The sequence below is a fragment of the Lontra canadensis genome, unplaced genomic scaffold (assembly GCF_010015895.1).
Source record: "Lontra canadensis isolate GAN:19392208 unplaced genomic scaffold, GSC_riverotter_1.0 scaffold51, whole genome shotgun sequence".
Lineage (NCBI taxonomy): Eukaryota > Metazoa > Chordata > Mammalia > Carnivora > Mustelidae > Lontra > Lontra canadensis.
Window position 1 is genome coordinate 7,836,653 of NW_022631045.1, and position 121,896 is coordinate 7,958,548.

The 121,896-nt window shown below is 39.1% G+C and overlaps 2 protein-coding genes, 1 non-coding gene and 1 pseudogene across 4 annotated transcripts; 1 reads left to right on the forward strand and 3 right to left on the reverse strand.

Annotated features, from left to right (window-relative positions):
- Positions 1 to 1,531: 1,531 nt before the first annotated feature.
- TRNAE-UUC lies at positions 1,532 to 1,603 on the reverse strand. Its single transcript has one exon. It is a non-coding gene; the product is annotated as a tRNA-Glu (tRNA).
- Positions 1,604 to 25,776: 24,173 nt separating this feature from the next.
- NUFIP1 (nuclear FMR1 interacting protein 1) lies at positions 25,777 to 70,146 on the reverse strand. The gene is made up of 10 exons (XM_032873986.1): positions 69,695 to 70,146; positions 67,605 to 67,687; positions 65,219 to 65,317; positions 64,415 to 64,477; positions 63,532 to 63,608; positions 50,736 to 50,828; positions 44,005 to 44,198; positions 34,827 to 34,943; positions 27,483 to 27,706; positions 25,777 to 26,086 (listed from the first exon to the last, which is right to left on the reverse strand). The coding sequence occupies exons 1-10, from the start codon at positions 70,125 to 70,127 to the stop codon at positions 25,970 to 25,972; spliced, it is 1,500 nt and encodes a 499-aa protein (XP_032729877.1). The 5' UTR covers positions 70,128 to 70,146; the 3' UTR covers positions 25,777 to 25,969.
- Positions 70,147 to 70,227: 81 nt separating this feature from the next.
- Positions 70,228 to 113,457, forward strand: GPALPP1 (GPALPP motifs containing 1). Of its 2 annotated transcripts, XM_032873987.1 has the most exons (9): positions 70,228 to 70,408; positions 82,546 to 82,675; positions 83,496 to 83,597; positions 85,904 to 86,012; positions 92,289 to 92,420; positions 92,871 to 93,035; positions 97,747 to 97,845; positions 109,918 to 110,136; positions 110,887 to 113,457. In XM_032873987.1, exons 1-8 carry the CDS (start codon positions 70,321 to 70,323, stop codon positions 110,134 to 110,136), a joined length of 1,044 nt encoding a protein of 347 aa, XP_032729878.1. In that variant the 5' UTR covers positions 70,228 to 70,320; the 3' UTR covers positions 110,887 to 113,457. The 2 variants fall into 2 exon arrangements, with proteins under 2 accessions (XP_032729878.1, XP_032729879.1); XM_032873988.1 differs by lacking the exon at positions 110,887 to 113,457 and having other exon boundaries at positions 109,918 to 110,260.
- Positions 78,261 to 79,715, reverse strand: LOC116877328 (annotated as a pseudogene).
- Positions 113,458 to 121,896: the final 8,439 nt, after the last annotated feature.

The following is a 121,896-nucleotide window of genomic DNA, read 5'->3' on the forward strand; positions in this document are numbered from 1 at the left end:
GAGTACATTTGACAGCCTTCGTGTGAATAGAACTCACCTGCTAGATCAAAGCAAATTTTGAACCAAACAAACAAAAAATCACAACTTCTCACTGGCAGCCCTCTCCATAAGCAACACTCCCTCCCCTTACCGGTTTAGACCCAGGAGCCGAGAGGATTGACTGCATTATCCTTTGTTTCCCTAAACTCTAAATAAACCTGCAGTAGTCCCTTTATTAAATTCCCTACTAAGAATCTGTCATCAGTTTCCTACTGTGCCACTGGCTGATAGAGGCATAATAATATTACCTAATAACAAAATAAGGATTGAACAGAAAAGGGCACGCTAAAGCATTTAGCCTGGTTCATAGCAAGTGCTCAATAAATATTACCTATTTTTATTTTCCCATCAGTTCTGTCCTACTTGATTCCATAAATGCCAATTATCAGCTGATGATAAATTTCTCCTTCAAGCCCTTTATTAGGAATTTTGAATAAATGAACATTTTCGCCTAGTAATATTCTCATGAAGGAGGACATTTGCTTTCGTGTCCCTTAGAATCCCAAAGGACTTTTAAAGGAGAGCAAATTTCAAAGTCACATGGACACCAAGTCTTTTTCACAGTCATTTCTCAGTGTTGGTGGCAGTCTGCGAACAACCGGGGAAGCTTCCAAAGATTCAGTACCAGTGGGAAAGGAGTGTGGCTTCTGCAGGCCTTGAGGATTTTCCTAATGGCAAATGTTTGGAGTGGTAAGCAAGCTAAGCGATTGCAGCCCCGGAAAACACTTCTTTAGTAACAGTTGGAAGCTGTCTTGTGACACATCGATACTAAGATTCTTAATTCCAGTTCAGTATAGCATGAGTTCCAGAAGTTTAAAAAACAGAATGTGTCAAATAAATGTTAGGGCTGGAGAAGGAAGTGGTGGTTTTTGGTTTTTTGGTTGGGTGTTTTGTTTTGTTTTGTTTGTTTGTTTCGTTTCCTCGCTCCACAATTCCAATAAACTAAGTTTGCCTTTCCCTCCCTCCCTCTCCCCACGGAACCAGTTCAGTGAGCTCTTCGGATGTCGAACGCCATAGGCCCAACGCTGAGCTCCTCAGCCCTTAATAACACGTCTTTTCTGGCAATCTTGCTGTCCTCAGTAGAATGGCTTTAGGCAACTTAAAAGCCTTATAATGCCCCCTCCCCACCCCGTGCGTCTTTTCTTTTTCTTTCAAAGAAGAACACTTTTTGGTTATCTGCTCCATGTCCACAGAACAAGGGGCAATTACATCAGTAGTACCTGCTGGAAAGTGTACTTTAGCACGAGACCCATCTTCTTCACTCGGATTTAAATCCCCCATTTCAAAAGCTAACTTCCTCACCGTCGCAGCTATTGCCTTGCCGCCCGCTTCCGCCGGCGGCGCCGGGTTTGGGGAGGGAGGCCCTGATTCTCGTCAGGCCCCAGCTTCCCTGCTGCTCTGAAATTGGGTTATAGGTTTTTCTAAAAATACCAGCCTTCTGCTGGTTGAGGAGGGCCTAAATTGGTTTCTTTTTTTCCTAAAAAGCTGGACGTTCCCACACCGGGAGTCGAACCCGGGCCGCCTGGGTGAAAACCAGGAATCCTAACCGCTAGACCATGTGGGAGACGACGAGTGGAGCTGCAAGTCTAGGTAAATTGAGTCGTTCACAGCCGCTTCCGCCCGCCGCCTCCCGAGGCCTGCGGCTTCAGGCTTGCTTCTGCGCCTGCGGGGATCCTGAGGCGTCCTTAACCCCTTATGGCCCTGCTCTACTCCGCTCCCGGGCTGCGGAATCTTCCCACCCTCGCGTCCTCTGTGATCTCATGCAGTCCCCTGGTTCTAGATGCCGCCTCTACACCCGAGTAGACCCTCGACTGGATGAGTCATTGTTCCTCATTCCGCACAGGAAACCCCTCAGAACGCGACAGGACTGGTGTTTGAGGGTTAGGCTCGGGAATGAGAAACCGGGGCCGCGCGGAGTCGTCACACCGCCCCAGCGGAGGCCAGGCCGGAACCGGTGTCCCAGCCGCCGAGCAACCGCCCCGGCCGCCGAGCAGCCGCGCGGAGCCTCCGCCCCGGGACGCGCTGCGCGCCCGCCGGCCGCCCCCGGGGTCCCGCTGTGCCCCGGCCCGGCCCGGCCCGGGAAAGTTGCTCTTTCCTCTCCAGAAGCGAATACGAGGGCTGCCTGGAAGCCCGGAGCGTTTCGGGATCTGTTCACTCAACGACAAAAGGCAGGATCTGTGTCACCCAAAGCAGGCGACGGTGGTTTTTAAAAGTAGCTTATGAACCTGGAGGAAGCCCCCCTCCCGCAGGCAGTCGTGGTGGATGGAAATTCGTTGTGGTTTCCGAACCTGTCTGGGGCTGAAGGAGCATTTCGCTGGGAGCAGTGTACGCGTTAGCCATCTACTGTTTGCATTGGGGGAGTCCAAAGAGTCAGTTATTCGGGATAGCCGGGGTGGGAGAGCTACGGTTCTGGGGTCCTCGTTGTGGCTTAGGCCACACAGAAGCTGTTTTTGCCAGGCGGCGGACACTTGGGGGCCCACTGAAAAGCCCACTCCCCCCACCTGCCAAAGGAACTTTGCAGGTCCTGGCTCTCTCCCCGAACTAACTGAGGCTCTCTAAGGCTTCAGTTGTGACATTCAGCGGCAAGGGGGAGGGGCAACGAGAGACCCGAAATAGGAACTATTCCGCCCAGCACTTAGGAGCACAGATGAAGCTCCCTCACAGGGAGTAAACATAACCCAACGTCTCTGGAACTGCATGAAGTGCCGACGAGAAACTAGAGCCCACTGCCTGCAGACCTACTGTGGGTATTAGACACAAATATGTCTGCTCACTTAATCCTCACATTGTACTTATGAGATGGGTCTTATCCCAGTCTCTGGTGGTTCTTCCTGTACTATCTTTGCATCTTTGAACAGTTTCGTTGGTTTTTTAATCAGTGAGATAGTTGTCTTCTTTTGGGGACATCTGGGAACACTAAAGAAAAATCTCCAAAGCAAACCTCATCAATTACAGAATAGCTTACATCCTGTTGTTCTCAGTTAAGGACTGTGATTTCTCATGTACCTTTCAGTTGTGTATTCACATTTGACAGTAATCTTTTTAAAAAGCGTCTTGCAAGTTTTTAAGATAAAAGTTCCCTAGGTGGGGGCACTTGTGTGGCTTCTGTTCAGCGGGGAGTCTTCTCCTCTGCCTCTCCCCTCTACTCATGCATTTTCACTGTCTCTCAAATAAGTAAATGAAATCTTTAAACAAACAAACAGAAAGTTCCCAATGTAACCCATACATCGAACAGGCAACATCTTTAGGATATAACCAAATACGATTTTATCTTTGTCTCTTACTCTCCCTAAACTGAAATCTGCTCAGTTTTTCCCCCCTGCCACTGGGTGGAAACTTGGGCAGTAATGGGAAGCCCTATGGGCACTTTAAATAATAAAGCGCAGGGCAGAACCATATGCTTTTCAGCAACTCAGTCTCATTTTTAGATAGTTCTGCCCCTCCATGCCAGCTTGAGTGTGATTTCAGGCTAGGAACACTTGGTGCGAGCTGGCTCAGGCTCCCATCGGGCTCACAGTCTGTCCTCAGTGACATCACATGGATAACCTGTGGCCTGGGATGGCCATGCTGGGAGTGTTATATCACAGGGAAGAGGCAAATGCTGCAAGGCAGGGCTTCCTCCCTCAGGACTTGGTGTGTTGCTTAAAAAACAGTGGTGCACTGCTTCAATATTTACCCACACAACACCCAGCCAAGGTTTACTGTCCAGGGAACAGGGTGTGATCACTTTGACCTTCTTCCTTTAGAGACTCCAAGGCCCTCCAAGATTGGAGTGTAGGGAGGGCAACAGAATGGGGAAGTGCGTTCCTACTGGATTGGTATGACTTTAAAAGTTGGCTTCCTAAAAAAAAAAAAAAAGTTGGCTTTCTGCTTTCTGGGTCTGAGAGTGTTCTAGAGCTGACCCTCTTTCTCAGTGCTTCTCCAAGGCTTCACCTGAGGCTTCACGCTTAGGGTCCTTACACAGCGTCTCCCAGGAGGCCAGCCAAGCTCTCCCAGTGTGGGTCTTTCACCAGTGGTACCAGGATCACCAGGGGCAGAGTTTAACTGCAGATTCCCAACCCCACCCGGAACTTCCACCTGAGAACTTCTAGGAGCAGGGCCCTCGGAGACTGAATTTTAACAAGCACTCCCTCCTGCGATGATTCTCATGCCACTAGAATTTGAGAAATACTAAACGACAGAACTGTGAGTTCCCTAAAAGTTTAAGTCTATAAAAGACCATGATCTCTAAAGCACACTGTCCATCATTTCCTTTTCCTGCTCAAAAAACCTGAAAAAAGGACCCCAGGGTGGCTCAGTCGGTTAAGCGACTGCCTTCAGCTCAGGTCATGATCCCAGAGTCATGGAATCAAGTTCCGCATCGGGCTCCTTGCTCGGCTGGAAGCCTGCTTTTCTCTCCGCCTCTGCCTGCCACTCTGCGTGTTTGTGTGCTCTCTTTCTCTCTCTCTGACAAATAAATAAATAAAATCTTTAAAAAAAAAAAAAAAAGCTTGTAGTTGCCTACTGAGTATGTGAAAGGTGAAAGGAGGTCAGGTGAGGAAAGGTGAAAAAAGGGGTCACTTGTGTCACGGGATTTTAAAACCGAGCCTGGAGCCATTAAGGAGATGGGCCTTATGCACATCCTCACTGGTGGAACAGCACGCCTTTGAACTGGGCCAAACTGCAAATAACTCCAGGGGCTGAGCCCCAACAGCTGCAACTTGCCACCATAAGAGAGTTTGCTTAGTGATAGACTCAGCAACCACATATATCCTGCTAAGACTAGCTTTCCGCCACCAACCCCAATCAAAAATTCTTTATTAGCAGTGCATACGAGTATTCTGTTTTTGCTTTAAAAATCCCCAACTTTTGCTCCCTAGTGTCCCTAGACACGATTTGGGTTGCCTGTGTAACCCGAATTGCAATTCTTTGATCCCAAATAAAACACTCTTGCTTAATTATTGCCTCCTGACAATTTCAGATTGACAGATAAAAATCTGGCCAAGGCTTCCACGCTTTCCATAATCCAGCTCTTCCATACTCTGCTAATATTATCCTCCAGGAGCCCCCTTCAGACACCACTTTCCAAGTCTCCCTCCATGCTCCATTCCACTTGTCCCTAGTGCTCTCCCGCCCCCAATCCCTTCACTCCACCTGTCTGTGTACTGCCCTCCCCAATCTTCTTTCCATGTCTGACCCCAATTTCAAGGCCAGCTCATCCCCATGAAGCTGCCTTGGGTCCTCCTTGTCACAAGTCACTCCCGCTTCCTCTGAATCCCAAAGCACAGGCCTTTTAAAAAGTGGTGATGTGGGCTAAAATGTCTTGCCACCCTTATTATTTGAGTTATTTAATAGGAAAGTCCATGAATAAAAATTGGACTCCATAATCCCCCTGGGAACCCAGTCCTGCACTCAATCATTCTACCAAAGAGTCCTTCCTTTTAACCAACTTAAATACTTCCTGCTGTACTTCTATGTGAAAGCTGCCCCCTTTTAACCACCAACATGAACAAAATGTTCCTGGGAGGAGGAAGAAAAAAAAAAAAAAAACACAGAGTTTTGAAGTTTAGCCAGACCAGTAAGTGAGCGGCATTTCTTTAGTTACACACACACACACACACACAAAGCTGCCTTGTTGACACAAGGAACAGCTACTCCTGTTCCCATGCATCTAGGGCCACCTCATTTGATACTGGGAAAAAGCCCCAAACATATTGTACTTGCTGGGCATCTCTATTAGCCCAAGTGCTGGGTGCGATTCAGGTCCCTGCTTGCCAGTCATTTAGGAGTTAGGACGCTTTCTATTTCTGGGGGCCCAGGAGTCACCCTTTCTAAGGGCACTGAAAATAAGCACCAATTAAATTCCACTCTCCCAGGGAGAGCTCTGGCCAGCACAGACCCAGCTTACAGCACCAAGTTAACCTCCAAACTCTTTTGGGTAACAACAGCACCCGCCCCTGCTGACCAGGTGGGGTGAGTTCAACTTCGTGGCCTAACACTAGGTTCAGTTTCTAAAATTGGATCTGAGCTCAGGAGGCCACTGAGATGACAGAGTTTCCTCGGGGCTAGTTTAGATTATATAACTCTGCCTTTCACCTCTACCCCAAATCTTGCAACTCCTACTCATCCTATGACTCAGGGCAAAATACCCTTGAACTCCTTGAAAATGAGTTAGGTGCTGTTCTGTGCACGAACTCCACTAAATCAAGAGGCTGGACGAACTCCCTGCTTCTCTCTGTGGCGGTCTATAAGCTCCTGAAGCAGAGTCTGGTTCTTCTTCTGCCCCAGCTTCTAGCACAGTGCTTGGCACACAGAACCATTTACTGAATGAATCAGTCCTCCTAAGATATCTTTGTTTCTTTGGGGACTCTCATAATAAAGGTTACTTTTTTTCCTCAAGTCAACACACCACAGGAAGAAACTATCCTTCAGCCAGGAAAAAATAATCTCTACAGCATGGTATCTTTCCTGACATATCAGCGACACTCAGTCAGTGCTGGAGTGGTTGCTTTTTTGATTCGTTTCTTCATTTGGGAATCAGTCCGTCAATGAGTCCCCAAGGAATAGTCTTGGTTTTCACATAGCACATTAAGCGGCAAGGCAAGGAAGGGTCTCAGGGGGCCATAATTTCAACATCTGAACAACTACAGTGTAGAACAAGAAACCACATAGCTGTCTGCTAATCTTCTTCCCCACCTCACAGACACTCACTTTTCTTCTAATACCTTCCTTTCATCTGCTGTGCTCACAGAAGACGGGGAGAGCTTTGGCAGACCGTCTGTCTTCTTACTACCCTGTTTGTATGCTCCTACCAGGTTCTAGCCCTGGGACAGAGAGAGAGGTTTTCCCATTTTTCTGGAGAGCCATACTCCAGAGTGGTACGAGTCTGGGTACTCCGTGGCCTGGCATCCAGTAAACGTGGCCAGCATTGTAGTTTCCTGTTCCTTGTCACAATGGCTCAAATATTGAAATTATGGCCCTCTGAGACCTCAATTCATTTACTTTGCCTCTTAAATGGTTGGTAGAAATCAAATTGGATGGGAGGTTAAAACTATTTCTGGTTCATTTCTGAACTTCCCACCAGTAGTTCTGAGTTGAGTGAGCTTTCCTAACTCATTTTCTTCTTGCCCTGTGAAATAATCTGTCTTAATTCCCATCAATAGATCCACAGCCAGAAATTATGTCAAGTTCAATGTTCGTCATGGCACCCAGTATATATCTGACAGTGCTTGATATAAAAATAATAGCTATTACATATAGGACTCACTATGTGCCAGATCATTCTAAACACTTTAATATATATTAACAATTTAATTCTCACAACAACTCGCTGAGATAGGTACTAATATTACTCCCAATTTATAGGTTAGAGAACTGAAACGGGAAGGTTAAGTAACTTGCTAAAATTTTACAACTTATAAACAGTAGAAGCATAATTCAAGAATTCCAGAATATGAACTCCTTTTTTTTTTGTTTTGTTTTAAGATTTTATTTATTTACTCTTGAAAGCGAGAAAGTGAGAGGCAGGGGCAGAGGGAGAAGCGGACTCCCCACAGAGCAAGAAGCCCTAGGTGGAACTCAATCCCAGGACCCTAGGATCATGACATGAGCAGAAGGCAGACACTTAACCAACTGAGCCACCCAGGTGCCCCAGAATCTGGACTCTTAATATCAGACTGAATCTACTATTATACACAGGGCACAGGATAGGAGCTGCCACTGGTAATAATAATGATGATGACGATGCCTTCAGCAACAATGACAGCATACATCCTGAGGCCTGATGGCATCTTTGGGGGAGGGTAAAGATGTTATGGGCTCTTCTTAAACAAAAGAAAATAAACATTTCATGATCTAAGTCTTCAAAGCTGCTGACATTGGCACAGAGACAACACCCCTGGTCCCTTCTCTCTCATCATCTTCCCATTTTCAGACATACCACCTTCACAATTATCCAAACCTAATTAATGATTTTCCTCTCTCACAGTCCAGGATGAGAAATTCCCCCTAACTTGTATTCAGAATTACTGCTCACTGTTCATTAATTAGTTGATTCATGCAATCAACAACTTAGACACAAAGATTCACGAGGCATAAGACATTCTGCCCCTCCGAAGCCACAGGCTACTTGACATCTGCACATGGATGACTAAGGAGCGTCTCAGACTGAACATGTTTAAAACTGAGCTCGTGAGCATCCACCACCCCCACCCCCACTTGCTACCATCTTCCCAGTTTCTGTTAATGGCAGCAATATCCTCCCAGTTGCTCTGGCCAAAAATCCTGGAATCACTGTTGATTCTATTCTCTCTCTCTCTCCTTTTCTCCATGTGATCCCTGGAGAAATCCTATTGGCTCTACCATGAAAATATACCCAGAATCTGATCACCTCTCCCCATTCCTCTGGCTCAAGTCCCCATCATCTCTCACCTGGACCACTGTAATAGTCTCACTCCTGCTTCAGCCTACAAGCTTCCCTCCCCCCATCTCTGCAGCCTATTCTCAACACTGTAGCCTGAGGGCTTCTTTTAAATATTTATTTATTTATTTATTTATTTATTTATTTATTTATTTATTTGAGAGAGAGAGAGAGAAAGAGCACGATGGAGGTGGAGGGGATCTCCAGCACACGTCCCACGTAGCGCAGAACCCGATGCAGGGCTTGATCTCACAGCCCAGAGACCATGACCTGAGACCATGACCCCAAGACCATGACCTAAGAAATCAAGAGTCGGACACTTAACCAACTGAGACACCCAAGCACCCCTGAGGGCGTCTTTTAAAACAAATCAGATCATGTCACTTCTCTCTCTACAGTCCTCCAGTGGCTTCCCATCTCACACAGAATAGAAGTCAAAATCCTGACAATGACCTACAAGGTTCTACATGGCAACCATCCCCTCCCATTACTTATCCTTTCCCCTCAGCAAGTGCATTTGGCTCCAGACACACTACTTTCCTGTCATCTTCACATCCTCTAGATATGCAGCCACCTCAGGACCTTTGGACTTGGGTGGGGAGGAGAGAGCTTTCTGTAGCAGGGGAATACCTTCATAACTTGTTCCCTGGCTCCCCTCAAATCCATTAGAAATTATCTCCTCGGTGAGACCTTCTTTGTTCACCCTATCACAAATTTCAGTAACCTGTCTTTTCCTGCTTTACACCTTCTCATGAGCACCTACTGGCACTTGACACATTATTTATTTTATGTATTTGTTTATTTATCTTGCTCATTGCCTTTTCTACCAGAGTGTAAAACTTCTGCTGTTTTAATCCCTGAGAGATCCCCTGCCTTGAGCAAAACTTTGAACTTAGTGGGCATTCAGTAAAAGCTTATAGAGCAAATGAACAAATGAAGACAGTTACACAGAAGAGTGCACTCAAGGGCACTCTGAGTGGTCCGGACAATGATAACCACCATGAGAATTAAGAGGTAAAAGATCGACTTTTGCCAGGGCAATCACAGAAATGTCAAAAAGCACGCGGTATCTGAGCTGGGCTTTTAAAAACAAGGAACCTTTTGGGCAGGTGCAGGTGGTGGGGTGGGAAGAATGGAACATAAGCAAAACCCTGGGAGCAAATACGGTGTGCCTAGAAGGGAGGTTTCCTAGGAAGATAATGCCAAGAAGTTAAGCTGAGAGGGTTGAAGAAGCTTCGAATGCAAGCCAAGGAGCCTAAATTCCCACTTGCTTTGTCCACACCATAATCGTAGTTGGCTCTGCAACGGCAGCATGTCAAATACGTGATGTGACCATAGGGCGTAAGGAAAGTAGATGTCAGGATTTCTTCTCAGATAGTTGTATTTACTCTATTACCTATTAACTTACTGTTCCCAAGCACAGAAAAGCAGCTTCAACCCCAACATCTGGAGGCTGGAACTAGGGATTTTAGCAATGCACATATTAGAGTTATAAAAGGAAAACTCGAGAACAAACTGGAATTCTTCTTTCAGTCGATAGATGATGATTTTCCTGTATTACCATTAGGCATACATAGCTGAGACTCAGCAAATTAGAAAGCAGGCTAAGCAAGTATGGCCCCAAATCATGAAGCAAATGTGATTTTCAGAGGGGCCATTCAGTAGAACATATAATTAACTTCCATGCCGCTGATAGACAGTTCCCAACCATTAGCCACTGTTGAACCACAGTATCTTTCTTTGGAGCCGCTCTTAAGAGAGTAAAACTTTTATAAAGAGGACTAGGATGTACTACTAAGTGCAGGGTAAGTCAACTACTGATTACTGATCCAAGAGGAGTTGAATTCCCCCTTAGCGGTCCCTGAAAATTAAAGAGCTATTCAGACCACATCACAACAGCACTACCTCCCACTGCCGGTTCCCTTAGAGCCCATGTTCTTGCCACCCTACATAAAAGGAGACACTCAACAGCATTTCCTGGTGACCCTCAAACAGCAGACTCCCATTGGCATTGCTGTTTATCTGTTTCTTTTATTTCTCTTGGCAAAATGCCAAGCAAAGGACAAACGATGCTTGTTAAAGTAAAAACAGAGACACAAGGGGGATTTCTTCAGCGAGTGAATCCGACCCAGCAGCGGCCGTACTCCTGTGGAAATAAGTGAAGACCAACCCAATGAGAAAAGCAAAGGCTGTTTGCGAGTTTGACAGCTTCTGTCCCTTGCATTTGGGCAGACATTCCAAGGCAGGCAGAAGAGTGAGGAAAGTTGTATAATGAAAGAGAGGGAAGGCTGCAGGAGCACCCTGGTTGGAGGCTGCCGGCGTGGGGAAGCAGGAGTCAGGCTAACTAGAAGCGGGTTGCCCTATGTGGTTGGGGAGTGGGGTTGCCTATTTAGCTTTCTCTAAAGGGCTCTTAGTTGGAAGTGGAGGTAAAATAGGGAAGCTGTCTGTTATTAATCAAGTCCTGCCCATTTGGGACTGACTGTTACAGAGGTTAGTATTTAGCTTCCTGGGTTGTTGTTACTGGAGAGAGCTGTCGGACTTCCTACAAGCTCGTTGGTTGCCTTCCTAGGCATCTCATCGGAGAGCATGGGTGATTTTCCCAGGCAGGCTGCTGCACGGTGAGGGTCAGAGTTCAGTCTGTACACTGAGTCTTGATTCCCAAGAGGGTTAGTAGCTCCAGCAGTTTCAGAGCACCTCTTCAGGCCAAGACACATAATCCAGCTAGTCCTTGCTCCTTCCTTCTGCTTTCCGGACAGCCCCCTCACCTATGGCCCAGCAATGTGGATTCTTCCCTCCATTCTGCCGGAACCGTCCCTCCTACCTACCCTGCATGAGCAAGAGCTCTCCTTTACACTCAAAACCACTTGGAAACCACCTGAAGACAGGCCTCCCCAGAAGGTTCCAGTTCCCCTTCTTGCTGAAGTATTCACATGTCATTTACTCGTTTGCCGGCACTCGTATTATCAAGTGGTGTTAACATAAAGAGCACTGACTGTGTCCTTTTTTCCAAGACTGTCCAGGGACTGGGACAGTGCCAGAGAGGTGTGTAGTAAATGAATGGCTCTAATGGCTGATGACCTTTGCCTTAGGAAAGTGAGAAGCAATTCCAGTCCACCAGTCAGGGCAGTTTCTGGTAACCTGTTTAACTTCAGGGGGCATCTTTCTCTCCTCAGGTCCTTTTTCTTGTTAAATTCAGAAACACAGCAAAGGCATTTCCTCTATGTTTAGGGGAAAAAAGTCTCCCAGTTCTGATTGAGAAAGATACGTATCTATATAGATATATATATAATATATATATTTTATATATATATAAAATCCAGCTACTGATTCAAATCTCACTTACAATAACTATTAAACTAAAAGTCATAAGGCAATAATAACGAAATAGGGCCCCTCCACATTCATAATCCAATCAACAAAATAAACTGGGTAGGTATAATAAGGGATGACGGACCAGCATCCTGTTATAAACAGTGCCTGTTACCTAGTTCTGGATTGTTGTCTGGAACACCTCAAGCCTTACCATTATCTACCAGGAGAGTCCGATGTGGCATGAGCTTTTGTCCAGTTTCTGGTACCAGATTCCAAATGAATTCCATTCAATTTAAATAAAGGGAGTTCGCAAAAAATGTCTACTGTTAAACTTTCAGATACTTACATGGTCGAAGTCAGTAACTGACATTTTAAATCAGCACAAAGACATGGACTAGTGTCCTCCATTGAGATATGTGTCCAATTTATCTGGGTCCAAATTCTGACTTCAAGAAGACTGTTCAGGAGGTCCATTATTTATAAACGCCAAATCTTAAAACTATAAAACTGCTCTATGATTATGTAAGTTCTTTGCTCTCTGTTCTCTTTGTCTCCTCTGAATCCTCCCTTGGATACAGAAACCTCCCTGGAATTCAGCCAAGAAGCAGAAAGAATACAAATAATAAATACCACTTCTCGTTTGCATTATGCTTTACAGCTTATAAATCAGCTCATATACAATGAAGTCATGTGGACCACAAATTATGGGTGCAATACAATCAAACATCTGTGGCCTTCTATCTCTTCGAAGGTATCAGTCATTATCAGGGTGTGGGCACACATGGGAATTTACACACGCTCCACGACAAGCTCATAAAACTGTATGCAACCTACTAAAGTTGCCAGTGGACCTATCTCTCTGGATCCCATGGACATGTTTCTTCCTGCCTCCATCCACTGTACCCCACAAGATAGGCCAGGTAATTGCCCCTCGTACGAAGCAATAATACAGGATGGCAAGTAGTCCATGACTGCTCCCTTCCCTGACCTGAAGGTATTAAGTTCAAGTTAATGCTGGAGACTCTTCAGGCAATTGCCCAACAGCCCCCAGGTAATAAACTATTTCCTTCTCCCAGTTTCTGACCTCTAGTCAAACAGGCTTTTAAAAATCCTGCGCTGGGGTACATGGGTGGCTCAGTCAGTTAAGTATCCGACTCTTGGATTTGGCTCAGGTTCTGATCTCTTGGCTCGTGGGATCAAGCCCTGCTTCAGGCTCCGTTATCAGTGGGAGTCCATTTGGATATTCTCTCCCTCTGCCCCTTCTCCCCCGCCTCCCCACCCCTGTCTCTCAAATAAATACATACGTAAATCTTTAAAATAAATAAATAACAATCTTGGGCTGGTTATTTCTATCCTCTCCTCTGTGATGGCCAGTAACTAAAACATTCGGTCTCTCTAAAATGAACACAATTTTCAGATGTTACCCATTGTAAGATTCTACTATATGGAGAGGGCAGTCATGTTTGCAAGTAGTTAAAAATTACCTTACTCTCCTTCGGTACCAACTATCTCCAATCCCAAAAACTACCTTAGAGATCTAGTGTGAGCATAAAATTGGTTTCTGCTGTTTTTCTTTATATTTCCTTTAGGAAATACATCTTCTATCTACAGATCATATCTTTATAATACACATTGGCTTATAGAATCATAGGAAAAAATAACACCCAAGATATTAGCAGACTGAGATTCTTGACTTCCTAGATCAATGCCAAACATAGGATTACAGCTGGTGTCTGACATATACAAACACTCAGAAAATAGTAGTTCAAATAACAGAAACCAATGTGTACAGTTATGCACAACAGGGAATTTAGAAGAATAACTGTCTTCTAGAAACCCCCAGGCAGGACTGCAGCTAATTTTGGAATGCCCACCCTGCCCATGCTGCTGTTTGTATACGTGACCCTGTTTGTTCACCCACTATGTGCCAGACAGCATCTGTGGCTAGACCACAATAGGAAACACAAACTGATCCACCTTTTCACAGCGTAAGTCCCAGGGCTTACAGTCTAGCTGAGAGAGACAAATCAAGCTACGACACAAATACACAAATACCACTGTGGTGATGCTGGGAAGGGCAGGTACGTTGTGCTGAGTGTGTAAAGAAGGACCTGACCTACTTAGGGAGGTCACGGAAGGCTTTCTGAGGAAGTAATTGCTGAGCAGAGATCTAAGTTTAAGCAAGCAATAACTAGACATTGGGGGAAAGGGAAGAGCTTTCCAGGTATGGAGAAGAGTAAAGGCCTCTTGGCAGGAGGGAAGCATGGCAAGGCACCAGGGCTGGAGCTCCCATGGCTGGAAAGCAGATTAGGGGACCTGCCCAAGATCACAATAAAACCAGGGTCAAAGCACAGGGATTTCTGCCCAGATCTGCACAGCTCCTCAGCTATTTTCATTCCCCTGCCAAGCCACCCTATCCAGCAAACAACAACATCCTTCCACTCGAAACGTTGCTTAGGGATAGAGGTCCATCAATTCATGCTCATTCCCAAGGAAGAAAAATCACCAATCAAGAAGAACATGAAAAAGAAAAGCAAAGTCTTGAGCCAAAGAAACATAAGATCTTTCCCCAGAATTCAGTTTGTTGTCTTTGTTGAGTGTGACCAGTCTGGGACTGGGAAGTCTTGGGGAAGATCTATGTCAATAGTACTTGAATGTGTGGTCCCTGGCCCAGCAAAAGCAGCAGCAGTAGCATCTCCTGGGAACTTAATACAACTGCAAATTCTCAAGCCCAATCAGAGACCTGTGAGGCAGAAACTTGTGAGGAGGGAGACCCAGCAATCTGTATTTTCACCAGCAAGATACACTGTAGGGGCTTTTCCACACACACAATGGTCTATACCAGTGCTTCCCAAACCTGTCCAACCATATTCACCACCTCACCTGGGCAACTTGTTAAAATATTCCTGAGCTATATCCTAGCATCAATAAAACCCAGAATCTCAGGGTAGGAACTTGTATTCAGATGATCAACGTGGTTTGGGAGCCAGCAATAATAGTGACTGACACAGTGAACAATGAATTTTCAAATGCCATTTTTCCTTGCTAGGTAATTAAGGGTAATGAATACCACAGGCTCTACAAGTCTGACTCAGTACCTAATTTGATTGATACCTTCTTATTTTAATGACTTGATACCTTATTTCTTATTCTGATGGTTTTTGATGACTGTCTCCTGTCTCACAATTTCCTATCATCACATCTGTCAAACACCGTACGGGACTGAATAAATGCCTACCAAATTCAAACCCTGTGATTTTAGTTGTGATCTAAAAACCTGCTCTTGAAAATGTCCCCAGGATTGAAAATATCCAAAAGAAAGCACCCAGCCTTGGAATGCAAATATGTATCTAATTCAGAACTTTTTCTTGTTCCTGCTTCTGCAAGGAAGTAGATGTTCTATCACAATGATTCAGCATTGTTTTAAATATATATACACAAATAAATATGGGAGGAACTGAGCCAATATTATGTCTAAAAACAAAAACCAGAAAATACTTCCAGAGCTGAAAGAACAGATATTATCATAGATTCATTTTAAAGCAATAACATTTTCAAGAATTTTCCCATTTTAGAATTCTTCCAAAATCTGGAATTTATGCAGCTCATCTGCAAATAATACTGACTGGTCTACTCTAATTTTATGTGCTCTCAGACAAGGTAATAATTTTTTACTTACTTCCCTCAAGATACAAGAAGGCCACAGTCCAGTGAGAAAGGGTGAAAAATAATCAGTGGTCACTGTGATGTATATATGTATATATATATATATATATATATATATATATATATATATATATATCCCAATTATTGGTTATCTTCAGATAGTTTAGTGGTTAGAGCCGGAAATCTTGTATAAAATCAAAATTTGGGAAGTGGCTGCTGCTACCACTCCCATAAGACATGGAAAAAATTTCAGTAGTTCTTAAAACATGGAAAAGAGCACGGGAAGAAAACACAGCCTTGATTAAGTAATTGCCCCTTACAACATTAAAAAGAAACCACTGTGAAGTTACGTAGTAATAAAGGATTCTTTCCTATTATATGGTATCATCTTCAAAAAAAAAAAAGAAAAAAGAAAAACAGAACCCTTCTATAGAGCACAAAACCTGGAAGGCCGTATCAAGAATGTAAACATTTTACCTGTAAAAATAAAGGGATTAGAATACAAAAAAGTTTAAGTTCCTCTTCTACAGTTTTACAGAATAAGGAATTTAAAAAGTAACAGATCCCTAACTCATGTTATATGCAAAATAGATTAAAGATCAAAATATAGTATCACAAAAATATTAGAAGAAAAAAATATATTCTAGGATGACACAAAGCTGCAAAGCTATCAAAGGAAAAAGTAATAGAATGAACGTCCCCCCAAATAAAAATACTAGCAAGAGACTGCAATATTTAATGGAAGATTGAGATCCATAAAGTCTGTGTACAAATCAGAAAGAAAAAAAACAAGCAACCAACAGGAAAATAAAGATTAGAACTCGCAATTCACAAAATGCAATGGTCAGAAACAAATAAACAAAACAGGAAAAGTGGTTGGCCTCACGAGTGATGTAGCAAAGACATTAGTGTTCATAGCCAACAGCCAAGAAAGAATTCTTGAGATGTCTTTGGTGCAAAAAGGTGATTTTATTAAAGCACAGGGACAGGACCTGTGGGCAGAAAGAGTTGCAGTGGGGTCAGGAGGAGTCCCCAGTATATACTTTCAAGTTGGGAAGGGATTAGGGATAGCATAAGTCTCTAAGGAATTTGGAAGCAAGGTCTCCAGGACCTTGAGGGAGCTAGCTATTGTTGGGAAAAGATCATTTATTATGGTCTAATAAAACCCTTCAAGAGTTTTATTAAAGTCAAGAGACCCTTCAGTTGTGTATCGGTGGGCCATATGCTTGGGGGAGGGGGGGTAACTGCCAACAGTTTTAGGGGTTTAGAGATAAAGAAAATTTCTAAAGGATTTTTTGTATGTTAAAATAGACTTAAAGGATCCTGGCTGGGGGTTGGGGGGCAGTCTGGTTAAGACTGTCCTTTGCCCTTGTCAAAGTATTAACATTGAGGCAGTTGAGTCCCTAGAGGAATGTCACTCTTCCTGTTTCAAGGACTTGTCAATGGGCTGTAGGTAGTAAGGAAATTTAGTAATTTTTCTTCTGCCTTTGTTTCCCAAATTAACTGGTGTCAGGAAAATGCAAAAAAAAGATGCCATTCTCTCACATGACAGAATAACAAAATTACTGTATTTGCTGTTTTGGGACATTCTTGTCCCTCAACAAGGTTGTCTGAATATAACATGTGTTCCATGTGAAAGGTCCAACACTGAGGACCCTACTACTGCTCTGGACTGGCAGCTGCAGACAGGACCAACTCCCGGGGTAGGAGTATTCGAAGGAAAGGCACATCTCCCCATGCCATGTGGGATATGGAAGGGGAAGCCTGGGCACTGCCTAGTCCTTCTCTTAGAGTCCCGAATCCTCTTCAGGCCCCTGAACAGAAAGCAGATGCACTGAATACTGAGGAAATGTTTAAAAATTTTTCTTAACTTTTAAGTCCTTAAGTCTTACAATAGCATCAGCAAAACCAGTAAAAAGATCTGTGATACATTGGTAAGGGCATGGATAAAAAGAAACTCTCGTGAACTTGTCAAAGAATAATTTTCAAAAGTTGGAAACAAGATAGAAAACACAGGTCAAAAGACTCCTTTAACTTATTATCAAAGGATCCCAAAGGATGAAATGAGACGATACTGGAAGAGAATGCAGGAGTAAGATTATACTCAAATGATTAATGTCCTACAAGGCTAAACAACTATGACCTCCCTTCTACTAGAGAAAATGAACAGGTCACTCTATCAAATAAAATTCATTTGTGGCTTATCAGTTTTGTAGAAGTTAACATCAGGCCTTACAGAGTCTGGGCCCTAATGAATCAGTCAAACAAAAAGGGTCAGTTAACCATCAGGTGCATTTGTTAGATACTGCTCTAGTACAGTGACTTCCCAAACATTTTGGTCTTAGGACTCCTTCACACTCTTAAAAATTATTGAGATCTCCAAGAACTTTTGTTTATATGGGTTATATTTATTAATATACATAGCATTAGAAATTAAAATAAAATTTAAGCATATAATGCCTTAAAAACAAAAAACCATTTACATATTCACATGAATTAACATTTTTTAAATCTGTTTTCTAACACAAAAAAGTAGTGAGCTGAGTGGCATCATTTTAAAGTTTTCCAGATCATTGGCATTTCAAAATAATAATTTATTGATGACATTAATTCAATAATTACAAGGTTACAAAGACTATAACAGGCAAAACAAAGATAGCAAGAGTACTAAGAACAAGTTAAGCTCTAAAAACTCATGTATGTTTATCCTCAACCTACCACTTTAGAAAATTCTAGACAACACAAGAATAGCCAAGGACACTTCCCATTAGCTGTCATAGTGAAGACAGCATCACATATCATATAGCTTTTGGAAAACTATTCACACATACAGAATTAGAGTGAAAAGAGCAAGTAATGTCCTAGAATTATGAAAACAGTTTGAATTTCACAGACCCCCTGAAAGGTCCTGGGCCACACTTTGAGAACTACTGCTCGTGTGACACTGAAAGGGCATACGCGAATCTATTTTTATTTCAAGTTTCGATATGTTTTCTAAACATATTTTTAATAAGAATGTAATTTGATATAGCCTTCTAAAGGCCATTTGACCTTTGAGCCCAAGACTCCTACAGAAATATTCATAGATAAAAACAAACACACACACAAAGTGTGTATCACTGTAAATTCAGCAGTGTTCACTGTAGTCTCATTAACTTTAGAGAAAAACTGGAAACAAATTTCCCCATAGGGGAATGATGTTAAAAGTGAAAGCATATATATGCATACATGCATATATTTACATATATATACATAAATATTCATGATATACCGTCAAGTGAAAAATTTGCAAGGCAATATCTATGATGATTTTTCTATTTAAAAACAAAATTTATATGAGCATATTTAGACATTTGTAAATACGTGTATCTTAAAAGTCTGGAAATACATTCCAAACTATTAACAGTGGTATCTCTGGGTAACATGATGGTAAGAGTACAGGGCAAAACAAACCCCACTTTTTTATTTTATATACTACTGGATTATTTGAAGTTTTACAATGAGCATATTACTCTTGTCACAAAAAAACAACAAAATGAACAACAAGGTAAGTAAGAGAGATGCGCTGCTAAACGCAATGTGGTATCCTGAACTGAACTACCAAAAACGACACAATGGAAAACTGGAGTAACAAAAATAAGGCCTACAGTTTAGCTTCACAAATTAAATAAAAACAGAAATGTAACCAGAAAAACATACAGATGCTATGCGTTCGCAAATAGCTGACTCAGGAAATGGCGGTATTGCCCTCCAATAGCCAGTTAGAGACTGCCAGAAATTGCAGTATGGAAACCTTCACACAAACTATGAAAATTTCTGAAGTGAAGCCATTATAGGTTGTCCTGGAGGTGCACAAAGACACATTATAGTTAACTGGTACAACAGATCAACAGAAGACCCCAGAAGTGTTTCATAGTGTGCACTGCACTGCAGGGCACAGTCTACGGCAACTGTGATCAAGAACAGAAATGTCAGTTCAGGCATATTCTGAGTATCTGTCTTCTCTATTACTCCATTTACTCATGTTTACTGGTGTCCTCCTCTTCCAATTTTGAAATAATCATCATTTCTTATGCCACTCTCAAGAAGCCCCCAGCTATGCTAACAGGAGACTGTTCTGGAACAAGCTTCCACCACAGTCAAAGTGGCTTTCCATTCCCAGAGTAACCATTCAGTCCATTTCAGCCTTGTGTATCTGGCAAATAGATACTGGACAAAGGAAGTCAATAGGGCAACTTTCAAATGCTTATTAAATACATGGCAAACCCCCGGCCCTGGCCTATTCCTTCAGCAGGGCTTTCCTATCTTCCTCTCCCCTCACAACAAGAGCAGCGGTAAGCTCCACTGCGCTTGGCACTGCCATTTTCACATTTAAATGATGATACGTAGTCCATTTCAGAATTCAAATGTCTACTTTTTCATGGAAAAGAGGAAGGTGACAAGTAGTAAGTAGCAAATTGAGCACATTTAAAATATGTCCAAAATATATTTTTCCAACCTGGCACTTGAGATACATAAACAAGGTACAAAATGAAATACACAGAATGATCTCAACTATGTTATCTTAACAAGTTATAGAAACTTCATTTGTCTGATTGGATAGTTGATGATCTTAAGGAGTTATTAAATTTAAAGATATGGTGGGGTTTTTTTTAAGTCCTTACCTTCTAGAGATATATACTGAAATGTGTAAGAATAAAATAATTAAGATGCTTGGGCATTTGATTCTAAATAATCTCAGGTGGGATGGGGAGGGATCGGTGAGGTGTGGATAGAAATAAGACTGGCCACAGACTGATCGAGCATTGAAGCTGCATGACAGGTGGAAAGATGGGTGTCATTGCATTACTCTATACTTTTACATATGTTTGACATTTTCCAAAATGAAAAGCTTTTTAAAAAGCCTTAACAAGGAAACGGGGCACCTGGATGGCTCAGTTGGTTAAGCGTCTGCCTTTGGCTCAGGTCATGATCCCAGGGTCCTAGGATCAAGCCCCACATCAGGTTCCCTGCTCAGTAGAGTCTGCTCCTTACTCTCCCCGTTCTTGCTCTCTCTCTTTCTCTCATGTGTGTGTGTTCTCTAATAAATCTTTTTTAAAAATAGCCATAAAAAGGAGAAATATTTTTAAAGAAGCTTATTCTAAAACTGAAGAATTTAATGAATGAAGAAATTAAAAATCTAGACTAAAACAGTGGACTATCCCTCTCTTTATGCTACAAATTCCTTGAAATGATATTTAAAAAAAAACAACAACTGGAGATTTAGGGGTGCCTGGATAGCTTAGTTGTTAAGCTCCTGCCTTTGGCTTAGGTCATGATCCTAGGGTCCTGGGATCAAGCCCCACATCAGGCTCCCTGCTCCATGGGAAGCCTGCTTCTCCCTCTCCTACTCCCCCTGCTTGTGTTCCCTCTCTTGCTGTGTTTCTCTGTCAAATAAATAAATAAAAAGGAAAAAAAAAAAAAGAACTGGAGATTTACAACAGGGAAGGAGTACAAAAGGTAATATTGAGGTGCCAGTGGTTTTGAGAAACTCTCAAGTTCTTAAACGTGTTTTTTTGTTTGTTTATTTTTTAAAGATTTTGTTTATTTATTTGACAGACAGAAATCACAAGTAGGCAGAAAGGCAGGCAGAGAAAGAGAGGAGGAAGCAGGGCCCCTGCTGAGCAGAGAGCCTCGATCCCAGGACTCTGGGATCATGACCTGAGCCGAAAGCAGAGGCTTTAACCCACTGAGCCACCACCCAGGTGCCCCCACAGTGGTTCTTAATGTGGTCCTCCAGACAAACCTTATCGGCATCCCTGTAAACGTGTTAGAAATGCAAATTCACAGGCCACATCCCAACCTCCTTATAATCTTCAGGGGTAGGGCCCTGCAATCTGGATTTAATAAGCCCTCTGGGTGATTTTGATGTCCACTGAAGTTGGGGAGCCCCTGTAAAGCTGATCAGACCAACAAAAAACAAGAATGGAGAGCCTCCGCCCCAACCAGCCCAGGAGACAACAATCAAAAAGGGGAAAGCAATCCTAAGGATACCCGAAGCTGAGTCAACAAGTGACAGATAGGTGGGGGCCTCCAGCAGTGACTGTCCCATCCTAACCTTGTCCACCTCCAAAACCAAGTGATTAGTGGGAGTGGGTGAGTTCTGTCCTGGAGAGAAGAGCTTGTCCTCAGAATCAAGACCTCGATTTTGGCAAACACGGTGACTCTCCAGGGATGGGGCTGAGGATGGAACAAAAGTCTAGATCTCCTGCCCATTCCCATCCATGTATTATTAAAAGTCTGTGTGAACAAGCCCTCTTCTCCTAGTCAAGGTAAAAAAGTCTTTTGGAGAAAAGAAGGCTCATAGCAATGTGGGGAAAATCTACACCCAACTACCAATACATTAATCAAGTGAATCTCTTCCATATATTTGAATGATCCTTTGAAGACAACAAATAGTAGTAAAGATAATTAATAATTAACAAAACAGTTGGCAATAGGGAACATGAGTAATTGAAGGAATAGAAAATAATGTAAAAATTCCAACTGAGATCCCCAGGAATGTAAGGGTACCACATCTATGAAAAAAGCAGTTAGACCAAGAGGGCAATCTTGAATATTTAAAAACAAATGACTAAACTTAAAAGGAAACAGAAAACTTAAAATACTATTGTAATGGACATGCCTGAGGAGCGAATCATGATCTGGACAATCACATCTGAAGAATTCTTCCAGAATGGAGCAAAATATAAATGATAAAATATAAATGTCCAGTGAACAGAGGACCAAGGCAGGAGGTCCCACACTCAGTAAGAGTTCCAGAAAAATGAAACTGATAAAATGGAAAGAAAATCATTAAAGAAACCATATTAGAAACTGCTCTTCGTCCAAGAATGGTACAGTTCTTCAGAGTGAAAGGACCATGGGGTATGACAAATATCCCACATACCTAGACACACAATGGTGAAACTTTTAGGACTCAAAGCATAAAAAGAAAATCCTAAATGTTTTTCAATGACAGAAAAAAATGGGTCTTTATCAATATATAAAAGAGAAGGTGAGAGAATCAGATTGGTGTTGGGTTTTTAAATCAGCAATACTGGATGCTAGCAGACCATCATATTAGGGCTTCAAAATTCTAAAGGGAAAGGATTTTGAACCTAACACCCTAAAACCCAATTTTAAAAAAATTCAAGTGGAGGATTCAATCTGATGGGATTAACTGATGATATGCTGCAGTAAACCAAAAAAGCGAATCATAACCTTGGGATGAAAGAAAAAGCAGTGAGAAGGAAACAGTAAAACTTATAGTTGTCTAAATAACTACACATACTGTTGAAACACACACAAACACATACACCAAGATAACAGAGATTAATCTGAAACAAATCCCACATCATTACACCAGGAGGAGAGGTCCAGGTGGGGAAGTGAGAGAATGGTTAAGGGAGAGGAGTGGAAGACACAGCCACTATAGCTGCAAACTCAGAGAAAAGGATAACCACTAAAGGAAGAGCAATAGGTTTGATTCTTTCCAAAGCACTAGAAAGAAAAACTAAGAGAAAAAACAATGCTCAATCATGCCACTGAAATGCTGAAGTAAGATACAAAATACAATGGCAGGGACGCTCCAAACATTTCAACAATTTCAATTAATATAGATGGATTAAATTCCTCAGAGACCATTAGACTGAACTCCCAGAAAGCTGTTTTGACTACATTAATTGGGGGAAATAGGTCATTGCAGAGAGTCCTGACGACAAACAAGAGTATTTCATGGTTACAAAAGACACAACTCACCAAAAGTCATCATATATTGCTTTCTTTCACATTCAGAAATTAATTCACTATATGAACAGTAAGACAGGAATGTAGACTCTATGAACAATTAATAAGCCAAATCCAAAAAAAACTTTGTATCCAAGAATAGGCACCCCTCCCTCTGAAAACACTCAATATTTACAAATATTGACCATGTATTCCATAAAGTAGAAACCACATGGGCTGTATTCTAGGTGTTTAAAAATTTTAAACGCACTTGAAGAATTCCTGGGTTAATTGCTGAATCCGGCAACTGAAACTGAAATTACCCATTTAGAAATAAACGACAACAGTCACCAGAGCTCAAGACTGCCAGACACAGCCAAGGCAGTACTCAGAAGAGCGTGTTCCGTCTTAAATACATTTATTAGAAAGCAAGAGAAATTGAAAATAAAACTTTTCGCACAATACCCTTTAAAGCAGTGATTGTGAACATTCCTGGAGTTACAGAGGTCTGTGAAAGCAGACTGAGAGTCTGAATTCATTTATGTAGTTAAAGTCTATGGAATTTGCATGCCAACCTATGATAAAACTACAGACTAAATCATGTTTTAGAATACCAACCCAGTTTTGTAACACTGGTTACTTCACTCTGATGAGATGGATTGGTTTAAGAGTCACAGCTATGAATAATATAAAAATTAAAGTGAGTTCCTTAAAGTCAGGCAAGGCCTCATTATTTTTATATTTTCAATCAATCCATGCTTCCAGTCGGCACCTACGTAAGAACTCAACAGTGTTGTATAAACTGAATTAAGTAATGTGGTGGACAGGTAATTTTCTAAAACATGGGATTCACTGGAGGAGGAGAATGAAACAGAGTAAGATCTGTATGGGGAAACACTGGCCTAAGTATGAATTTTGATCTCAGGTCTGTAGTATCACAGTGTTACATGCCGGGTGCTCCAGGATTCTGGATAGGATCTTACAGAGGTCTTTCTTCAGGGCTGCCATCAGCTTTCTTGCCGTTTTCTTGCAGGCAAGATTTATGGACTTAAATAATCACAACGTCAGGTAACGTCAATTTTTCAACTACAACAGACTAATTTTTAAAAAACCCAGTCAAAAGGGGAGGGCTCCAGCTCTAGCTAGCACAAGTGACTAGAAAATAAGATCAAAATCTTTGGTATTAATCAGGGACATTCAAATTAAAACCACATTGAGATACCACCTTACACCAGTTAGAATGGCCAAAATTAGCAAGACAGGAAACAACGTGTGTTGGAGAGGATGTGAAGAAAGGGGAACCCTCTTACACTGTTGGTGGGAATGCAAGTTGGTGCAGCCAATTTGGAGAACAGTGTGGAGATTCCTTAAGAAATTAAAAATAGAGCTTCCCTATGACCCTGCAATTGCACTACTGGGTATTTACCCCAAAGATACAGATGTAGTGAAAAGAAGGGCCATCTGTACCCCAATGTTCATAGCAGCCATGGCCGCAGTCGCCAAACTGTGGAAAGAACCAAGATGCCCTTCAACGGACGAATGGATAAGGAAGATGTGGTCCATAAACACTATAGAGTATTATGCCTCCATCAGAAAGGATGAATACCCAACTTTTGTAGCCACATGGACGGGACTGGAAGAGATTATGCTGAGTGAAATAAGTCAAGCAGAGAGTCAATTATCATATGGTTTCATTTATTTGTGGAACATAACAAATAACACGGAGGCCACGGAGAGATGGAGAGGAGAAGGGAGTTGAGGGAAATTGGAGGGGGAGATGAACTATGAGAAACTATGGACTCTGAAAAACAATCTGAGGGTTTTGAAGGGGTTGGGGGTGGGAGGTTGGGGGATCCTGGTGGTGGGTATTATGGAGGGCACGTATTGCACGGCGTGCTGGGTGAATGAATTGTTACACTGAAAAGAAATTAAATTAAAAAAAATTCTGGGAAAAAAAATCTTTGGTATTAAAGGATCTATTTAAAAAGGGTTCAATTGATATGCTCATAGGGTGAATTTTAATTAAATCTTAAAACTGGTTCTAAGGTTTTACTTTATTTTACAAACTACTGTTTTGACTATAAATTAGATGGGCTTCATCAAGTACCATGTTTTATATAGTTTTCAACAGAGAAATTAAAAAGGTCCAATTATGAACCATACCAAAAACAAGCATTTTCAGTGAATCTAAACACACTCAAAGGCCTTATCTATATTAATATTCCAAACATTCAATATTTGAAATAATTAGCGCCAATAGGTGAATTTCAAAATGTCCTTTGAAATAAACAGGGAAATTTTAAATTTCAAGACCTTTCGAATATATTAATTTGATACGGTTTATTTTCTAAATAATCCCCCTTGCTATGGTTAAAGAATGATTCTTGTTCTCCTGCATTAAAAACAAAATGAATGTACTTCTCTCCCTAAGCTAAAGTTTTGCTCAGCCGAATTTAACATTTTTAAAGCTTTTTTCTTTACTACTAAACCAGTATCTAATTCTTAACTGTCCCCAGAGCAGACGTCCTTACCTGACAGCAATACATACAAGTAAATATAATAACAGAATTCTGCCAGCAAATACTATGCACATCCCCAACAATACAGACACAGTCTTAAAAATCAGTTATGTATTTATTTGCATAGATTCAAAGGAAAGATTTAAAAATCCAACATAATATCCCATGAGGCCTACAATTTAATTATTAATCCATTTTTGTTTTGTTCTGTTTTGTTTTTTTTAAAAAGGTTTTCCTCCACTAACTTTAGAATGGGACTATTTCACATGAGTGCTGAAACATCAGATACCTATATATCTTCAGTTTTTGCAGAATTAGTATTAAGTCCAAAAAAGTCCTTTTTGATGATATACCTAACACACTGCAAAATCACATTTCTTTCATGTCGGATGTCCGGAGCTAAAAGCTAAAAAATAATAAATAAAATGATTAGCTGGTAAATAAAATATATCCTAAAATATTATATGTGTCTCCCCTAAAGAACAAAACAATAAAGATATATATATTTATATACTCACAATATAATTTTTAATAAGTTTGTAATATATATTTAAATAGATTATTATATTTAAATTATCTTGTTAAAAAATAATATAAGAACATTTCTTTTTAATTTATACCAAGATTATCTAGCTTTTTGTATGGCACAAATGTTCACATTGGGCATGTGAAGTATGTAACAAAGGACAGGAAATACAGGTTTAAACGTCTGCAATTCTTTAATCCACAAATCATGTCAAAGAGGATCCTCCTAAACCCAAACCTACAAACAGTATAGAAACTGATGAGCAGATACAGTAAATATAGTAATGATGAAACCAGCAGTAAAAAAAAATCCCAACATTCCTGGGCTTTTGTAACTTTTCACTTTTGTGCTTATTGTAATTGAAGGAAATCTAAAAATCCCCCGTATTTAGATGAAATACATAACCAAGGAATCATCTGTAATTTGTCAAAAAGGATAAGATCACTCAATTTATCTGCTGATGTCATTAGTGCAGTAGAGAGACCTCACAAAGGAATGAACATCTAGTGAACATAAGATTTAATTTACCACTTATGAGGTAAGTATTTTAAAAATGCAATTTACTTTATAGAAGCACTGAAATTTACAAAATAGACAGTCCATTCCAGATCAATTTAAACAAGAAGCAACTGTGTCTACATGTAACACCTCAAAGAGTGTAGCTACAGAACAGTTCAGCTATAGCAGAAACACTTAGCTGACAGGGCAAAAACGACTTTCACACATTGTCAATAGTTCTACAACTCTAGTAAAAATTTTGGAATATTTTCTATTACTTCTAGCACAAAAGAACTGGATCTTTGAACGACTTCATGTCCATTACTTAGAATCAAAAGATGTGCTGCTGCTTCTTTTAAAATTTGAAGAAATAGATTTTTCAGCACATCACACTAAGAATAAAGCCAATAATGCACAAAATAAACACATAAAAAAACTCCTTCTCCCTTCAGTCTGCCATTGTGTTTAGTTGTGATTTCAAGAGAAACCTGAAAAATGTCAGTACACCTCAATACATATTTCCTTACCCATCAGTTAATTCTACAGATCCTTTTATTTTAAGCAGTTTTGAAAAGTATACTATTCCATATTTACTGAATATCAGCTGTATTCCAAATGCAGTTTCAAAATTAAGATACACAAATGGAGTCTTCAAGGAGCAAATGTCTTTGGTAAACTTTAAAAACACGCATGCATGAACCCATGAGGAAACCCAGTGGCTCTATCTTTATCATTTGAGAAGAACACAAAGATTAGAATGTAAAGAAAAATCATTTACCATTTCCAGGAGATATGGATGGTGTGTCCGTGGTTCAAATAATGTTTGATAGTTGTGATAATCTTTTTTCCTCTTAGGTTTTGTCTTTTTAAAACTTTTCTTTGGGCTCTCATACTTCCTAGCAGTCACTTTAGCACTGGGACTGGGTCTCTCAGGAGTAGGAGTATTGCTATGAAGAACCTCATCGGCCACCAGAATGTCTGCTTCAGTCTTAATGGGAGCTTCTGAAAGTAATGAAAAACAAATACAAAGATTAACCCAAAAAAAAAAAAAAAAGGTAAACTTACAAAATAACCAAAAAAGCCATAATACTGGCTACTTATTAATAAAAACTAGGCATTTTCAATGTAGTACCATATTTTTCAAATCAGAAATATAACTGCCAAGAACTGAAGAGATTACCATAAAGAGTTACAGAAAGTGATCTCTATGAAGGAAATAATACCAGACGGAATCTTGGATCTACACAAAGGAATGAAGAGCATCAGAAATCATCAATATGTGGATAAATACAAAAGACTTTTTTTCTGGTTTAAAAAAGGTTTTAAAGATAACTGACTATTCTAAGCAAAAATAGTAACAATGCATGTAGGATTCAGAACATCTGCAGGAAAACCTGATAACAACAGCACAAAGGAATGGAAGAGGAGAGTGTAAGTATATTGCTATAAAATTCTTAAATCCTATATGAAGTGGTATAACATCACTAAAGTATATTGTGATAAGTGTTAGTTGCATACTATAAACTCTAGATAGACCAACTCCTAAAAAGTAAAACAAAGAGTTCAACAAATAAACCTATATTTGCGTTGCCCTAATAATTAGGCAGCATAAATCCAAAGGCAGGAAAAGAAGGAAAATAGAACAAAAGGTGAGACAAAAAGAAACAAGCCATATCAATAATTACAATATGTTTAAATAGTTTAAACATCCCACTTAAAAGGGTGAGTGGTCAGACTGGGGCGGGATGGTAGAGAACAACAAGATCAACTATGTCATGTCTACAAGAAACCAACTTTAAATTGTAGGTAGTTCTTGCTTTCACAAACAGAACTGAGATTAAATCTCAGTTACCAAGGAAGTACAAAGCAAGGACTGCCTATGACCAGTCATAGACTAAAAGTAAAAGGAGGAAAGAAAATTCCATGCATACACCAATTATAAAAAGGCTGGATTGGTTATATCAATATCAGACAAAGGAGACTTCAGAACAGGGACTATAACCAGGGACAAAAAAGGGCACTTCATAACGATAAAGAAATCAATTCATCAAGAAAGCAAAATAGTAACACCTAATAACAGCATTTCACTATACATGTAGCAAAAGCCCACAGAGCTGAAACAAGAAACAGACAAAACCATTATTAAGGTTGGAGACTTTTAACACTGCTCAGTAATTTAAACAAAAATTACTCAGAAAATTAAACAAAAAATGAGCAGGGATAGAGAAGACCTGAGTATGACTAAGAACTCAAACTGACAAACACTCAACTCAATACATATTTTTGTCAGGTTCACATGAACATTCATTTGTGTTAGGCTACAAAACAAGTCTCAATGAACTGGAAAAAAAAAACCTCTAAGTGTGCAAATATGCCCTCTAACCATAACAGAATTAAAGTAAAATAATTAACAGAAAACTATCTAGAAAACTGCCAAATCTCTGGAAACTATACAACACACATCTAACTAACCCACATGTTAAAGAATAAACCACAAGAGACATTAGAAAATATTTTTAAACAATAAAAATGAAAACATAACAAAAATTTGTAGGATGCAGCTAAAGCAATGCATGGAGGCAAATTTATAGCTTTGATTGCCTTTATTAGAAATGAAGAAAAAGGGTGCCTGGGTGGCTCGGTGGGTTGGGCCTCTGTCTTTGGCTCAGGTCATGGTCCTGGGATCGAGTCCTGCATTGGGCTCTCTGCTTGGCGGGGAGCCTGCTTCCTCCTTTCTCTCTCTACCTATGTGCGATCTCTCTCTGTCAAATAAATAAATAAAATCTTTAAAAAAAAAAAAAGAAAGAAAGAAAGAAAGAATGAAAAAAAAAAGAATTAAAAATTTTAAAAAATTAAAAAGAAATGAAGAAAAGCCTAAAATCAATTATCTGAACTTCCACTACAGAAGGCAGAGAGTGAGAAGGGAATAAATAACAAAGCGAAAATCAATGAATTAGAAACAACCAAAAGAAGGGCGCCTGGGAGGCTCAGTTGTTGGACACGTGCCTTTGGCTCGGATCATGATCCCAAGATCCTGGGATCCAGCCCTACCTACATCTGGATCCCTGCTCTACTCAGCAGGGAGTCTGCTTCTCCCTCTCCCACTTCCCCTGCTCGTGTTCCCTCTCTTGCTGTCTTTCTCTCTGTCAAATAAATAAATAAAATCTTCAAAAAAAAAAAAAAGAAAAAGAAACAGCCAACAGAGAAAAATCAATAAAGCCAGAAGTTGGTATACTCTGAAAAGATTAATAAAATTAACAAACAGCTAGCAAGACTGATCAAGAAAAAAATTCTTAAAATACCATTTAATAATATGAGGAATCAAAGAGAAAACATCACTATAGATCCAACAGCACAAGAAAATATCTTTAAGTAACTGTACGCCAATGAATTTGACATCTTAGATGAAACAAATTTTTTTGAAAAACACAAATTACCAAAGCTTAACAAGAAAAAATAGAAAATCTAAATAGTCCTATACCTATTAAGGAAATTTAATTCAGAATTTAAAATCTACCCTCCCCCCAAAATGCCAGGTAGATGACTCCACTATTGAATTCCACATACACGAAAAAATGGTAGCAATCCCTACACAGACCCTTAAAAGAAGTGGAGAAGGAAAGAGATCCCAACTTATACCAAATCCAGACAAAGTCATTACAAGAAAAGAGGAACACAAACCAATAATCCTTTATGAACATGAAAGTAAAAATCTTTAATAAATTATTAGCAAATCAAATCCAGTAATGTATTAAAAAGGTAATAATCATGACTAAGTAGATTTTATTCCAAGAATACAAGACTGGTTTGATACTTGAAAATCAATCAATGCATTTCACCATATTAACAAAATAAAGAGGAAAAACCATATGATTAGTTGAAAACTCACAAGTTTTAAGGATCCCCTCCCCTCACCGCCAAAATGGTTATTCTGTATTTTTGACAAGCTGATGTGATATAAAGAGTTCGATTCTAGAAGTTGGGAGACTGGGTTCAAATGCCTGAACAAGAGTGTAGGAGTCTAATCATATCCCTCAAAACCTTTACACCCAAGTGTTAATTACATTCGAAGGGAAGTACAGGGTAAGTATTTGAAGCACAAACCCTGGTCCTAAACTGTTCAAATACTAGTTCCATCACATACCAGTTGTGATCCTAGAGCAAGTTACTTATCTCTACCTAAATATCCTCATAAATAATGGCACCTGCTTCATGAGGTTATTATAATACTTAGATGAGTAAAGCACATAAAACAGGGCCTGACACAGAAAAAGCACTATGTAAGAATTTGCTATGACAGGGCACCTGGGTGGCTCAGTTGGTTAAGCATCCAACTTTTTTTTCTTTTAAGATTTTATTTATTTATTTGACAGACAGACAGAGATCACGAGTAGGCAGAGAGGCAGGCAGAGAGGGGGGGGGGGGAAGCAGGCTCCCTGCTGAGCAGAGAGCCTGATGTGGGACTTGATCCCAGGACCCTGGGATCATGACCTGAGCTGAAAGCAGAGGCTTTAACCCACTGAGCCACCCAGGCGCCCCAAGCATCCAATTCTTGATTTCAGCTCAGGTCATGATCTCAGCGTTGTTAATGAGATTGAGTCCCCATGCTGGGCTCTGTGCTGAGCATGGAGCCTACTTGAGACCCTCTCTCCCCCTCCAACCCACTCAGGTGCATATGTGTGTGTATGCTCTCTATCTCCAAGAAAAGAAAAAGAAAGAAAAAAAGAAAGAATTTGTTGTGATGACCACGGTTTTGATATGTCTTCAAAATGATGGAAAAAAGAAAAATAATTAGAGAAATGTAACCATATAAAAATGGAGCAAAGAATTCAAAGTGGTTTATAGAGTTCAAAACTATGGGAATAGTAGCAAAAGGCAATAAAGGAAAACCAGGGTACTGGCTGGTTAAACATCTGCCTTCAGCTCAGGTCATGAACCTGGAGTCCTGGGATGGAACCCTGAAATGGGCACCCTGCTCAGTGGGGAGTCTGATCCTCCCTCTGCCCCTCCCCTGCTCACAATTTCTCTCTTTCTCTCAGATAAATAAGTAAAATCTTAAAAAAAAAGAAAAGAAAAAAAAGTATTGATCCTCCAATCCAGGAATACAAGAGTCAAAGGAATCAGAGCTTACACTGTCAATTTTCTGCTAAGGAATGAGGAACTGAGACTCTTTATATTTTTCTTGAGGCTCACAACATTTCCCAGCTTAGAATCATATTTTAATGTAATATTTATCAATCCAAATAAATGTAAAATACAACCAATGAATTTTTTCAAATCTATAAATCACACCTTTCGGTTTGTGGCCTTTTAAAATGAGTTTTCAAAATGAAACAAGATGGGATTGGGAGGGAGACAAACCATAAGAGACTTAATCTCACAAAACAAACTGAGGGTTGCCGGGGGTAGAGAGGTAGGGAGAGGGTGGTTGGGTTATGGACATTGGGGAGGGTATGTGCTATGGTGAGTGCTGTAAAGTGTGTAAGCCTGATGATTCACAGACCTGTACCCCTGGGGCTAATAATACATTATATGTTAATTAAAAAAAAAAAAAGTTTTCGATTTGGAGGACCCCCAGTCCTAGCCCACACCAGTTTGAGAAAAAAAAATTTTGGAGAGCTACCAAACCGTGCTTAACTTCTAACATGGCAAAACAAAAACAAAAAACTAACATGCAAAATCCAGAACAGATATCAAACTAACCCATTTGGAAATATCACTCACTGAAATTTTCTTTCCTATGTATAACTTAATGATCTTAATGATTCTGATGTCCCCAGAGCCAAGCATAGCCTCTTGTTTTGCTTCAGTCTTTCTTGAGGGACCCCTTCCTTGTTTAAAACTCATTCTGGAGCAGCACTGGTCACATTTAAGATCCTCTATACACCTTTGTATCGATTCCTAAATCAAGATAGATTATAACTATGATGATACAATTGTTAAAATCTGTGAGGAATCAAACTGCTCCTCTCCATTTAGAATCCACTTAAATAAGCAGCCTTCTAGATGCTATTTCATGGTGAAAAGTCCACTTTATTTCTTTGGTTTATCTCTTCCAAAGTCCCTATGTGTCAATATCCTATCCCATAGCCCAGAACTTACAAGGGAAGTTGGAAACTTGCTGGTGACCTGGATGGCTTAATAAAGCTGAATTCAAACTACATATAATAATTCTGAAGCCTTAGGAATATAAAGCAAGGGGTTTTTCCTTCAGGCAGGGCATTGTAGACAATTAGTAAAAATAAATTCATGTAAGAAAAAATATATCTTTTAATAGATAAATACCTTCTCTTATCTATAAGATAAAGCTATGCATTTCTGTGCAGTAAGACACTAACTATAACAAAGAGAATGACTACAATGAAAGTCAATACAGCTGGCTTTTTTTTAGATTTTTAAGTCCCTAAACCTGGGCTTTCTATTAGCTCTCTCACATACCAGCTTTGTCAACTTATCTTCTTTCAGCAGAAGTTTCTACAAATGAAGGAGTGGGACCTCAAAAGATCCCTCCCAGTTTCCTTCCTTTCTTCTAATTTAAAAATGGTGGCAGCTCCTGGGTGGCTCAGTCAGTTAAGCATCTGCCTTCAGCTGAGGTCATGATCCCAGGGTCCTGGGATCAAGTCCCTCAGGCACTCCTTGCTCAGCAGGGAGCCTGCTTCTCCCTCTCCCTGCCACTCCCCCTGCTTGTCTGCTTGTGTGTATGCAAATAAAGACATGAGAATGAAAGTATTAAATGTTTTATCTTGGGAGAGAGAGAGAGAGCATTAGTGTGGCTTGTTTTTATAAGATTCAGTAATGTGGTAACAGCTTTCATTGCTATCACCTGTCATAAAAACACGCGATAAGCAGGAAATGTAATATGTGTTTAAAGAATAACTCCATCTTCTATCAGTGTACTGGAAACAAGAGTAAAGAAATAACTACTGTTATACATAAAATCAAAATAAAAACAAGAAGAGGCAACCATCTGTTAAGAAATACCTGATAAAACCAAAGTAGTTTATATTTCAAAATTCAAGTAGCTTTTAAACAGCTACCATAGTAAACCATGGTCCATTAAAAAAGAAGAAAAAAATCCCTATGCTACAGATATATCTAAACATTATCCTTCACAGTTAATGCCAACTTGTTCTCCTTCAACATCTTCCAACTATACAGTGATTATCTCTAGCTTAATTAACATTAAAAGTGCCACCATCGTCATCCAATTACATTAAAATCTTCCCTTCCTTCTACACACTCACCTGTAGACCCTGTATTCTTTGTCTTCAGTACACATCTAGTGCAGAGACACAGACACGTGAATTCTCTCATAGTTGGTAAAGCCCAAATAAACTTACTGTGCAGAGCCAGGTTTCCACAACAGAAGGGCAAGGCTTATTCACTAAACATATGCTGATTATTTATATGAACCGTGGGTTTAGAATTGCCATGCTACAACAGATCAACAACATACAACTTTGAGGTAACTCTAAGAAAAGATGCTAGATTAAGCTGGTTTGTTGTCATTTCTAAAGGTTAGACATGTATCCTGTACTGTACATCACCATTACTTAGAAAGAACCTTGAAAGGATTCCATTTCATCCAGTCTTTAAAGCACACAGGCTAATCTGACACAAGAATAGAGTTACTATGTTCTCCAAATGAAGTAATTTATGTAAATGTGCTCCATAAAAAAAATGCTCTACATACATGTAAGGAATTCTGTCATTCACTTTGTTACAAAGGACCTCTTTTCACCGACCAAAGGTGCTCTAAATATGTTAAGACAAGGGTTCTTGAGAGTAAACAGAGGAAATTAACTTTCTTTGCTGTATCTTTTAGAATTTTCTTTGATTCCATTAGTGAAACATTATTTCTTCCCCTTCCTATCCTGTCATATTATTTTTGCCTTTTTCTCCCAGACTAGCAATACATTTCCTCATTTCTCAAGTTTTCCTTTATCCCATGCTAACACCAAATGAAAAATGTGAAGATGAAATAAAGAATATGCTTGACACATCTTGTCCTCAGAAAGACACACATGAAAGGATGTGTACGTACTGGCGCATAGTACACACCAAATTCAAAAAGCAACAAAACAAAACAAACCCACCTGTAACAACTGAGCCCATGACTTACCTTCTGGCTCACTGTCTGACCCTGAGAGATTGCCATAGCTGCTCATGAGTGAGCACAGGGCTGGTGTCACTTCCTTGGGTATAACAGTGCTTTGTGGTTTCTCCTCTTTGTCAGACTCTGAAACAGAACGGGAAAGAAGTAAAACAGTATACCAAACACATCCACCCCCAGAGCAAAGAAAGCTGATAGCCTCCCTACTGCTTCATACATTAGTGAAAAGAAAGTCATTTCTGATCATTTCCTTAACCTTCCCCTAAAACAAAATTCAGGAAACCTGGACATTTTCCCTTGGTTTAAACCATTGTGGTCAGAGAAGCTACTTGCCCCAAAGAGAAGACAGAAGGCCAGTGGCAGCTGTAGCACAGCTAAGTTACTTACCATGCTTCACAGGTTACGAAATTTGGGCCTTCTCTAAATTAATTATACAGTTTTGGCTACTAATTAATTTTATTTTATTTAGGCTATTGTGCTATTAATTAATTTTATTAAAGTAGTAGGAAGGCCAAGGCCAGATATTCATTTAATTTCACTGGATTAGAATGACTGACTATAAAAATTAGATTTAGGAATAAATAATATAACTACCTTTTTGGTTTTTATTTTAGTTTATTTGAAAGAAAAAGAGAGAAAGATTGGAAGAACAAATGGGAGGAGGACCAGAGGGAGAAGCAGACTCTCTGTGGAGCAGGGAACCAGACATGGGACTCCATCCCAGGCCCCTGGGATCATGACCTGAGCCAAAGGTAGACACTTAGCTGACTGAGCCACCCGGGCACCCTCTTTTTTGTTTTTAAGACTAGTTTTGAGAGCACAAATAATATTTAAACCATTCCATATATAAAGGCTTACTCAAAGAGTTATGCTGCAATGAATTCACCCAAAGTTTATATTTAGAACTTCTAAGAACTTAAGTAAACAAGCCAAGCCAGAGAATTTAGCAAGTATCAAAGAGCCTGCCAAAGGCAGAGTTTGATCGTAGCCCAGTGAGCCTAGTTGTAGCCTTAGGATACCATCTATTACATTTGTTTTTGGCAGCTCTAAAAATGTATTAAATCTAGTCTAAACAACCAATAAAAAATAAAAAGCCTGACTGAAGCATGAAGACAGGAAGTAACCTGTCTATGTAATGTACCAGCTCAACCCACAACCAATAGGAAACATTTCAAGGCAGCATTTAGTATTCACCAAGTCAGTCTAGGGGAAAACAAAACATGTCAGTAGGAATGTGGGTATACTTCTATGTGAATATGGTACTACAACCTACTGGTGGATGAAATTAAATCCCCTCTCCTCCCTCCACCCATCCATATTACCCTGCACCATGCCTTCTGAAAACTGCTGCTTGTCAATTTTAAGCTTATGATCTTTCCTCCTGAATTAAAAAGGGGAAAGAAAAATAATGCAGTTCTACATACAAATTATTAGTGGGCTAAACAAATCTATAACAATATTAATATGGAGACTATTCAACTCACTGTTTGTAAGATAATAAGCCCAACTATTATTTCCATCTAAGACTCCAAGAGAGATACTAAAAAGCACAATACAGTTGACTATAACGCTCTTTAAAAGTATGAGCTTGTATTAATCCTTAGGAGGTTATAATTTTCACTATTAATTACAGATGATAAATCCAAAATTCAGAGAATCTGAGTAACTTTTCCTTCAGGCAACAAAATTATACAACAGTTGGTTCAAAGTTAAATCTGGGCTCTCTGACTCCAAATCCCAATTCTTAACTAATGGGCTAGAATCTCTCCTATAGATACATAAAATCCTCTTTATTAAAATGAAGTCATCCTACCAAAATGTCTCTATGATTAATAATAATGCTAATAAATGTCCTTTCTTCCAACTACAATTCCATTTCTCTGTTCCCTGTTATAGCAAAATTTTGGCTCCAAATCCCATTTCCTTTTTTTTAAATTTTTTTTTAATTAACATATAATGTATTATTAGCCCCAAGGGTACAGGTCTGTGAATAGCCAATCGCCAGGTTTACACACTTCACAGCGCTCACCATAGCCCATACCCTCCCCAATGTGCATAACCCAACCACCCTCTCCCTACCCCCCTCCCCTCAGCAACCCTCAGTTTGTTTTGTGAGATTAAGAGTCTCTTACGGTTTGTCCCAAATTCCAATTCTTAACTAATGGGCTGGAAGAGCTCCTACAGATACATAAGGTCCTTTTATTAAGATGAAGCCATCCTCCCAAAATGTCCTACGATCAGTAATAATGCTAACAAATGTCTTCTTCCAGCTGTGGTTCCATTTCTCTGTTCCCTGTTATAGCAAACTCTAAATAACTATCTGTTGTACTTAGATGTGAACGAGTACAAGCTACAGGAGGGAAAGGGTTTGGCTTTGTTCAGTACTGTATCTTCAGAGCCTAGAACAGTACGTTAAGTGCTGAACAAATATTTGAAGAACAAACTTGCGGGAATGAGTAAAGATGTAGTAAAGACGTATTTAAAAAAGTCTAACTGGCACAGGATGATAGGGCTAGGAAAAGGTGGAGCCACAACACAAACCTAGTTCTGTCTGGATTCAAAGCTCATTTTTCTTCCTTTCTTTTCTTTAATAACATGATTCCATTTTTATTTTTAAAAATCATACACATGTGATACAAAAAATATTAAAAGGATATACAACAAAATGTGAGCAGTGGCTATCTCTGTAAGATAGATTTTTTTAAAATGTTCTCCAGTTTTGTTTTTATAATCAGAATATAAAAGAAAATAAAATAAAGGAGAAACTCAAAAAAAAAAAAAAAGAATATAATAGAAAAACATAGGAAAATAAACCCTGGAGGAATCACTTTCCTCCAGGAAAGTGTTTCCTCACAATTCAATTCAAGAAGCGGAGGGCAAGGCATTAATAGGCCTACATATCGCCCCTTTTCCTGCCTTCCTTTTTTTTAAGATTTTATATTTGAAACAATTTACACAAATGTTGCAGAGATACTACAGAGAACTTGCATATACCCTACTATGTAGCTTCCCCTCCCTTACATACCCATGGCACATTATCATAGCTACCAAATTAACACTGGTAGAACACTACTGAAACTACAGACTATACTGCGATTTCACTAGTTTTTCCACTAATACCCTTTTCTTGCTTCAGGATCCAATCCATCATATCACGTTATGTATTTAATCATCATGACTCCTTATCTGTGTCTCCTCTAAATCTGTGTCAATCTGTCAGTATTTCCTTGTCTTTAACAAACTTGACACTTTTGAAGACTACCGGTTATTGAAGAACGGCCCTTAGCGAGGGTCCATCTGAGGTTTTTTGATGATGGCACAGAGGCTACAGATTTTAGGTAGTGTCCTTTCCATCACCTCATACCAGGAATCCATGACATCAACATGACTTCTTATTAGTGACGTTAATCTTGAGCTCTTGGTGGTCTGCCTGGTTTCTCTGCTATAAAGTTACGATTTTTCTCTTTCATTTTTAAAAAAATGAATCACGCATTCAAGGGGAAGGGAATTAAGCTCCTCTCTCTCAGAGTAATGAATATCAAAGAAATGTAGACATGTTAAAACCACCACAGTAACTAATATTTAGGGAGCAATATTTTGAAACTACATAAATACCATGTTTTAAAGTTTTGCCACTAATTTTACCATTCCTCAGTGGGTCTTGCCTGAAACAACTATTACTGTGGTGTTTTAATGGTGACTTTTAATTCCTTCATTTTTTTTACATTTATTAATTAGAATTTTTCTGAAAGAGCTATCCCTCTTTCCCCATTTCTTATTCATATCAATATGGACTCATGGGTGTTTATTGTATTCTTTGGGTTATAAACTATTATTTACTTTGTGGCTCAAGTTGTTCCAACTGAGGCTATTCAGAGCACTTTCCAGTTGACCCCCATGCCCTTCTGACATGCCCACAATCCCGACTGTTTTCTGAGCACTTTCTAACCCTCTGGCACTACTAAGATCCTCTAGGTTCACTTTGTATTTTCTCTGTCCCAGCTCTACAATCAATCATTTCTCCAAAAGGCTCTGCTTTCTTCAACTGGAAAATGGTAAAACCACAATATGGATGCTTGGTGTATTCATTACCAGGACTGTCACAAAGTTCACTATACTGGAATGTCTCCTCCTGGGTAAGAGTTAGGAGTTCACAAAATGAACACGTGCTCCCCTAGGTCGCTCTCCCTCAGTTATGTTTCAGGAATCCATGACACACAATAACATTTTGAAAAGAGGTATCGTCCTTTTGGTCCTATCAAAACATCCTCCATAGTGACTTTTCATCTGAAAAGGGGGTGGGGGGCTGTTCCCACAGTCCCTTGGATCTACTAGCAGTTCGCATATAGGCATTGTCAGCAGTTGGAAAGATTATGTTGAAGGCACTGTACTAGCTAACAAAATAATACTGAAGAAAATTCACTCCCTTTTTAACAAGAACAGCCAAAACACCTCTCTAAACTAAAACAAGCCAGTAAAAAGATAGGAGCAATGAAGATGATAAAATCAAACTTTAGAATGATTATAAAATACCAGCTCAAATAACTGCTCATACTGTTAAAACCCTAGCAACACTTCTCCTAGAGTAGATCTCACCTCTCTCTCATACACAGATATCATGTGCCCTCTGACCAAATATATACATATAAATCTAAAATTTATCACCAGACTATAAATTTCTCGAAGTCAGGGAGAAACTTCTCTGAATTACAATGATGGACAAGAATGTAGGACCTCAAGTAAATCCCTACTAAAATGAAAAAAGGAAAACAAAAACCCGCCCTTTGTAAGTCTTGGTAAGTATAAACACTAGTTGTAAAAGCTCTCATCTGGGTTCCTCCTACATCTTATTTCTTTACTTGTTTCTCCCCCTCATCCCCTTACTATCTCCTATTGCCTTTATGAAATGAAACACAATTACATGCTCAAGCCGCAAGGAGATTTATAGACAGATGAAGTACCTTAAAGAAAATGCAATTCTGCAGAAAAAGTCACCAGAAAAAATGGAAACCTTGCTTTAATGGTGTCCAACTCTCAAAAACAAACATTAACAAGGAGCATTAACAGCTGATATGCTAGCTTATGTTCTTATTTTAACATTTACCTTTTAAACAGCAGAAGCCCACCTAGCTTAATATCCCCCAGTGTTCTATGACAACAGTTATATTTACGCTATAACGAACGACTAACAAATTGCGTCTTTTTCATTTTGTGGGCGCTGAGGCGCTTCAGTCGGTGACGCTTGATGCCCATCACTGACCCACTCTTCTCCCTCTAGCTCAGACAAAACTTATTAAAACCACAGGCCAGGAAAGTCATAAAACATGTTGTATATGCATTTAAACAACAGCCACAAAATAAATGTGGTCCTAACTACTGAAATAGAAAAAAAAAAAAAAAGATTTAAAACAATAACACCTTGAGGAAACTAGTTAGCAGAACACACAAGGAACTAAAAAAGAAAAAAAAAATACAGCACCATTAAGGTCATCTGGTGAAAACAGGCCATATTTAAAACTGATAAACTGGGAGACTCCAAATGACAGGCTTTCCCTTTGAAACACCACCAATCCCCAGTTTAAAGCACCTGCACTAGTAATGAGAGTTCACATACTACCACCCAGCACAAAAGATACTGATTTTCTAAGCATGATCTGAAGTCTGTAAAGATCCTCAAGAACTGTTCTTGTTTAAAATGTGATGCTGGCTTGGGCCATGATCCGAGGGTCCTGGGATCAGGCTCCATGTTGGGCTCCCTGCTCAGCGCTGAGCCTGCTTCTCCCTCCACCTCTGCTTGTCGCTCTGCCTACTTGCACTCTCTCTCTCCCTCTCTGTCAAATAATAAAATCTTTTTTTAAAAATTAAAAATAAACAAATAAAATAAAATGTGAATGCTGTTATCTAGATAAGGTTTTGAGCAAAAAAAAAAAAAAAAAAAAAAAGGAAAAAAATGTAAGGCATCAGGAGATCTTCATTTTACAAGTGAAATTAGTGATGAAAAGTACTAACTACCACCCAAGAGCACAAACAGGGCCACATCATTTCGGTGGTGCCCCACCAATGACAACCTGAATAATGAGCACAATTGATCTTAAGGTTGGCTCGCTGTGGCCCAGGGAGAAGGAAGCTGCCTCCAAACAAGTTTAAGACTGAGAGATAAAGAGAGCAGACATGCTGAGAATATTCAGGCATGAGAAAAAATGGTACACACAGATTTTTGTAGCTATACCTGGAGTGAAAAGTTGAAGAACCAATGGTCTAAACATTGATTTGGAAAATGTAAATAATCCAGAAGAAATCCCAGATAAAGGATAATATAAATTTAAACAAAATCTTTCCTACAAAATTGTTAACCTAACTTAATCACTGGTTTTTTTATTTCCTTAAAGAATAATATTATAAATTTATAACTTACTTGTAAGATTTTTATATTCAAGACTTACATAATCATCTTTGACCCTCAATATAGGTGCATTCCTATCTTTGACCCTCAGTACAGGTAAAGGCTTACACATTTACACCAAAACAAAATTACTTGAGGTCTCTCATACAACTGCTTGGACACAAAAGAATCTGACTAAACACTTTCTACCATGAGGATAAAAGATACTATTGTCTCTCACATCAAAAGCATCTCCTGAAGACCTAGATACAGGCTTAAGTAGAGCAAAATACATAATCATCCTTATGCTGGTATTTCATCAGATTACCACATACTGAAATACTTCTTTAAAAATGAGAAAACAGGAGCACCTGGGTGGTTCAGTCAGTTAACCATCTGCCTTTGGCTCAGGTCATATCTCAGGGTCCTGGGATGGAGCCCCACATCAGGGTCTCTGCTTCTCCCTCTCACTCCCTCTCTCTGTGCTCTCCCTCTCTCTCTTAAATAAATAAATAAAATCTTTTTTTGGTGTGTTATGTTAGTCACCATACAGTACATGATTAGTTTTTGATGCAGTGTTCCATGATTGTTTGAATATAACACCCAGTGCTCCATGCAATCTGTGCCCTCCTTAATACCACCACCACGCTCACCCAAAATAATAAAATATTTAAAAAAGTAAAAATAAAAAATGAGAGAACAGAGGGGGCCTGGCTGGCTCAGTCCATAGAGCATGCAACTCTCAATCTCAGGTCCTTAGTTCAAGGCCCATGTTGGGTATAGAGATTACTTTAAAAGAGAGAGAGGAAGATAACAATTACCCATCTACCAAAGCTAACAGAATGAAGACTATTCAATATTACAGAGTCCCTTAAATGTTCATTTAGAGAATTGCATGAAGTGAAGAATTACATAATTTTCAGATTAGTAACTTACTAATTTTAACAGTAGTCTTTGTATTTGTGTTTCAAGTATTTTAATGACATGAAAGTTTGTATTTGGATACAGATGGTTTTTATCATCAAGGTCACACACTGTAAATCTGAAGAAGTGTGTGGGCTCTAACACCTTCTGAAGCAAAGAAATCAGTGCCCAAGAGTAAACTCAGCTCTGGCCCCAAATGTCATCTGCCTTTTCCCTGCTATCAGCAAGGATACAAAGATACCTTTTCTAAACTCTCTCCCACATCACAACTATCCTAGGCTCATACACTTTTTTTTTTTTTTTAAGATAAATTCAGACTTCACATTTAAAAGAAGCACAGTGTCTCTTAATTTGACTCTTAAATTCAAACTCTGGCACTGTTGCCAACTAACAGCTGGGCTAAGGTAAATTACCTACCCTGTGTTCCTCAGTTCTAAAATGCAAGTAGCAACAGTACATATGCATTGTAAAAGGAAAAGAGTTAACATGTATAAAGCACGTAGAGCACTGTAAGTACCTTACTCAGTGTAAGAGTTAGCTGGTGTTAAAATAATTATTATTATTCTAAATAAATTATATATTATTCTTAGCCCAACACTCCCTATGCCAAGATCCTTTCTATCCTAATTCAGTCATTGAATTACTTATCCCATTTCTTGCCATCCGCAAGTTTAAATATTTGCCATGTGTTTATCACAGAAGCCATTGTCTTCCAAGTTAAACAAAGCCTGCTAGCATCACTAATACTACTCCTTTGCATAAGAGAAAATACATATAAGATAAAGCTTCATGATGATATTGGAAGGAAAGGTGGTAGAAATATTTACATTTACATTTTCATTTTTTATTTTATTTTATTTTTTAAGATTTTATTTATTTATTTATTTGACAGATAGAGATCACAAGTAGGCAGAGAGGCAGGCAGAGAGAGAGGGGGAAGCAGGCTCCCCGCTGAGCAAAAAGCCCAATGTGGGGCTTGATCCCAGGACCCTGAGAATATCACCTGAGCTGAGGGCAGGAGCCTTAACCCACTGAGCCACTCAGGCGCCCCTACATTTTCATTTTTTAGAAGGGAAAATGGAGCCTCAGAGGCTGGATGATATCTCTGTGTGGTTAGCAGCATTCTGGTCCTTTAATTTCTCAATTTATTAAGCAAGAGTAAGGGAATTCAAAGCTAATATAAAGATATTATACATGCTAAGGAAGAATAGTATCCAAAAAAATGAAATAATATTATTTACTCAAGGAGATCATATTCATGCTCAGCAGCATAAAGAGTACTGGCTTCCACTGAAATTAGCCACCTCGTAGGTGGGGAAAATTAAGATAATTAAGCAACTCTGAATCTACAGCATCAAAACACTCAAAACAATCTTTTTTTTTTTTTTCGAAGATTTATTTTGGAGAGTGAGAGCATGGTTCAGGGGATGGGGGGGCAGCAGAGGGAGAGAGAGAAAATCCCAAGCAGACTCCCCTCTGAGCACTAACCCTGACATGGGGCTCCATCTGATGACCTTGAGATCATGACCTGAGCCAAAAATCAAGAGTTGGGACGCTTAACCGACTGAGTCACCCATGCGCCCCCATACAGAACAATCTTAAGAACATTTCCAAGATTACACAATACTATGAAAATTATCCAATACATATCATCTTTCTTCTACATCCTGCTGCCTCATGCACCCACTCCCCAAGATTCAGAAATGAGGGTTTTGACAAGACACTCCTACTACAAACAACAAAAAAAAAGCATCGTTCTACTTTTTTTTTTTTTTTTTAAACATATTTGCCATTAAATTCTCCACAAACAATGCTGTGAAGAATCAACTTCAGCATCACGGTCTATACACTTATAAACACACTACTTTCCTTTCAGCTTACCAGAATCCGTGTTTACCAAAACACCCAGAGGGTCTGAATTTGCTTCAGGTGGATCTTCAGGCTTCGCATCACCCAAGCAACTGCCAGATCCAACGGCTGCTTTCTGTCCAACACGGTCATTTTTCCATTTGTGATGCCTGGGAGGACTTCTAATCTTTGCCATCTGTGAATGTCTGGACATCCCCTTCATCTTGCTGGAGTGAGAAAAATGCAATTCTATATATAAAAGGCACTGACCTCGCAAGAGAAATCTGAAGGAGAGTACTGAATGCAAAAGAAACTTAGCTGCCTTATCAATTATTTGTAGCCTAGTACATTAAAGAAATCAAAATAAATAAACTCAACAGCTTCCAAAGACAAGGAATTTTACGGCAGACCTCTAAAATAACATACCACAATATACTATACTTTATCAATTCTGAGATGCAGATGTCCTCCTGTCCTCCCATATTCTAACCCCTCTGAAAATGGTCTATGTTGTATGATCAACAGCAGGTCAATTTAACTGGCAAAATTCTTTCATTTTGATTGTACATGAAAGTGTTTCTTAGATTTGAAAGAGTGTTAACTCTTGTCTATTCATTCTCCAGGAGTCTTACAAGTTTCTGACACATTTACAAATATGCTGCCTTGTTTGATCTTCATGACAACTCTTTGAAAGTAGGTTAGACAGGTTACTATTCTCTTCACTTTAGAGGATAAACTTAAAGATCATAAACTGAGCACAATTTCACAGCTACTTCAAATCAAGTGCCCTCTCAACAACTATAATTACTCCTCTTAGAAGGCAAACAAATGCTTGCCTGAGCATATTCCAAGGTAAACTGTGTAGGAAAAAATTTTCAAAAAAAGGTTCACTATATGTTCTCAATAGACAACAATACAAGGTATCCTTTAGTAGTGCTGAGTTTTCACAAAAATACATGATTTTTCTAATTTGTCATTTATTGGCAGAATTCTTTTTTTTTTTTTTTCATTAATAATGCAGGCTGCAGTTAGGAATACAGAAATTTGGAATCTGGGTTCAAATCCCAATTTGCCACCTACTAACTGTGCCTCTTGGACAATATTAATATCCCTGCATTTGTTTACTCCCCCAGTTGTAGAAGAGAATCATAGAGACATAGAACTAATAATAAAGTGTCACACTGAGCTCTTAACAAATGGTAGTTATTATCACAACAATTTCTAAATAATTTTCTAAACTAACATATTTGGTTAGTATTTCTGCAATCCAAAGGTTCTTAATTTTTTCAGGGTCACCATAATCCTTACAGAGTCTCATTCCAAAAATCATGTATATACTCCAAATTTTGCAGAAAACCATGGACCAATTTCCAATATGCAAGCACAGAAGTCAGGCCTCAACAGTGTCATCACAGGTAAAACACGCAGTTTCTGCCTCTGGCCCACTGGCCCCATGAAGATAATGAAGAGATGCCACTTTCCTTAGGTTCCCATTCACAAATGCCTCCCCTGTATCCTGCTCCTATAGCACCTGACCACAGATGGCTTTTAAATGATCATCTTAAGGTATTCACATTAGTAAGAATGATTTCTTTTTAAGATTTTACTTTTTTTAAAGATTTTATTTATTTGAGAGAGAGAGAGACAGAACAAATGGAGAAGAGGGGCAGAGGGAGAGGAAGAAGCTGACTCCCTGCTGAGCAGGGAGTCCAATGTGGGACTCAATCCCAGGACCCTAGGATCATGACCTGAGCCTAAGGCTGATGCTTAACCAACTGAGCCACCCAGGAGCCCTAAGATTTTTTTTTTTTTAAGTAATTTCTATAGTCAACATGGAACTAGATACTCACCCTAAGATCAAATCTCATGCTCTACCAACTAAGCCAGCCAGGTGCCCCTAGAAAGACCTTTACCTGATCGGTCAATAAGACTTCATTGAAAGTGGTATATCTGGTATGTGCACTACCCCTACCTTTAAGGGAGTGGTTCCTTTACATTGTTGATTGACAATCATTTAAAAGGAAAAGTTTATTTAATGAACACTTAAAAATACTTACAAAAGTATAATGTAAGTAAAGATGTAGATACACATGAAGTAGAGAAAGAATAATTATAACTAAAAAGCTAATAGAGGAGAAGTAAAATATTAAAAAAATATTCAATTAATCCAAAAGAAGGCAAGAGGGAAGGGGGTCTCTGATTGGCTCAGTTGGTTAAGTTTCCAAGTCTTGATCTTAGGGTCATGAGTTCAAGCCCCTTCTTGGGGTGGGCATGGAGCCTACTTAAAACAACAACAACAACAAAAAAAAAAAAAAAAAAAAAAGGAAGGAAATAAAGGAAAAAATAGGACATATTTTTTAAAAAATAAGACAATGGTAGACTGAAACCCAACTATATTAGTAATTATTTTAAATATAATTAAAAGATAAAGATTGTTGGCCTAGATAATAAAAAATAAGACCAATTACATATTCTCTAAGAAAATATATATATTTTCTCTAAGAAAATATATATATTTTAAATACATAGATATGAAATTTAAAAGGAAAGGGTTGAAAACGCTACCCTTTCTCCAATGCACCATATTGCCACCAGCCATAAATCAGGGGACTGCTTACCAAAGGCTCTATTGTCGACTGTATTCTCTTCTGTTTACCTATCCTTGGACAATGCCATACTACCTTCATCTCTTTCTTAGCTGTCTGGATCCTCTGGGTTTTCATGTAAGTCTTAAATCTTACAATACTAACCTCCCCTTCTACTGTGCTACAAAGCAAAACAAAACTTGCTGGGATTTTGATTGGGATAAATTTGGAGAGAAAAACATATACAGTCTTCTAGTCCATGAACATTATGTATATCCTCCATTTATTTAGGCCTTCATTTTTGAGCAATATTTTATAGTTTTTAGTATAGAGGCCTTACAAGTCTTTTGTCAGATGTATTCCTAGATATTTGATATTCTGATGCTATCATAAATAATATCTTCTAAACTTTCATTTTTTAATCATTGATAGCATATAGAAATCCAACTGATATTTTAAAATACTGATTTTATATATATTCAGCACCCTTGTTAAATTCACTTTATTAACTCTAATTATAGATTTGTTTGATTTTTTTTACACACACAATCATGTCAACTTTTAATAGCTGACAGTTATTTCTTCCTTTTCAAATTTTATACGCCCTATTTTTTTTTTTTGCTTTATTAGACTGCCCAAGACCTCCGTTATAATGTTGTACAATATACAAGACTATATATTTTAAGACCAACTCTTAAAATGAGTTGGAGAGGTACCTGAGTAGCTCAGTCAGTTAAGCTTCCAAATCTTGATTTCAACTTAGGTCATGATCCTGGGGCTGTGAGATTGAGCCCTACATCGGGCTCTGCACTGGGTGTGGAACCTGACTGAGATTCTCAAAATTTTTCCAAAAGTGACAAAAACTATAAACCCATAAACCAAGAATTTCAACAAATCCCAAGCACAAGAAACATGAAGAAAATACAAAGGCACATCATTATCTAATTGCTTAAACCAGTAATAAAGAAGAAATATTAAAAGCAGCTAGCAAAAAAAAAAGCATTTTATATATAGGAAGAAAATAATGATTAATCGCAGATTTCTTTGGAAACAATGCAACTGAAAAGACAATGGAACAAAATCCTTAAATTAAAAAAAAAACAAAACCTAAAACTAAACAAAAAAGGCTGTTAATAGCCAAACTATGGAAGGAACCTAGATGTCCATCAACGGATGAATGGATAAAGAAGATGTGGTATATATATATACGTGTGTGTGTGTGTGTGTGTGTGTGTGTGTGTGTGTGTATGTATGTGTGTATATTACACATACAATGGAATACTATGCGGCTATCAAAAGAAACAAAATCTTGCCATTTGCAACAACGTGGATGGAACTAGACAGTATTATGCTGAGCGAAATAAGTCAATCAGAGAAAGACAATCATATGATCTCTCTGATATGAGGAGTTTGAGAGGCAAGGTTGGGGTTTGTGGGGGGTGGGGAAGGAAAAAATGAAACAAGATGGGATCAGGAGGGAGACAAACCATAAGAGACTCTTTTTTTTTTTTTTTAAGATTTTATTTATTTATTTGAGAGACAGAGATCACAAGTAGGCAGAGAGGGAGGCAGAGAGAGAGAGGAGAAAGCAGGCTCCCCGAGGAGCAGAGAGCCCGATGTGGGGCTCAATCCCAGAACCCTGGGATCATAACCTGAGCTGAAGGCAGAGGCTTTAACCCACTGAGCCACCCGGGTGCCCCCATAAGAGACTCTAAATCCCACAAACTGAGGGTTGCTGGGTGAGGGGATAGGGATAGAGTGGCTGGGTTATGGACGTTGGGCAGGGTATGTGCTACGGTGAGTGCTGTGAAATGTTTAAGCCCGATGATTCACAGACCTGTACCCCTGGGGGAAATAATACATTATATGTTAATAAAATAAATAAATAAATAAACCTGTTAAACTGGAACTGCATATCCAGCAAGAATATTTTTCAAAAAGAAAGACAAAGAAAGACCTTTTTAGACACACAAAGCTGAAAGAATTCACCTCCGCAGAGCCTCACTACAAGAAGTGCCAAAGAAAGTTTTTTAGGCAAAAGGAAAATACTATCAGTTGATGGATCAACACTAAAGAATGAAGCGTACCAGAAATGGTAACTACGTAGGTATCACAGCCTTCAGCTAGGCTAGATTAGCCATCAGCTAACCAACCCCCAGCCATGACTGAGCCTTGTCAAGATCAGCAGGTACATCTAACTGAAGCCCAAATGACCCCAGATGTCTGAACAATTAATACTTACTACTATATTGGGGGAAAAAGGACACCCAGTAAGAGAGTAAAAAGGCAAGTCACAAGTTGTGAGGGTATACTTGCAATACATCTACTCAAGAAAGGAGTTGTGTCTAAGTAAATAACTCCTACGTATCAAGAAAAGCAACCCCATTTAAAACTGGTCAAAAACTTGAACTGGCACTTCACAAGGAAATATCAAAATGGCTGATAAGCATATAAAAAGGTGTCCAACATCATTAGTCAAGAGGGAAATCAAGATGGAGATAGGAGGACATGAGGAAAAGGTGTAACCAAGCATGAACCAAAGACAGAACAATTAGATGCACAATCAGTAGGAGTGCAAACCAGTACAACCATTACAGAAAAATTGTTTGGCTTTATCTATTAAAACTAAATATACAGATGCCCAATGATTCAGCATATATCTATGACCCATGAAAACAAGTACTTATGTCCCAAAAGACATGTAAAAGAATGTTCATTGCAGCTTTATTCATAATAACCCAAACCGGAAACAATCCAAATGTCCAACAGTAGCATGGCTATTCTCACTAAGGAGTGCTACACAACAATAAGAATGAAGAGTTTAGAGCTACACACAATATGGGTGAATACCACAAAACAATTCCAAACCACAGAAATCACACACCGAAGAATATATATCTTATGATTCTACTTACATAAGGTTTCAAGAGCACATAAAACAAATCTATGATTACAGAAATCAGAAAAGAGGTCATCTTTGTCGGGAGGCAATAAACTAGGGAGAGCTTAAGAAAAATTCACGAGGTGAAGACGTTTTGAATATTATTAACCTGTGTGGAGATTACATGGGTGTGTAGGTGTGTGTATGTGTATAAATTTGAGTTGTACATTTGAGATTTGTATCTTCTATTTATATTAAAAATTAAATTCAGTAAAAAATGAAACAAAAAATTTTGAAAAAAATTCTATGAAGGTGAGGGGTTGGGAAAAATAGGGTATCTCATACACTACTGGTGGGAGAGTTAGCTATGATAGGTATTTGGCAGTTAGCCATTAATATTACAAATACACATACATCTGGGGTGCCTGTTTGGCTCAGTCAGTTAAGCTTCTGTCTCTTGATTGTAGCTCAGGTCATGGTCCCAGGGTCATGGAATGGAGCCTCATGTCAGGCTCTGCACTCAACAGGAAGTCTGCTTGGGATTCTCTTCCTCTCTCCCACCCTTTGCCTCTCTCCACCATGCTCTCTCTCCCCCTCTCTCTAATAAATAAATAAATCTTAAAAAAAAAAAAAACTAAAAAAGTAAAAAATAAAAAACAAAATAAATACACATATTATCTTTTGACTTAGCAAATCTACTTCTAGGAATCCATCCTAAGGAATAGTTGTGTATGTATAAAATCTATGTCAGGGCAATAATGGCAAATTTTTATTAGTAAAAGACTGGTAAGAACTTCAGTATTTATCAATAGGAAATTGACTTTAAAAAACAAACAAACAAACAAAAAAACTGTGGGACACCCTTAGGGTTCTACACATCCTTGAAGAAAGAAGAGGCTAGTTATTTATTAATATCGCCAAAGTATATCATTCGGCTAAAAAAAGAAAAGTACAGAATAGTGTCAAAAAGAGAAAGAAAAAAAAGAATATTATCTTATATGCTACATACAAATGAAGTATCTCTGGAAGGATAGAATGGGTTGTCTCTGGGAAGGAGAACTGTTTAGCCAGGAGACAAAGACATAAGATTTATTAACAATAAATCTTTTTGAAAAACCACTTGAATATAGGGCACTACTTATTTAAAGAAATTCTGAAGTAAAAAATTTACAAAAGCAAAGATTTCAGAATTAGGAGTATAGAAATTTTAAGATTTTGGTACATATTCTTGTTTATTATTTGTAAGTGTACTCATTTGAAATAAGCATAGAGAATGAAAGCAATCTTAAGGAACTTACCCATACTGTGTCGTTGTCAAAACTGCTCCTCTCTTTTCCTTGTCAAGTTTTAACTTTTTCTTTCTTTCAATATTGGCCAGAGTTGGGTAGTTTCTAGGAAACAGTAAAAGTCAATTATAAAAGGGCTTTTAGAGTACAAATTTAATTATGCAATCAAGCAATTTATGTTTAATTAGCAATTAGCAATTTTTGTTTAATTAATGACTAATACAATAAATCATTTTAAACCTTTAACTCTTTTTAGAACTTTTTTAAGGTAGAAAAAGCAGACTGTGCCAGTGCTACTCAAAATGTAAACTGGCTGTTAGTCCACAAACTTTGCTACAAGTAGGTAGGGAGCTTATACCAGAATTTGAATCAAATATCATAAAATGTGCTCAAACTAATATAGTTCATCTATTTGCCATGTACCCATAAATACTACTAAAAAAAAGTACCCCCAAAGAGTATAAAGATGAGGCGAGAGGAAAAGATCATATCTTGCTGGAGAAATCCAGAAATCCAGAAAGAGAGAGAGAGAGAAAGAGGGAGAAAGTGAGTTGCTCTTACATGGTGTTAAACAAAAATTAGATGGAAAAGCTTCAGTGGTCTAAGCAGAGCAAACAATGCAAACAAACCAAGGCCTCAGAAGGTACGCAAGATACCTTCCCTGGGGAAGGCAAACGGTTTGTTTTGTATAGTTATAAGCAATCAGACAGAAAGGGAAGCTAAGGCCATGAAAAATGAAATAATGTGCCTTGAATACCAAATCAGGAATTTTATATTTAATTCAGTGGCAGTGGGGAGCCACTGAAAGTTATGAACAGGGTGAGATATGTACAAGGCAGTGATTAAGATTAAATCTGACAACAGTGTCTAAGGTGAATTGTTCTAACAAAGCTTTCTTGTTAGAATTGTTCTAACAAAGCTTTCTTGTTGGCACAGCTATGTGGAGATGCGAGCACCAAACTCTGGTGGTAAGGGAACAGATCCTAGGAGTATAAGAAAGTACAAATGAAGGGAAACAGAGATAGCCCACTACCATTCAGCCTGGCTAGTCAACATAGTAAATTTTAAGAAATACCAACAAATTGTGTTCTGCCATTGTTTCTAGAACATTGTTTCACCCTCCTCCTTTTTTCTTTTTTTTTTTTTTTAAGTTTTTTTAAAAAGTCAGTGATCTGCATCACTGACTTGCATGGCACAGAAAATATGAAGCCTTTGGGTTGGCCACACTGGAAGATAAGCATGGAAATGACATTAAGTAAGTGGTAAAATAATTAGAAAAAAGGGCAATGAATTTCAATAAGGACAGTGCAAAGCAATCCAGCCAAGAAAAGTAAACTCCATAAATAAAAGATGATGAATGCACAAGCTATAAATAAACATAAGAGGGAAAGATCAAGGTCATAGGAGATAAAAATCTGACAGCCAGTCAGCACCATATGACTGGACTTCTGGAAAGCAAACATCATCTAAGGTTATGTGAAATGGAGTCTGGCGCATGTGCAAGTGTGAAATCTCCCTCTCGCAGTACTCAGAAGTGGTCAGAAACTCTCAGAGCACAGTGTCCAGTTTTGTGCTTCTAAACTGAAAAGGAATGTTAAGGAAAAATAAAACTTGGATGGGATTCAGAAGAGACTCAAAGATGATTAACAGGCTGAAAACTAAAACCTCTGAGGAAAGATGAAAGGAACTGGAACTATTTGCAGCCTCTAAAAGAGGAAGAGAAGTGACAATAAATGCTCTTACAGAAAGGACGGTAGCCAGCTGGTCTCAATCTGAAGACAGAAATATGCAGAAGCAGAAATGGTGAGAAAAACAGTGATGACTTTCACAGGCCCCACGCTGTCTAGGCATATAACTCACAGCTACTCAACACCCTTCACATTTCTGAAATGCACTTATTCTTACTAGTAGAGTCTCTTCACCATTTTTCTTCTGAGTATTGCAGACCCTTAACATGCTGAGTCACATGCTGAACAATAAAGATTTGGTACTATAGTTTACCACGTACAAGCAAGCAGATGCTACCTAAGTGCTTCCCAATGGTAAAACATGTAAATGTTTGTTATAGCAAGTGGATTTTATGTGAGGTCTAAGAAAGAATTCCTTAAACAAGACATCAAGGATGTTGTGCAATCTCCTTTGGTAGAAGTCTTTTTTTTTTTTTTTAAGTTTGTTTTTTTTGTTTTTTGACAGAGAGATCGCAAGTAGGAAGAGAGACAGGGGAAGCAGGCTCGCTGCCGAGCAGAGAGCCCAATGTGGGGCTCAATTCTAGGACCCTGAGATCACGACCTGAGCTGAAGGCAGAGGATTACCCCACTGAGCAACCCAGGCGTCCCTGGTGGAAGTCTTTTAAAACAGCTCACTTTCTCCTTCTGACAGATCAAAGTAACACTTCCTGAAAGGTAAGAGACCTTTCAATACCCCTTGCAAAGCTAGAAGATGCCATTTTTTCAGTGCTTATTATAAAACCCAAACCCTCATCCAAAATGTGTATCATTCTTATTTACACAGAACCTAGAGACAAAACACTAAGAAAAACGAAGGCACTAGAAAGCAAATGATCCAAAAAAAAAAAAAAAAAAAGCGGAAACCAGAAACATAAAACCTTGCAACACACACACACAAAATATATCAGAAAGCCCCCTCCAGCAACATAATATTAAAATAAAAGAATAAGGAAAAGTTTGGAGCTCTGATGAACAACAACAATAACAAATGAAACACAGTTAAGGTTCCTAAAGTACACCTGAAATAAATCCAAACACTGCTGAGAAAAAAAAATCACAAACTGTCTTATGTTACACCATTACATACAGACAAAACTTAGTCCAGTGTCTCCTGTTAGAGAATGGGTATTATGAACTTATAAAGCCTGTGACAAATGCTATTTTCACAGTTGGTTTCTGTGCTTTTACCTGCTAAAATCACTTTTTCCCTATACTTTCATATTTCCCCAATATTCCATGAAGAACTGGCCCTGAAACCATAGGTCCTTTCTCCTCCTCCTCTTTCTTATATGTCTTCCCTACTTTTTGCCCTCCCCTTGCTTAAGCCTTAAGTCTGCAGTGACAATCCTTAAGCACTACCAGCAATAAATGGGCAAAATTGTGCCAATTGTGATCCTAGCACGTATCATTTTGGTTACATTATATACTGCCTCTTTCCCTCTCAAATCACCACCCATTTCTTGACTTTTCCCTAAGCCTTTTCTCTATAAAAACACAATCCCTCTTTACTGGCATTGACCCGAAACTGCTTCAACACAAGCCATTCTGCTGTATTTTTATTTCAAAGTTTTTCTGAACTTCAAAAAGACATAGCGTTTTTTTTAGAAGCCGACCCCCTCTATTAGAATTCTGAAATAAACGGAGATACAATTTAAAAGGATTTCCTCAGCACCACAGTAACCACTGAAATACAGATCCCGAAACTACTCCACCTAGTGGACTCACAATCTACTGTAAAATATGTTTCAATGTTTCCAGCAAACCTCTATCACTATTTTCTGTAATGCCCAATCATATAGCATTTGTACCTCTCAGGTCAGGAATTAAGAAAGAATCACTTCGAGCAGGGTGAGGTGGGGTGAAGGGTGAGGAGTGGGTTAAAAGTTGTTAGTAGAAAGCCTTAAAAGTTTTTAATTAAACACAGTGGGCACTTCTGGGTTTGGCTAGATAAAGGAATAAGAGCAAAGATATACCTTCTTCAAGGAAGGACACAATATACCAAGCAAATCTTTAGCATTTTCTTCAAACTCTAAAAATTCTTGCTATATGTAAGTCTTTTACAAGGTTTCCTAACATAGCTATTACATAAAGATCTTATCTTTCCAGCATGTTAAAGAAAATGGCTCCTTCCTCAGAAAGAATGTGGCCCTCAAAAGAAAATTCAAGACATAAGGACTATTCTGCCACATCAACATGAAATTTATTCTTTTCAGGCCTTCAAATAACATTTTTTTTAAGTTGAGAATGATAGAAATTTAGAAAGTAAATATATTTTTATAATAAGTTCTTTAAAAACTGCTAGTGGAGAGAATGTTAATGTATTCTTGAGAAATGTATCAAATGTGCCAAAGAGAAATGTTTCCCATACTTTTTATTAATAAAGTACATTTATAGAAATAATGTATGAGAACGTTACAGCAAAAGAACTTCAGAAATAAGATATAGAAAACCTCAGAGGAATCAGCAAGTGCCAAGTGATCATTTCAGGACACTGTGCTAACAAGGCCACATCACAGGTACAAATAAACTTCACCCCAAATTGTTATCCTCACCCAATTTCCTTATTCTCTTTAAACATCTCTAAACTTCACAAATCTGTCATTTCAATTATTCACTTCAAAGGTTTACCCATTCCTCTTCCGAGACATTTCTGTCCACTATCACAGCATATCTTCAGTCTACATTCTAGAAACTAGAACTGCACTGCCTATCCCCTGTGCCCTCACCTATCTTTCATAAAAATCATCACCAATAAGTGTATTAAACACTTGCTCAAGTTTATTCCTTTTTCAAGACAGACCTGCTTCCAAATACCACTTAAAAGTTTTGAAATACATGGGGCATCTGGGTGGCTCAGTGGGTTAAGGCCTCTGCCTTCGGCTCAGGTCACGATCCCGGGGTCCTGGGATCGAGCCCCGCATCAGGCTCTCTGCTTGGCAGGGAGCCTGCTTCCCTTCCTCTCTCTCTGCCTGCCTCTCTGCCTACTTGTGATCTCTGTCTGTCAAATAAATAAATAAAAAAATCTTAAAAAAAAAAAAAGTTTTGAAATACAATGAGCTTTAAACTCTGCCACCAAGCACTGAGGCAAACACTCCTAACAGCCTGTTCTGCCCCTCTTCCTTAACAATTTTGTTTGTGGATGTTCCATCAACTCTGTTGTCACTAAAGGTGGTCAAGCAACCCACTTGTTAGCCAATGACAGCTAGGTGGAAGTCTCCTGGTTGGATCGAAAACACAAAGCTATTGTTGTTGCAATGAAAAGAGGCAAATTCAGCTTTGTGAGCATTTTGCCTTTTTCTCATCATCCTGCCTAGAATGAGGGTCTAATATTTGGATAGGCAGGAACCTCCCGATGGACACGAAGATGAAAGCCACCTACTAAGGAGCAATAAGTAAGAAAATGTGCCCAATGGTACTGCTAAGCAGCAACAGTAGCCCAGGACTTTTTTATACCTGGGAAAAGAGCCCTCTTTGTGCTAAGCTAAGGTAGTAAGGTCGCTGTTCCACTTACTGAAACAGGATCCTAACTGCAAGCACCATTGCGTCCCAGCCATCCTCTTTCATCTGAATGCTGTCCAAGCCCTACTAGGCGTATCTTGATTTAAAACTTGCCTCCTAAAAGCAGGGTTCCTTTTTTAAAGATTTTATTTATTTATCTGACAGAGAGTGAGCAAGTGAGAGAGCACAAGCAGGGGGAGTGGGAGAGGGAGAAGCAGGCTGCCCGCTGAGCAGGTAGCCTGACGTGGGCTCAACCCCAGGATCAGGTCCAGGATCGTGACCTGAGCTGAAGACAGATGCTTAACCAACTGAGCCACCAAGGCATCCCCCTAAAAGCAGCTTCTTATAAAGTTAACCATATGCTTCTTATAAAGTTATACTTATTATATGACAAAACAATCCCGTTTGCAGGTATTTACCCAAGTCAAAAAAAAAAAAAGTATAAACAAAACAAAACCTGTACATCAATGTTTATAAAGGCTTCACTCACTCATACTCACCAAATAAGGGGAACATCCCAAATGTCCCTCAATTGGGAAATAAATGAACAAACTGTGGTACATCCATATAATGGAACAGACTAGCAACAGAAAGGAACTGACTACTGTTACATGTAGTAACATAAATGAATCTCGAATGCACTACAGCTAAGTCAAAGAGTCAGATTCAAAAAGCCACACACTGTATGATTCCATTTACATCATGTTTTGCAAAGATATGAATATAGGAGCAGGAAAAAGACCAATGGTTATCAGAGGCTAGAGCTGGGGGTAGAAGTTGACCACAAAGGGCATGAGGATTTCTGGGGGGTTAATGGAACAGTCCTATACCTTGATTGTGGCGGAACAGTCTTATACCTTGATTGTGGCAGTGATTACATGTCGATATACATCTGTCAGAACCATATATTAAAAAGGATGAATTTCACTGTATGTACAACATACCTTAAAATAAACAGGGAGGGTGGGTGGGCAGGCACTATACCTCCTACAAGAAGTCTTGCAAAACAAATTAGTAGCCCTGCCTTCCAAAGATTCCAAGTACCCCTTGACCAGACATTATTATCCCTACAAGGTTAAAATTAATGCTTCAGTTGCCTGGGGTCTCATGGCCATCTCACATATATTTATCTTTTATGTCATATTAGGGTAAGAGTCTTAAAGGCAAGGGAAGTGTCTACTCCTATGTGTTTTTGGTGACCTCAGCCATATATAACAAAATCCTTGCCTTTTCAAATACTGAATGTTTACCTCTAATTTTTAAGTTAAATAATTATCAAGAAGTTAGTCAAAGGTATCATAACATAAATTAACATAAAGTATCAAAACAAACATATCATAATTTACAAATTAACATAATATAAATTCAAAGGTTACTGAGATATCTCACTAACATTAGAAAATCAAACCAGCCTTCAGCAGAGCCTTTACATTTGCTACCAAAGCTGGTTTTTGTCTTCATATTAAAATACCTTAAGTTTCTCTAGCCAGGAGAATTTTTCCTTTAAAGCATTTTTTACACAAAACCACAAGGGGGCATAGTTCATATTCACACAGGGAGAGTTAATCTAGAAAATAACGCATTCAAACACAGATCAGTTTGGTTTGTCTAGTGATGGTCTGTCCTATGTGGTGAGAATTTAATGTTCAAAACCACAGTAGTTTAAGTACCATTAGCTATTATTACTGATTTCCAACTGTAATTACCAACCAGATCAACACACTTTTACCCAATTTCTTTAAAAACAACAAAGATGGGACACCTAGGTGGCTCAGTTAGGTAAGTGTCTGCCCTCAGCTCAGGTCATGATTCCAGGGTCCTGGGATTGAGTCCCGCACGCACCAGGCTCCTTGCTCAGCAGGGAGCCTGCTTCTCCTTCTGCCTGCCACTCCCCCTACTTATGCACACACATGCTCAGTCTCTCCTTCTCCCTCTCTGACAAATAAATAAATAAAACCTTTTAAATAAATAAACAAACAAACTGGGTAGGGAGGTGAAGACAGAAGGTAAAGGGGTAAGGGATGGGAGGTCTCAAATAGTACAAGACCAGGTAGAGGTGACAGTGGGAGCCGGAGAAAATGGAAGTTATGATCAAAGAGGAGTATGCCTGGGGCACCTGGGTGGCTCAGTGGGTTAAAGCCTCTGCCTTCAGCTCAGGTCATGATCTCAGGGTCCTGGGATCAAGCCCCGCATCGGGCTCTCTGCTTGGTGCAGAGCCTGCTTCCCCCTCTCTCTGCCTGCCTCTCTGCCTACTTGTGATCTCTGTCTGTCAAATAAATAAATAAAATCTTTAAAAAAAAAAAAAAAAAAAGAGGAGTATGCGCAAGGGCACCTGGCTGGCTCAGTCAGTAGAGCACACAACTCTCGATCAAGGTTGAGTTCAAGCCCCACACTGGGTTGTAGCAATTACTTAAAAAAAATTTTTTTTTTAATTTATAGAAAGACAAGTATGCCCAGCTTTAGGATTTTCAAGGCAAAAAAAATCCAGAATATAAGATCCAACTATGATCATGAAAGGGAGCAGCTAAAATTGCACGGAGGTGAAGGACACCAGAAATCCGAATATAAAAAGGCCCTAATGAACTATTATAAGCTATGAGTCTCAAAAAGTCAGGGGAATTCAAAGTATACACGCTTCTGTTGGAACATCTAATATGCCAACGACAGGTGGCAAAGGCAACTGCAACCCGCTGGAACCCATCTTGTTACAAGTCACTGGGGAGGGTGTTAGAACTGCAGAGAGCTGTGTAGACAGATGGCAGGAAATTCAAAGAAGGGCGAAGGAGCAGTCATCTGAATCCACATCAAGAAGGCCCTATATGTCACAAAATCAAATAGTCACTTTTTGTTCTTGTTTTATTTCCCCTTAATACAGCAAACTACACTGCTACTACTAATCACATCTTCCTTCTCGAAATCCTCCCCTCTACTGGCTTCCATGACATGTCATATTCCTAATTTTCTTCTACCTCTCCAGCCCTCACTTGGAAGTCTTATTGGTTTTTACTGTGAGGCTGTCTTCTCATTTCACTCTATCTTCTCTCTCTGGTGGGGGGGTGTCTTTACATTTATAACTTTAGGATTTAAAAATATGTATCTCCAGCCCAGTCTGGTCCAAGACCCAATGTCTACGCAACATCTTCAAATACATATCTCAGAATCTCCTGACACTCAACAATGTCCAAAATCAATACATCCAAACCTTATTCCACAATTCACTGTTCAGAGGGGCTCAGAGCGGAATCTGGAAGTCTCAAAACCTCTTTCTTCCTGAACCTCTTATCAACCAATCCCCAAATAGTGCCCATTTACCACCCAAGTGTTCTATATCCACCTGGTTCTTTCTGTCCACATCACTGCCATCTTTTAAAAACTTCTATCATGTCAGGGGCACCTGGGTGGCTCAGTGAGTTAAAGACTCTGCCTTCGGCTCAGGTCATGATCCCGGAGTCCTGGGATTGAGTCCCGCATTGGGCTCTCTGCTCAGCAGGAAGCCTGCTTTCTCCTCTCTCTCTGCCTGCCTCTCTGCCTACTTGTGAGAGCTCTCTCTGTCAAATAAATAAATAAAATATTTTTAAAAAATAAAAAAAATTAAAAATAAAAACTTCTATCATCTCTTACCTATACTCAAGTTCCTTGAACCTGCCAATCCATCTAGATATGTCCCCCTGCCTCCCCTCATCTTTTCCTAGTTAGATCTGAGTTCAGTTCAACCTCCCTTTGCCAAGGAACACTGCCCTCTTCCAGACTACATGCTGAGAAAGAGGGAAGGACTGTGAGAGTGAAATATCTGGACTTGTAGAACACAGTCATTGAAAGTGGTGACCATCATTAATATTGGTCTAACTTTCTCAAAGTTCATGATTCAATTTATACAGCCACCAGAGATAAGAGAACCAAAGCTGGCAAATTAGAAACTCATCTCAGACCTTTCCTACTCACTTAAGTGAACTCAAAACTTGCAAGATTCAACAACTGAGTTTAGTTAACTTCCTAGCTGCTTTATAATCTATGCTGACTAGCAGCAATTGTCATCTACCTCAAAAGAATTAGACATTTATAAAAGGGCCTGGCACCAATGAGCAGCACTAACTCCCAACTGATCAAAGTCAGGGCTAAGTAGCAAGGGGAACAATAGCCAAGTGTTTTAGCAGTTAGGTCACTTCCATCCCATCTAGCAGGATACAATCTTCAACACCATCAGCATTCAATCTTCAAAAACTAAGTATCAAACAGGAAATGGAGTTAATTCTTCCTGTTTTATTATTCCTCTGTGTAAGATAATAAAAAGATATAACCTATTGATAAAAACAAAGCAAAGCAAAAAACAAAACACAACAAAATAACCACACACTTAGCGAGCTGTGAGGAGAAACAACTCTATCTACAAAGAAGCCAGCTAAAGGGAGCAAGGTGCTTCAATATGCCATGCATATTGAGTTCTTCACTAAGTCAAACCACGTTATGGTCCTAACTGCTTCTAAGTTTGACCACGCAATTGGCTGAGCTCCCCTCATGCTGAGACTGGGTGTTCCTACCCTGTACCATTTAACAGAAATTCAATCAACAAGTATTTATTCTCCACATACTAAATTCCAGGCACAGTGCAAAGTGCAGTGGAATCAAAGATGTCCAAGACTAGGGATGACTAGCATACTATGCAACAGGTGCTACCGTGGTTGTATTCATAAGCTACATAGTCACAAATGAGGTAGTCCATACTGCCTTAGGTTAGGGTGGTCCATGGATTGGCAGCCAATCCACATGCTGAAGCCAGAGTATAGACCAACTATGTTACTAAGTAAATATTTAAATCAGCTGACATCTTCACCAAGATTTCCTCTCAATAAAAAAAGTAGGGGCGCCTGGGTGGCTCAGTGGGTTAAAGCCCCTGCCTTCGGCTCAGGTCATGATCCCAGGGTCCTGGGATCGAGCCCCGCATCGGGCTCTTCTCTCAGCGGGGAGCCTGCTTCCTCCTCTCTCTCTGCCTGCCCCTCTGCCTACTTGTGATCTCTGTCTGTCAAATAAATAAATAGAATCTTAAAAAAAAAAAAAGTAATATATAAATTTACATTCTAATACAAGTTCCTTATCTCATTAGAGAAGAGTACTCTGGCAGCACTGAGATAAAGAAAATGAAGATTAAGAAGAGAGTGACATTTGAGGTGACATTTGACACAGGTCTCTCAAGATAAGATTCTGCCTAGGAGGTAAAGAGAAAAAGGCATTCCAGTATACTCTACTCCTGGTGGCTTAAACTCCTTCATGTGTTAGCCAAAGATGTGACTAAAATTCTAAGTAGCTAGATTCTACTTGCTTCAAAATTAAATTCTTCTGATCATCCCCTCACCCTCATCCATCTCTGCATTTTACATTATTCATAACTGATATTTATATACCCCTTGACTAAATTCTGTTTGCTCTCAATTGGTTCTAAATCTTTATGTTTATGCTGGTTTCCCACAGAATTATCCCTGTAGCTTTAAAGGGCAGTCACTAACTTTTTCACCTAACAGTGTAACATCTGCCATGACACTACATATGCAAGTGGGTTTAAATTAAAAATTAAAGATACGATGGATGGACTTAGAAGGAATTATGGTAAGTGAAGTAAGTCAGAAAGAGAAAGACAAATATCATGTGGGGGCGCCTGAGTGGCTCAGTGGGTTAAAGCCTCTGCCTTCGGCTCAGGTCATGATCCCAGGGTCCTGGGATGGAGCCCCGCATCGGACTCTCTGCTTAGCAGGGAACCTGCTTCCTCCTCTCTCTCCTGCCTGCCTCTCTGACTACTTGTGATCTCTGTCTACCAAATTTAAAAAAAAAAAAAAAAAAAAATCATGTGACCTCACTTATATGTGGAATCTGAAAAATAAAACTAAATGATAAACAAAAAGCAGAATCAAACCTATAAACACAGAGAACAAACTCATGATTGCTAGAGGGGAAGTGGGTGGACGGATGGGTGAAGGGGAAAATGAGTGAAGGGAAAGTGAGAGACACAGGCTTCCAGTTATGGAATGACCAAGTCACTGGGATAAAAGGTACAGCATAGGAATATAGTCAATGGTATAATAGTGTTGTGTGGTGACGGACAGTAGCTACATTGTGGTGAGCACAGCATAATCTATAGACTTATTGAACTACTACACTGTATACCTGAAACCAATATGACATTATGTGCCGACTATACTCAAATATTAAAAAAAAAAAAACAACATGTATTTTAAGAGATTTACAAGTGAGACAGTGAGTGCTATACAAAAGCATTAAGATACCCTGGGCTGTTTCTCATTGGTACGTTTACTCACAACTTCACATTGTACCCACGGCACATATTAACGAACTAATAAAACGTGCCAAGTCATACTTTATTGTTTGCTGGGCATCCGATCAAGCTTATCTCACTCACATACCCAGACTCTGGGGATGACAACAGTGGTGATAATAAAGACCAATAATTTTACTAACATCCTCTTTCCATAATGCCAACACAGTGTCAAATTATTTGTTACAAATAAAAATGTTGAATTTAAAAATAAACTAAAAAATTAAGTTGAACAAAGCAAAAATTTTCACCTGCTGGCCCAAAAAGTTTTAAGTACCTTTCTTGACCTCAGAAGATAACTATCCTCTTTCTCATCTCAGGCTCTCCTCATTTTTTTTTTAATTTTTTTATTAACATACAATGTATTATTAGCCCCAGGGGTACAGGTACCTCATTTTTTAACTCCAGAAAAACATCATCTGACTTAAAAATGCATTTGACCATTCAATAGCTCTGCCTGGTTTCGGTTTCAGGGTGAGCTGTCATATTCCTTTCTGAGAAGATAGCAAAAGAGTGTTCCACTGGGATTTTTCACGAGTATATCTAGCTAGACATCTATTAAACTTTCTCCCTAACAATCATAAAGCCACAAGTCATGCTGTGGCTGAATTTTCTTAGCCATTACTCACAGGAAAGAATTCCTGGTCTTTTTTTAATTAAGGATAAACGCATGTATCATTGCTATACTTCCTCTACCAAGCATACTGCAGTCATCCAACAAGTTTTTGCTGGGGGAGAAAAAAAAGATCAAAAGAAAAACATAGTGAAGTATTATATATCTTTGAATAAGAGCACCCACTCATGACTGCCTGAGCACTGAACATCTAACATAGGAGGCATGCAGTAGCTCCCCTCAAAGAGTAGAGTACGGTCCCGTGACAACACCAGTTATTCACAAGGAGTTCCTATTAGGTCTTCTCAAAACTTACTCAATAACAAACCTCATATAATATAGCTCACACCCCCATTCCCTAGTATCAACATTATATGGGAATTCAATGAATCAAAACTGCCCTAGTAAAAACTGTACACTTCTTTTTAAAACATCAAGTAACAATCTCAAATTCACTATATACCAACCCCGAAGAACAGCAAAATTAGTACTAGTCATTTTTAGAGGAATATTTGCAATGTTAAAAAACATCATCATTTCCTTTTTCAAAGTACTCATTAGGGCCAGAACGGGCGTTATTTGGAAGTAGTCAACCTTGCCGCAGTACAAGAAAGTTATTTCACTAGTTCTGAACTCTTGACTCACTTCCTTCTTTCTTCCCTCCATCTTGCAATCTCCTCTGGAGTGTCTAACTTGATCTTCTTCATACCAGGAGCATGCATCTAGGGAAAAAAAGCCTGCTGAACATCAGAAAGCATATTGTATGTGTTGGTTGTTTTTTGTTTTGTTTTGTTTTTTAACTTTTTGTTTTTTAAAGTAGGCTCCATGTCCCCAAGGGCTTGAACTCACAACCCTGAGATCAACAGTCACATGATATACTGACTGAACCAGCCAGGCACCCTCATGTTGTATGTTTCTGACTAAATTTCCAGTATCATGAGGGATAATGGAGACTCTGTACTCAACATTAAATTTATTAGCAGAGACAATTTTAAAACAAAGTAAGCAGGTGTTATCTATCCATTATTATGACTCCTCCTTTAAAGGAAAAAGAGTAATTTTTTATGTGTTTAGATTAGTGCTATTGATAAAGAAAAAAGGAGTAACATAACTTTGGTTACAAAGTAGGTATGTCATTATTTCTCAACTGACATCAAATACCCAAATGAATGACCGACCAACCAAAACTGACTGAGGTAACTAAAAAATAAATGAATAAACAGAATGATGTGAAGCAGCACCACATAGTAAAACAAGTATAGAATGTGTGGTCAAGAAACTCAAGTGCAAGAATCATTTCTAAGGCCCTGGACAAGTCATTTTTTTTTTTAATCTATTAACTCTGGCCAATATTTATCTGCTTCACATAGTGGTTTATGAGGATAAAATTAAATAATACAAAGTACAAAGTACTCCATGGACTGTTACTTATTATTAGGCTATGTAAATGAAGAGCTGTGGATAGCAAATCAATGAAATAAAAAGAGCATGAATTTAAAAATAAACAAAAACCCACACAAGAACTTACATTTCTCCAATGGAACTGGACAATCTTCTCATGTGCACTAAAAGAACAATCTACTTCAGGACACTGAAAGAGTTTAGAAAAAAAAGACCATTCGATGTTTTCCATACTAAATTTACCCTACTACTACATATTCAGACATAATCTGGTTGAATTACATAGTTATCCCATCTATATTGTGTTATCATCTGGTACTTACATCCATAACAAAACAGCATTTCAAAACAGGATTGTATTTAAAAAGTAATGACATTCTCAAAGCATATAAAACAATAATATATATCACTTAGTTCTCTACTTAGTAAATGCATGACATCGGCAATGTTATAAAATTTTCTTAATTCCCAAAGTTGAAGGGGCATTCTTATTAACTGAAAAGAACCTTTCCAAATTAAGAACATTCTGATTAAAAATTTCTTAAAAGTACTTAATAAGGTCCAGACCATCCTTAGAGAGTAATGGGCCACGGCAAATTACAGTGTGATTAAATAGTCAAGGGGAGTGTTTAAGGGGAAAAAACACACAAAGGTGATAGAGGGGACCGTAGGTGAGGTCCAGCACCCTTACAGAGCAGAGAAGATGCACACACACAGCTGTCGGACCTCCCTTCTTTGCCGCCATCTTGCCTCTTGCTGAAGCAGTGGGCTCCCCGCCCTCAAACTGCAAATCCCAGGGTCTCAGTCTCAATTTGTCAATAATCAAACAACTTTTCCATGAAAATTATAAACTTTTATGGAAAAAAGCTCAGAATTTCTACCAAATATACCCACTTTGCTATCAATTTCAGGGAAACCAAGAAAAACCTACTTTCGTATGTTCGGACATGTGTTTTTCATACTTTTCTTGATTTTTAAAACCACGATCACAGGTATCACAAAAACAATGAAAAACTGGTTCCTTTCTTTTCTGCAAACAAAAACAGAGAGGCATTAGGGTTTTGATTAAAAAAAGTTTAATCAACAATAAAAATATAACTATCCTTCCACTGGTATGTACCTTGATTTTTCACATAACCCCTGTATGTGGGAGAAACTTTTGAGTACATTTCTAATGAAGGGATATTTGTTTCTTTTATTTTATTTTTTGGAAATACATTAGGAAAAGCCAGGTATGGTAAAGAAATTTTAAATCTAAGTAAAGCAAATATAATCTGTGAATAGATTTCAAATTGGTAATCTAATTAAGAGTACAGCATATGTCAAAATGATCTAATAATCAATATTCACGGTAAAAACAGCATTCTAACTCATAGGAAAAACAACTATATCACATTTTTTTAAAAACCCAAAAAGAAAAAAACATTATTGAGTAAAGGTCAGTTTTTTTTTCAAATTTGCTATTTTTATGTTGTTTTTTTAAATTTTTTTTTTAAGGATTTTATTTATTTATTTGACAGACAGAGATCACAAGTAGGCAGAGAGGGATGTAGAGAGAGAGAGGAGAAAGCAGGCTCCCCAAGGAGCGGAGAGCCTGATGTGGGGCTCGATCCCAGGACCCTGGGATCATGACCTGAGCCGAAGGCAGAGGCTTTAACCCACTGAGCCACCCAGGCACCCCTCTATTTTTATGTTTAAACATAAAACAAAAAAAGATAACCACCATGACAGACTATATAGGAAATGGTTTCCCATTGTTTAATGTTGGGATTACATTAATAAATACATTATACATGCACAATATTTTCTTAGTATTAGCTACACAGTTTCCATGCCAAAATGAAGAAGGATACTAATTTCATGCTGTAGACTTTATTCAACTCATTCTAAAATAATGACATTACTTTTTTTTTTAAGATTTTAAGTAATCTCTATACCCAACTTGGGGCTCAAACTTACAATCCCAAGATCAAGAGTCACATGCTCTACCAACTGAGCCAGCAAGGCACCCTGACATTTATATACCTTAAAACAGACCAGATTTATAACCCTCATCAGAAAAAAAGAAGCCTGGGACACGTGGGTGGCTCAGTCGGTTAAGCATCCAGGGCTCCTGATTTCAGCTCAGGTCATGATCTCAGGGTCTTGAGATTGAGCCCCAGTCTGTTGAGTGCTCACGGGGAAGTCAGCTTGAGATGCTCTCTGCCTCTGCCCCTTCCCTCTGTGCACATCTATGTGTGAGTTCTCTCTCCCCCTCTCTAATATAAATAAATAAATAAATCTTTAAAAAAAAAGAATAAAGGAAGCCTATTTTAAGATTTGGTCTCTGAAGCATAACCAAGAGTTGATCCTGATTTTAAAAAAATAATTTTTCATAAAAATGGTAAATACCCACTACTGAAAAGAACTGAAGCGTTACGATGAATTAAGATAAACAAATAATAAATAACAATGATAACACAAAAAAACCTTGTCTGAACAATTTCAGACATTACTTTAGGTATAGAAGATAAACGAATTATGAACATTAAATTTAATTTTAATTGAATTTGACACAAGAAAAACTGCTGCAAATGCTTTTTTTTTTTTTTAAGATTTTAATTATTTATTTGACAAAGAGAGACACAGCGAGAGAGGGAACACAAGCAGAGGGAGAGGGAGAAGCAGGTTTTCTGCCAAATAGGGAGCCCAATGCGAGGCTCGATCCCAGAACCTTGTGATCATGACCTGAGCCAAAGGCAGACGCTTAACCAACTGAGCCACCCAGGAGCCCTGCAAATGCTTTTTTTAAACACAGAAATATTTGTTCCTAAAATATCTGTGTTATAAAGAAAAAGATCATAAAAAATAAAAGGTTTATGTCATTGTAATTTGTTCTTAACTCCATGCTTTCAATTTTATAAAAGAAAAGTTTGGATTTCCATTCTTTCTCCCTAAACTCCATCCTTCCCATCCCAATTTGCTAATATACGTGTGTGTGTGTGTGTGTGTGTGTGTAGAGACACACACACACACACACATTTTTTTAGCTCAGCAAGGTTTAATAACATTTACACTTACTAGTAATGTAATTAACAATTATATTTATTCATGAAAATATACTGAACTGGATTGAATGTTTTTTCTACAATTTCTCCATTTATTTCTCAAAAAGATTTTGCTTAAAGTTTTTATTTAAAGTTAAGATCCTATTTTAGCAAGGCCTCACTGTGTCAAAAATGGATGCAAAACATTGAGACCGTTATCACAGAAATATAAGGCATGAAACAGTGACATAGAGACCCAAGCGTCACATTCAAGAATATCTTTAAAAATACCTTTTTTTTCTGTTTTCTACTGGGAGGGAAGTGGACATCAGTGAACTTTGGATCATAGTTTCGTGGAAAATAAGGATGTTTAACTAAAAAACAAAAGAAATCAATAAATATTTGCAACAACACAATTTTTAAATTTTTATTTGCCCTAACATGTCACAAATACTTAAGCAAAAACTACCTCTTCTAAGAAGAATAGTAGTTCAAACATATTAACAAAGATTAAGAACAGTCTACCAAATAAATATTTTTCAGATGAATACATAATTGGTAAGATTACAAATCCATACATACTTTAGGTGTCAAAGTAAAGAAAGGAGTGGCCACTCTAACCTGATGAAATTCCTTGCAGTTATCTCAAATAGTAGAAATGTAAACAATAAAATCCCAATATAGTGCTTTCAGCATCAATTTTACACCAGGCAAACAGAGCCTTATGAAATATACTTTCTCTCAAATTCTTTCCTGTCTTATTGCCATGACTCAACTCTGAAACCCTTATCATTCACCTCAATAACTCTGACAGCCTACCCCACTGTCTTCCAGTTCCTAACCCCTCTCTTCCAACAGACCCTGCACACTGACATCACAAAATAATCCTCCACTGGTCACAATCCTGCTGGACAATCTATAAATGGCTTCCCAGAGTCCTCTAAGGAGATCTCAGTTTATTTCCTCAACCTACTCTTCCCTCCATACCCTCCACTTACTTTGCTTCAGTCACACCAGAACAGCGCAATTCTCAGAACTCACCTTGTACTCACACCTCTCCCAAGACACTTCCTCCAAAAGCTCTCCCCAACTTCCTCTACACTCTGAAATCACCTTTCATATGCCTCCATCACCAGTCATGCTGTGTTGATTTATATTTATGAGCTCATCTCGTCTGACTTACAACTGTCTTAGGCACATTCCTATTCCCAGCATTTGGCTGGAACCCAAACACTGATCTGGATTCAAGTTAATGTAAATTAAATCTTAGGCAGAGTTGGAGAAGGGTTTTAAGTGAACAAACTCATGGCTTTAAATACGCTCTATAGGCTGATGCCCAAATTCACAGCTCCAGCTACAAATCTCCCCCTGGAAAGTACAAACTAACAGCCTATTCAATATCTTTATTTGACACAGACATACTCCAAACTCAACTCCTGGTCTTCCTTCCAAATCTGTTCCACACCCATTCTTCTGCTTGTTTGGCAAAAAACTTTATTCTTTTCTCATCTTTACCTCACACCTTGTATCTGATCCTTCAGCAGATCGTGTTGGCCCTACCCTACCTTCAAAATACATCTGGAATCCAACACTTCTCATCATCTCCTGAGGTCCACCCTGGTCCAAGTCACCAATATCTCTCACTTGCGTAAGTGCAAAAGCTTCTTAATTCGTTTCCCTTTAAGTCAATTCCCATCAGTGGCCCACTAATCCTAAAATATAAATCAAATCGTGTCACACCCCTAAACTACCCCTATCACGGGAGTAAAAAGTCAAAGTCCCAACATCTACAAGGCCCTAGCAGGTCTGCCCTCTTCCCCAATCTAGGGGCTCTTTCCTCTTTAGCCACATGGGCTTCAGCTCCAATCTACAGCTCCTGCCTCAAGATCTTTGCACTTGCAGTTCATTCCGCTTACATCCCCATTCCCCCCAGATTATCCACAGCTCTGATCGCTCACCTCCCTTTGCTCGAATGTCACCTTCTTTATGACTGACACTGACATTTAAAACTGCCCTACTTATCATTCTTCTTCTTTGCCGTCTCTCTCCGTAGCACTCATTCCCTTCTAATGCACACTGCTTTATTCTGTCTTCTGCCACCAGGAAATGTTAAGCTCCATAAAGATAGAGATGTTTGTATGTTTCCTTCACTGCTATGTTCCCAGTTCCTGGTACATAGTCGGAATTCAATAAATAACTGTCGAACTGACTAAATTGGCGGGGAAAAACATTACTGTCGGACAAATTATGAGACATGAATGAACAGCCTCCAAGAGTGCAGGGCAGAATCAGAAGTAGAGAGAAGAAAAAGGGGAAAGTGCGAGAGGGAAGAAGGGGAGAAGAAAAGTAAAGGGGTGGTAAGGAGAGGAGTAAGAGCCTACCTGGAGCGTTCTGATGCCCAGGAAAAACACCAGGAGACTGTCTCCAATACCATGATGTCGAAGCCTGGAAATTCCAGGAAGGCTGGCCGTTGAGGTGAGGCTGAGAATCAAGCGGGGACTGGGCGTCGAAGGGAGGCTGTGCCCCGGGAAGAATTTGGGCGTCGAAGGGAGGAGGCGCCTCGGGGAGAGCCTGGGCCTCCTGAGGGGGCTGCTTCTCTGAGGAAGGCTGTGACCCTGCTACCGGGGGGGACGACGAAGGCGGTGGTGGTGGCGGCGGCAGCATTGCCCAGAGCATCCAGCTGTCCCGCTGCGCGGCAGTGTCGCTCGGAGGCCCCAAAGTGGGGGTCAGCTCGGATGCCGGCAACCACCCTGCAGAAGACACGAAATCACTAGCCGGCTCAGCCATGCCTCCCGCCAGGTGGGAACCCAGCATGCGAACGTGGCACTAGCCTTAGGCGTCACCTCCGTTCTCGCGAATTACGCGACTCTGCCAACCAGGGGCTGCTACGTCATTGGTAGGCGCCAGGAAAACTTCCGGCATTTCCGACGGATCCCGGGTTGCCTCTTGGTTAGACTTGACTCTGCGTGGTTAGAGTTGTGTGCTTGAGCAGTGTCCGCCACTGCGGATGGCGAGGGATCTGATCGGGCCGGCGCTGCCGCCCGGCTTCAAGGCGCGCGGGACAGCCGAGGACGAGGAGCGAGACCCCAGCCCTGGTAAGCGGCGGCGTGGACGCTACCCGCCGGGCCCGCCCTCCCCTTCTCTGGCCCGGCCCCACTCTTTGAGCAGAGGTCTAAGGCCTGAGAGGGCGGAGCGGTGACCTGTGGGCACGGCCGAACCGAACTAACTTGGCTTCTTTAGCGATAAGCGGGGAGGGGCGGGTGGGCTGATAATCATGACGATGATGTATTCTCATTTAGCGGTGAGTGGGCTGGACCCTGTGCTAAACGATCGATACACATTCAGTCATTTCATTCTCCTAGCAACTGTATAAGGCAAAGATTATCATTTCCATGTTACAAACGCTAACACTGAGGCCCAGGCTGTTGCGCAGATCGCATAGAACACAGCCAGTTGCTCCTAACCTCTGTGCCATTTCGTCTTCTGACGTATCATGCTCTTGGCTCTTGTAGAAGATGCTCTGTTCCTTAGTCTCCAACCTACCTTCCTAGCTCCTCTTTCTCTCATTGTATATGGAACACATGGCCCAGTGCTGAAACCAGTCCCGAGTTTCTGCGCTGTTCCTCAATACTCTAGGCTCTTTCTGGCCTCACTCCACTTCTTGACATACTCCTACTCCATTCTCCAAGGCCCAACTTAAATGTCAGTGAAGGCTTCAGTGAAGCTTTTCCAAACTCTCCCAAGAATGGTCACGCCTTCCTTTTTCCCCGGGTTTTCTTCTACTTAATTACATAACATATTTAATATACTTTTTTTTTAAGATTCTATTTATTTATTTGACAGACAGAGATCACAAGCAGGCAGAGAGGCAGGTAGAGAGAGAGGATAGGGAAGCAGGCTTCCCGCTGAGCAGAGAGCCCAATACAGGCTGGATCCCAGGACCCTGGGACCATGACCTGAGCTGAAGGCAGAGGCTTTAACCCACTGAGCCACCCAGGCGCCCCTTTAATATACTTTTTAAAAATGATCTGTGACGTATCTGCCTCACCATGGCAGTATGATCTTCTAGTTTAACAGAGTGAGCACTTACCAAATAAATGCTTTCTATCTCCTTTAATGTTTGCTCTAATTTGTAGTCTGGGATTGACACCAAAGTTGGAAAAGAGTAAAACTGGAAAACCAACCCACCCATTTTTTTTTTTTTACGATTTTATTTATTTGAGAAAGAGTAGAGAGTGAGTCAAAGGGAGAGAGAGTACAAGCCAAGGGGAGAGGCAGAGGGAGAGAGAAAAGCAGACTTCCCTTTGGGCAGGGATCCTGATGTAGGGCTGGATCCCAGGACCCTGAGATCATGACCCCAGCAGAAGGCAGCCGCTTAAGGGACTGCCCCAGCAGAAGGCACCCAAGCTCCCCTAACCCTCCAATTTCTTAATCTAATTTTCATTCTTTGACTGTGGGGGGAGGCGATACGGGGGTGGGAGGGCATGTTTCCACCTAGAGATTCTCTTCCAGATCTCCCTTCTTTTAAAACTGCCAACAAGTCATGTTTATTTTTAGCAAGGAAGGACCATTCAACTTAAGTTGAAGAAAAGTGGGGTTAAGCAGGTTTTTTAGTTGGGTTTCTACATGTATGTTGTTTTTGGTTCACCATATTCCCTGATCTTAAACCAAGGTAGGATTTGCAGGTAAATAACCACTAATCTCCCAAATAGATACTTTAATAATGATTGGCTTCCATCATTCTGCAGCATTTATTGCAGGAACTCCTTTCTCTGTCTACTCTCTTGTATTTGTTTCTTTTGTGTAATCCTTCTCTTCTCACCCCACCCTCAACACTTAACACTGTGTGTGTATGTACTCCCCTCTATCTTGACCAAGTTTTACCCCACCTGGCACATAAAAGATCCTCGGTAGATATTTGTTGGCCACTTGCTCAGCAAGCACAATCTCTTACGCACAGCATGTTCTTTTTAACACCTAAAATCCCCCCTACTATAATTCCGTTCCCTTCATAACCTCCTGGATGACTGATCCTATAACTCTTGGCCAAAAAATCTTGAGATATTTCTTTTTTTCTTAAAGATTTATTTATTTATTTGACAGAGAGAGATCACAAGTAGGCAGAGAGGCAGGCAGAGAGAGGAGGAAGCAGGCTCCCCGCCAAGCAGAGAGCCCGATGTGGGGCTTGATCCCAGGACCCCGAGATCATGACCTGAGCTGAAGGCAGAGGCCTAACCCACTGAGCCACCCAGGTACCCCATCTTGAGATCTTTCTTATCTCATTATTCTTTTGTCTGGTTTCTTAAGTTTATCAGTACCAATATCCTTGAAATACACTTGGTTACACCATAGAAGTTCCCTTGTTGCCCTCTTCCAGGCACTACCTGCCTCCCCATCCCTCTTTCAACCAAAGGGGAATGACTATCTTGACTTACCATAGATTGGTTTTGTGTGCTTTATGTAAATGGAAAAATACAATATGAACTCTCTTGTAACTGGCTTCATATTTAGGCATAACATTATTTTGTGAGATTCATCATGTTGATGAATTATTGTGGATTTTGGATTATCTGCAATGAATATTATCTGCAATGAATTATTGCAGATTGTTTATTGTCACTGCTGTCTAACAGTCTATTATGTGAATGTTCTGCAATATCCTACCCATTTTACTCCTGATGGACATTTGAGTAGTTTCCCTCTTTTGGCAGTTAGCAGTGCCCTGCTGTGCATTATAGTACATGTCTTTTAGTGAACACATGTTGCATTCCTTTGGAAATTTTTGGATCATTGGGCATGCATCAGTTCAGCTTTAGTGGATATTGCCAAACAGTTTCCAAAGTTAGTACCAATTTACACTCCCACCAGCCTGGGTGAGAATTCTAATGATTCCATATTCTCACTTAGTTGTCTCTGTCTTTTTAATCTGATGGTTTATAGCAGTGTCTCAATGTAGTTTAATTTGCAGGTCTATGATAACAAATTGAAGTCCACTACCTTTTCATTTGTTTGTTGTTGGTTTTTTGGAAACGCTGATGTGTTTTAGTATTTTGTTCGTTTTTCCACTGGTTTGTCCGCCTTTCCTTACTGACCTATTGAGTTCTTTAGATAGTCTTAAGAAGTCATTTTTCAGTTATGTGTGTGGCAGATATCTTCTCTAATTCTCTGGCTTCCCTTTTCACTCTCTCATTAGTATATTTTGTTGAACAGAAGTTTTTAATTTTAACATATTCTGATTTTTTTTTCTTTTATGGTTAGAGCTTTTTGTACGCTATTTAAGTAGTCCTTGCCTCCTCTAAGGTTACAGAGTGGTTCTTCATTTTATCCTACAAGCATTATTGTTTTAGCTTTCACATTTATATTTGCAGTTCATCTGGAATTGATATTTCTGTATGGTGTGAGATAGGGGTGAAGATTTATATTTTTCCTCACAGATATCCAATTGGTCCATCAGCTTCCCTTCTTCATGATACTGTAATGTCACCTTCTTTATATATCATGTGACCATATATATGCATCTAGTTACTTTTTTATTCTGATAAAATACACATAACATATCACATGCTAACCATTTTTAAGCATTTTTATAAGCATTTTAACCATTAAGTATATTCACATTGTGCAACCATCACCACTATCCATTTCCAGAACACTTTTCCTCTTGCACAACTGAACTCTGTACCCATTAAACAGTGAGTCCCCGGTGCCACTTCCTCCAGCCCCTGGCAATCACCATTCTACTTTCTATCTCCATGAATTTAACTACTCTAGGTCTCTCGTATAAGTGGAATCATACAAGGGCACCCGGGTGGCTCAGTCAGTTAAAAGTCTGCTTCAGCTCACGTCATGATCCTGGGTCCTGGGATCCAGCCCCGCAGGGAGCCCACTTCTCCCTCTGCCCCTCCTCTCACTGGTATGTTTTCTCTTCCCCCCCTTCAAATAAATAAATAAAAATCTTAAAAAAAATAAGTGGAATCATACAGTATCTTTCTTTTTGTGACTGGCTTATTTCACTTACCATGTTTTCAGGGTTTGTCAATGTTGCAGCATGGGCCAGAATTTCCCTCAGGTGGGAATTCTTAGACCCAGTCGGATATCTGCCCTGTGTTCTCATACTTAGCTACTTCCCCGAAAGAGATCACTGACAGAATTTGGAGGAGGGAGTGAGCACACAGATCTGAGGTGGAACAAATGAACTTTATTCAAATACTCTAGAATATTGAATGCTGGGAATGTCCCCTTAGATCATGTCATTAGAAAAACTCAAGGGGGAGATGTTTTCTCAAGACCAGTCCATATACTCCAGATGCTGTTTTGTGGAAGTTAAGTGGAACCTTGGCTCTTTTGACTCCCACTCTAGATTCCTCATGTGCAATGACCTTCACTTCCACTAATTTCAGCTGTATTTGTAATCACACACTGGACTCTTTCATCTCTGAAAACTTAAATTCAAATTTCATTCAGAGCAAGAATCCCTCATTCAGCCATCATTCTCACTCAGTTATTCCTGTTACACTTGCTTGGTTTTGTGTTTTGTTTTGTTGGTTTTTTTTTTTTTAATTTTTGTTTTAAAACCTCATTAAGCTATGCCATCTCTGCCTTCTGTCCTTTTTGGACTCCTTCTTTTAATCACTTCTGCCCCCAGACCTAGGCCTCACAATGCATCACTTCATCCACTCTCTTGTAGTATTTTCAACTGCCTTTACCCATTCAGGATTCTGTTAAACCCATCTGGCAAAAACCCAGCTCTGGATAAATCCAAATGTTGACCTCTTGTGAGCCTACCTCCAGCCTTCCAAATGCAGCTGGAAAAAACCTCAGACCTCCACAGGCTAATGTTACTAAAAATTACAGTCTCCTCCCCAGCTGGGTTCTCAGCTCTGCCCAGCAGTCCTCAGAGGTTTCCCTGTGCAGCTCTTTCCCCATTATCAACTGTGGTTCTTTAAAAGCTTCTTTTTTTCTGAGACTATCTTTCCCTCTATGTTGCTGAAGCAGTAAATGCCATCTTAAAAGATCTTCCTCAATTTTCTGTAAGTGTGCCTAAAACTTTCCTGAATCTATGCCCCATATGTCTTCTCTTTGATTACAGTAGAAACTGTACAGTATCGGCTTCTAAGGCTAAATCCTTCCATTTTTACTCTGAATCCCTTGCCTTATTTGTTCTCAGGGCTCCTTGCCCGCAGCATTTGACCAAAGCATTCCAGTCTTTCCTTTCTTTATGAAAATTCTACTCTACATCCCCCTGTAACTAGTATTCTTTCTCTCTGGATCCTCTCCATTTTCTCCTTACCCCCTGCGTTATACCTTCTTAACCCACTACATTCTGGCTTCTGTTCTTGGCAGTCCACTGATTCCACTGTGAAAGTAAATGAAGACCACCCACCAATTGTTTTTCACACATTTTGCTAAATCCAAGGCACTCTTTTTAGTCCTGACCTTGCTTGACCCCACTGCAACATTGAACCCCATGGATGCCTCCTTTCTATCCATTCTTGGTGCCAGCCCTTGATCACACTTCCAGTTTTTGTGAATGTGGTAGGCCCTTACGTTTCCAGTTCTTTAGAGATGCTTTTGCCTCTGCCTGGATGGTCCATCCGGCAGTCCTCACCAGCTAAGACACTTGAATCCTTCAGCCCCATCCCAACTATCACTTTATCTAGGAAACATTCTCTGACGTAACTATTCTCTACAAAAGACTGAGTTGGGTTCTTAATGATATTTCCAGGCTCAATCTTGTCACAGGTTCAGCAATCTTTTTTTTTAAGATTTTATTTCTTTATTTGATAGAGAGACCATAAGTAGGCAGAGCAGCAGGCAGGAGGAGAGGGAAAAGCAGGCTTTCTGCTGAGCAGGGAGGCAGGCAAAGGGGCTCCATCCCAGAACCCCGGCATCATGACTTGAGCTGAAGTCAGATGCTCTACCGACTGAGCCACCCAGACGCCCCCAGGATCAGCAGTATCTTTTCCTATAAAGGACCAGATAGTAAACATTTTAGACTTTGCAGGTAAAAATCAAAATTAGTGTGAAAGTATGTATACAATAAGAGAGAAAACAAATTTTCCTAAATTTTTGTTGAAATTCAAAACATAAAGGAGTACAATTTTATTGTAGTGTATAAGCCTACTAATGAGAAGAATGGGATTGCTTTTGGTGGGAATAACATTTCGTTTAATTGGGGTTCTGAGTTAGTGTTTCCTGTCATCAGGATCCATTGCTAATCTGTAGTGAAGGTTGTTTCTTTAAGAGAAAGAGAGCATGTGTGTACATGAGGATTTGGTTGGGGCGGGGAGCAGAAGGGGACAGAGAGAGAGAATCCCAAGCAGGCTCCAAGCCCAGGACTTATTCTCATGACCCTACAATCATGACCCAAACAGAAATCAAGAGTTGGATGTTTAACCAACTGAGCCGCCCCATGTGCCCCTGTAATGAGGTTTTATTTACTATACTGAATATATTTTTTTCTGTGCATGGTTTTGTGTTACAGATGTTACAAGGGAAAAATAATGAAACATAATTCCTCTTCTCATGGAATTAATTATCTGTTTGTAAAATTACCATTGCAGTGAGAGATCTACCTTAATAATTCTAATATAGCATTACTGTTTTAGGACAGAGATGAACTAGTTCATTACAAGTGCCTAAAATAATTTTGAGACAAATCCTAAAGAAGGATACCTATGAAAGAGTGAAGCCAGGTGTGTCCTTAATTTTATTAGAAAGTTTATAGTGTGGCTTATACCAACTTACATTTTCAATATTCTTTTTCCTTTTTAGGTCACTGTCTCTTAATATTCTATTCCTTCATTATATAATATTATTTCCTTTGATACAACCCAAGTAGAATCTCACTCTTTTACAGTATTTTTCCTGTGATCATTTTTCAAAAATAAGGCTTTGCATCCTTCTCAGTTGAGTTTTATCTTCATTTATTTAACTAAGCTCTTTTTTATATACCACACTTGTTTCTTTAAAAATTTAACGCAAATTTATGTTAGTTATAAAACCAAGGACAGCACATATTTAGACCATTTAGTCTTTTAATCATTCAAACTGTATAAAAGAATAGTAAAATCTTTTTTCTTAAGATTTTTTTCTTTAAAGATCTTATTTATTTGAAAGAGAGAGACAAAGATAGCAAGAAAAAGCACAGGTGGGGAAGAGAGGGAAAAGCAGGCTCCCTGCTGAGCAGAGAGCCTGACGTGGGACTTGATCCCAGGACCCTGGGACCATGACCCAAGCCGAAGGCAAATGCCCAACTGACTGAGCTACCCAGGTGCCCCTTAAGATTTTATTTTTTAAGTAATCTCTACACACAACATGAGGCTTAAACCTGCAACCCTGAGATTAAGAGACACGTGCTCTAGGGACTGAGCCAGGCTCCCCATAAAATCTTTCCTTAATCCAAACCAATCCAAAATTACCCAGTAGTGTCAAGTTGACAAATTACATTGGTAACACTCTCATATAAGAAAAGATGGAAGCAAAAGAGAAAAGAGAGAGAGAGAGAGAGAGAGGAAAAAAATCTTTAATATATAGAATGAAAAGGAAGATATAAGAGCCAATCACTATGAAAGGGAAATTTTCATAGTCATTTTCATGGTGCAGCTGTGACCTCTAGAATTTTGAAGAAAGGGTTATTGATAGAAGGTGGTATCCTCCCCTTCTTACTATAGTCTAAAAGGTGTTTTCTCTAGGAATTAATATACATAAAGAGATAATTAGAAATTATTAAAGACATTAATCACTAAGGTTGCAAGTCAGATAAAGTCTCCATGTATAGTTGGGGAATACTTACCTACTAACTATGCAGTCAATCTTAAACAAGAGTTGGAGAGGGGCGCCTGGGTGACTCATTAGGCATCTGTCTTCAGTTCAGGTCGCGTCAGGCTCTCTGCTCATCTGGAGGCCTGCTTCTCCCTCTGCCTCTCGCACTGCTTGTGTTCCCTCTCTCAGTGTGTCTCTCTCTGTCAAAAAAATTAAAAATCTTAAATAAAAAAAAAAAAAGAGAGTTGGAGATATGGTTCCTGTCCCTTAATTCTTAATGTTTTCCTCTTTTGCTGCTTGATTGTCCTTTTCTAGGCATGCTGAATTACTAGTGTAGCATGTAGTAAAATTCCTACCTTTATTTAATGACATACAGAAGAATATTGAAAAAAAATGCATCAGATTTTTAAAAACAAAAGTTTGGATTTTTAAGTCAACTTATTGTGTATTGAGTATTTTTTTTAAGATTTTATTTATTTATTTGACAGACAAAGATCACAAGTAGGCAGAGAGGCAGGCAGAGAGAGAGGAGGAAGCAGGTTCCCCACCGCACAGAGAGCCTGATGCGGGGCTCGATCCCAGGACCCTGGGATCATGACCTGAGCCGAAGGCAGAGGCTTAACCCACTGAGCCACCTAGGCGGCCCTTGAGTATTTCTTCTATAGAAATACATGAAGAGGGGATAGGAAAAAAATGTTCAGAAATAGACCAAATGTTCAAAACTGGCCCTTTTTCCCTCAGCTTAATACCAGTAAACCCAAATACCACTGGTAGTGCTAACATGTTTAGTGGTCATGTTAAACTTATAATGTGAAAAGCAAACTCTTGGGGGCACCTAGCTGGCTAAGTCAGAAGAGCTAGTGAATCTTGATCTCAGGGTCATGAGTTCAAATCCCCTGTTGAGTATAGGGATTACTTAAATAAATAAACTTCTTTTTAAAAAGCTTTTAAAAAAAAGATGTGGAAAATAAATTCTTGACACTTCCCCCAAACTTGCCTTCCTCTTAGTCTTCCCCATATTAGCAAATAGCATTACCATCCTCCTGGCTGGCCACTCAGTCCAGAAACCCAAGACTCAACCTCAAGTCCTTCCCCCCCCGCCCACAGTCATGAGGTCTTTTATTTTCTTTACATTTGTCATGCCATGAGTTCATAGGCAATGGGTTCCAGCAGTTCGGGCTCGTTTCCATTGGTTCTTCCAAAGTGTGCTTCTCTGGGCGGAGCAGGCTGATGCTTCAGTTGTACCCAAGTACCTTTCTCTTTGGCTTCCTTCTTTTCCTGATCATTTTCCTTCACACGCTTCAGGACGCTATCTCGGCTCTTTGAATGTTTAATATGCTCAATGCATACATTAATTCTCTTGGCAGGAATCTTGCCCTTAACTTGTTTGTTTACAACAATGCCAGCAGCATGCTGAGTAACATTGTAGACTCTTCTGTTTTACCATGGTAACATTTGTGGGGCATTCCCTTTTGAACAGTGCCCATCCCTTGATGTCCACAGTATCACCTTTCTTGTAGATTCGCATGTATGTGGCCAAAGGAACAACTCCATGTTTTCTAAAAGGCCTAGAGACCATATAATGGGTACCTCTCCTCTTTCCCTTTGTGTTGGTCATTTTGGCGAATTACTGGAAGATGGCAGTTCCAGCCAAAAGGCCTCAAGTCCTTTTTTTTGGGAGGGGGGGCTCACTTCTCCCATCTAAACCATTAGCAAGTCCTCTTTGCCCTTCCTTCAATTTATGTTGTAAATCAAATTATTTCTTTCCAGCTTTCTAACTCATCTTCCTTACTCCCAACCCCCCCAGTCTATTGTCCATAAGCAAACAGGTATTAAAAAAAAAATGTAATTCAGATTATGTCTCTCCACACTTAAAACTTCTCAGTGACTGCCTATCATTAAAACCCAAATTCCTTACCACATCTCATATTAGTATCTATTGAGTGCTTAGTGAATGCCAGCTACTATGTAAGATGCTTTGCATGTGTTAATTGACGTAATCTTCACAATAGCCTTGTGAGATTGGGAATATTATTAACCTCATTTTACAGATCAAGAGTATAACACAGGTTGGTTAAATAACATCCAGGAGCACCCCAGTGGCCCCAGTGGGCTGAGTGACCAGCTCTTGGTTTCAGCTCAGGTCCTGATCTCAGGGTGGTAAGATCAAGCCCCACACTGGACTGCCAGTCAATGTGGAACAGGGACTGTCTCTCTGAGATTCTCCCTCTCCCCTCCCCCCACTTTCACATGCTTTCTCTCTCTCAAATAAATAAATAAATCTTTAATGCATAAATAACATCCAAATCACATAGCTAGTTAGCAGCTAAGCTGGAATGCAAAGCCAGAGAGTCTGACTCCAGAGCATACAGTCTGGCCCCTTTATCCCAGCTTCATCTTGTCATTTTGCTGACTTGGCTTGTCCTTCAAGCATAGCAAGCTTATTTCCATGATGGGATTTTTGCAGTCGCTATTTCTTTGTCTAGAATGTTCTTTCCTCAGATGGTTGGGTGGCCACTGTCATCTCATCATTTAAGTTTCCATTCAGATGTTTTCTCTGAGAGGCCTTCCCTGACCTCTGTCTTTAAAATTCCTTTCCCACATATTTACAGTCACTCTTTATATTTGTCTCCTTTTTATATTGTTTTTGTAGGAGTATTTATTTAGTAAGTATTTGTTGGATGGATGGATGTTGACTCTTCATTGAATGTTGCCTAGTATAGTGATTAAGGGTATAGGCTCTGAAATCAGGCTCCTAGGTCCATATCCCAACTCCTGTACTTAATTGTGTAAAGTTGGGCAAGTTGCTTTCTGCCTCAGTTTCCTTATCTGAAAGGTAGAAATAATAATACTTCCTAATAGGGTTGTTATTAGAATTAAATAAGTTAATGGTAATGCATGTGAATCTTTTTTTTTTTTAAGTAGGCTCCACGCCCAGCATGGAGCCCAATGCAGGACTCTAACTCACGACCCTACATCAAGACCTGAGCTGAGATCAAGAATCAGACACTTAACCGACTGAGCCACCCAAGTGCCCATTGCATGTGAATTTCTGAAAATAGGGCATAGAAGGGGCTCCTGGCTGGCTTAGTCAGTGAAGCATATGACTCTTGATCCCAGGGTTGTGGGTGTAGAGATTACTTTTTTAAGAAGTGCATAGCATATCAGAACTCAAGACATATTTTTTCTCTTTTATTTATTATTTTCAACTTTTTGCTATTATTAATATTGAATGAATAGCATGCCAGGAAAGTTCTTTGGAAAATCATATTTTCAGGCCCTACTCCAGGCCAGCTGAATCAGAATCTCTGTGGAAAGGGCCCAGGAATCTTTTTTAAAAGATATTCTGGCTTGGGGCATGCATGCATAAATATATATATGTAGATAGATAGATAGATATTTTATATATATATACATATATGTATATATGTATATATATATATGATTTTTTGGCAATTGTGATAAGCATCCAGGTTTGGGAACTTATGGCAGCAGAGTTTTAGCATCACTGCTCAGGTTCAATGTAGACAGGTATGACATGACATCATGCAATGGCATTATACAGTAATTTGTAATTTTGCTAAGTTGTAGAGTGAGAGCAAGCCATTGTGATGAGTGGGTCCAGAAGATCCCCAACCCCCATCCCCAGCATCGACATCCTGGTGTAGCCTCATTCTCTGTGTCTTTACTAGTAAGCAGTAAAGCTTGAAGTGACACTAATTTTTGTTTCCGCTTGAAAAATCATCTCAAAAAGAAAACAGGGGTGCCTGGGTGGCTCAGTCAGTTGGGCGTCTGCCTTCAGCTCAGGGCATGATCCCAGGGTTCTAGGATCAAGCCTCGAGTTGTGCTCTATGTTCAGCAGGGGAGTCTGCTTCTCCTTCTCCCTCTCCCTATGCCCCTGCTTGTGCTCTCTATCTCTCTCTCTCAAATAAATAAACAAAATCTTAAAAAAAAAAAAACTGGGAAGTATGATGATGCCAGTAAAGATACTTTTTAAAGTGGTGGTTCTTAATCAGAAACCAGAATGGATAGTTTTGATTATTGATGTATTAGAGTATGGAATGGCAAATTTGTTGCTTGGTTAGCACTGTGACGTAAATATTGCCTATGAAATGCTGTCTGTAGGAGCAAAAACTCGTGAAACTATCTTAGCAATTGCACCAACCAAAATTGGAACCAATGTAAAAATTCTAAGATGTCAGGGAAGTTATATACCATTGTTACAGTTACAAGTTTGGGTATTAATTTTTTTGTGAATCTCATACTATGTAAACCACGATTGCTGCCTTTCTATAGTTGGAAAGACAAAACCACCACACACAAAACAGGGACAAATGAGATTAAAGTTCGTAATAAGTAATAACCTGCAAGTGCTGTGAATTTCAGAAGAGAAGATATAAGATGTCAGCTAGGGGGTTCATCGAAACAGTTGTGGCTAGTTAGGACTTAAACAAGAAATTTTCTTCAGTTGCAGGACCAGCTCTGCCCCCTAATTATAAAAGCAGTAGCTCGGAGTCCTCAGACAGTGATGAGGACAGTAGTTCGTTGTATGAAGAAAATCAAGAATCTGAAGATGATGACAGTGGTCCAGCGGCAAGGTCGGTCACTTAAATTAAATGATAAACCAAGCTTCAAATCTAGCATACACTGGCTGGAACAGATAGCTAGTCAGAGAACAACATATCTGTATTTTTACAGAAGAAGAAGAAATCCTTTCACACAGCATTGCCTCATGAACTATGCTGTGGAGAAAGAAATTTATTCTCGTAGCAGATAGCTGTGGAGATACCTAGGATTTTGATTAAATTCTTATAGAAAGGATTTTTCCTGAAAGTATTGCTGTAGTGACTAAATATTCTAAATAAGCCATAGCATTTCTTTTAAAAATTTTTTCTGCAGTGGATGGTTTTTGCTTAAGTAAATGAATGACTTCCCTCTAACAATCTTACTTATAGATCCATGTAAATAAGAAGTGGAATCTTTGTTTAGTATTGGGTTGCAAGGTTTTATTTATGCATTTTAAAGATTATGGACAGAAATAGCAAGTTAAAACCCTTCCTGAATGAGATTAAAATGGAGAATCATGAACTTTTTCTCCCAAATTTTCAGCATGTAGACTGTTCAAAACCTCAGCGAGTGGAATCTTTAATTAACACTATAGAAAATATAGAAAACTGATAAAGTATTCCCACCAGAGAGAATTAACCAATCTCTATTCTAGACCAAAAATAAATTCCAAGAAAAGGTTAGTGTAAGATCTACTGTGGTATCCATTTGCTGTTATTGGACGAGATTAATTTATTGTTAGTATTTATTGTCAGCATTCATACAACTAGTTGGGAGTTAATGCTTCCTTTTAAACTCAAAACTTCTCTGTGAAAAAAAATTTGCATAAAGTTTGCACTACTGTATTTTTAGAAAACAGAGGAGAAATCAAGATGACGACGATGATGATGATGAAGGGTTTTTTGGACCAGCTCTTCCTCCTGGATTTAAAAAGCAGGATGATTCTCCTCCAAGGTGATAATGTGTGATAGTTCAAGCCTGTCTTTTCTGAATATTTCAGTTGGTGTTTGTTAATTCACTAAAGAGTTGTCCAAAATTGTTGTTTAACTTACAGACTTAGGTAACATTTGAAATGCATAGGGAAAAGTAATTGTCTCCTATAACAAAAATGATTATTTCATTCTGTATAAAAATTTTGTGGTTTATAAAAAAAAACTTTGCATCTCTTAGGTGATGCTCACAAGAGTGTTTTGTAGTAGACTGATTAGAACATTATCCTTCTTCCCCCCTTTTTTAAATAGTTAAGGTTGCACACATAGTGAGTGTTCTGTCTGGCCTGGGGCTGGAATCCTGGTATTTGACTTTTAATATCAGATGCTTATTCAGTTTTTTGGTGATAGAAGAAACAATTCCTGTATGCCACGTTAAATAGTTTGACTGACTTTTCTGTACCTCAAATTTGCCATCTGATAAATAGGATAACAACAAGTACCTTTCAAAATTGTTGCGATGATTGAGATTTCATATTTACATACGTATACACATGTGTGTATGTCTCTTACGTGATGCCTGGCCCCAAGTGAGTATATAGTAAGTATTGATTCCTATCTTCTTCTTGGAATTGTATAATTTTTAAATGCTAAATATGAAATTGTACACCAAATTGTTTATACTTCAGAACGTTATTACTCATACACGAGAGCAAATAGAAAGGGCTATTGTACATTTTACTTTCAAACTTTGTAATCACATTCGTCAGCTCCAATTTTCATATTACTTTGGTCTTTTAGAATTAACAGGGATAAACTCTCCACTGATTTTGTATGGCCCCCAAGTCAAGAATAATCTTTAAAGGGTCACTGAAAAAACAAAGACAATCGTGCCTACAAGTCCCATAGATGGCCTCAAAGCTTAACATGTCCTCTCTGGCCTTTTACAGAAAATTTGCTGACCACTGGAGCACAACATTCCTTTCAAGAAAACACGTGTATAGCAATTTCTTTTTTGAGAGTTGTGTTTTGGCTATTAAATGGCCAGGATCGGAACCCAGATCTGCTCCTGGTAGCGTTTTTCCTCTGCCAAGAAGTTTGCCTGTGAGGTTCTAGTTGAACACAGTACAACCTGGAAAATTCAGCTTAGGACTTCAGTGCTGTGTTGGTTGGTAATCCTGGCACAATGACATCTCTGGGAGGAATATTGGTATGAAAGAAATGATGAAGAAACTGAAAAGCATGAAAGAGAGGAGAAAATATCTTGTCTGTTTTTTTTTTCCCTGATGTTAAGGCTTTCTCTTGTTTAAGACCCAGATTTTAGGTGCTTCTCTCATTTGGAATGAAGTCAGTTCCCTCAGAAATGTGGCAGTGGGGCAGCTTGAAAGAAAATAAACTTTGGTATCAAGGAGACCATGGTTTAAACTCTAGCTCCGCCACTTACTTATTTGTGATGTCCTTGGGCATGATTTTGCTAACCTAGAAAATGGAGTGACTTACACCAACCAGGGTTGTTTGAAGGAAGCAGAAAGGTGCTCTGGTTGACATGTGGTTAGCACAGCACCTTTTCCCTTGTCTGGAGGTCTCACATGACTTACATTCGTTCTTGTAGACTTAACGTTCATTATTGTAGACTTATGTTCATTTTTGTAGACTCATGTTCATTCTTGTAGACTTACGTTCATCCTTGTAGACTTAACGTTCATTCTGTAGACTGACTTTCATTCTTGTAGACTTATGTTCATTCTTGTAGAGCATCACGTTATTGTTGGATCATTGGTGAGGACAGTGTTTAGATTTTTATACTACCCTGGCACACATAACCGTTAATTGCCAACTTCTGTTGTATGTGTGTGCTGTTTACATTCTTAGAACTCAATTTCTACTTGAGGGGTTCTGACTATAATTAGATTGCCCCCAAAGAATGTGTCGGCAGACAATGACAATCAAAAGTGAAAGCCAAAGCACAAAATAGAAAAAGATCTTCACAGGCTTTAATTCTTAATAAGGACTTTTTAAAAATTGGTATTTCTATTTAATGTAGTTCTTTTAGGAAGTGGGCATACACCAGTGCCACAAAGATTGGGAATTACTGGTTTAATATCTTGGCATTGGCTAACAAATAGAAAGTAAAAAGGAGAAAATTTGATTTTTTTAAAGATACTACTAAGTGGAAAAATACTAGGTTATAAAATAAAAATATGTTAAGTAAAATTCTTGCTTTCAACATTTTGTTATTATTTGGCTTTTTATTATTATTTGTGAACTTTTATTCTAAAAACTGCTTTTTAAAAGTCAGGGAGAATGCTAAAGGTGCATTTTATTTTTCAGGCCTATAATAGGTCCTGCACTACCACCTGGTTTTATTAAATCTACTCAGAAAAGTGACAAAGGCAGAGATGATCCAGGACAACAAGTATCATCATATTTCAACTCTGAGGTTTGGAAAATTTTTGGCTAAAGAATAAGATGTAGCAAACTCAAGACTTTACAAAGTAATAACTGTATTCATTTGGCTCAAATGTAACGAATATGCAGCCCTGTTCGCCTGAATCTAGGATTGTAAGGTAGAGAGATGAAATCAAAAGTTTGTCCCAAAACGGAGATGTTACAAAAATAACAAGACAGTTACATGATGACAAGGATGTTATTTATTCATGCTTCTCATCTTTGAAGGGAAGCTTTAAAGTGCTAGAAAATAGAACATGATGAAAAGTTTAAGGAATCATTGTGATTTCACCTGAAAAAGAGGAAGCTGAGGAATTTGTTGACCATGATCTTTGCCTTGAAATCAGCTCTTATGTATACAGCTATAGTGCTGGTATATAACAAAGCTGAGAGTTAAGTGATGTTATGAAAAGATTGGTCAGATGATTTTAGAGTCAAGTATAAAAGCTGTTTTCTTGTTTAGAGGCCTGGTCCTTATCAATAGCTGAGATTTGTAGAGTACTTTATAACTTGTAATGCTCTTTCCCCATCTATGGGTGAGTATTATTTTTATCTTCTCTGCGACCATATGCAATAAATATGATCTGCCATCTTACAGATGCTAAAAACCAGAGAAATTAGGTAATTTACCCAATATTGCAGTTTATACTTATCAAAGCCACAGTTTAAACCCAGTTTTTGTTTTCTTTTGTTTTGTCTACAATTTAAAGTAATCTCTACACTCAATTCAGGCTTGAAGCTACAACCCCGAAATCAGGAGTGAGTCACTCTACCAGCTTCATGAACCAGCTAGTTCAGCTGGTAGAGTGACTTAAACCCAGTTCTTAAGACTTTAGATCACTTGTTTGGTCTGTTATTCTCCAGTAGTTTCCTGTATATTCATCTCTACTGAGAATTCAGCAGTTACACTGAGGTTGTTACTAAGGAAAATAAAATACAGTGGTTAAGACCATGAACTTCAGAATTGTTTACTCATTCCTTCAACAGATATTTATAGAGCACCTACAATGTATCAAGCACATAGTCACAGAAATGAGTCTGTCAACAAATCCTATTGTCCTGCCTTCAAAAGATATCCACAATCCAACTATTTCTGCAGTCACCCTGGTCTAAGTCAACATCATACTTCCCCTGTTTTGTTGGTCTTGATACTTTATCCCTGGTTTTTCTGCTGCCTCTTCTCAACACAGCCGCTAGAGTGGCCTGGATAAAATGAAGTCAGATCGTGTCACTCACACCCAAAACCATCGGATTGCTCCTCCTGTCTCTGCATAAGAGCCAAGGCCCAGGGCCCCCTCTACAGTCTGGTCTCCTTTAGCTCCCTGATTTCCCCTCTTATTTTAACCTGACTACACTGTGCTCCTTGGTGTTCCTCCTCACATAGGCCGGGGAGGCTCCTACCCCAGAGTGTTGATGCCTGTAAGTCTCTCCAAATTGGTCTTCCCCTAGATATCTATGTGGCCTGCCTCCCAGAACAACAGTTTTTGGCTGGAATGTCACCTTAATGAGGTCATTTCTGACCTCCTAATTCAAAATTGCTAACTCCTCTTCCCCTAACTCCTCTCTCCTTCCCTCCTTTAATTTTCTCCAGAGCATCTGTCACCACCTCAGACACCATTTATTTTACTGCTTCTTTTTATTTATTGATGACCTCTGCCCACTAGAATGTGAGTCTGTTGAGGACAGAGATTTTTGTCTTCTCTCTAGGGGACATTCAGAAGGGTTTGAATGAATGAATAAGTTAGACATAGTCCCAGCTAATCACACCTGCAATGTAGTGGGGAATACAGACACTAAACAAAAATCTAACATTATGAGTGATTCAAAAGGTGAAATGAAATACAGTGGAACCATGACGGACGACTCTAAACTAATCTGAAGAAATGAGAAAAAGTCTTTGTCTCTGAGAAAATGTCTAAAGATTGATGAGTTGCAGGAAAGATTGTTCCAGAACATACAGATATCTTCTTTGAAGGCAAAAGAGTGTGGAGAGAGAGCGTTAGGATTTAAGAAGTCCATTGCAGTTGGAGGAGAAAGAGAGAAGGCAAGAGCCATCAGAGCTTGGAATCCTGGAGGAGCTTAGTTTCACGTCAGTATCATGTGGTTGTTTTCCTTATCTCAGAGGGCTGTTGCAAGGATTAAGTCAGAACAGTAGGTTTTCAACTTACAAGAGCTCTCATCATTGTCATCATTCTTATCATCTTCACTACTGATGTCATGAGAGTATCTTTGAAAAATTTAGTGTAACTATAAGAAATCTTTCTAGCAAGGTTGCTAAATACAAGAATACATTACAGAGGAATTACCTCCAGGCACATGGAAGACTGAGCTGGAAGGTCATGCTCGGGGCTCCCTGCCACAAACACAAAGAAATGCCCAGGCAGTGGGGAATAGCAACAAAGTTAATACACAGCTAAGCTCCAAAGAAAGAAAGGCAAGTCTACAGCTGCTAGTGACATTGAGAGAATTCAGAGCTAGAGCAGGAAACACAAGCTTACACGGCAGTGGACCAGGGTGGTTTTAGGGAAGCCAGCCAACTCTGGTCCCCTAGAGTTGGGCTTGGGGACCAGAGCTGTAGCTTCGGCTGTGCAGGCAGAGGAGAGGGAATTGAAGTCTCTGAATAAAACCCACAGCCTCCAGGTTCCACTCTGCAAAAAAGAGAGTCCTGGAGAAATATAACTTGCAGCCCTTGGAATGTGGGAAGGAAGTTTCATGCTCTCTATAACCTACTTTCAGATGATTCCCAATATGTCTGTCTATCTGTCTGCCTCACACAGAGAGTGGCAAGGGAGTGGGAAAAGAAAGATAAATACAGTAAAATATTAGCAGCTGATGGATTTGGGTGAGGATACATGAGCGTTAGTTGTGAACTACATTTTCCAGAAAATTTGTTCAAGCATAATTCAGTTTTATTCTTGCTTGGAATTTTGTCCTAACTCACCTAGACAGCAGATGGATAGTTTATATAATTCTCTGGTGGTATCTATTCTATATTTTGTACTTCTCTTAGCAAAGGGTGAGGGGTAATGGTAGGGCAGGGCTTACACCATTGCATACCTGTTGCATTTGGTTGTACTCTTGGTTCTGAATTACTTGCTTTATAATTTCCTTCTAATGAAACCTTTTTCAAAAAAACACTTCTTGTTTTCATATTTTACTTTTTCAAAGAGGGGCTTCTCTTAGTCTCTCTCATTCACAACATATACCCCTAAATTAAGACATACGTAATAGTACTAATATTTAGCATTCGTTGAGCACTTGCCATAAGTCTGACACTGCATAGCACAACATAAACATATATTTACATGACTTAATTATATTCCCAGACCACATAAACTTAATTTAATCAAAACAACAATCCTGGGAAATGTCAGGAAGTGTCAGCCAGAAAGCTTTTAGCTGCAAATAACAGAAAATGCTACTCAACGTGGAACTTTGTCCTAACCTATTTCATTAGCAAATGGGCTGTATATGTAATTGCCTGGGCCATCTATTATCTATATTCCCAAAATCAGGAGAATGTGTTTCATATGTAATAAAAGGTATACAACTAGGGTCATTCTAGGTTGGTTGATTGAGAAGCCTAAATGATATCCAGGACTGCAACTTTTCCCGTCTTTTCTGTCATCTACAGTATGTTCATTCCTCTTAGGGTGACCCTTCATTATACCAGGAAGCTTGTCAAAGTTCTAAGATTCCCACAAACATGCCAATGTTCAGACAGAGGAGGGAATGATCTTACCCTGTGCCCCTTTTGTAGAGGAAGGAACACCTTTCCAGGTTTTCTGTAGACCTGTCCTCAGGTTTCTTTGGCCAGAATTGGATCACATGCCCAAGCCTTGGCCAGTCATTTGGGCAAGAGGAATTCAACCAAACTGACTGGCTTAGAATTACCAACATTTTCCCCTAGGAGTTAGAGAAGTTCCCAGGTTCCTGAGAAAGGCATGGCCCCTAAGAGGATGAACAAAAACAGGGTTCTCTTAGAGTAGTTACTGGTTGGAGCTGTTATAATCCCCATCTGAAAAGACAAAAAGCCAGAACGCCTGGGTGGCTCAGTCAGTCAAACAGCCAGCTCTTGATTTCGGCTCAGGCCATGATCCCAGGGTCCTGGGATCGAGCCCCACATCAGGCTCCACGCTCAACGGGGAGTTTGCTTCAGGATTTTCTCTCTCTCCCTCCGCTCTCCCCTTCACTCCCCCACTGTCTCTGTTTCTCTCTCTCTCTAAAATAAATAAATCTTAAAATACATAAATAAAAGACAAAAAACCAAGGCCTAAAAAGGCCAAATAGCACTCCTGAGGTCACATGCTAATACGATAGCAGATTGAGGCCTTGGAACTAGTTCTAACTTCAGCCCACAGTATAAACCAGTAAGGTATATGATTTCTACTGTATTTCTAGATAAAATAATTCACCTAATTTTAACTCAACCAGGATACCAAAATGATTAGATATCTAGATTGGATTTGGATTGTGATTCCAGTTTCTCTTTTTCAGTTTAGTATGTTGAGCCTGATTTTCATTTTGCTCCCTTAGTTTATAATTCCCAACACCCTAAGTGATCTTTATTTCTAAAAATTCCAGGCATCATCCTAACAAGACATGCGAGATGTGCCAAATTCTATCTTTATAAAATCATCTCTTGTTAGATGGAAGTAAAAATAATATTCGCTTATCCCATACTTTAATACTATTTTAATGTCATGCCTCTTATAGTTGTAAAAGTTCATTGTATCTTTTATATTTCCTCATTTTATGTCACCAAGTATTATTTTGTAAGGGCTATAAATATGTTTATAATAATGTTTGACATCAAGGAGCCTACCCTGGTAGAGATGAGCTATAAACACTTAAGGTTAAACATTAACAATTGAAATTTAAAAAAAAAAATAGAGGAGAGTCTCTAGTATAAGTAGAAAACATACACTGGCCTTTATCTTAGAATATTTTCATCTTAAATACCAGTTTTCTAACCTTGAACAAGTTGTTTAACCTTCCTAAGTAGACTTCTCCAAACCTAGGTTTCCTGGAAAAGAAAACAGGAATAGTATTGTCTTTTCACAATTGTGTTATAAGGATCAAATGATGCATTGTATACCAAAGTCCATAGTTAGAGAAAGTGTGTGGGTGTGTGTGTGTGTGTGAGAGAGAGAGAGAGATATTTAGAGTAAGCCAAGAGATAATATGTAATTATCTGATTGTTCTACCAAGAGCAATTGCTTTAAGGGTGCAGAGAAGAAACCACAGATACAAAGTTACCACCGAGTAGCTAGTAGGGAAAATGTAAACAACACAAATGAACTTGATCCTGGTAATTTTTAAAAAATACAAGCAAGATGCTGCCCGTCTGAGCTGGAGGACAAATATCTTATTGTTGTTCATCTTAACCTACCTCTTTCTTGAGGTCAAGGACTGCTTGAAGCCTTAGAGTATCTAGATTTTAACACAGAGTCTTACATACAAACCCTTTATTCAGATTATTTATTGAGAGTAAATTGAATTCACTTATTACAATACTATTATGTGTTTAAAGTCAAGGGAGTGTTTTGGAAACAAAGTTAACTCTTCGGGGCCAGTATTTGTGAGCTGTTGTATAGCATTATTTCCATGCACCTTGCTGAGTCATAAAGGCTCATACAGCTTCCAATAACTTTGTCTTATTCCAAAGAGCTTTTTCTGTACCAGGAACGAAAATGGTTTCAACTTGTATCATCTCTGACCAACTAGTAGTAATTACCTGGACTATTACTTTGAGAAGAATTGTGAGGCCACATCTATGTCCATCAGGAAAAAAGCTGAAATCATTTAATGAGGTCTGCCATGAACAGGGGAGGGCAGGGACAATGCACATTGCGTGGATTTGTCGTCTCTGTATTGTGAACTTTAGGAAGATGAGGAAAAAGTCCTCATTGTTCAATGGTTAGCAATATGTTGTTTGCATTTTTTTTTTTTTAAAGATTTTATTTATTTATTTGACAGACAGAGATCACAAGTAGGCAGAGAGGCAGGCAGAGAGAGAGAGGAAGGGAAGCAGGCTCCCTGCCGAGCAGAGAGCCCGATGCGGGGCTCGATCCCAGGACCCTGGGATCATGACCTGAGCCGAAGGCAGAGGCTTAACCCACTGAGCCACCCAGGCGCCCCTGTTGTTTGCATTTTTGTTTCAGTGTCTCTGGGTAATCAGTTTCGGCAAAATTTTAAGTAATTTAGGATCATTTTCTGTAACCTGTAGCTCTGTTCCTGGCTTAAAGGTGCTGTCTTATTTCAAAAGGAAACAGATAGCAGTGAAAATGAGGACATTGTTGGACCAATGCCTGCCAAAGGACCAGTTAACTATAGCGTCACAACAGAGTTTGAAAAAAGGGCCCAGCGAATGAAAGAGAAACTGACCAAAGGAGACAACGTAAGTTTTAAAGAGACTGTACTCTGAGAGATAGACTAAGTGAATTAAAAATCTAAATTTTAAAAATAGACATGAAAGAAATTATAGGCATGTATGTATATAAGGAAAATTTAGGAGCAAGTTAACCCAGAAGCTGGTAAAGGAAAAGACTGGCAAATTTGCCTATCTAAAAAGTTCTGTATGGCAAAAGGTAACAAAATCCAAAAAATGATAAATTAGATGAAGGTATTTATAACGTATATGACAAAGTATCAATTCTTTATATTAAATTCTTTCTCTTAAAGTATATTTTTTAACCTTAAAGCCTCAATTGAAAAACATGGCCATTTACAGAGAATTTTAAACACACACACACACACACACACACACACACAGAGTCTAGGCGACCTTTTTTTTTTTTTTTTTTTTTTTTTTTCTTTTTCTTTTTTTGACTATTTACTTCTCTTAAAGGATTCATCGAAACCAATGACAAGAGAGTCATGGATGACTGAGCTTCCTCCAGAAATGAAAGACTTTGGTCTTGGGCCCAGAACTTTTAAGAGAAGGGCTGATGACAAATCTGGAGATCGATCAGTCTGGACAGACACTCCAGCAGACAGGGAGAAGAAAGCCAAGGTGAGAGTGTTTGTTCATGTATTTCTGCCCACGTTCACTCTATTTTGCAAGGATATAAGGCACAATTGTCTCAGGGTACTATTTTTAAAATTATGATTCCAAAAGGAAAATACAGAGTTCCCCCTGAAAGAAAATAAGGAAAGTGACAACAGTTGCATACTGTGTCCCAGTGAACTGTCTCATTTACATCTCAAGAAAACCCAGAGATAAGACTTCTTGACTTCATTTCATAGAGAAGAAACCAACTTTTATGAGGTCAACTTTTCTGGAATTAGAGGGCTGGTAAGTTATGAACAATACTTCTATTCTAGACCTTCCTGTAACAGGAGAGGAGGTAACAAAAGAGGAGATGTGGAAGTGAGCGGCACACTTGGAATGACTAATGTTGGAGTGCCTTTCTACTCTTTTTTAACTGGTCTTTTACAAAACTAATCTATTGGAATTTTTGTAATTTAGCCTTTAAGATTGTTTCAAAAAAGACATTCCCTTGTTTACATGGATTTATTCATGCCTACATATAGTTGTGCTTTTCTCTGTCCTTCTGTTCCTCATTATAGGCAAATAGATTAGCATATAGGCAGATATGCAAGGACTTTTCTTCGGAGGACAATATGACAGAAAATGGAGCAAAAGGAAATTAAACAACACAGTGATTTTAGGCCCTGGGATTGAGTTCTTTAGATCCTTTCCTTTTCAGTACTGAAAGTGTTTTTCTGAGTTTTACAGTAAACTCATAAAGAGATTATTAAAACTCCTTAAATTTTATGCTGTACAATGTTAAGCATATAGTACCGCAGACTTGTATTTATGGCATGAACTATATAGTATCAGTGTCAGAGAGCTGTTCATTTTTGAGGTAGTCCCAGTAGTTTATTTTTTATTTTGTTTCCCTTGCCTTAGAAGACGTATCGAGACGAAGCTGCTAAGACTGATGTCAAAGAAGTTACTGCTTGTGTTCTCTTCTAGGATTTTTATGGTTTCAGGTCTCACAGTTAGGTCTTGAATCCTCTTTGAATTTATTTTCGTGTGTGGTGTAAGAAGGTGGTCCAATTTCATTCTTTTGCATGTTGCTGTCTGGTTTTCCCAACACCATTTGTTGAAGAAACATTCTTTTTCCTGGTGGATATTCTTTCCGCTTTCCTGTTGAAGATTAATTGACCATATACTTGTAAGTTCTTTGCTTCTGGGCTCTCTATTCTGTTCGGTTAATCTCTGTGTCTGTTTTTGTGCCAGTACCATACTGTCTTGATGAACACAGCTTTGTAATAGAGCTTGAAGTGCAGAATTGTGATGCCACCAGCTTCTGTTTTGAGGTTGCTTTGCCTATTTGGGGTCTTTTTGTGTTTGCATGCAGATATGAGAACTGCTGGTTCTAGCTCTGTGAAAAATGCTCTTGGTGTTTTGTTAGGGGTAGCATTAAAAGCGTAAATTGCTTTGAGTAGTATGGACATTTTAACTACTTGTTCTTCCAGTCTGTGAGCCTGAAATGTCTTTCCATTTCTTTGTGTCATCTTGAATTTCTTCCATCAGTGTTTTATAGTTTCCAGAGTACAGGTCTTTCACCTCTTTAGTTAGGTTTATTACTAGGTAATAGGGGTACATTTCTAATGGGATTGATTCCTTAATTTCTCTTTCTCTTGCTTTGTTATGTTGTATACCAATGCAACAGATTCCCGTACATTGATTTTGTTCTATGTGACTTTACTGAATTCATTTATCAGTTTAGTAGTGTTTGGTGGAGGGGGAGCCTTTTGGGTTTTCTATATAGAGTATCATGTCATAGGAAATAGTGAAAGCTTCACTTCTTCCTTGATGACTTGGATCCCTTTTCTTTCTTTTTGTTGTCTGGTTGCTGTGGCTGTGACTTCCAGTACTATGTTAAATAAAAGTAGTGAGAGTGGACATCCCTGTGGTATTCCTGGCCTTAAAGGAAAAGCTCTGTTTTTCCCCATTTAGGATGATCTTGGCTGTGGTTTTTTCATATATGGCCTTTATTATGTTGAGGTTATGTTCCCTCTAAACCTACCTTGTTGAGGATTTTTATCATGAATGGATGTTGTACTTTGTCAGATGCTTCTTCCGCATCTTTTGAAATGATCATATGGTTCTTACCCTTTCTTTTATTAATGTGATGCCTCACGTTGATTGATCTGCAAATATTGAACCACCCTTGCAATCCAGGAATAAATCCCACTTGATCATAGTGAATGATTCTTTTAATGTATTGTTGGATTTGCTTTGCTAGCGTTTTACTGAGAATTTCTGCATCTGTGTTCACCAGGAATGATGGCCTATCATTCTCTCTCTCTCTCTCTCTCTCTTTTTCTCTTTTTTATTTATTTATTTATTTTTAACTTTAAGTAGGCATTCTGCCCAGTGCAGAGCCCAGTGCAGGGCTTGAATTCATTACCCTGAGATCAAGACCTGAGCTGAGATCAACAGTCAGGTGCTTAACTGACTGAGCCACCCTGGTGCCCCGTAGTTCTCTTTTTTTAGTGCTGTCTTTATCTGGTTTTAGTATCAGGGTAATGCCGGCCTCAGAATGAATTTGGAAGTTTTGTATTTTTTGAGAATAGATTTTAACTCTTCTTTAAATGTTTGTTAGAATTCTCTGTGAAGCCATCTATCTGGTCTTGAACTTTTGTTATCAGTCTGTTAACTTTTCTTTTTCTTCCTGTTTCAGTTTTAGTAATTTAAATGTTTCTAGGAATTTATCCATTTCTTCTAGATTGTCCAATTTGTTGGCATATAGTTTTCATAATATTCTCTTATGATTGTTTATATTTCTGGGGTGTTGGTTGTTATTTTTCCTCTCTCATGATTTTATTTATTTGGGTCCTTTCTCTTTTCTTTTTGATAGGTGTGGCTAGAGGATTATTAATTTTATTTTATTTATCTTTTTTTTAAGAATCAGCTCCCCTGGTTTCATTGATCTGTTCTGCTATTTTTTATTTTCTGTCATTTTTTTCTGCTGTAATTGTTACTGTCTCTGCTGCCTTTAGGCTTCATTTTCCATTCTTTTTCTAGTTTCTTTGGGTGTAGGTTTAGATTGTTTGTGATTTTTTCTTGCTTCTTGAGATAGACCTGTATTGCTAGATACTTTCTTATGAGGACTGCTTTGGCTGCATTCCAAAGATTTTGGACCATTGTGTTTTCATTTTCATTTGTTTCCGTGTATTTTTTATTTCTTCTACTCATCTTTCTGTTTTAATATTTGAGTTCCCAGCATGATCTCCACTAGGTGGAGATTAAGCTAAGTGGAGACTAAGCTACTAAGTTCTCACATTCACTTAGCCAACGTGGCCTAAAAGAAGTAAGATTGCTCTTTAGAAAGAAATGGAAGTGTTCATTATAAATTGACAGACATCTGTTATGCCCTCACCTCCCAGTCTTGACTAGATCTATTAACTCTTAATATTAAATGGTCAGGTTTTATCTCTATCTTACCATAACATCATTTCTTCCTTCATATTTATAAATGAAAGCATTTGTTTTCTAGGAAAATTTTTTATGAGAAAGTAAGAGCTGAGCTAGTCCTGTTTTTAACAGTGCTTTATTAAATACAGCATTGTTTTGTACAGTTATTTTTAAGATTTTATTTCTTCATTTGTCACAGAGAGAGCGTGCAAGCAGGAGTGGCAAGCAGAGCAGGCAGAGGAAGAAGCAGGCTCCCTGCTGAGCAAGGAGCCTGATGCAGGACTTGGTCCCAGGACTCTGGGATCATGACCTGAGTGGAAGACAGGGGCTTAACTGACTGAGCCACGAAGGTGTCCCTGTAGAATTTTTTTTTAAGTAGGCTCCATGCCCAACTTAGGGCTTGAACTCACAACCCTGAGATTGAGAGTCACATGCTCTACCATCTGAGCCAGCCAGGTGCCTGTTTTGTACATTATTAAGATAAAAATTGTAGATGACCTCCTTGGTTTTCTTAAGCAGATAACAACAGTATACAAATATGCTTTGAGATTTGTTGGAAATTTATATTAGCACTTCATCTTGTATATGCAGTGTTGTTAATGTTGTGTTTGTTTTTTTTTTTAAGTTCAAATTCCAGTTGTTCACTGTTGGTATATTTTGTATATTGACCTTGTATCCTGCAGCTTTGCTATAGTGTACTTGCTTATTAGTTCCAGGAGTATTTTTGTAGATGCTTTGGAATTTTCTATATAAACAATCATGTCATCTATGAAAAAAGATAGTTTTATTTCTTTTCCAAACTTTTAAACCTTTTTTCTTTATTTTGTCCCCTCAAGTGATTTTACTAGTTTTAAAAACAGATAATGCAGAATTTCTTTCTTTTTTTTTCTAATTTTATTTTTAAGTAATCTCTGTACCCAATGTGGGGCTCGAACTTATAACCCCGAGATCAAGAGTCATATGCTCTACCAGCTGAGCCAGCCAGCCGCCCCTGTAGGATTTCTTAAAGCCTCATTTTCTCTCCTACATCTCATCATTGTTTGTCAGACTCCTTTGTGAGTTTGATAAATAATTGGTTTCTTCCAGTTAGTTGATTGGATAGGTTTCTTCCTTGTTTTCAAGAAAATCCAACTGATTCCTTATCAACTATATGTATATGTATATTCCTAGTAGGAAAAGATTCAACAATCTTAGTTTAGTCTCTTAGACCTCAATCTGAGTAAAAATAATATTTCTTTTTTAGTTTTTCTTAACTATATGGTTCAGTAATATGTTACCTGTGTTCATTCTTCAGGAAACACAAGAAGCAAGGAAGTCATTTAATAAGAAGGATGAAGAACATACATTGTCAGGAAGGGAAAAGAGATTGGCTGAGCAGGTATCCTCATACAATGTAAGTAAGAATAAAATATATAAGCTTTTCTTTTTTTCTTTTTTTTAACAGAGTGGTCATAAGTTTCATTGTTTTTTAAATATTTATTTATTTGAGAGAGAGCGAGCACGCGTGAGTGGGGGGAGGGGCGGAGAGAGAGTGAGAGAGAGAATTCCAAGCAGACCCCACACTGAGCGCTGAGCCTGACTTGTAGATTGATCCCAAGACCCTGAGATCACAACATGAGCCGAAACCAAGAGTCAGACTGACTATGCCACCGAGGCGCCCCTAAGCTTTTATTTTTTTTTCTATCCTTCAATGTTTTTCTCATATTTTTTCTCTTCCTTAGTTTTTCTTTCTTTTCTATGTCTTCCTTTTTAGCTTGGTCTTTTTCTGTACAACTGCCCTGAGAAATGTTCCACTCTGTTGTGTTATAGGTCTTTATATTTATATAATATTTTCAGTTTGTATTTTACTTAAGTCATATGTTAGAAATTTAATTTGTAGAGATTAGAAACAGATGATCAGAAAGCAAGAGCCCCTGCTCTCCAGCCACTTCCCGCCCCACCAGGGGGCCTGCACCGTCCAGCCATGGTCGGTCCCACCATGTTCTGTGATGTCAGCCTGGACAGGGAGCCCTCGGGCCACCTCACCTTGGAGCTGTTTCAGACCAGGTTCCAAACACAGCAAAGAACTTCCATGCTCTGAGCTCTAGGGTGAAAGGATTTGGTGATAAAGGTGCCAGCTTTCACAGGATCATTCTGGCACTTCTGTGCCAGGCTGGGGACTTCCCACCCCATACTGGAACTGGTGGCCTGTCCGTCCAGGAAGAGAAATTCGCTGACGAGAATTTCCTCCTGAAGCACACAGGTCCTGGCATCTTGTCCAAAGGCTGCACCCCACACAAACGCTTGCCAGGTTTTCATCGGAACCGCCTACACAGAGTGGTTGGGTGGCAGGCGGTGGTCTCGGGCGAGGTGAGAGGGCAGGAATACTGTGCACGCCATGGGGCAGTTTGAGGCCAGAAACGGCAAGACCAGCAAGATCACTATTGCTGACTATAGAAGCACCTAATAAATTTGACTTAGCTGGCAGAACATTCCTTCTGTAGCCCAGGAACGCAACCTCCACTCCCATCTGCTCGAAGTACCCGGTAATCTTTGTGCTCTTGCTGCAGTGCTAATGGATTCCGTATTTTCCTTGGCCCCCTTCCAAGTCCAGCCAGATTGCAGAGTTAAGTTTATGATTATGGCATGAAAACTAAACAACAACAACAACAACAAAAGAAAGCAAGAGCCCTACTAACTCCTAGAGATCCTCAGTTCATATTTTAAATTATAAGCCAATTTGGAATGTTCGATGTGAAGATTTAAATATGGAAGAAAAATGGTTTTTAAGATATAGTTCAATCAAAAAAAAAAGATACAGTTCAATCTAAATTTATAAACTAAACAGTGTTCAGTTAACATTTTGTTATTTCATTATATGTTCTTACTTTAAAAACAAAACAAAAACTGGTGAGTGGTCCAGCTAAATGAAAATCACCAGACCCTTTGCACCCTACAGTGTTCCGGTGTCTAAGGAAAATTACCTCTGTTCCCAGCGTATTAGTTAATGAAAAGTTCCGCTTTTATATTTATACTAAATATAGTTAGCATGATTAACTGGACCTGTGTAGACCAGTATACAAACAGTGAAGCATACATGAAACATTTTTTTTTGAAACTGACCAAAACTCAACCCAAAATGGAACATTTATGAAAACTGACCAGCTTAAGAGTCAAATCTCAATAAAACTGGAAGAATTACTGTCATTAAAACCATGTACTCTGACCACAAGGAATTTAAGTTAAAATTTGGAATAATTTAAAAGCCTTGTACAACTTGAAATTAGAAAAAATTCAGAATTTAAATTTTGCATGAAGGACAACATGATAATGGAAGTTAGAAAATATGTAGATGTGAAGAACATACAAATACTACATATCAAAAATGTGGGCAGTGCACTATCAGGTGGTACTTAGAAGCAAAATTATAGCTTTAGTGAGTTCTGTTAGAAAAGACTAGCTAAAAATCAGTGAGCTGGGCCTTTTTCCAAATAGGCATTTCCAATAGTAAACATACATCTACCCCCGGACCCTATAGTTTCACCCTTGGGCATCTATCTACTTAAGGCAAATGAAAACCTATTCACACAAAGATTTGAATATGCTTTATTTTTAATGTCCTCAAAAAGACTTCTAGAAGAAACTCTGGATTCCTGGTTAGCTCAGTTGGTTAAGTGTTGGCCTTCAGCTCAAGTCATGATCCAAGGGTCCTGGGATCGAGTCCCGCATCGAGCTCCCTGCTCAGCGGGGAGCCTGCTTCTCCCTCTGCCTGCTGCTCCCCATCTTGTGATCTCTCTCTCTCACTTTCTGACAAATAAATAAAATCTTGAAAAAGTTAAAGAAACTCTACCTATGAAACTAATAATACACTATATGTTAATTAACTGAATTTAAACTAAAAATAAGATTTGCACATTGAAAAAAGACTTCTATAAGAATGTTCATAGAAGCTTTGTTCATATAAGCAACATTCTATGGACAGCTCAGATGTTCATCAGTAAGAGAAAGAAAAACTGAATGCAGTGAAATACTACTCAGCAATAAAAAGAAACAAATTACAGATAGATGGAACAACTTGGATGAGTCTCGAAGTCATTACACGGAGTACAAGGAAGTATGTACAAGGAAGTACATACCATTCCATTTAAGTGATGCTCTACATTAAGCAGAATGAGTCTGTGGTTGAAAAAAAGCAGAATACTGGTTGTAGGAGTGGGGTGTGGGCGTTGACTAGGAAGAGGCAAAATGTTCTCGGTGATAGAAATGTTCCAGATTTTGATTGAGCCCCAAGCTGGGTTCTGTGCTGGACATAGAGTCTGCTTAAGATTCTCTCTCTGCCCTTCCCCTCAGGTCCCCTCACATACTCTCTCTCTCTCTAAAATAAAATAAATTTTAAAAGTATATGAAAAAGATTATGCTGAAATTTTATTCACAAGATTTACTTTTCAAAATAGTAATAGTCTTAAGACCACCCTCTAATTCTTGGTTTGGATAAATCAAACACTCTTTTAAAGTATTACCATGAGGGGCGCCTGGGTGGCTCAGTGGTTAAAGCCTCTGCCTTCGGCTCAGGTCATGGTCTCAGGGTCCTGGGATCGAGCCCCGCATCGGGCTCTCTGCTCGGCAGGGAGTCTGCTTCCTCCCTCTCTCTCTGTCTGCCTCTCTGCCTACTTGTGATCTCTGTCTGTCGAATAAATAAATAAAATCTTTAAAAAAAAAAAAAAAAGTATTACCATGAAGACAAAAAAAAAAAAAAAAAAACTAGTCTCTTCAGTACCGAAGTCTAGGGACCTAATCAATACAGACACTGGTAATATGTCAGATCTAGAGTTCAGAATGACGGGTTCTAGCCGGGCTCGAAAAAGGCATGGAAGATATTAGAGAAACCCTCTCGGGAGATATAAAAGCCTTTTCTGGAGAAATAAAAGAACTAAAATCTAACCAAGTTGAAATCAAAAAAGCTATTAATGAGGTGCAATCAAAAATGGAGGCTCTCACTGCTAGGATAAATGAGGCAGAAGAAAGAATTAGCAATATAGAAGACCAAATGACAGAGAATAAAGAAGCTGAACAAAAGAGGGACAAACAGCTACTGGACCACAAGGGCAGAATTCGAGAGATAAGTGACACCATAAGACGAAACAATATTAGAATAATTGGGATTCCAGAAGAAGAAGAAAGAGAGAGGGGAGCAGAAGATATATTGGAGAGAATTATTGGAGAGAATTTCCCCAATATGGCAAAGGGAACAAGCATCAAAATCCAGGAGGTGCAGAGAACCCCCCTCAAAATCAATAAGAATAGATCCACACCCCATCACCTAATAGTAAAATTTACAAGTCTTAGTGACAAAGAGAAAATCCTGAAAGCAGCCCAGGAGAAGAAGTCTGTAACATACAATAGTAAAAATATTAGATTGGCAGCAGACTTATCCACAGAGACCTGGCAGGCCAGAAAGAGCTGGCATGATATATTCAGAGCACTAAACGAGAAAAACATGCAGCCAAGAATACTATATCCAGCTAGGCTATCATTGAAAATAGAAGGAGAGATTAAAAGCTTCCAGGACAAAAAAAACTGAAAGAATTTGCAAATACCAAACCAGCTCTACAGGAAATATTGAAAGGGGTCCTCTAAGTAAAGAGAGAGCCTAAAAGTAGTAGATCAGAAAGGAACAGAGACAATATACAGTAACAGTCACCTTACAGGCAATATAATGGCACTAAATTCATATCTCTCAATAGTTACCTTGAATGTTAATGGGCTAAATGCCCCAATCAAAAGACACAGGGTATCAGAATGGATAAAAAAAACAAAACCCATCTATATGTTGCCTACAAGAAACTCATTTTAAACCCGAAGACACCTCCAGATTTAAAGTGAGGGGGTGGAAAAGAATTTACCATGCTAATGGACATCAGAAGAAAGCAGGAGTGGCAATCCTTATATCAGATCAATTAGATTTTAAGCCAAAGACGATAATAAGAGATGAGGAAGGACACTATATCATACTCAAAAGGATCTGTCCAACAAGAAGATCTAACAATTTAAAATATCTATGCCCCTAACGTGGGAGAGGCCAACTATATAAACCAATTAATAACAAAATCAAAGAAACACATCAACAATAATACAATAATAGTAGGGGACTTTAACACTCCCCTCACTGAAATGGACAGATCATCGAAGCAAAAGATCAACAAGGAAATAAAGGCCTTAAATGACACACTGGACCAGATGGACATCACAGATATATTCAGAACATTTCATCCCAAAGCAGCAGAATACACATTCTTCTCTAGTGCACATGGAACATTCTCCAGAATAGATCACATCCTCGGTCCTAAATCAGGTCTCAACCGGTATCAAAAGATTGGGATCATTCCCTGCATATTTTCAGACCGCAATGCTCTGAAGCTAGAACTCAATCACAAGAGGAAATTTGGAAAGAACCCAAATACATGGCGACTAAACAGCATCCTTCTAAAGAATGAATGGGTCAACCAGGAAATTAAAGAAGAATTGAAAAAATTCATGGAAACAAATATAATGAAAACACAACGGTTCAAAATCTGTGGGACACAGCAAAGGCAGTCCTGATAGGAAAATATATAGCGGTACAAGCCTTTCTCAAGAAACAAGAAAGGTCTCAGGTACACAACCTAACCCTACACCTAAAGGAGCTGGAGGAAGAACAAGAAAGAAACCCTAAACCCAGCAGGAGAAGAGAAATCATAAAGATCAGAGCAGAAATCAATGAGATAGAAACCAAAAAAACAATAGAACAAATCAACGAAACTAGGAGCTGGTTCTTTGAAAGAATTAATAAGATTGATAAACCCCTGGCCAGACTTATCAAAAAGAAAAGAGAAAGGACCCATATAAATAAAGTCATGAATGAAAGAGGAGAGATCACAACTAACACCAAAGAAATACAGACAATTATAAGAACATACTATGAGCAACTCTACGCCAACAAATTTGACAATCTGGAAGAAATGGATGCATTCCTAGAGACATATAAACTTCCACAACTGAACCAGGAAGAAATAGAAAACCTGAACAGACCCATAACCAGGAAGGAGATTGAAACAGTCATCAAAAATCTCCAAACAAACAAAAGCCCAGGGCCAGACGGCTTCCCGGGGGAATTCTACCAAACATTTAAAGAAGAACTAATTCCTATTCTCCTGAAACTGTTCCAAAAAATAGAAATGGAAGGAAAACTTCCAAACTCATTTTATGAGGCCAGCATCACCTTGATCCCAAAACCAGACAAGGATCCCATCAAAAAAGAGAACTACAGACCAAATCCTTGATGAACACAGATGCGAAAATTCTCACCAAAATACTAGCCAATAGGATTCAACAGTACATTAAAAGGATTATTCACGACGACCAAGTGGGATTTATTCCAGGGCTGCAAGATTGGTTCAACATCTGCAAATCAATCAATGTGATACAACACATTAATAGAAGAACGAACAAGAACCATATGATACTCTCAATAGATTCTGAAAAAGCATTTGACAAAGTACAGCATCCCTTCCTGATCAAAATTCTTCGAAGAGTAGGGATAGAGGGCACATACCTCAATATTATCAAAGCCATCTATGAAAAACCCACTGCAAATATCATTCTCAATGGAGAAAAACTGAAAGCTTTTCCGCTAAGGTCAGGAACACGGCAGGGATGTCCATTATCACCACTGCTATTCAACATAGTACTAGAAGTCCTAGCCTCAGCAATCAGACAACAAAAGGAAATTAAAGGCATCCAAATAAGCAAAGAAGAAGTCAAACTATCACTCTTTGCAGATGATATGATATTATATGTGGAAAACCCAAAAGACTCCACTCCAAAACTGCTAGAACTTATACAGGAATTCAGTAAAGTGTCAGGATATAAAATCAATGCACAGAAATCAGTTGCATTTCTCTACATCAACAACAAGACAGAAGAAAGAGAAATTAAGGAGTCAATCCCATTTACAATTGCACCAAAACTATAAGATACCTAGGAATAAACCTAACCAAAGAGGCTAAGAATCTATACTCAGAAAACTATAAAGTACTCATGAAATAAATTGAGGAAGACACAAAAAATGGAAAAATGTTCCATGCTCCTGGATTGGAATAATAAATATTGTGAAAATGTCTATGCTACCTAAAGCAATCTACACATTTAATGCAATTCCTATCAAAATACCATCCATTTTTTTCAAAGAAATGGAACAAATAATCCTAAAATTTATATGGAACCAGAAAAGACCTCGAATAGCCAAAGGAATATTGAAAAAGAAAGCCAAAGTTGGTGGCATCACAATTCCGGACTTCAAGCTCTATTACAAAGCTGTCATCATCAAGACAGCATGGTACTGGCACAAAAACAGACACATAGGTCAATGAAACAGAATAGAGAGCCCAGAAATAGACCCTCAACTCTATGGTCAACTAATCTTTGACAAAGCAGGAAAGAATGTCCAGTGGAAAAAAGACAGCCTCTTCAATAAATGGTGTTGGGAAAATTGGACAGCCACATGCAGAAAAATGAAATTGGACCATTTCCTTACACCACACACAAAAATAGACTCAAAATGGATGAAGGACCTCAATGTGCGAAAAGAATCCATCAAAATCCTTGAGGAGAACACAGGCAGCAACCTCTTCGACCTCAGCCACAGCAACATCTTCCTAGGAACATCGCCAAAGGCAAGGGAAGGAAGGGCCAAAATGAACTATTGGGATTTTATCAAGATCAAAAGCTTTTGCACAGCAAAGGAAACAGTTAACAAAACCAAAAGACAACTGACAGAATGGGAGAAGATATTTGCAAAGGACATATCAGATAAAGGGCTAGTGTCCAAAATCTATAAAGAACTTAGCAAACTCAACACCCAAAGAACAAATAATCCAATCAAGAAATGGGCAGAAGACATGAACAGACATTTCTGCAAAGAAGACATCCAGATGGCCAACAGACACATGAAAAAGTGCTCCATATCACTCGGCATCAGGGAAATACAAATCAAAACCACAATGCGATATCACCTCACACCAGTCAGAATGGCTAAAATTAACAAGCCAGGAAATGACAGATGCTGGTGAGGATGCGGAGAAACGGGAACCCTCCTACACTGTTGGTGGGAATGCAAGCTGGTGCAACCACTCTGGAAAACAGCATGGAGTTTCCTCAAAATGTTGAAAATAGAACTACCCTATGACTCAGCAATTGCACTGCTGGGTATTTACCCTAAAGATACAGACGTAGTGATCCGAAGGGGCACGTGCACCCAAATGTTTATAGCAGCAATGTCTACAATAGCCAAACTATGGAAAGAACCTAGATGTCCATCAACAGATGAATGGATAAAGAAGAAGTGGTATATATACACAATGGAATACTATGCAGCCATCGAAAGAAATGAAATCTTGCCATTTGTGATGACGTGGATGGAACTGGAGGGTATCATGCTTAGCGAAATAAGTCAATCAGAGAAAGACAACTATCATATGATCTCCCTGATATGAGGAAGTAGAGATGCAACATGGGGGATTAAGAGGGTAGGAGAAGAATAAATGAAACAAGATGGGATTGGGAGGGAGACAAACCATAAGTGACTCTTAATCTCACAAAACAAACTGAGGGTTGCTGGGGGTAGGGGCGTTGGGAGAAGGTGGGTGGGGTTATGGACATGGGGAGGGTATGGGCTACGGTGAGTGCTGTGAAGTGTGTAAACCTGGCGATTCACAGACCTGTACCCCTGGGGATAAAAATATACTATATGTTTATAAAAAATAATTTAAAAAAACAAAAAAAACTAGCCTCTTAGTGTGAATTTTCAAAAGCAGCTAAAAAATGATCTCATTCAAAATAAATTGCACTGGCTTTTAGAAATTGTTATAAAACACACATTTTTTTAAATGATTACATTTGGTAAATAACCAAATAGGTCATTTAGCAAATTGCTCTGTACATGAATTGTCCTCTGGGTGATTTTTAGTGAATTGACTGTTTCTGGTTGTTTTCATAATATTTTTTTATAGCTCCAGCATTGGTTTGGTCCTGGGGGTCACGACGTGCAAATTACGCTGAAACAGTGTCCCTGAAGCTGCAGACAAAACAGCTCATTTATCATAACGAATTTGAGCACTGGAATCATTTGAATTGATTGTAGTAATCCAGTGGTTTAACGTAGTCCTCTCTTTACTGGTGTTTAATTTACTAATACAGGGCATTGATAAATTGAAGCCCGCCATCTTTGTTCCTCCGTTTTTGTTTGATTTTGTTAACTTTTGTGCAGTTTCCCATTTTTTCGTTTGTTTGTTTTTAAGAGAGGGATGGGGGAGCAGAGGGAGAGGAAGAGCGAGTTGACACGGGGCTTGATCTCAAGACCCTGAGATTGTGACCTGAGCTGAAATCAAGAGTTGGACACTTAACTGACTGAGCCAGCCAGGCACCCCATCCTTTTGTGCAGTTTTGATCATCGGTATCAATCCTATTCTTCAAGTGGTTCGAGGTGAAATAGGGCCTCTATAGCATCATTCTTTCTCACATCGCCACACATCTCTTTAAACCTTGTTCTCTGTTTTCTCCAGCACCTTCTTACATCTTCAGGCCTTCCCCCTGCCAGCTCTTGATAGCCTGTCTACCTTCAGCTTTACTACCCCACTAATGAGGTTTTTTTCTCATTCATGAGGAAGGGAGGGGAAAATGTGGAGAAATGATGCTAAAAGATTAAGGTTTTCTAGTATGGCTTTCTTACATTTGTCCATTTATATATATATAATACATTATAGTTCCTCGTCCTACAATTAACCCTGCTCTTCATGTCCTTTGTCATGCTTTCTCTCTCTGATTTTTAAAAGCACGGGTTTCTGAGACTCACAGTTGGCAATTTAGATTCACGAAATCTACCAGCGGGGCTCAGGAATCTGTATTTCTTTTCAGTCAGGAGTGGAGACCAGCAGTCTTCAGGTGTTTTTGCTTGGTATCCCCTAAAAGAAACCTTTACCCTTGACATCTAAAAATTTTTATTCTAAGTTTCAGTAATTACAAAAAATGTATAGTATAGGGTATTACTCTGTTCAATGTTTCAGATGGAATCCAAGTGACATAGCAATTCAGGATCAGTTATTAGCCATTAAAACATACACCCAAAAAAGCACTTTCTTAATATTTGACAGTTTTATTTCATCCTTTTTTCTCCTTGAATTCACAATTTTCTCTTCTGCCACAGAATTTTTTCATAATGGAAGTCTCTTACACTTGAAAATCTTTTATGATAACATTGACAAGTGTCTCTCCCTCTCCCTCTGCCCCTCCCCACCTCACATGCACACTCTAAAATAAACAAATCTTAAAAAAAAAAAAGTGGAAAGCACTTGACTTGCAAATCCATTTGTTTCTAAAAGATTTTACGAAGATTTATGAAATGAGTGAGAGGGGTTAGGAAAATGGTAGTGGTAGTTCAAATAAATACTAAACTAACATAATATCTTTTTTTTTTTTTTAAGATTTTTTTTTTTTTTTTTTTTTGCCAGAAAGAGAGCATGGGGGAGAGCGAAAGCGAGAGTACAAGCAGGGGGAGCAGCAGGCAGAGGAAGAAACAGGCTCATTGCTGAGCAAAGAGCCTGATGTGGGACTTGATCCCAGGACCCTGGGATTGTGACCTTAGCCAAAGACAGACACTCAACTGACTGAGCCACCCAGGTGTCCCAACATAACATCTTTTGTACATTCTGCTAAAACCTACAGCTCCAGATTGAGCTTATTCAGTTAATGGGGAATAACTACCACATGACCTAATTGGCAAAGTCGGTTCTGGTTGCTAAATCAGCCAGTTTAAGACTCACTTTCTGTCAGAAAATCTTACTTCATTTTTCCATTCAAATAGATATGTTAATGATTATCCCAGTGACACTTCGGAATTCTGAAGTAGATGGGTGGGCGTGATAGTTTTTTCTCTTGGATGAAATAGGGTGCTGCCATTTTCAGCATTTCTTACCAGTGTTATGTTGCTTTCACGGTCTTCTATGCTCTCAAACACATTCTTTAACAGGGTAGGGCCTGGAAGAGATGTTGTTGCTAAGCAAAAATTGCCCTTTTTTCCACTGCCCTTCTCTATTCAGTCTGTCTGAGCACAGAACATTCAAACAAAAACCAAAACACCAATTTCTGAGGGACACCAACACACTTAAGAGAAATATGTTTAAGACACAGGACAGGATGCCTCGGTGGCTCAGTTTGGTTAAGCATCTGACTTGATTTCCACTCAGGTCATGATCTCTGGGTTGTGAGATCAAGCCTCACTTCGGGCTCCCCAGTAAGCGGGGAGTCTACTTGAGATTCTCTCCCTCTGCTCAGGCTTGCTCGTGCTCGCTCTCTCTCTCCCTATATCTCTCTCTGTCAAGTAATCTTTTTTAGAAAAAGATCCTCTCCTTCTGCTCCCACAAACTCCTACTCTCTAAATAAATAAAAGTCTTAAAAAATACACACACATAGAAGAACCAAAGCCTTCCTGGGTTTATAGTACCTCAGTTAGAGGAAGTATTTCACCTTTTTTGTTTGAAACCTTGGAGACTTGCTCTCCTAGGCAGTATTCTTACAGTAAGATTCTGAGAGGCCTCTCCTTTGTGAAGTGGCAAAGGGCTATAATAAAAGTGGAGAGATCAAGCTAGCAAGATGCCTTATGGAGCAAGTCAATTTTAAGTGAGGGTACATGAAGAAGTTGAGCATTGTGGGTAGATAACCTTAAAATTATGCATATCTTTGTACCACACGAACCCCACTCTATGTAGCCTGCAGACGCACATCTGCTTCCACTGAAACTAATGGCCTTTGCTCAGACCTCATCCTACTAGGTGTATTTGAAACCGTGAGCACCTATCCCAACTAAGAAGAAAGAGAATGAGCAATGTAAGAGAAAGAACAGAAAACTGAAAGGAACAAAAATCTCTTAGCTTATGGAATATGCCAGTGTATCCTGAACGGGCCTTGAATTTTGTCACTCCCATGCCATTATTTTTTGGGTTTGGGTTTGACCTTGTGGCGTTGGCCCGGCCACACCCTTTGCTTCCTGGGCACCTCTTTAGGCAGCAGACCAGCACATCCATGACTCTTTACCCAGGCTCCTTAGTGACGACGTAATTGCTCTTCCCTCCTCACCCATGCTCTTGGCTTGGACTCTAATTATGACACACCACACATGGTTATTTCAAAATGTATTTCCTCTCTGTCTTGCTTTTTTTTTTTTATTACTATTATGTAATGGTAGTTAGTAGATAAATTCATTATGGTTGAATTGAATTTGCCTCCGCTACATATTTTCTTCATGGATCCTGTCTTGGATTTGGCAAAACCTGACAGGGTCTGTAAAAAGCCCTCCTTAATTTCATCATTACTGCTTAATCATTTTGCATCATGATCTTATTCTGTCCACAATCTAGACAAAGATTTTCATTTCTACTCTCTTGCTCTCCCCCAGGAATCAAAAAGATCAGAATCTCTTATGGACATTCATCATAAAAAATTAAAGAATAAAGCTGCTGAAGAAAAAAATAAGCCCCAAGAAAGAATACCATTTGACCGTGATAAAGATCTCAAGGTTAATCGGTTTGATGAAGCTCAGAAAAAAGCTCTGATAAAGAAATCTAGAGAACTAAACACCAGATTTTCACATGGCAAAGGCAGTATGTTTTTATAAGTAAGTATGGGAGGTCTATTTTCAAACTGATAAATTTGAACTTTTCTAAATACTCTGTTATCCAGAAATAGTTGTGTGTAAAATCTATTTCCTTTTATAATAAAGTAGATTATAAACATGAAAATCTTTTTTGATAAGTCAATCATGATTTTTTGAATATTCAGCTCTGTGGGATAAAAAATGCTGTTTACTGGAAAAGTAGCTTTGTCTTCAGGCATTGCTATTAATCAGGCATTGCTATTAAAGACACTAAAGTTAAAGTTTATAAGAAATGGCCAAAGAATGAGTGATTTGAAGCTTGGTTAAATATGCATGCTTTTTTAAAGAACGAAGAAAGGAGATGTATTTATAATCTCTATGTTAAACAAGATCACAGTTAGAAAACATTCTTTGCTTTGAAAGCTTCTCTATAAGTTAAGTTTAATTATATCCTTCATCCACAGCCCAGTTTGACAAGGGTTCGTAAAGGTGAGTAAGGAATTATGTAAAAGCTGAGGTTGCTTCTTAAAATCTTGAGCATTTTTAATTGTATGAAACCTGTATCGATATCAAAACATGGCTTTGAAAGAAAATACAGGGGCGCCTGGCTGGCTCAGTCAGTGGAGCATGCGACTCTTATTCGCAAGATTGTGAGTTCGAGCCTCACGTTGGCGTGTAGAGATTACTTAAAAATAAAATCTAAAAAAATACAGGAAAATACAGTTAAAGTTAGAAATATTTTCCAACTTACTGAACTTTCTTATTCTTCAGGGGGATTTCCCTGTGCAGTGAAGAAAAGTTGAAGAATACGCTTTTATCTGTCTGTCCAACTTTATCCCTTTGTTTTGAGTTTCTTGAGATTAGAGATGACTTCAGTCTTAAAAACCATACAAACTTACCTTGTGTGTATATCCTGTAACTTCTGTGGAAACCTAGTCAGTATTTCTTATGTGGAATAGAATTTTATGTGTCTTTGGCTTCTGAGGAAGTGTGGGCTTTTCTTCAAATAATTATTTTGAGGCTCTCCCATCCATTCCCTAATTTTTGTGGTGTCTCACAAGTATCCTGTAAGATCTTGGTCAGGACTATCCACCAAATCCCCACCAAAGCTTAGACCTCCTCATCAAATGTTACTCACCTGCCCCTGGAGTAAATGTGCCGGGTCCTTGCAGTAAATCCATGAATTTGAAATTGTTTGGGTTTTCCCTCTAAGCCGTGAATACACATTTACAAATAGAGGGCTCAGAGGTTTCATCTGTTTTGTTCACATTTGCTTGTTTGGGCGATCAGGGCTTTTTATTTGTTTGGGCTTTTTTCTATTTTGGTTGGTTGGTTTTTAAGTCAGGAAGAAGGGCCTCTGCATTATCTCATGTGCTAAGGAAAAACTATATTGATTTTTCCAATATTAGTAAGTATTTCTGGGGGAGGCAATCTGAGGGACAAAATATGCCATTAAGCATTAGCGGTGTGAAGTCTAAGACTTGGTCTCTATGGTCTCAGCCAAAGCTTTCTAATTAAGTCTTTAAATTTTACTTTGCGATGATCTTATTTTACCCTTTTATATTTAACAGATTTAAGCTAATTTATTGGAGACTGATCTTTTTTATCAGTCATGAATAGTCTCTTAAAAAAATCAAGTTTCTAATCCCTGAATACAAAAATATAAATGGACATGCTAATCATAACCACCCTAATGAGAGTATGTAAGTTTGTAATGTTTGAGGTACTGTCTGTCAGGTTGTTAAATAGAATATTCTAAATGGTTAAATCCTAAATTCAAATTATCTAAGTTATGTTTTCTTACAGAGCCATTCTAATTGTTCACTAGTTCTGTGGTCTAGTCTTGATAAAGCATGAGGGGTTTTATTTTTTGTTTTCTATGGGGAAAAAACACAAAATGAGAGACGAGGTGGGAAGTGTGAGGTTTCAGTGGAAAAACATTCTGATCCCTTGTTCATTTAGGCTTCATGACAATTGAGTGACCTCTTCAGATTATGGCACAAATTATTCTTTGCTTTTATGATATCAGCCTAAACAGTAGCCTACTCAAGGAGTGTAGCTACTAAAACGATGAATTGTTCTCCCAAGCAAACAGAGAAAGCCTCTTGTCTCAGAACTTGAACAGAACTACCATTTGCCTAAGATCTCATTTTTAGTGAGTAATATTTTCTGAACCCAAAACTTTGTGTAAAAGCATCCATTGCTCTTATTTAATTTCGTTACAGTTTTTCGCCAATAAAAGGAAGAAATGTTTTCTAGTTCCTCATCCTTGTATGAATTCCTAACATATATTTTTGGGAAACTTGGTATTTTTTAAAGTAAAAATGTCACCTTTGGTTACTTATTTTTCTTTGTTTTCTTCATCTTAAGGAGATAGGATATTTCTGTATCACCTATTTACTGTTTTTCCCCTCACCTTGAAGCATCTTTGTCCTCAGCAAAAGGGAGAAAACCTCTTCTTTCAGCCTAATGCTTTCCATGAGTTACCACCTTATTGCTTCTTGCCACCCCAGGACAGTTTTAATCAAATGTAAGTCCAGAGGGAGGTTTTTATGCCCCTCCCCCCACAGGGACTACGTCCAGTCTAACAGCATTGATAACAGAACAGAGTTGCTGTTGACACAGAATGGAAAGGTGCTCATGTCAGCCCCTCCCCTCTTCCAAAGTGGTGAAAAGCCTACTTAAATCAAGTCTCCATCCATCTGGCAGAAAATTAGCATTGCTGACATCTTCTAATAAGAACTTTTTAATTTCCTATACTTCTTGGCTAAGTTTTCTAGAACTGCGACCTCCTTTGAAACTTCAAAATGAAGAAGAAAAAAGAGCAACACTCAGTTCAAAGGGTGAAGCAGATACTTTAACTTTCTTTTCCGTTGAAGGTGACATCTAAGTTCATTGTACCTGAAATTACATGATTTTTGTCCACCTCTGTAAATCATCATCTTAGATTGAGTTACTTCCACAAGTAACCACATTACTGATAAATAAGTGGTGACTTTAGCAAGTGAGAGAATAGGGAATGGGGACAGAAGGTGAGAGATGATGGCTTCACCCATTCATTATCAGATAAATTAAAGCCTTTTTATATTGGGCAAAATAGTGTAAATTAAGCCCTGCTCTTAAAAAAAAAAAAAAAAAGCCACGGTCTTACTAAAAGTTTTTAATCGTCTTCGGATATAACAACCATTTGACATTTAATTTATCTCTTAAACTTTTAGTAGTTCTCTGACTTAATGACTTATTTAAAAGTGAGGTTGAGAGGGACGCCTGGGTGTGGCTGAGCCGGTTGAGTGTCTCCCTTCGGCTTGGGTCATGGTCCCGGGGTCCTGGGATCAAGCCCCACATCAGGCTCCCTGCTCAGCGGGAGTCCTGCTTCTCCCTCTCCTACTCCCCCTGCTTGTGTTCCCTCTCTCACTCTCTCTCTGTCAAGTAAATAAATAAAATCTTTAAAAAAAAAAAGTGAGTTTGAGATTGACATGGTACTGAAACTTATATGCTCCAGAATAGATTAGTAATTATTCTATAAATGATTTGGTCCCCAAACATGATGGCACTTTTTATTTCTTATATAGGGTGGATAATGTTAATATTATTACTCAAATGTGTGATCATGGGAGATGAATTGTTAAACTGTCTACAAGAGTTCTGTCATGTCTCTTTTGTACTTCTTCCATGCTAATGATAAGCATTGTCAGAAAAAGCAATTCTCTGTTGAGTTATGTATCTCAGAGGAAGAATTAACGTGGGGGGAAAGTGGTTAGAAATAGTGCCTGTGTAACATCAGTGCCAGCTCTTCTCTTTCATGATACTAATTTATTTTACTTTGGCTTTTGATGCCATCGTGAGATTTAAGTCTGCAGTTACAGAAGTCATGCATTTCCTATAATAGGAGAGGGTTTTTTTTTTTTTTTTTGCAGCTTAAAAAATTGTTCAACTGTGACTCTAGTTTGTAAAATACTATAAAGAGCTATACACTGCCCCTTTGAATCTTTTCATTTTGAACTCTACAGGAAAAGATTTTTTAGAAGAGAATTCCTGGTGTATAATTTTTTACGTATAAATAAAGTTTCATCTCTATCTGAGAAGTTGTGGACTTTTATTTTTGTTCTCTTTTAATATAATTAACTTGTCTGAAGCCAGCAATACTAGCAAAAAAAAAAAAAAAAAATATTCCACAAAAATATATTCTGGCCAATCAGATCATTTTAGGAAGAAACCTCACTTGCCACGTTTTCATTATCCCAATCTAACTACAAATAGTAACTGTTTCTTTAGACATGCAAGACAAATTGGAAATGCTCTTAAGAGCATCATGACCTAAGAGGGGCTCGAGCTGGTTTATAACCAAGATTCCATTGTTCTATGTATCATAAGGCTTTAGAACAGTTGGTGGGTGTTTTCAGGGGTGTTTGATGATCACCTTTTTTTTTTTTTCCTTTCTCTATTTCCCAGATTCTTTCAGAAAGCATGTGTTCTTTTTTAATTTGGGGTGGGGGAGGTTAATCCCCCCTTTTTATAACATCCTGATTTTTTATTATATAGGGTTAGTTGAGGACAAGAAACTTTTCAGGTAAAATGGTAAGGCAAGTCTTTCTGAAGAGACGTCATTTAAGCTGAAACCTAAAATTGAAAAAGATGCTAGCAGTGTGAGCAGTACTGACCACATATGCAAAGGCCTTAAAGCATTAGTTGGGAAGTGTTCGAAGAACTGTACTAGTGTGGGTGGTATATAAGAAATACGGGGGCTCAAGGTTGGTCCCTGCTACTGATGCTAGGAACCCCATAAAGGGCATCTGACCCAGTTTTAGAAGGTGAAAGAAAGCCTCCCAGAGGCGAGTATGCTTTAGCCAAGTCATAAACCTCACAGAGGAGTTAGCCAGATGGGTCCTAATACCAAAGATCTACCCTCCTGACTATGTCTGAATTTCCCAACCATGTCTGAATTCACCCTTTAGGCCCAGTGCTCTGAAGAGAGCATGTACTCATGTCCTCAGCAGAAAATTAACACATTGAACGTCTGCCCATACATGTCACCAAAACTAATTATTTTAAGTAGAGCTGGAGTCGTTTTTCTATTTTTTCAAAATTTGTCATGAATGATTGTTCATTTCCTCCTCATGGGCCTAATTATTAAGGATTATGTACATTATTTTTAAGAGGTAAACAACACTAGATGAATGCAACAGATACCAATTGAGTAATTAATCGTTAGAATTACAGGACGTGGAAGAATATTTTCATTCATTTTTTTCTTAATTTGTGATCCTTGGACCACCTGAGGCGATTGATCAGAATCACCTGAGGAGATTGATAAATGCAGGTTCCCGGGCCAACCCCTCTTGAATGGAAATGTTTGAGGTTAGGGTCAGGTAATCTCTGTTTTTAACAATTTCCCAGGTCATTCTTTGTAAACTCGGGTTTGAGAATCACTGCACTACTTATCTACATAATCATTTTATGTTGCATAGCTACAATCACAGGTACCAGCAATAACTTGCATTATGAAGAGTGGATTGTCATTTCTATTGACTAAATCAATGCCTAAAGGGCTTTATTCTTCAGACATTTTTCCCAGCCTGCTACCTTGGGGCTCAAAATTCTACTGTCAGTGATAATTTGGTTTCATTAGAATGCCTTCTTTCAAGCTACCTTTTTTTTTTTTTTAATTTAAATTTATTTGACAGAGATCACAAGTAGGCAGAGAGGCAGGCAGAGAGAGAGGAGAAAGCAGGCTCCCTGCTAAGCAGAGAGCCCGATGTGGGCTCAATCCCAGGACCCTGGGATCATGACCTCCTGGGATCATGACCTGAGTCGAAGGCAGAGGCTTTAACCCACTGAGCCACCCAGGAGCCTCTTAGGCTACTTTTAAAATGGAAGAATCTTGGGATGCCTGGGTGGCTCAGTTTGTTAAGTGTCTGCCTTCAGCTCAGGTCATAATCCTGGGGCCCTGGGATTGAGTTCCACATCTGGCTCCTTGCTTAGTGGGAGCAAGTCTGCTCTCCCCCTGCTTGTTCTCTTTCTGGCAAATAAATAAAATAAAATAAAATGGAGGAGTCTTTAAGAATAGTTAGGTTATAAGATTCTTGTCCCTGGCTGTTGGGGCCCATGAGATCACTGAATACCCTGGCAGTGAGGAACACTGAAAGGGCCAGGGGCCCGCCCAATGGATGCTAATGACAAACTCCAGAGGTAGTCTCTGCCTTATGATTTTTCCTTAGCAAAATTCATCAGTGTTACCAAAGTGCTTTGAGGTCATAGATAACCGTGCCTTGACAGCTAATTATCTTAACTAAAGAACTTTGAAAGCAAGTGGGTTTACTTTTAGATACCATTTTCTGCATTTGCTAACAAAAGAAAGATGACAGTAGATTTTAAAAATGGCAAAAAGAAACAAAGGGGCATGATTGTGTTACGGCTGAAAAATTTCAAGGACCTATGCTAGAATATTAAAAAGAACCGCAAAACTCATTTCAAGTCTCTGATAACCACCCTTCTACTGTCCAAAGGATGGAGTAATGTTGGCCAAACAGGCCATTTGATAAGGTATCAAGTCCTAAAGTTTTCTCTTCATACAGTCAATGCTCTGAGATGAAAACAGATGTGCTCCTTCTATCACGGGGCACAGAGACCTCACTAACATAGGGGAGTTAGCTACACTAAACTAATTAAGAGCAAAAACATTGGAAATGGCAGCCTGGAATGGAATTCGAGCTCTGCTACTAGCTGTGTAGACTAGAGAAATTTCCCTAACCTATTTCAGCCAAAGTTGTCTTAAAATGAGACCGGTAATACCTCACAGGCTGCTATGAGGATTATAGAAATGACAGATGTAAACAATTAGCACAAAATCCAACAATCAATGATGGTTATCGTTGTAGACCCCTGGATGATAAACCCTCACGGACTTTTGTAGACCTACCCATTCCTTCCTTATAATCTCAGAGTAGTCCTATACTCATCAGGACTCTTGGCAGCAAGGGAAAGAAATCTAACTCAAACTGACTTCAGCAATTAAAAAAAAAAAAAAAGATAATTTATCTTTTGTAATGTAATGAAAAGTCTAGAATGTAGCCCTGGTTTTAGGTACAACTGGATCTGAAGGCCCAAATTATGCCAATAGGATTCTGTCCCTGTCCCTCAGCCTGCTTTCCTTTGTGTGGACTTGATGGTTGCATGGGCTTCCTAGTTGGTGACAACCGTGGATAGCAGCACCTTTAAAGCAACAGCCTACCAGCTTTGCAACCCAATGAAAAGAAAGCTTCTTCCTATTAAATCCAGTCAAAGCCCAAGGACTAATGCTAATTGGCTCCAAGGACAAGCTTTGGTCATTTGTTCATCCCTGAATCAATCACGGTCAGGAGAGACAGCACCCGGTTACCCAGGCTGGCTCACATCCCCTTCCTGTGGAGCTAAATCCTACCCAACCACACAGACTTCAATGTTGGGAGGGTAGTTCCGTCAAAGAAAATAAAAGTGCTATATCTGGAAACAAAGTAACACATGCTACAAACGCAAAAACAGCTGATGCTTGGGTTAGCCCCCATCTCAGTTTTCATTCCTACCCATATTCCAATGAGAATACCAGTGTTCTGGGGTGCCTGGGTGGCTCAGTCAGTTGAGCATTTGCCTTCGGCTCGGGTCATGGACCCGGGGTCCTAGGATCAAGCCCCGCATTGGGCTCCCTGCTCAGCAGGAAGCCTGGTTCTCCCGCTCCCACTCCCCCTGCTTGTGTTCCCTCTCTCACTGTCTCTCTCTGTCAAATAAATAAAATCTTAAAATAATAATAATAATACCAGTATTCTGTTTTCCAAAATAGGATACCACCCAACTGCCTGTCAGTTCTCCCCAGGTTATCAGTATTACTACCTGGGCATGTGACTCTCCCGTTAGGTATCTTCTGGTCCAGGTCTCGGGGTGATGAGTCTGTGTGTGGGAAGGAAGCATGCATAACTGAAATGCTTTACAGATACCTGAGCCAGGTAAGATTCCACCCAGTAAGACAGTCCTTGTCTCCTGCTTCTTGGCTTCCATCAGACCTTCTGACATCAAGAAGCACACTGAGCACAACGTAGATGAGAAATGAAGTCATCACAGTGTATCCACCACATTCTGCTGCAATGTACAAATCACAGTACAATCTGCTGCAATGTATGAATCACAGGACAATTCAGAATGATTTATTTAGCCTTTCTTTTTACAAACGAGACAAGAAAAAGGAAAGGGAAATGACAAATTGTGGAAAATTGCCACCTTCAACCCAATCAATAGCAAGGAAGCTTGCCTGACCTTGCCAATTAATCATGTATCTTGGATAGAAGGTATTTAATGTCTGAGGCAGCTTTTGAGAGGGGAGAGCCAAAGTGGGGATCACAAACCCCCACATAAAACTCAGTGGCAGCAAGAAGGGAGATAGGAGAGTCTCAAATTCTCTCCTGAGCACCTGGAGGCCTAGATCTGGAGAAGTGCCAAGGGCAGTAGGTGCATGGTAGCCCTCAAAAGCCATGTCCACCCAGAGAATCACCATGTGACTTATTTGGAGTAAGGGTCTTTGAAGATGTAATTAAACTCAGGATGAAATCATCCTGGATTGAGGGTGGGCCTTACATCTAATGACTGGTATCCTTATTAGAGAAAGTTCTATTTGCCACAAGCCAAGGAACTTTACAAGCCACCAGAAGCTGGAAGAGGGAAGGAATGATTCTCCCCTAGAGACTTCAGAGGAAGCGTGGCCCAGCCGGCACCTTGATTTCGGACTTGTGGACTCCACAGCAATGAAAGATAAGTTCTGTTGTTTTAAGTTGCCAAGTTGTGGCAGGTTTTTCAGGAGAACTCAGAAACTAATGACCAAATGGGAACTGAATTCACCTTTGCTTTTTCAAGCCCAAGATGGCGGCCTCATGTTAGCAACTTCTAGCTGGCCATAGTGTTGACCGAGGGCACTGATGGGCCCCTGGATTCACCAGGCACTCTGCTGGTTTCTAGTCTCTGTGCCAGAACATTTCCCTGAAGGAAACTGGAGGTATGTTTACCTAAAGAAGGGAATATATTCTAGGCAGGTGAAAACATGAAAACAAACAAATCAGTCAGTGAAAAGCCCGACAGGGATTAATGAGAAATGGATTTTTTTAAGTGTTGTCAAGTGGAAGTAGTTCTTTAATAAATATTTGGTTTTGATTAGCAATCAGATAAGTTGCCATAGTGCCGCTGGCTTCCTATGCATTGCAATTACATAATTTGTTAATGTTATGTTTCTAAAGATAATAAGATGGGGGTCTGGGGGACTCTTGGGTGGCTCAGTCAATTAAGCATCTACCTTCTGCTCAGGTCATGATCCCAGGTCCTGGCGTCGAGCCCAATGTTGGGCTCCCTGCTCAGCGGGGAGCCTGCTGCTCCCTCTACCCCTCACCCTGCTCATGCTCTCTCTCTCTCCCAAATAAATAAAATCTAAAAAAATAATAATAATAAGGTGGGGTTTTTTTCTTACATAGGTAACTATTTTTAAATGAGCTTTGTTTGTACTTCCTCCCCAGGAATTGCACTTCAATGTGGGCAGTAACCACATTAATTTAGGCATTAATAATATAAATTATTAGAGTATGAGCTTTGAATTCTTTTTTTTTTTTAAGATTTATTTATTTATTTATTTATTTGAGAGACAGAGATCACAAGTAGGCAGAGAGGCAGGCAGAGAGAGAGGTGGAGGCAGGCTCCCTGCGGAGCAGAGAGTCCAATGCGAGGCTCGATCCCAGGACACTGGGATCATGACCTGAGCCGAAGGCAGAGGCTTAACCCACTGAGCCACCCAGGTGCCCCTGAGCTTTGAATTCTTAAGTTGTAATGCAGAAAAGGGTTCAGAATTCATTTAGACCAACGCACTGTGTAGCTATAGCCAAAATAATAAAAATAATTAGAATTATATGCATCTCTTTAAAGCTAATAGGTTATTACATCAGAGAGAAAAGGAATACGAGGAATAAAAAGTGGTGCTACATTTGGACAAAACATATGGTGTGTCTTCCTAGAAAACTGTTTCTTGTTCTAATTTTATACCTCAAGAAAAGACATAATGGGGAGGGATCCCCTAGGTGACTCAGTCAGTTAAGTGTCTGCCTTCAGCTCAGGTCATGATCTCAGGGTGCTGGGATCAAGCCCCACATTGGGCTCCTTGCTCAATGGGGACACTGCTTTTCCCTCTGTTTGCTGCCCCCCCCTGCTTCCGCACACACTCTCTCTCTCTTTCTGACAAATAAAATCTTAAAAAATAAATATTTTAAAATGAAACCATAAAGGTACTGGAAGAAAATGTGAGAGAACTTAATTTCATAATCTCAGAATGGGCAAGGACTGCCATAGGATAACGTAACTTCTAGAAGTCCTAAAATAAAATGTTGCTGAACTGGATGACATTAAAGAAAAATTGAAAGCTTCAAAAGACAAATGAATATTTGCAACTCATGTCACAGACAAAAGTGTAATTTCCTTAGCATTTGAATAACTGATAAAAGTCGATAAGAAATTCAACAACAAAGAACATCTGGGTGGCTCAGCTGGTTAAGCGTCTGACTCTTGACCTTAACTCAGTTCTTGATCTCAGGTTTGTGAGTTCAAGCCTTGTGTTGTGTTCTATGCTGGGTGTGGCGCCTACTTAAAAAAAAAAAAAAATTCAACAACAAAAAAATCAACAAGCCAACAGATAAATGGGCAAAGAGTATGAGCCCAACTCATAGAAGAAAAATAGTATAAGATTAAGTATATGAAGAGAAACTCAATCTTGCTCATAAAAAAAGACAAGCAAGTTAAAACTACAATAAATCACTTTTCAGTTAACAGGTCAGGAAAAGTAAAAAATGTTAAAACACTTTATTGGCAAGGGTGGTAGGAAGTGTGTTCTTCACATTGTTGGAAGGACTATAAACTGTTGTGGCCTTTTTGGCGATTTGTGAATATTCATAAAAATCACATATAACAGAACAGTAATTCCATTGTTAGGAATTTAGCCTACACGTATACCCGCAGAAGTATAAAAGGATGCGTCATTTCAAATTGCGCATTGTTTGCAATAGTAAGACATAAATGCCCATTACAGGGGGACTGGCTTTAAAGAAATTGCAACACCGCTTTATTAAAAGAATGAGTCAGTTGTGTACATCCTGATATGGAACCATCTTCAAGGTAGATTAAGTGAAGGGGTACCTGGGTGGTTCAGTCAGTTAAGCTTCCAAGTCTTGATTTTGGCTCAGGTCATGACTTCAGTCGAGAGATTGAGCCCTGGGTTGAGCCCACCCCAACTCCGTGAAGCCCCACGCTCAGCGGGGTGTCTGCATCTGTCCCTCTCCCTCTGTGCCTCCCCCTGTGCATGTGCGTGCATGCACCTGCTCCCTTTCTTCAATCAATCAATCAATCAATCAATCTTTTTTAAAAAATCCTCTGCTCCGTGGACATCTCCACTGGATGCTCCATAGACCCTCCAAACCCATGACCAAATAGAATCCATTATTTGCTTTAAATTGAAATATGCCTGTAGAAGCCAAGACTATCTCTGGGAGAACACACAAGAAGCCGGGAGGCGTGGCTGCTATGATCTGACCTCTCCTGGATTCCCCCTTTCTGTGAACAGGCACCACCGTCCGCGACGGCACCCAATGCAGAGCGCGGGAGTCATTCCTGAATGTAAGTCACGAACGCAGCGCCATCGTAACAATCTTTGTACCGCACACGTTTGATTACGTTGCCCCCTACTCAATGTCTTCCAATGACTCCGTAGCCTTCAGAGTGCAGGGC

Bases quoted from the DNA above. Each gene is read 5' to 3' on its own strand.
- NUFIP1 (XM_032873986.1), bottom strand. From the start codon at position 70,127: ATGCTGGGTTCCCACCTGGCGGGAGGCATGGCTGAGCCGGCTAGTGAT. The intron at 65,318-67,604 runs GTATTTTTAAAG...TTTTGTTTGCAG, and splicing joins GTAGAAAACAGAAAAAAAAG to AAAAGAAAGGAACCAGTTTT. The intron at 44,199-50,735 runs GTAAGTTCCTTA...TTCTCACTCCAG, and splicing joins TTGACAACGACACAGTATGG to CAAGATGAAGGGGATGTCCA.
- GPALPP1 (XM_032873987.1), top strand. From the start codon at position 70,321: ATGGCGAGGGATCTGATCGGGCCGGCGCTGCCGCCCGGCTTCAAGGCG. The intron at 70,409-82,545 runs GTAAGCGGCGGC...AATTTTCTTCAG, and splicing joins GGAGCGAGACCCCAGCCCTG to TTGCAGGACCAGCTCTGCCC. The intron at 97,846-109,917 runs GTAAGTAAGAAT...GCTCTCCCCCAG, and splicing joins AGCAGGTATCCTCATACAAT to GAATCAAAAAGATCAGAATC.